The sequence below is a fragment of the Rosa chinensis genome, chromosome 2 (assembly GCF_002994745.2).
Source record: "Rosa chinensis cultivar Old Blush chromosome 2, RchiOBHm-V2, whole genome shotgun sequence".
Lineage (NCBI taxonomy): Eukaryota > Viridiplantae > Streptophyta > Magnoliopsida > Rosales > Rosaceae > Rosa > Rosa chinensis.
The window spans coordinates 52,196,331-52,336,831 of record NC_037089.1 but is presented as its reverse complement, the minus strand read 5'-3'; the positions used below and the strand labels follow the sequence as shown (position 1 = coordinate 52,336,831).

The 140,501-nt window shown below is 38.6% G+C and overlaps 13 protein-coding genes and 2 long non-coding RNA genes across 63 annotated transcripts; 8 read left to right on the top strand and 7 right to left on the bottom strand.

The window, feature by feature from the left end:
• Positions 1-1,454: 1,454 nt before the first annotated feature.
• Positions 1,455-5,177, bottom strand: LOC112189753 (peptidyl-prolyl cis-trans isomerase CYP20-3, chloroplastic). 3 transcript variants are annotated; one of them, XM_024329102.2, is made up of 10 exons: positions 4,868-5,024; positions 4,538-4,685; positions 4,348-4,436; positions 4,198-4,252; positions 4,006-4,091; positions 3,830-3,896; positions 3,713-3,744; positions 3,475-3,633; positions 2,369-2,461; positions 1,455-1,816 (listed from the first exon to the last, which is right to left on the bottom strand). In XM_024329102.2, the coding sequence occupies exons 1-7, from the start codon at positions 4,874-4,876 to the stop codon at positions 3,740-3,742; spliced, it is 459 nt and encodes a 152-aa protein (XP_024184870.1). In that variant the 5' UTR covers positions 4,877-5,024; the 3' UTR covers positions 1,455-1,816; positions 2,369-2,461; positions 3,475-3,633; positions 3,713-3,739. The 3 variants fall into 3 exon arrangements, with proteins under 3 accessions (XP_024184870.1, XP_040371255.1, XP_040371256.1); XM_040515321.1 differs by lacking the exon at positions 3,830-3,896 and having other exon boundaries at positions 3,713-3,790; positions 4,868-5,177; XM_040515322.1 differs by lacking the exon at positions 3,830-3,896 and having other exon boundaries at positions 4,868-5,163.
• Positions 5,178-12,595: 7,418 nt separating this feature from the next.
• On the top strand, positions 12,596-14,203 carry LOC121051848 (ATPase 11, plasma membrane-type-like). The gene is made up of 4 exons (XM_040515323.1): positions 12,596-12,726; positions 12,971-13,090; positions 13,286-13,423; positions 13,638-14,203. The coding sequence occupies exons 2-4, from the start codon at positions 13,004-13,006 to the stop codon at positions 13,662-13,664; spliced, it is 252 nt and encodes an 83-aa protein (XP_040371257.1). The 5' UTR covers positions 12,596-12,726; positions 12,971-13,003; the 3' UTR covers positions 13,665-14,203.
• A 1,655-nt stretch (positions 14,204-15,858) lies between these two features.
• Positions 15,859-17,686, bottom strand: LOC112189752 (phosphatidylcholine:diacylglycerol cholinephosphotransferase 1). The gene is made up of 3 exons (XM_024329100.2): positions 17,171-17,686; positions 16,597-16,734; positions 15,859-16,366 (listed from the first exon to the last, which is right to left on the bottom strand). Exons 1-3 carry the CDS (start codon positions 17,528-17,530, stop codon positions 16,028-16,030), a joined length of 837 nt encoding a protein of 278 aa, XP_024184868.1. The 5' UTR covers positions 17,531-17,686; the 3' UTR covers positions 15,859-16,027.
• Positions 17,687-19,718: 2,032 nt separating this feature from the next.
• LOC112190601 (SNF1-related protein kinase regulatory subunit gamma-like PV42a) lies at positions 19,719-22,586 on the bottom strand. 2 transcript variants are annotated; one of them, XM_024330049.2, is made up of 3 exons: positions 22,068-22,586; positions 21,167-21,551; positions 19,719-20,628 (listed from the first exon to the last, which is right to left on the bottom strand). In XM_024330049.2, exons 1-3 carry the CDS (start codon positions 22,523-22,525, stop codon positions 20,290-20,292), a joined length of 1,182 nt encoding a protein of 393 aa, XP_024185817.1. In that variant the 5' UTR covers positions 22,526-22,586; the 3' UTR covers positions 19,719-20,289. The 2 variants fall into 2 exon arrangements, with proteins under 2 accessions (XP_024185817.1, XP_024185819.1); XM_024330051.2 differs by having other exon boundaries at positions 21,167-21,527.
• Positions 22,587-44,154: 21,568 nt separating this feature from the next.
• Positions 44,155-44,872, top strand: LOC121051275. Its single transcript, XM_040513465.1, has 3 exons — positions 44,155-44,288; positions 44,410-44,679; positions 44,795-44,872. Exons 2-3 carry the CDS (start codon positions 44,413-44,415, stop codon positions 44,870-44,872), a joined length of 345 nt encoding a protein of 114 aa, XP_040369399.1. The 5' UTR covers positions 44,155-44,288; positions 44,410-44,412.
• Positions 44,873-45,513: 641 nt separating this feature from the next.
• On the top strand, positions 45,514-45,999 carry LOC112184499. The gene is made up of 3 exons (XR_005806219.1): positions 45,514-45,574; positions 45,741-45,810; positions 45,909-45,999. It is a non-coding gene; the product is annotated as an uncharacterized LOC112184499 (long non-coding RNA).
• A 7,381-nt stretch (positions 46,000-53,380) lies between these two features.
• On the top strand, positions 53,381-54,882 carry LOC112183425 (protein TOO MANY MOUTHS). The gene has a single exon (XM_024321803.2). It carries the CDS (start codon positions 53,381-53,383, stop codon positions 54,716-54,718), a length of 1,338 nt encoding a protein of 445 aa, XP_024177571.1. The 3' UTR covers positions 54,719-54,882.
• Positions 54,883-56,403: 1,521 nt separating this feature from the next.
• LOC112184498 (protein FAR1-RELATED SEQUENCE 5-like) lies at positions 56,404-59,525 on the top strand. Its single transcript, XM_024322761.1, has 5 exons — positions 56,404-57,237; positions 57,342-58,187; positions 58,318-58,395; positions 58,476-58,553; positions 59,517-59,525. Exons 1-5 carry the CDS (start codon positions 56,404-56,406, stop codon positions 59,523-59,525), a joined length of 1,845 nt encoding a protein of 614 aa, XP_024178529.1.
• A 7,673-nt stretch (positions 59,526-67,198) lies between these two features.
• LOC112185632 (PTI1-like tyrosine-protein kinase At3g15890) lies at positions 67,199-71,894 on the top strand. Its single transcript, XM_024323895.2, has 4 exons — positions 67,199-67,534; positions 68,449-68,596; positions 70,594-70,856; positions 70,937-71,894. The coding sequence occupies exons 1-4, from the start codon at positions 67,491-67,493 to the stop codon at positions 71,595-71,597; spliced, it is 1,116 nt and encodes a 371-aa protein (XP_024179663.1). The 5' UTR covers positions 67,199-67,490; the 3' UTR covers positions 71,598-71,894.
• A 4,124-nt stretch (positions 71,895-76,018) lies between these two features.
• LOC112185630 (pre-mRNA-processing-splicing factor 8A) lies at positions 76,019-85,909 on the top strand. The gene is made up of 15 exons (XM_024323893.2): positions 76,019-76,483; positions 77,062-77,185; positions 77,274-77,366; positions 77,468-77,858; positions 78,051-81,457; positions 81,560-81,813; positions 82,194-82,810; positions 82,894-83,000; positions 83,100-83,354; positions 83,448-83,921; positions 84,151-84,312; positions 84,402-84,599; positions 84,719-84,997; positions 85,105-85,347; positions 85,480-85,909. Exons 1-15 carry the CDS (start codon positions 76,242-76,244, stop codon positions 85,669-85,671), a joined length of 7,038 nt encoding a protein of 2,345 aa, XP_024179661.1. The 5' UTR covers positions 76,019-76,241; the 3' UTR covers positions 85,672-85,909.
• A 1,631-nt stretch (positions 85,910-87,540) lies between these two features.
• Positions 87,541-89,907, bottom strand: LOC112185631 (U-box domain-containing protein 34). Its single transcript, XM_024323894.2, has 4 exons — positions 89,811-89,907; positions 89,010-89,432; positions 87,858-88,631; positions 87,541-87,666 (listed from the first exon to the last, which is right to left on the bottom strand). Exons 1-4 carry the CDS (start codon positions 89,904-89,906, stop codon positions 87,583-87,585), a joined length of 1,377 nt encoding a protein of 458 aa, XP_024179662.2. The 5' UTR covers position 89,907; the 3' UTR covers positions 87,541-87,582.
• Positions 89,908-90,114: 207 nt separating this feature from the next.
• Positions 90,115-91,507, bottom strand: LOC121051130 (putative protein TPRXL). 2 transcript variants are annotated; one of them, XM_040513138.1, is made up of 4 exons: positions 91,365-91,466; positions 90,657-91,264; positions 90,502-90,550; positions 90,115-90,388 (listed from the first exon to the last, which is right to left on the bottom strand). In XM_040513138.1, the coding sequence occupies exons 2-4, from the start codon at positions 90,847-90,849 to the stop codon at positions 90,121-90,123; spliced, it is 510 nt and encodes a 169-aa protein (XP_040369072.1). In that variant the 5' UTR covers positions 90,850-91,264; positions 91,365-91,466; the 3' UTR covers positions 90,115-90,120. The 2 variants fall into 2 exon arrangements, with proteins under 2 accessions (XP_040369072.1, XP_040369071.1); XM_040513137.1 differs by having other exon boundaries at positions 90,657-91,507.
• A 1,342-nt stretch (positions 91,508-92,849) lies between these two features.
• On the bottom strand, positions 92,850-106,472 carry LOC112190658 (U-box domain-containing protein 35). Of its 17 annotated transcripts, none has more exons than XM_040515141.1 (18): positions 105,932-106,054; positions 105,678-105,798; positions 104,679-104,774; positions 104,248-104,597; positions 102,708-103,003; positions 99,154-99,346; positions 98,883-99,064; positions 98,331-98,547; positions 97,932-98,212; positions 97,617-97,774; positions 96,760-97,154; positions 96,536-96,693; positions 96,382-96,436; positions 95,976-96,270; positions 95,621-95,727; positions 94,825-95,250; positions 93,541-94,299; positions 92,850-93,334 (listed from the first exon to the last, which is right to left on the bottom strand). In XM_040515141.1, the coding sequence occupies exons 16-18, from the start codon at positions 95,245-95,247 to the stop codon at positions 93,287-93,289; spliced, it is 1,230 nt and encodes a 409-aa protein (XP_040371075.1). In that variant the 5' UTR covers positions 95,248-95,250; positions 95,621-95,727; positions 95,976-96,270; positions 96,382-96,436; positions 96,536-96,693; positions 96,760-97,154; positions 97,617-97,774; positions 97,932-98,212; positions 98,331-98,547; positions 98,883-99,064; positions 99,154-99,346; positions 102,708-103,003; positions 104,248-104,597; positions 104,679-104,774; positions 105,678-105,798; positions 105,932-106,054; the 3' UTR covers positions 92,850-93,286. The 17 variants fall into 17 exon arrangements, 5 of the variants coding, with proteins under 5 accessions (XP_040371075.1, XP_040371076.1, XP_040371077.1 ...); XM_040515142.1 differs by having other exon boundaries at positions 99,154-99,343; XM_040515143.1 differs by lacking the exon at positions 102,708-103,003.
• Positions 104,644-108,294, top strand: LOC112190659. 4 transcript variants are annotated; one of them, XR_005806992.1, is made up of 4 exons: positions 104,644-104,753; positions 106,292-106,537; positions 106,728-107,337; positions 107,422-108,294. It is a non-coding gene; the product is annotated as an uncharacterized LOC112190659 (long non-coding RNA). The 4 variants fall into 4 exon arrangements; XR_005806991.1 differs by having other exon boundaries at positions 106,292-106,571; positions 106,715-107,337; XR_002932495.2 differs by having other exon boundaries at positions 106,292-107,337.
• Positions 108,295-109,056: 762 nt separating this feature from the next.
• Positions 109,057-132,686, bottom strand: LOC112190656 (U-box domain-containing protein 35). Of its 26 annotated transcripts, none has more exons than XM_040515136.1 (20): positions 132,458-132,686; positions 132,054-132,209; positions 131,492-131,619; positions 131,261-131,382; positions 130,260-130,355; positions 129,820-130,178; positions 118,909-119,204; positions 115,356-115,548; positions 115,084-115,265; positions 114,536-114,752; positions 114,137-114,417; positions 113,822-114,018; positions 112,965-113,359; positions 112,741-112,898; positions 112,587-112,641; positions 112,181-112,475; positions 111,826-111,932; positions 111,030-111,455; positions 109,746-110,504; positions 109,057-109,539 (listed from the first exon to the last, which is right to left on the bottom strand). In XM_040515136.1, the coding sequence occupies exons 18-20, from the start codon at positions 111,450-111,452 to the stop codon at positions 109,492-109,494; spliced, it is 1,230 nt and encodes a 409-aa protein (XP_040371070.1). In that variant the 5' UTR covers positions 111,453-111,455; positions 111,826-111,932; positions 112,181-112,475; positions 112,587-112,641; positions 112,741-112,898; positions 112,965-113,359; positions 113,822-114,018; positions 114,137-114,417; positions 114,536-114,752; positions 115,084-115,265; positions 115,356-115,548; positions 118,909-119,204; positions 129,820-130,178; positions 130,260-130,355; positions 131,261-131,382; positions 131,492-131,619; positions 132,054-132,209; positions 132,458-132,686; the 3' UTR covers positions 109,057-109,491. The 26 variants fall into 26 exon arrangements, 5 of the variants coding, with proteins under 5 accessions (XP_040371070.1, XP_040371072.1, XP_040371071.1 ...); XM_040515138.1 differs by having other exon boundaries at positions 115,356-115,545; XM_040515137.1 differs by lacking the exon at positions 118,909-119,204.
• Between the last annotated feature and the right edge of the window lie 7,815 nt (positions 132,687-140,501).

Sequence of the window (140,501 nt, the reverse complement as noted above, 5' to 3'; positions counted from 1 at the left end):
CGGCCTCATCAATCCAAAAAAAAAAAAAGGATGGAACGGTGGATATTCACAACTCCAGATTACAACGACTTCCGAACAACATGTATCATCAAAGACAAGGTATGCTCGGTAATACTTGACTGTGGTCTACAAGAGAACTTTGTAGCAAACAAAGTTGTGGATTATTTTCAATTACCGACAGTGAAGCTGAGTGATCCATACTGGATTCCATTTGGGGAGGATAAATATGCACAAGTAACAGAGGTTTGTAAAGTTCCTGTCTCTATGGGAAAATTTTATAAAGAAGAGATTACTTGTCATATGATTGACATGGACGACACTAATGTGCTTTTTGGAAGAGGATGGCATGAAAGTGTCAATGGTTGTTATTGCAAGGACAACACATATTTATTTAGGTAGGATGCGCACAAAATTAAAATCAAGCCTAGAAGGAAGAACATCAAGAATGATCATCCTGAGATGTGTGAAAAGAAACATGAAGAAGCCACTTTGAAGATTGAAGAGAAACTTATTAAAGACAAGGAAGCTGATTCATTCATCACATCAATATCCATGTCATGCATGCTTAATAGCATTCAAGACCAACCCAAAGAGAAGTCAATTGCCATTCCTTTTCAAGTGGAGGAGCTTAAGTTTCAAGATGCTTATTCTAAACTTGTCTACTGTATTGGATTCATGGTGATATCTTTTAATATCGAGAATATTGAAGTTGATGGCTTATCATGTTTTATTCCTACTAATGATCGAGCTGCATTCAAGAGAAACTCGAGGTCGAGTTCTTTTCAAGTGGAGGAGACTGATGTAGAACGAGATTTCAGCCAATTTCAACAAAGAATCTCGAAAATAAAGAAGTGTCTCTACATTAAGAAGAATGATTTGAATATTGGAAATTAGTATTCAAATAGACTTCTTAATGATGAAATTAATCATAAATTACTTTTTGGATATATCGGGATTTTCGAGCAAAATCTTGTTTGGGATTCCAAATACTTATTTGAGTAATATTCTTTAGTATCTAGGATTTTATTTTTGATTTTTTATTTAATCAAGTTTAATTAGGTTTTCTAGTTTTATTCTACAATAAATTGTTCTTTACGTTTTATAGTTGTATTAGGTCTATGCTATGTGCCCTATATAAGGGACCTCTTATATTGTAATTTTCATTTAAGTTATCAATAAACACTACTAAAAAAAATTGCTTTTGCGACGCCTATTTTGCGACGGCAAATTGGGCTTTTGCGACGGAAAAAACTTTTCGCGACGGAAAATTGAGCCTTTTGCGACGGAAATGTTGGCGTTGCAATAGGTGGCGTCACAAAATCCATTTGCGACGGTAAAATGCCGTCGCAAAAAGTATTTGCGACGGAAAACTGTTGCCGTCGCAATGGCTAAACTATTTGCGACGGATACTTTGCCGTCGCAAAAGAATATTTCATTTATTAAAAAAAAAATGGTTTTGCGACGGAAAACTGTTGCCGTCGCAAAAGAATATTTCATTTATAAAAAAAAAAATGGTGTGAATTGCACACCAAAGCTAGTACCATCTGCAGCAAATATCATAAATTGAAAAATATTATGAAACCCATCATCTATAACCAACCAACAATCACAATTCTCAGACCAACCAAAGGTTGTTAAAAAACAAAGATCAGCCAAAGCTTTCTCAACTTTCTTTCAACTTCTAGCTCATCTTGCTTCATCAAGTCATCCATTCCTTGCCTATCCAATTGCTTTTCATACACCGACTCTTTAATTATAGCCTGAGAATGATCCATTTGTACTTGCTCAGCTCTTTAAATAGATACTCATAAGAGTCCTGCACACAAAAGCCACAACCAAAAATTTAACAATTTGGGTTAAAATCAAGGGGTTTCCATCTTGCACAAAGAATTATGCGAGCATATAGAAATATAGAGCATATTCGAAGTAGTCTAGAACTATAGAAAAAGACTAAACCTTTAGCAAAGAGCTTGCATCACAAAAAGTAACAGAAATATAGAGCATATTAAAATATAAGTTTTGCAGAAAACACTATCAATCAAAACCAATATCCTACTATCATGTAGAGGAAAAAACTTATAAAGCTGAAACCCTTATAATTAATTCCTTGTCTTATATTTTAAGGAAGCATGAAATAATTTAAGAAGATAAAATCTATTGTAAAATGTGGTGTTAATGTTGAAAATCGTAAAAGTGGAAGGAAACAAACACAATAAGTTGATAACAGCAAAGGAAATAAAGAGGACGCAGAAACATGGAAGTTAGTAAACTGCCATAAATAGGTGAAATTAAAAACAAGAGAAAGCCGCACAAATGAATCCTCTCTCAAAATGGAAGTTAGTAAACTGCCATGTAAGCTAGAAGCTACCTCAGCACAAATGAATCCTCTCTCAAAATCAGTATGGATGGTCCCTGCAGCTTGAGGAGCCTTTGAAAGCCGCCTAATTTGCCAGCATTTCACCTGCCAAAGGTAATAGTATTTTAGACTCACATGAAGGTCATGGAAAGGAGCTCATGTAAACAGAGCAAGCCTAGATATGTGAATTCAAACACAATTATTAAATAAAACTCTTAACATACTTGAAGACTTAATACTCTAAACTTATTAAAGAGAGAAGGCAAAAGAAAAAAAAAGGACGAATGAAAAAGAGATTCATAGTATAAGGGTCCTACATACTAGCAGTCAAGCCTTAGGGATTTTGGTGAATATAATTCTGTACACGTTTCATCACATTTTCTTTCTACAAGTATAGCAATGATTGTCTGTTCGAATTCCATGCAAGAGTTAAACTTACCAAGTAAACAACAGGCTTAACTGTTAGCAATTGAAAGGTATTCAGGATCTCGACATCAGCAGCTTTCCAGTCCCCTAGACGGATATCTTTTCCATCCTCAAGCCATGCCTTGAGCTGTAGATCCAAGATCATTGTTCAACATTATAAAGGAAAAGGAAAAGTAAGATGACATTTAAAACAACTTGTAAGAATTTGGATTTCTGTAAGAATTTGGCTTTCAATATCATGTTTTTGCAGTTTAGAGACACGTAAGTTTTGGATGCTGCTATGGAGGAGAAGTTATAGATCAGTTTTGTTCTGTTGAGGACTTTTTTCATTTATAAAGGAAAAGAATGAGAAAATGTAATGCTTTTGTATTTCAATGAATGTTACATTATGTTTTGATCACTTCTGAGATTGTTTAATAAAAATATGCATACTTTTATGGTGTAGTGATTGATTAGGCGGTCAACACAATTGAGAAAGCAATATCTTTTTCCCTTTAATCATTAATGTAATAAACAGTCCATAACAAAAAAACCAGAGGCAAGCACATGTTCAAGCATACATAAAGCAACAAATTATGGCATGTTCATGTGAATACAGATAACAACAACTCGTGGCATGTTTTATACCTTAATAGTATAATACAAATCCCCCAAAGAAAGAGCAAAGTACAGTTTTAGTGATTAGTGCTTACCAGTATCAATGAAACCGACAATGACATTTACTTAATTCTTGATGTTAAAGCCGGAAACCTCCAAGGTCTGTTCACCCAAAAGACCCATGAAATCCCAAGAATGAGTGGTGTGCAAACTCCTTTTCGAGTTGGGAAAAACCGAAACAACTCCAGGCATCTCTGTCAAAGTTCAATGGTTATTCACAAATCCATGGACCTGTTTAAATTATAATTCCCTGAAATGAATTGAGGAACTTACTTGAAATTTGGAAAGCTTGCTGATCAGTCAACCTGGCAGCAAAAACTTGTAAGCCATTGAAACCAATAGTGTAAAACTCTGTATAACAAAACTACTAATCAACTGAAAATTACATACTTCCTCCTTGTAGGATCCTATACAACTTGGATTCATACAGCAATTGAGGATTTGTCTTCACATTTTCCTAAAAAGATTTGCTCAGTTCATAAACATACAATACATCTGGGGTTGGAAGAAAATATTGTGCAAATTTAAGCATCTCAAGAATATGTGATGCAGCAACCATATCTTACCTTTACTGTGCCGATTAAAAACTGACTCCCATTAGTACCAGGGCCTGCATTAGCCATGCTCAATACACCAGGCCCAACATGCTTCACTGCAAACAACACATACAAGCAAAAACGACTTTCAGTTGAGATCAGATAATCACATATCTGATATAAACTTCAAATTTAAAACAAAACCAAGATACAAGGACATACAAGCAAAGCTCTCATCATCAAATTTGGAACCATAGATACTGATCCCTCCAGTTCCCTGCAGCCAATAAAACCATTCAATTTAGATTCTTTGAGCAAGAAAACCCGCTATTGATCAGAAGAAGAAGAAATCAAAACGAAAAGGAGACTCACATCTCCTTCAGTGAAATCCCCTCCTTGGATCATAAAATCCTTAATGATGCGGTGGAACGAGCATCTTTTATAACCATATCCTTTCTCTCCTGCAAATAATTGATAACACTAACACAATCAATTTCAACCTACAGCAAATGACCACAACAAGAGCAGCAATAGAAAAGCAGACAAGGATGGGTTTTCTTGCCTGTGCACAGAGCTCGGAAATTCTCTACTGTTTTAGGAACAACCTCACCAAAAAGACCAATCACAACTCGACCAACAGCTTCACCGCCAATGTCTATATCAAAAAAAAACTTTGTTGTGACTTTGGATTGCAGCTGCTCCTCTACCTCCTAAAACCAAACCACCACAGAAAAATGAACCATTAATCAATCCTGGTTTCTCAAACTAGGATTTGTCTCAACTGAGGATTTTTTTTTTTTTTTTGGGGTTAAAAGCAATTTGGGGTTAAATTTACAGAGAAGGAGAAAAGGCAAAGGGGCTTATTGATAACGTATAGTATCTTCCTCCTCACCCTCCTCATCTGAATCGACCACCGCTTCGAGATCAAGAAAATCCACCGAAGGGCCTCTTCTTGCTCCGCTTACGACTCCCGCCGCCGCCGCCACGATAGGGGCCGTATTCATCATCGTCGTCGTCCTCTTCTTCCTCCTCCTCGTCCTCCTCGGTCATGTCGTCAATGAAGCTCGATCTGCTCCGCTTCTCACCAAATCTCTTGCTTCAAAGGAGGCCAGGGATCGCTAGGTTAAGTTTTGAGATCGGTGAATAAAGCGTGAGAGAGAGAGAGGAGGAAGTGGCATGTGAAAGAAAATCAGTTTTGGTCTAGATCTGATCTAAAGGATTGAATAGTCTTGTTTTCTGATTTTTTTTTTTAATTATACAAGCGACGGCGTGACCATACCGTCGCAATAGATGTATAATTATGCGACGGTAAGGTTATTTCCGTTGCAAAAATTCTGAGAGATGCGACGGTAAAATAGTCGTAGCACATGCCGTCGCAAAAGTTGACTTTTCGCGACGGAAAACGTTTCCGTCGCAAATTTCCGAAGCAATTGCAATTGTTTTTAGTAGTGAAATAAAAAACCAAATATTAGAGAAATTTTCTATGTTTCTTATGGCTGTGCCCGTAATTGCTAGTGGATTCTAACTCATCTCATATGACTTTCAACGCTTGACGGAGCCTCTTGCTATTGTGTTCACGCTTCCCGTATCATGTTATTTTGGCTGGCTGACTAGAGAATGTACCACTTGTAGGAACTTGTGGGACTCTAGTCCCACATGGAAGAAAGTTTGAAATATCATGACCTTTTTAAGGACACACCCATGTATAGAATTAAATAGGCAACAAGTCAAAGTGTGGGCTTCGGTGGGCTTTCCTATTGGGCTTCCATAGGAATATGGAGATATATATATATATATATATATATATATATATGTATATATGTATTAAGTCAAAGATGGGCCTTGGGCCTTGGGGCTCTTGGGCTCGGTTTGACTAAATATGATATTCTTTTTTGCTTTACTGTTTTGAATTTCGGATATAATCGAACAGTTGCAACGGATTGAATTGAACAACGTCAAACAACTGCTGACGCAACAGACGTAACTCCTCGTCTTGGGTTCTATATGAGGACGACCTTCGGTCGTCATTGATCAATCAATCTTCTTCTTCCTCCTCCAAAAAGTTATTCTGAGAAACATAAAGTAGAATTCGTCAGGGTCAAGTTCTTGTGCTAGAACTTGTACCAGATAGTTGTATCCACTAGATAGACGTCCGAAACTACAGCACAAGTAGGGGCGAATTTCTGTCTTAGGTCACTGCACTGCAGGCCTCTATCTGATCAAGTTAGTAAATTCAATTTCGAATTAAAGTTATTTGATTTCTATTAATTACTTGCTATTATATATTCAATTTGTGTTCTATATTAGATTATATATACTGCTACTGTTCGTATATACTGATTGTTTCTAACAATCTAAGACAGAAATCAAAAATGGATCAATCGGTATCTACTATGAAGAATCATGTGGAGAAACCTGAGAAATTCAAGGGCTCTGATTTTAAACACTGGCAACAGAAGATGTTGTTCTACTTGACAACTCTTCATGTGGCAAATGTTCTCACAACCGAGGCTCCCAAGGCTTTACCGGAAGGAGAAGGAGATGATGTTCCAACTGATGCTCAAAAAGCCGAAAATCAAAGGGCTATAGAGTCCTGGGCAAGTAATGAGTTTCTATGCAGGAATTACATCCTCAATGCCTTAGACGATTCGTTGTACGATATTTATTCATCATTCAAAACAGCAAAGGAATTGTGGGAGTCATTGGACAACAAGTATAAGACTGAAGTTGCTTGTTCAAAGAAGTTTGTCATTGGCAAGTTTCTGAATTACAAGATGGTTGATGCCAAATCTGTTGTCAAGCAAGTGGAGGAACTCCAAGTCATTGTTCATGAGTTAGATGAAGAAGGTATGGGACTAAATTCGAATTTTCTTGTTGGTTCTGTTATTGAAAAGTTACCTCCTTCATGGAAAGATTTCAAGGTTTATCTGAAACATCTAACTGAGGACATGAATTTTGAGCAATTGGTTCTGAAACTTCGTGTTGAAGAGGATCACCGGAAGAATGAAAGGGGTGATGCTATGGAGCCAAACGCAAACATGATTGGAGGAAGCCCATTAAAAGCCAAGTTTCAGAAAAACAAAGGCAAGAATGCTGCTACCAAACCAACTCTTGCTGCTGCAAAGAAGCCACTCGCCCCACAAAAGACCAAAGCCTTCAAAAAGCCACAAATTGGTGGATGTTGGGTGTGTGGCAAACTAGGGCATAGAGCAAAAGAGTGTCACTTCAAGAAAGATCAAGGAGGTGGTGGTTCTGGAAATTCCAACAAACAAGCAAACCTTGCTGAAACTGAAAATCAATTCATTGGAGTGGTTTCTGCAGCAAATCTGGTAACTAATTCAACTGATTGGTGGATTGATACCGGTGCTTCAATGTACGTATGCTCTGCAAAGGACATATTCACTTCATACCAGCCAATCAAGGAAGGCGAACCTTTGTTCATGGGGAATGCCACAACTGCCAAAGTTGAAGGAAAAGGGAAGGTGATTCTGAAATTCACTTCTGGAAAAGAACTTGTACTTACTAATGTACTTCATGTGCCTGAAATATGTAAGAATCTAGTGTCTGGTCCTGTTCTAAGCAACAAGGGATTCAAACTAGTGTTCGAATCTGACAAATTTGTACTCACCAAGGGTGGGGTGTATGTAGGAAAGGGTTACCTTAGTGAAGGGCTATTTAAACTAAATGTTGTACCTACTATGGTTGCTGCTATTAATAATAATAATGCAAGCACTAGCGCTGCTTCTATGTACATGGTTGAGTCTTCTTCCTTATGGCATTCTAGATTAGGCCATGTTAATTTTCGTTCTTTACAAAGAATGGTAAATTTAGGCATGCTACCAAAGTGTTCGATGAATAATATGACTAAGTGTGAAATCTGTATTGAATCAAAATATGCAGGTCACTCTCACAAATCTGTAGAAAAATCCAATGAAGTACTTGGTTTAATCCATAGTGATTTGTGTGATTTTAAATCAACTCCAACTCGTGGAGGAAAGAACTATTATATCTCATTCATAGATGATTGCAGTAAATATTGTTATGTATATTTGATACATAGCAAGGATGAGGCTTTAAATATGTTCAAAACATATAAAGCTGAAGTTGAGAATCAACTTGAGAAAAGAATAAAAATTCTAAGGTCTGATAGAGGTGGAGAATATGAATCCAAAGACTTTGCATAATTTTGTTCCTCTCATGGCATTGTGCATCAAACTACAGCTCCATATACTCCACAACAAAATGGAGTTGCCGAAGGAAAAAAATAGAACTTTGAAGAATATAATAAATTCAATGTTAATTAGTTCGGGAGCACCACATAATCTGTGGGGAGAGGCCTTGCTTACTGCAAATATGATATTAAATAGGATTCCTCATAAACTAAGTGATCAATCTCCTTATGAACTATGGAAAGGAAGATTGCCTACTTATAAAACTATGAAAGTGTGGGGTTGTCTTGCTGAAGTTCAAGTTCCATTTCCAAAGAGAACTAAACTTGAACCAAAAACAATAGATTGTATATATATTGGCCCTGCCAATAATAGTGCTGCCTATAGATTTTTAGTTTACAAATCTGATATTTCTAATATAAGCACAAACACAATCATAGAATCTGCTGAAGCAGAATTCTTTGAGGATAATTTTCCTTACAAGGATAAGTCTAATCCAAGGAAAAGAACGTATGAAGATACGTTGCCTCAAAGTGAGTTAAACAAAAGTACTGAAATTGATGAAAATGATACTTCTACTGTTCAAGAAGAAATTCTAGAACGAAGGAGAAGCAAACATGGAAAGATTGCTAAAGAGTTTGGACCCGAATTTATGACATTTAATCTTGAAGGAGAACCTCAAACATATAAGACTGCCATGGAATCATCGGAAGCACCTTATTGGAAAGAGGCTATTCAAAATGAAGTGGAATCCATTATACAAAATAATACTTGGACATTGGTTGATTTGCCTCCTGGACATAAACCAATAGGCCATAAATGGATTTTTAAAAGAAAGATGAGACCGGATGGTACCATAGAAAAATACAAAGCTCGTATAGTAGCTAAAGGGTATCGTCAAAAAGAAGGTGTAGATTTTTTCGACACTTATTCGCCGGTGACAAGAATAACATCAATACAAACTTTACTTGCTATAGCGGCTGTACACAATTTGGAAATACACCAAATGGATGTGAAAACCACATTTCTAAATGGCGAACTAGATGAAGAAATCTACATGGAACAACCCGAAGGGTTTATCGTTAAAGGTCAAGAAAATAAAGTTTGTAAATTAGTTAAGTCACTTTACGGACTTAAACAAGCTCCCAAGAAATGGCATGAGAAATTTGATAATACACTATTATCAAATGGATTCAAAATTAATGAATGTGACAAATGTGTCTATGTCAAAGAATGTAGAAACGCATTTGTCATTGTATGCTTATATGTGGACGACATGCTCATTATGGGAACAAGAAAGGATATAATTAATCAAACAAAGAAAATGTTGCATTCCTCCTTTGATATGAAAGATATGGGAATAGCGGATGTGATTCTTGGTATTCGAATTAAAAGGCATTCGGATGGTTACATACTTACTCAATCTCATTATATAGAAAAGGTCCTTAGAAAATTTGGACACTATGATGATAAGCCGGTTGTTACTCCATTTGATCCCTCTAGTCATCTTAAGAAAAATCAAGGTGATAGTGTGTCTCAATTGGAGTATACACAAGTTCTTGGAAGTTTAATGTACATAATGAATTGTACAAGACCGGATTTGGCATATAGTGTAAGTCGACTTAGTAGGTACTCAAGCAATCCGGGAAAAGAACATTGGATTGCCTTAGTAAGAGTCTTACGATATCTAAAGCATACAATAGACTATGGGTTACATTATACAAAATATCTTCCCGTATTAGAAGGGTATTGTGATGCAAATTGGATTTCCAATAATTCGGAAAGTAAGTCCACAAGTGGATACGTATTTACACTTGGAGGCGCTGCCGTATCTTGGAAATCATCAAAACAAACTGTGAATACACGCTCAACTATGGAAGCATAATTTGTAGCCTTAGACAAAGCCGCCGAAGAAGCGGAATGGCTCAAAAATTTCCTAGAAGGTATTCCATTGTGGCCAAAGCCTGTTCCGTCCATTTTCATACATTGTGATAGTATGGCTGCTCTTACAAGAGCAAAGAACCAAATCTACAATGGCAAATCGAGGCATATCAGGCGACGTCACAAAACAATTAGAGACTTGCTCAAGAATGGAATTATTTCCATTCACTACGTAAAATCAAAGGAGAATATAGCAGATCCTTTGACTAAAGGCCTTAATAGAGAGCAAGTCCTCTTTACATCGAGGGGAATGGGCTTAAAGCCAATACAATGAGTCAATACTTGGCAGAAACCTAATCTAGCAACATTGGAGATCCCATGGTCTAGGTTCAATAGGCAAACTAGTTGGGGAAGACTCAAAATGTTTAACACACACATGTATGCTATTTCTAAGATGAGACAAAGTGTGTTTTCCGTTGACGATTGAGGGATGAATATTAATATATATTCTTAATAATGCTAATATCTTTTAAGTGGGATAGTACGGACTATTCTTAATTGGCATTACCTATATGAGACTGATGTGGGGTCGCATCTATGAGAACCGACATGGCTAAGTTCTCTAAAACTCTCATGAAGTAAGGAGTTGTTCAGGACCAAAATGAACACAACCGTAAGAATTTGAACTATGTTTAGATATGATATGTGTGATACTTGTTGTCTCGGTTTACTACAAAACGTGAAGAGTTCAAGACTTGAGTTCACTACTTCACAAAGTAAATCCGATAAGTGTTCACTACGAAAGGTTCAAGTCCAAAAGACACCTTTTCCGATGCATTTCCTATCTAAGTTCTCCGAAATAACGATGAGTTCCCAATTCAATCTCTTATTTTCTATTCAAATGTGGGGTATTGTTAGGGTTTGAATAGAAAATGTGGGGTATTGTTGGAACTTTTGGGACTCTAGTCCCACATGGAAGAAAGTTTGAAAGATCATGACCTTTTTAAGGACACACCAGAGTCCCACATGGAAGAAAGTTTGAAAGATCATGACCTTTTTAAGGACACACCCATGTATAGAATTAAATGGGCAACAAGTCAAAGTGTGAGCTTCGGTGGGCTTTCCTTTTGGGCTTCCATAGGAATATGGATATATATATATATATATATATATATATTAAGTCAAAGATGGGCCTTGGGCCTTGGGCCTCTTGGGCTCGGTTTGACTAAATATGATATTCTTTTTTGCTTTACTGTTTTGAACACTACACCAAAAATTGCATCACACAACCGAACAGAAATCATCTGTTGTGTGTTTAAGTAAAGTCTATTGTACAACGGTATTAGTGATGTTATGTTGTGTGAATGTCAACAAAATGATAATTTTTTTATCATAACTACATTGCACAACGGAATTAAGTATTTTCTGTTGTCTGAGTCTTAGAAAATTTAGCAGCAGATTTCCCTCCACTTTGGAGTCTTGGTTGCCTCTTGAAATCTGAAATTTGGGCTACTAGGCACAACGGTGCTTAAGATTTTCGTTGTGTGATTGAAAACTAAGCGCCAAATTTTGAGGAAGCTTACTTGAATGTCACAAGGTGTAGAAATTAGACAACAGATTTAAGCTATTCTGTTGTGTGAAGAAGGAACATAGGCGGTAACATTTTGAGCCAAAATGTTGTAGGCGGCATGTTTCCCTCCGTGTTTCCAAATTTTGATTTTATGTACAGCACTCAAACAACGGATGGTGAGCTTTCTGTTGTGGGAGTGACTTTGAGAATTAAAATTGTCATGCCACATCGTGTCCAAAAGAAAGAAGAAAACAAAACAAAATCTTAGAATAGCCTCAGAATACAAACTATCAACCCTCTCTCGACCCCCTCTCTATCAACCCTCAGAATAGCCTCTCCATCCCTTGCGTCTCCTCCCCCATGGACATAGTCACCGAGTCCCACATGGCAGTCTCCATGGCCGCCCTTGGCGGCATCGTCATCCTCCACTCCAACGCCGCCTCCTCCGACCAGGCCGCCGTGGTCAGATCCGTCAAGGCCTGCCGTGTCCCCCTCCTCTCCGCCCCGTCTTCATGTCCCGCGGAGACCGCATCCTCCACACCGACGACGTTTTCGACCACGGCGCCAATCCCTATGTCCTCGTCACCGAGTCCGGCTCCCCCAGCTCCAAGCTTTTGGGCTACATGGCGAGCCGTGATTGGGTGAAGCTGGCGAACAAGGAGGTCAAGATTTACGATTACATGGTTAGCTGTAAGGACATGGTTTTGCCTTGGAGCTCCGATTTGGGGAAGATTGAGGAGTTTATAGCGGATAAAGGTCGGGACGTGGCGGCGACGGTGAGGGACGACGAGGTTGTCGACGTTGTGGGGAAGGAGGACGTGGAGTCCATCAATGAGGTAGACCTCAGATTCTTTCGATTCACCGGCACTGAGTCCATCAATGAGGTAGACCTCAGATTCTTTCGTTTCTTCATGAATTTGGTGTGGGTCTTTTCTAAATTGGGTTTAATTACTTCTTTGAAGCATTGGAATTTAGGGATTTATTGATTCTTGAATTTTAGGGCTTCTTCAATTTTTGGATTTTGTGAATCAGTGTTTGTGGTTGTTCATCTTGGCACCGCGTTTTGGTAATGCTTGTTGCTTTTAGGCATTCGTCTTGGCTGCTCATCATCTCATTTGCTGTTCAACGAAGGTATGCTAGCTTCTTTATCATCGATCTTTGTCATCGCAGTACCATCAAGGTTGCTTACCTATTTGTATATACGATGTGAATATCTTTTGTTTCCTTACTTGAGCAATTCGAAGTCATGGAGTTCTTTTATTGCTTTTCAGATTTTGGTATATAGATATGAGCAAATTTCAAAGCTTTTTGCTTGGTTTTTGGTTTGCTGTGTGGTTTTGGTTTAAATGGGTGTTTATGAACTCTGTGGTTGTAGGAAAACATACCCATTGAGGAGGTGCTTGAGAATATGAGATGTAGCAAAGAGGGTCTTAGCAGTGAGGCTGCTGAGGAAAGATTAGCCATTTTTGGGCATAACAAGCTCAAGGAAAAGCAGGTTACTCTCCTCATATTCACAGTCCCTTTCTTTGTTCTTCACAAACTGTGTTTTCTTCTTCATGTTCTCACAATTGTGTGGTATGGGTGTTGTGTTTCTAGAGAGCAAGTTTTTCAAGTTTTCGGGTTACTGTTGCTATTTTTTTACACTGCTTTGATTTTTGGTGATTTGTGATGTTTGTTTATCTGTATGCAGGGGAAGCCTCCTGACTGGCAAGATTTTGCAGTTATTGTTACTCTGCTGGTCATCAACTCCACCATTAGTTTCATCAAGGAAAATAATGCGGGTAATGCTGCAGTAGCTCTCATGGATCGTCTTGCTCCTAAAGCCAAGGTATCAGATATACCAATATGTTTCGTTTTGTTTTTAGGGTGGTAGTTACTGCTTCTGTTATGGTGATACAATAGGCCATAAGCTCCATCTTGGTCTATTGATCAATTTTTGATGTATGAGTAGAAAGATTTTATGGTGATATATGCTTGAAGCAGAATCTGATCCCCAAAAGAGGGATGAATATTTACACAGATTGATGAGTCTCCCAAATCAGGTTAAATATGAATACCACTTTGCCTAGGGATATCGATTTGTTGCTTCAGGTATGGCTTTCATGAACCTCCCTATGTGTTTCTTGCTGAATCCAATGTACTTGAAGTTGAAGTTCTATTCTTTTTGCAATATACATAAATAAGGGTATAGAGATTAGTAATTGCCATCATTGTCATCATGTCATGTATCTCCACTAGTATTCCAATTATGTCTTACCCTCTAGTATTTTTCTTTATTTCAATTTTGTTTGTTGCTCATTTAGAATGCGGCGGTTCTCATAAGTAAAATTTTTGTAGTAATTCAATTAATTGATGTCATTCTGCAAATATGTTGTGAATAATGTATGTTTTCTTTGTTTGCTTTCTTGCCTTGACCATATATGTTGGATGCAAGGGGAAACAAGCTTGCTGGGAGAGAACATTTCTTTGTCTGCATGAGGGAAAAACTGGTGCATATAGCATGGTATAAATTCCAAGAGCAATTGATATTCTCCATCACTTCTATATTCTCTGGTTTAGCTAGTCTAAAGCAACATGTGTTATCCCCCTCCCCCCCAGCTGACTTGTGTAGTAGTGAGTCATATAGAGCTTGTTATGCAAGAATGAACATTACTATAGAGCTTGTTAAGTGTGCTATGCAAGAATGAACATTACTATAGAGCTTGTTATGTAGTAAGGCATAATCCCTTTTGTTTTCATTGCATTTGTAAATTGTGTCAGGAACTATATGGTGGACTATTGCATAAAGAGTCATTGGAAGATCAAGCATGGAGTACCCGGCAATGCAACAAGCTATATTTTCTTTCATCATGTAAAACTTAGCTAGAAAACTTAAAAGCTTCTTAGTCTATGAGATGTATGAATGCTTTAACAATGTTCGTTAAATTCAATATTTGATGAATTGATGTACCACAATGCTTTTGGTACAAATATTGATCATTTGATGGTTTGCATTCAATTTGTATTCCAATTGTTCACTGTTAATTTATATCCATTCAAAATTTAGGTATTCACACAACACAGTTCTAGATATCACACAATGGATTTTAATAAGTAACATCGTCTAGTTTTAATCTCATACAACAGAAAAGACTAGAACTCAATTGTCCTAGTCTAAATCACACAACAGCAATACTACAAAACCGTTGTATGAAAGTCTCAACCCACAACTGCAAAAAAGCAAATTCTGTTGTGTGAACTGCTGCGCATGGGTACGTCCGGCATCTGTCGAGTTCTTGGACAACAGTGTTAAGAAATATACGTCGACTGAATTTGTATCATACAACGGTGAATTCACCGTTGTCTGATTTTTCATCAGACAACATCGAGATAGACGACGGTAAGTCTTCAAATCAGACGACGTTTTTTCACCGTCGTGTGATGCAATTTTTGGTGTAGTGGAATTTCGGATATAATCGAACAGTTGCAACGGATTGAATTGAACAACGTCAAACAACTGCCGACGCAACCGACGTAACTCCTCGTCTTGGGTTCTATATGAGGACGACCTTTTGGTCGTCATTGATCAATCAATCTTCTTCTTCCTCCTCCAAAAAGTTATTCTGAGAAACATAAAGTAGAATTCGTCAGGGTCAAGTTCGTGTGCAAGAACTTGTACCAGATAGTTGTATCCTCTAGATAGACGTCTTAAACTACAGCACAAGTAGGGGCGAATTTCTTTCTTAGGTCACTGCACTGCAGGCCTCTATCTGATCAAGTTAGTAAATTCAATTTCGAATTAAAGTTATTTGATTTCTATTAATTACTTGCTATTATATATTCAATTTGTGTTCTATATTAGATTATATATACTGCTACCGTTCGTATATACTGATTGTTTCTAACCATCACTTTGGTTTCTTTCACTCCAAAGCATTACAACTCTGTATCTGCATTGGTCTAAACTTGAAGAAAATTTGCTACCTCACATTGAAGCACTGCCCAATCTGGGATATCTTGCTTTTCTTAATGCATATGGCACTGCCCAATCTGGGATATCTTGCTCTTCTTAATGCATATGTCGGGAAACAGCTGTATTTTCACAGAGGCTTTGTAAAGCTAAAAAGGCTGCTATTGCGTACTCATATACAAGTGAAGGAATTAGGCCAAGAAGAATAGCCGGATAGATGGTGAGGGACCTAACCAATTAGCCCCATTTAAGTCCATCACATTGTTTGTTCAAACTGATGGTTTTTAACTAGGCTGAAATTGACAACAAGAAAGTGAAGTAGATTGAAAATTGAGTAAAAAAGAAAAGACCTAGATCAGCCACAACTCATAGCCTCATTAAGAGCTCTCTGAGTCTCTGTACAGTTTTAAACACCCAACTACTCGATCTCCTTCATGGGATTGAGACTTTACTTCATTAAAAACACTCATATTCCTACCAAAACTAATCTGCTAATGGAAACAAAGCCTCTTTGGCACCATTACTAGTAGTTGAAGCTACTTTTGAATTTAGTCTCTTGCTTTCTTCATACTTCCCTGCCAGAGAATCAAAGAGAATACCGGCCCCAACCCCAACCGCCAAGTCTATTGTGTAGTGTCCTCTAGTCCCTAACAATCTCACAGCTTGCAACACATTTAATGCATCAAATGTCCATGCCAATTCCCACCTCTGCATTCTTCTCATGTCGAGGGATGCAATCACAGACCCTGCTACATGCCCGGAGTAGAACAAGAAAAATGATACATTCCCAACCGGGAAGTCTGCTCCCGACCCCAAAAATCCCTGTGCAACACAAAATTTCAATCACAATGCCCAAAATTCTGAGACAAGTAATTAACAACCAAATGTCACCAATTCTTTCTTGTCGCCAGTTTAGACAGTCTAACATGTTACGTTATCAGACTCTGAATGCACTGTGTCCAAATATGATTCTGCCTATCCTACACTTCTACCTAAGGAGTTTTCAAGATTCACAGCAAGACAAGAACATTTCCATGCATAAATAGGGGTACCTGAGGCAACGGAAGTTGGGTGGAGTAACCAAGGATTCCCCGGCAAGTGAACATAAATAGGGCGGCGATGGTGGCTCTTGGACGGCCCTCGATTAGCCACGTCCACAATATATACGTTGTCTGCATTCCCACAAACACCTACACCAGAGACTTGTCCTTCAGTTTTGTAATTGATGTCGCAAAATGTTACCAAAACTTGAACGTCACCCAACACCTAAATTCTGAAGAGAATCAAAGCCTATGGGACCTAACCACCAAATTAAAAGCCGAAGTAAAATCCCAACGCCCAGAAAGTAACCTCAAACTTACCAAATGTAAATGCACCTAAATCCCAACCACAACACCAAAATGTACATACAATATGAAAAAAAATTCACATCGACCAGAATGGACATAAATGTATGCGAATTGCTGTCTCTTTCAGATTCCTTCCTAATATGGCAAACAAACAAAAGTGCGCTGCGTTGTCTAAAACAAAATAACACAAACGCCTCCACACAAGTCTAATCAAAACAAGCCAAATCGAACCCAGAAAATCAACACTAATAACAATGTGAAAATCGAAATGAGTTACCGTGTTGAGGCCAGCGAGCAATGTGTTGAGCTGGGGGCTCGAGGCCAGGAGGAGGTGGAGGGAGCGCGTGGTGACGAAGCCGACATCGAAGGGCGGCGCGGAGGAGGGCACCATGCGGAGCGTGTACTCGACGCCCATGAAGAAGAGGAGGCCCATTGCGAAGAAGCAGGGTATCCAGTGGTGCTTGGCGACGTGGACGGCGTCATGCACCGTCCACGTCATGAAGGAGGCCTTGTTGCCGCAGCCGTGCACGGGGAGGAGCTTCTTGGACATGGCGGCGGTAGGGGTGGGGCCGTTTGTGGCGGCGGCGGCGGCTCGTTTGTGGCGCCGAGAAGTGAGGGCCGAAACGGTGCCGTTCATAATGCGGGGGCCAGGGTTGGGTATATAGATTTAGGGGCGAGGGGTATGGGTGATATTTTGGGAAAGGAGGGGCGGGAGGGGCGTGAATGATATTATTGGATAAATAAAGAGAGAGAGAGGGTTGGCGGAGTACACAAAGAAAAGGAGGAGTTGGAAGTTGGGGACTTGGGAGGGTTTGAGATGGGGGGAAATGAAATGTTAATGGTGTGAAAAGCACACGTGGTGGACAGAGCCCACGCGTTACTGACCTTTGTGAGTTGTGACCTTGTGAATTGTGTGGGGGGGTTTGATTTTCCTAAAGTTTGGGGTTTAAGGGGGTTGATTTATTAGTAGCTCAACCACATTTTCTTCTTACATTAAAATATGGAGGGTTTTTAGTAAAATTTAGGGTGCTAAGGTAGTGAATTCCTCATATGGAAATAGTGCAGTTTTTGGTAAGAAATCTTGAATTCTTCATGTGTTTAAATATGAATACAATAAAGATGTATTTTATATGTCGACAAGTCGAGATAAAACTTTGGACATACAAAATATTTTAAGATTAGATTGGCTAACCTTTTGTTACTCCAATTTGTAATGGTGCGGTCTCATATATGTTTTATTTTAATGAATGGGTCATTTTCATACGACCAGTGTGAATACTTTCACATAGTTAGAGACATCTTCTAGTAATTTGCGGAGTCGACATTTTGGCATGGACGGTGATTACGCAAACTAATCTGAGATCGCACGCGCCACCCACAGAGCGTGAGAAACTGACCTGAAAGCCAAAGCCTCTTCCCGATAAGTCCAAGAACACTGAGCAGGAAGAGGAGGGCCCCATATTCCATCACCGTCCATAGGACTGAGATTTTGAGAGATACCAAACCAAACGGGGCCAACTAGCATGTGCGTGGCTCCCGCTCTCAGTCTCAGTTTGGCCATAGACTTAGAGTTAACCCTAGTTAAGTTCTATTTTAGGGTCAAAACTTACTTTATATAGAGAAATTTAGAAAGAAAAAAAAAATAGACTACATCATTTATGTGTACCCTCATTCTGCTATCCACCTAGGCGCCACGGCTAAACCATCGGCAGATGCATTCTGCAATTTACGTTGCTAGCCCTTTTTGAAATCTTTCCCGTCAGTCCACTCAGGGGCAATTGCGTTAATAGAGATATGATCTGTATTTTTTAAATATTTTTTATGTATGTTTTAGCTCCAAATGGTGCCTCTTTAAATATTTTTTTTATGTGTATTTTAGCTCTAAATGAAGTAATGCACGAAGCACCATTTAGAGTCAAGAAAAAAATTTATAAGGACTAGAAGATATATTTTGCAATGGTTCAGTATCATGTGAAGCTTTTAATACTCAACATCCAAATACATGTCACATAGGCACCTACAGTTAATAGAAGTATTATATTTGGTAACTACGCAATACTTGAGATACCATTTGGAATAAGCAAAATTTGTATGTATCAAAAAATACTTATCCCAATAGTTCAGGTATCATTTGGAGTTTTTACCCTTTATAGGAATAAGGTAGAGATGACGCAGAGCAACAAACTTGCGGTGACTTTAGGTTTTCAGGTGATAAAGCCGGATAGAATAAAGTTGAAGGAAGATTGAGCAACGCTCTACTCAAAGGAAAATAAATAGGTATAAGATTGAGCAGGGAAAAAGAGAACCTTATAGACTTATATGAACGGGGCAAACAGAGTTGTGTTGTATGGTGAAAACGCTACTAGAAATTTGGCCAAAGGGGATAGATTACTGTCCATTTGGAGTTTTGGTGCTTATATTTGTCTCTATTGATCAATTACATATTCACAAAATTCGAAAATGTATCACCTAAAACGGCTTCAATAAGAGTCTAGAATTTATCTATGACTACAGAAAACCAAACAACATTTATATTATATAAATCTAGGTCAGCCACATAACACTGCAGCCTCGTCGATGCCTAAGAGGCTACAATTTTCTCTCCTCCCTAATGTATTAGGAGATGAGAGCATGACTCGAGCACCCGGTACTGGATTCAATGAGTAGACACAAAGAAAATGGAGGTTTCATGACCAAGGAAGTCATTAAATTTCTTTGATTGACTAATGAATGATATAGGAATGACTCCATCTGCAATTAATGACAAAGTTAATGACTAATATCTTCTTGTTCGTGACCTAGATTTATATTCCACCAAAAGAAAGTTTTCAAGTTGTTCGATACAATCCAAGTACTGTGAGTGTACACCTACAAGGATCAAGGTTGTTGTACCCTGAAGGGTAGGCGTCAACACTTGCTACACTGAGATATAACCTCCAAAGGACGAACATCTAGTCTTAAAGGTAATGTAACACACGCCTCAACCTACAAGTTCTTACTCAAAGCATCATCCATCTCCAGAATTTCCAACAAAATCAACCAGAGCTAGCCATGACCAAGTTCTTGATGCGCTCTTCATGAGCTTTGGCTTGCGAATTTCCTCCTGTGTCGGTACTTATAATCACAATCATTTAGGTCTAAAATTCTAGGGCTGTATATCTAGGGCATATAGAATTCGCAGACCAATCTTATTTTTACTTTCCACAAGGAAAATGGCCTTATTAGTGTTTACTTGGCCAACAAAAAGACAGTCGCCAGCATATTACTTGGCTAGTGAAAACAGAGTTGCAAAACTAAGTACATGTCGAACTGAAATAACATTTACATGCACACAAACGAGCTCGAAACAGCGCACAGGACCAAAACTTCCCAAACAGATATATAACATTAACAACTTCAAGAGGTTTCAGACATCACGGCGTGCCTCAACACTCGGATTATATCAGTGAGTGAAATAAGCCCCATGAGCAAACCTTGTTGATCCACCACCCAAATTCTGTGCACGTGTTTAGTGACGACCTTGTCGATTACTTCAGCCAGTGTCGAGTCAACTCGACACGCCACAAGTTCTCTTGCACTCTCGACCGCATTAGGATTGCTTGATAATAAGGGGCTGGCTGAAATTGTCTCTGTGTACTCCAGTGCGCTTATGGGTAACCATGTTTTCAGTGTTGACAAGTGGCATCCCCTTATATCTGTTGCAGAAAATGTGCCCAATACCTGCCTGCCCCTTCCCTGTAAAAGGAAATGAAAAGATTTACAGAACCGCTTTACTAGCGTTTCAATAAATTAACGAACAAAGAAAACACGTAATTACACCTCCTCCTAACACGCAATGTTTAAAATGACCTAGAATTAGTCCACTAGCACAATAAGGTATTTGTCGGACCTAGCAAAAACACAATCAAGTATGCTGTTTGTGCTACCAAAACTAAATTTCGGTCAGTTGATGATAGCAGAAGAGAACAATAAAGATAGAGTGAAGGTAAAAGGAAGTCGAATGGAACCTTTGCTGATCAGGGCTTTATTCAAATTATCATCTTAACATTAAGGAAGCTCAAGACCCCTGAGTTACTCACTACAACCCTATGTATGCACCTCTTTTGCACATTATAACATTTTGGCAAAAATAGAGGATTAATGTTCTCGAAGACACTAGTTCTCGGAAATGTAACAACACTTCCTACTTAAACAAGCTACCAAATTAAGTTTTTGGAATGCATATCAAAATCTCATAAAAGTACAACAGGAAATGAAAGACCGAGATACATACATTTACAAGCTGCTTGTGGTCATCTTCGTTGGCAGGGGAGGAACTAACTATCGGAACAGCGTTTAGCAAAGCAATTCGCATGCACTTGATGGCATCTATAACCTTGGTGCGATCAGTAATTGCATAAACCCTCTCTGTCACAGCCCCCAATTCAGAAACGGTGCGTGACAGAATGCCATTCAGTTCAGTGCTAGCTTCAGCATGTTCCTTCAGGAACCTTAGGACATCCATTTGTGTTAGCATTCGATAGCTGGAAGCAGACTCCACAAGTTCAACTCCAGAGACGTTGTTCATGTGGCTGTCTAGTGGTACCAAAGCACGGTGTATTCCTTTGCTAAAAACTTCCATACAGTCTATGATGCTGAGCACACGGGAGTTAAAAAGTCTAACCATTTAAATTCATAATCAGGGAAGTTGGTATTTCCAAAAACAAATAAAGCAGACATTGTAACATATCCAGGGGTTTTTGTCCACAAGAACTTTTACCATCTTAATAGTACATTACCTTCAAGTTTCATAATTATTGATGGACAAAACACCTTACCCCAACGGCCTAACCCTTAAAAAAGTTTGAACATTTCAGAAAGGGATGTACAAGAAGCAATTTCGAGTGAAGCTTCCCTCATTTTGAAGTGATAACTGTTTGTTTCTGATTTTAGACTAATTTTTGGCTAGTTTTGTGGAAACAAACCCCCCCCCCCCCCCCCCCCCCCCGAAAAAAAAAACAAAAAAACTAAAACAGAGAATAAGCATATGCTATATACCAAACGAGCTCTAAAGCGCAATACTGCAAGAATCATGCCATTTAAAGATGTAATAAGTTATAACCAGTACTACCGAGCATGGAACTATGGATGGATTATGTAACACACAAATTATAGGGAAAGAACGCATTACTCACCTTGTGTTGGGGTTTAGAGTCCACAAGCTTAAACCCTCGAGGCAATGCCCAATAATCGAAGAAACGGGGACAGACATCTTATGCTCTAGATCAAACCCCCCATCATGAATCCCTCCCTCATCAACCATCAATTGATCTCCATCATTTCCTGCAATATGAGCCAGGATATCAAGCATGGTTGCCATCCCTATATAGTGCTTCCGCACAGCCCCGGTTTGCCTGTCAGCTTCCACAATCATCGAGCCGCCTGCTCCAATCCAATGACCCGGAGGGGCCGCCACGGGCACCGCCAGCACCTGGTTGGCCACCAATGCGTTCATGGTGTGAGCCAGAGTCGCCGTGTACGGAACCTCCACCAGCCTCCTCTTGTTTGGCATCATGTCCACAACCTTCTTGTCTCTCAGCCTCTGAGTAGTCTCAGAGAACTGAGTATTGCTTTGCTCCATCATTTGCTGCATGTTTTGGTACTCTCTGAGTTTGACTTTGCCAATGAAAGTATCTAGGCTAGGAAAGTGAAACAGGGGAGGTGGGATTATATAAAAGTAGGACGGTGAGTTGAAGTTGCTGTAGCGGGTACGTGTCAAAGCTAGGCCTTGCAACAGTGCATGGCTATGTTTCTGATAGCCACGTTATGAGAATGGATAGGGTTTAGTTGGCATAACACGTGGAGATGAGATAAGAAAAATGAGAGTACAAACTGTTCAAGTAAATCTCTATTTTGTGTTTAGCTCAAACTCTAGGTTACTTAACCTAGTGGTAATAAGATTATATTAGAATGATCTAGATTCCTATTCAATGTACGATTACTTTCCTTGTATGATTGAGATTCTATGCATTGTAATCCTCTATATAAAGAGACGCCTATTATCAATGAGAAGACACAGCGATTTTCTCTTAATTTCTGATTCCCTAAAACACGTTATCAGCACGAAGCTCTAACCCTGAAAACCCTAATTTAGTAACCTTCAAAATCCTGCAACCACCGCCCCACATATCGAAGCCCTCGACCTAAGGAGCCCAGAACCGGCGGCAGAACCACCGGAACCCGCCGGAAAACCCCTAAACCATCCGTCGGAAAAATCGGACTGGCCCCTGCCCTATGCCTGCCTTGAGCCTGCCCTCTGTGCATTTTCTGAGTCGCTGCCGAGCCCTGTGCACCCCTGTGCCTGCATCTGCGGAGAGCCCTGCACGCTTCCTGCAGAGATCTGCTGAGTGTTGTCGACATCTGCCAAGAAGCCCCGCGCGCATCTTCCGAGCCCTGTGCACCCCTGTGCCTGCCCCTGCCGAGATCTGCTGAGACATGTGCCTGCTCCTGCCCACAGCCCCACACACACCTGCCGACATCTGTCGACAGGCCCTACACATCCTCCGCACAACCCCTGCAGTAGCCCTGCACACCCCGGCCTACCTCCGGCCACCATCAGTTTCCCACCTTTTTTCAGGCAACCCCGACACCTTTTTCCGGTCATCTTCAACATCCTTTTCCGGTCAAGATTTCTGACATCTTTTCAAGATAAACTTTTCTAAAAGTTCCCATTTTTTAAGTCTTTCAATTTATTCTTCATTTTCTCGGGGACTTCCAACATCCCTTCTTCTACCCCCTTTTCTTCTTCATAGGGGAGACAAAAAAGCCAAACTGTGGGGGTTCGTACTCACTCCAAGCTTGGAGCATGTAGAGTCCTCCAAACTTAGAGTTTGTTGAGAAGAAAACGATCGACCACATACATCGTTGTTTCGATCTAATCCAAAACCCCTCTTGGAATCGGATTTTCTTGTAAGCGACTACGCTAAGAAAATCTCTAATTTCTTAGAAGCGACTACGCTCAGAAATTTAATAGTTTTTCGTGGTAGCATTTTTCGCTCCAAAACTAACCCTAATCTTGTGTTGTTTTTCAGGATGAGTAACCTGAACAAGTTGAAGTTTGTTCCACTAGAGACAACTGGTGCAGGATACCATAGGTGGGTCCGAGATGTGCGCTGACTTGATGCCCATTTACGCAAGCGTACGTATCATTGTCAAGATAGGGAAGTATTGTACCCAAGATTATCATACCACGGGGATTAGTGGCTAACCCACAATCCTTGGGTGGTCGGAACTAAAGTCACTAAGCAAACAAAAGCAAAAGAAAAAGAAAATAAATAAAAATGCTATTCTAAGGCACCAAGCCCTAGCAATGCTCGACTTTGGTGAAACTTTGGTTTTCACCAAAGCCTAATCAAAACTAATAGCCTAGTGGTGGCTATTTACAATGAGATAGAAATTGTCATTTGAAATTGTAATTGTAATTTTCTAAAAGACTAAGCCAAAAACTAAATGAACAACAACAATTAAAAATGAAGAAAAACAAAATAGAGAGATTTTGGGTACTAGGGATCACTCTCTAGCAATTTCAATGCAACAAACATATTTCAAGCAAACAAACATATCTTTATGAGAACCAAATCCCGTACTTAATGCCGGTCAAGGCCACTAAGCCGAATTTCCTTAAGGGTATTCACATTTTCGGTTAGGACAAATATGAACTCTCTAACTCATGAATTAGTACCTTACCAGGGCTACCAAAACATGAGCTAAAGGCGTAGAGCTCTAGAAATTAGGGATTTAAGCATGCAATAGTTACAACCTAAAATATAATGATCACGTAGTTCTCTACCTAATACCGGTTAAGGCCACAAAGTCAATTTCTCTTATTTGGTATCCATTCTTCCTGTTAAGGCAAGAATGAACTCTCTAATCCTAATCATTATGCCTTGTTAGGGCCACAACGTCTAGGATTAAAGGCAAAGGGCACAAGAAAATAGAAACTTAGGCAATCAATAATTCTCGATTAAGTAAACTACTTGACACAACACACTAATTACATGAAGCTAGTGAACAAAGAACCACCAATTGTATCACACAACAGAAATCTCAAAACATAACAAAGAGAGTGGTCAATTCCCTAAAATTTATGCATCAAGAATCAATTGACATAGTAATTAGAGTGCACCCATATGAAAATACATTATTTATCACTTGAAAATATGTTCATTACATCAAAATTGAGCTAGAGTTAGAAACCCTAACTCCCAAAAGTAACTACTCACAGCCCATATTAATGAACATTAAAATTACAAAATTCAAATAGCAAAGAGTAGAGAAGTGTAGGAGAAAATAAAGATAGTCACAAATAGCTATGAAGCTAGCATGACTAGCCTTGAATTACAGCCCCACAAAATACCCAAATCTTGAATCTTGTAGAGATTGAGCTCCTTGATAGATCCTTGAAGTTTTGTGTGAGTAGTTCTTCAAATCTCAAAAGAAATTATAAATAAAAGAGGGAAAATGGAGGAGAGGATAGTTGAGTGAGAGCAGCCCAAGGCTACCCCCCTATTTTGGTATATGCGGCGTGGTCTCTAGGGTGAGGTCTGTTGAAGAATAGAGAATAGGGGGTGCTTAAATATGGTCTCGGTGGTGTGCAGTTGTCCAAGATAGAATGGAGAGGATGAGATTTGTTGAGGTGGCAGCTCCTCAATGGCTCCAAAAGAAAAAGAAAGATGCAACGATATGCTGGCGCGTGAGAGGGTGAAGGATGAGGATAGCTAGCTGCACGTGGTCATTAGTTGGGAGAGGAAGACTAAAAGCTGCACCCCCACCCATATCACAGGGAAGAAAGATCACAACAACAATATCCCAAATCAACACCCCCACCCAGATACGAGGTGTTCCATGTTCTAAATGCCTCATACAAGACCATTTGGAACGAGAACAAAGATGAGATACCCGGACGACCACCCCGCAAGTTCCCAAAGAGCAAACTTACTTAGCAGGATACCGGTAGGTTTTGTACCTATCACAAGAACACCGGACACAACACCAACGTTTGCATAGCTTTAAAAAATACTATTAAATCACTCATCCAGAATGGCAAACTTCAACGGTACTTACCCTCTAAGGAAATAGAGGCTATTGATGTATATGGTAGGATTCTAACAATCCATGGTAGGGGCCCAAACCAACTACAACCCTGGGGAATGAAGAGGGGTATAAGTTCTAGCCACGCCGAGGTTTTCAATTTCCATAAAACTAGCAATAAGGGCAATATGACTAGATAGAAGTCAATCACATTCCTAGAGGAAGAGGAAGGAAACCTTAAAATGCCTCATGGCGACCCTTTCCTCATCACGCTTCAAATGGATCACTACATCACTTCTCAAGTACTTGTGGATACAGGTGCATTGGTCAGCGTGCTATTTCGTGATGCATACAAGGCATTAAACAGAGGCCGGTCCAAGCTCTCGCAAGATAATGAACCCTTAAATCAATATCTCAGGAGTCATAGTCCATCCGCTAGGGTCAAATTACCTGTAGATCATGGTGGGAGAAAGCCCAAATTGTTCGACCATCAAAACCAGGTTCATCATGGTCGACTGCGTTTCATCATACAACGCGATCCTGGGACATTCGACACTCTAGTGTCTCAAGATATTTGTGGCTGGCCACATGTTTATGATGAAAGTTCCAACCCCGGTGGGAATAGCAACTATCCAGAGAGATCAAGCTGCAGTAAGACATTGCTATGCATTAACAGTGTCACGGGGCAAGGGAAGAATAGAGATGATATAGGTAACAACAGAGCCTTCGCCTTCTGACAGGTCTGAGGACCCAAGGGACAACACTGATTTAGATGAAGAATGGCCCGGTGCCATAGAAGATATTGAAGAGGTAGTATTATCAGAGGAGTTCCCAGACAGAACTGTCCAGATAAGTACACAGTTGACCCCATCCGTCAGGCATATTCAAATCCAATTCCTACAGGCCAACTCATCTGCTTTCACTTGGTTGTACGAAGACATGGCCAGCATCCCTATGGACGTAGCCATGCACAACCTTAGTATCATACCTTTCTCAAACCCAGTAAGACAAAAGCGTAGAGCTTTCAACCAAGATAAGTATAAGGCCATCCAAGCAGAAGTAAAGAAGTTTAGAGCCATCAAATTAATCAGGGAAGTGACATACCTGCGCTGGCTAGCGAATGTAGTCATGGTACCCAAGAAGACAGTGGGATCTTGGTGTATGTGTGTTGACTACACAAATCTCAACCAGACATGCCCCAAAGACAGTTTTCCACTCCCAAGAATTGATCAGCTCATAGATTCCACAGCTGGGTACCGGTTACTCAGCTTTATGGATGCATTCAGTGGGTATAACCAAATCGAAATGAATCCCGTAGATGAGGAACACACCGCTTTCACCACCGACAAGGGCCTCTACTCTTATCAGGTTATGCCTTTTGGACTTAAAAATGCCAGTGCCACTTATCAGAGGCTTGTCAATGCCATGTTTGCAGAAGTCATCGGTACCATTATGGAAGTTTACGTGGACGATATGTTAGTTAAGAGCCTAACCATTGATGATCATGTCGCGAACCTGGAAATTGTTTTCACCATCATCCTGCGCAACTGTATGCGGCTAAACCCATAGAAAAGCATCTTTGGGGTCAAAGTAGGAAAGTTCCTCAGCTACATCATCAGCCATAGGGGTATAGAGGCAAACCCAGAGAAAGTGCAAGTTATCCTGGACATGACATCACCCACTGTTCATAATGAGGTTTAGTCCCTCACTGACAGGATAGCCGCTATCAAGACTCACAGATAAGTGTACACCTTTCTTCAAATTACTCAAGACCCAACATATAGAGAAAATCACCTGGACCGCTAAGCACGAGGCAGCATTTCTTGGCATAAAAATGTACTTGGTAGTGGTACCCTTGTTGTCGAAACTAGTCTCCGGTGAAATGTTGTACATCAACTTTGTTGCATCCTCAACGGCCGTAAGCTCGGCACTTATCAGAAGGGTTGTGAGTACTATGCATGGAAAGGTTACACAAGGGTAGAGGCGCGGTACCCGGACATTGAAAAAATTGCATTGGACCTCCTGATATCCGCCAAAAAACTCAGGCACTACTTCCAAGCACATTCCATCACAGTTTTTACTAGCCGTCCATTGAGGCAGGTACTTCAGAAGCTGGAGACCTCGGGCAGACTTGTCAAATCGGCTATTGAACTGGGAGAATTCGACATTCACTATAAGCCCCGGACTACTATCAAGAGGCAGGCAGTAGTGGACTTCATTTCTGGCAGCTTTATGTTGATGGAGCTGCAAACAAAAGGATGAGTAGAGCGGATATTCTACTTATCAGTCGGGGCGACGAAGTTTTTGAATACACTTTGAAATTTGCATTTAAGGCATCAAATAACGCTGCCGAATATGAGGCACTCATTGCGGGACTCCAGGTAGCCCGAGAGATAGGTGTTCAGCACCTTCACATCTTCAGTGACTACCAATTGGTGGCAAATCAGGTCAAAGAGGACTTCGAAGCCAAAGAGCCTCAAATGTCATCCTACTAGGCTCTTGCGAAGGCATTAGTACAATGATTCACCATGTTCACAATTACTCAGATACCTAGAGCAAAGAATAACAAGGCAAATGCCCACGCAAAGCTTGCGGCAACTTCTCCAAGTGCTATATACAGGGCCACAAAGGTGGAATTACTGGAAAAGCCGATCACTTCTAAAACGGTGTCGGAGATATTTGCCATCGACAACACTGCCTCATGGATGGACCCCATACTCAAATACATGGTCGATTGCCTAACCCCGGAGGACAAGGTTGAGTCTAGAAAACTACAGCTATTGTTACACCCCACATCTAATAAACCCTTTTTACTAAGTTACATGAAATTCTTTATGGTTACCGTTCGCGGTTATAATTTTAACTTTTAGGGGGAGTGGTTAAAAATTGACTTTTTATGAGTTAAAAATTTGGGAAAATTTCCTTCATGAAAGTTGTAGAGGACGTTAAACCGAGCATGTGCATATGTGGTACGTAAAAATCGGAGTTCGTATGCAAAAGTTATGAGTGAAGTACGAACATTACTGTTCATGGTAAAAATTTTAATATATATGGAATGTTACCCGGGTAGGTTTCCAAACCGGGAAACCCACCCCTCTTTCTCTCTCCCCTCCCCCGACTCTTTCCCCTTTCCCCTTCGGGTCTTTCTTCCTCCCCCCGATTTCCTCACTTTCCGGCCACCATCCGGCGTGCAACCGGTCACCTTAGGGGCGCCTCAACCCGCTCTTGACACTAGGGACCTAGGATTGTGGAGTTTTGGCCGTGAAAGTCCAGATCGAAGCAATAACTTCTCCGGTTGCAATTTTGGGGTTTCGCCGATTTCCGGCCATTCCGGCCACCAGGTTAGCATCGAAGGTTCGGTTTTTGATGGTGATCATTTCCCCTAAGGTAGTTCAATCCAATTTGCAGTGTAGATATCGAATTGACAATTTTCCATTTTTAGGGTTCTTGAAGTTTCGGGCTTTCCTTCACCGGCTTGATTCGACCACTTCGAGGTAAAATTGGTTGATGTTGTAGTTGGGAAGTTGGTTGGGCTTGTTGTCTAGTGCCGGAGTTTGGTGGTCATCGGAGGAAGTGGCCGGACCACGCGCCGCCACTGTAGGTAGCACGTGGTGGCACGTAGAGCTGTGTTTTAATTGTAGTTTTAATCTCATATACCCTATAACGATTGTAGAATGTAATGTATGAAGTTTTGTGGAAATCAGAGGAATTACGAATTTAGTTTAAATTGATTAATTAACGATTTACGTGGTTTCGATCGCCGGAATTCTTTCGAATTCACTTTAGAATTTATTTATCGATGAAAGATTGATGTTGGAGTTTTAAGGATGGATGTTGTAGAGTGTTGAGGAGTCGGATTGTAGGAAGGGGAATGTTTTGAATTTCCAATTATAAGTATTGTAAAGTTAGAATTCCGTCCTGTGAATTATATATTTATGAATGCTATTCGTACAGGACGAGAGGAGTCTCCATACGAGGAAAATCACGAGCGACGTCAGGATTGACCGCATATTGTGAGTGAACTTTTATTTTTCAAAGAATGATGCATGCATTTATTTAATAAGTTCCGAGATTTATAAGTTATTTATCAATTTACTTTCTCGAGCTTATGGTCATTTCGGAAACGGTTTTGGTTAATTGATTTATATGAAGGTTTTATGGCGTGTGGGGTCACGTCATTGGATTATGCTTATTTTCCTTTATTTATTTATCTCCGATGGGATTCCCGGATTTATACTATTTATATTTTATTTATATTCAGTAAATTGAGATTTTTATGAGATTCAAGGAAATTAATCTTTATACTTATTTATATCCTATTTATTTTATTGATGAGATTATCTTGGCGTGTGGGACACGTCATTGGGAATTCATTTACGAGAATTGGGGAAGTTTTATGGATTTATACGGTTTTCGGATTTTCTGTTGCCATACTTTGGGTGACTTATCATTGCTAGCATTGATTTCCGCCTTTGTGGCGCGGTGATGGGATCACCGTAGCCCTCCGCCTTTGTGGCGCAGGTTACTGTCTATGTGATAGTAATTATGTAGCCCGGTATCCTATCGCTACACTTAGTGGCGTAAGGGTATATTACGGGAGTTATGGGAGTATTTTAGCCTGGGAGGCTATCACCCAAGCCTGGGAGGCTCACTTGTATGGCTATCGCCTTCCCCTACTCACTTTACTACTTAAGCTAGCGGGGCTAGCTCGATTTTCATTTAACCAGCGGGGCTGGTCTTGATTTCCGTGAGTATCGGAGTTCCAACTTTTCCTTTTTAACTGTTTGTGACTAGCGGGGCTAGTTGGTTTTCATGAGTGGAACTCCTCTTATTTTATTTTCGTTAATCACTGCATGCATCGGGATTTTTTTTAAAAGAAAGAAAGGTGGGAAAGTATAAAATCCATTTGGTTTGAATTATTTATTTTTGTCCACTCACGCTAACGTTTTATATACTTTTCCCTGGGCCCTTTCGGTTTCCAATGCCCAGTTTTCAGTGTTGCTGCTCGGCGTTCTGAAGTGAGCCATAGTGACCGCATCCGCTTCCGTCATCACATTTTGTAGGTTATTTATTTAGCCTACTGTACTCTTTGGCAAACCTTTATTCCTAGAATGCTCTGATTACTAAGGGATATGTGACCCAAACTTGTATGAATTATATTTGAGGTCTATGACCTAACTTTGGTGATTGTAGTAACTTGTACCATTTGGTTGTTAAGTTTGATGTTGTTAGCTTTGTGATGGGATTGGTTGAATTTGGGAGCAGGGTGGCTCCAGGAGTTGTGGTTGGACTATTAGAAGTGAATTTTGTTTTCCGCAGGATTTTGGGTTATCCATTTTTAAGGGAGGTTATGCCGAAATTTTTGGTAAATCTCCTTTAAAGGTGGGTCCCGCAGGGCCACTTCAGATTCCAGGGTGGAATTTCGGGGTGGGTCCTGTCAGCTATGGTCAGCATGATACACGATTATGAATGGCAAGTTGTACAGAATGGGTCACAGCTTCCCCAACCTCAAGTGTGTTACGCCAGAAGAAGGACACAGGATCCTCAAGGACATCCACGGGGGCATTTGCGGTAACCATGCAGGAGCCCACTCTCTTATCCACAAAGCCCTACGTGTCGGGTACTTCTGGCCAACTATGTCTGCGATGGCTGAGACAGTATCTAGTTCTTGCCACAAATGCCAGATGTACGTGAACATCCCTATGGGCCTGCCTATTGCGCTCTCTATTTTACTTGCCTCTTGGCCTTTCTACCAATGGGGGCTAGATCTCATCGGTAAGCTTCCTACAGCGATAGGACAATTTAAGTATGCCATCATAGCTGTGGACTACTAAACGAAGTGTGTCGAGGCAGAGCCCATGGTAACCATCACGACAAAGAAGGTCAAGAATTTTTTATGGAGGAATAGTTACTGTTGATTCGGAGTCCCGGACACTATTGTCGCGGACAATGGGCCCCAATTTGACAACGATGAGATAAGGCCATACAACGAGAACATGGGCACTAGGATCCTGTACGCCTCGCCAGCGTATCCACAGACAAATGGTCAAGTGGAAGCGTAAACAAAATAATCAAGAAAATTTAAAGAAAATGCTGGACGACGCCAAGGGACTTTGGGCCTCCAAGCTCCCTAATGTTTTTTGGGCCATCAGAACAATAGCAACAAGGCTACCGTAGAGACTCCTTTCTGCATGGCTTTCGGAATAGAAGCAGTACTCCCCATCGAAACCCAAGTATAGAGTGGAAAAATTGAATACTTCGATGCAGGTATCAATGCAGAAGGACTTCAGCTCGATGCAGACTTACTTGAGGATCGATGGGATGTAGCACACATGCATAACCTAGCAAACAAGAGGAGGATAGCCCGCTACCATGACGCTAAGGTTCAGTCCTGGACTCTTGAACTGGGGGATTGGGTCACGAAACAGGTGTACCCGGAGCCAAGAGGCTTCTTGGGTGGGTCCCTATAAAATCGTTGAGGAAGTTGATCCAGCTGCTTTGTACATCCGGGACATGGACAGAGTTCGATCTCGGCATCCATGAAACACCCAATGTCTTAGGTACTATTACAAGAAGCTCCCGGAGCATCTTACCTTAGCTTTTGATCATCCAGCTATGACAAGCTACCCATCGGGTATTTATTCTATATGGGCCACCATGTGGTACTTGAATGGAAAAATGAATTATTCATGGAAAAATAAATTATTCAGACCATTGCTTACATTTTACCTTAGCCACCGGGCATACCAAACATGGCCATTCTGATTAGATACTCTATTCTAGTAATAAGTATCTAAACAAAATTTTTGTTAAGGCACAGATGCAAGCAATTTTAATCCCTTTCAACATTCCCATTCAAGTAGCAAAAAAAAAAATTACAGTCACCCACAAAAAAAATTAACTTGGCCTCCCAAGCAAGGGAAATATTTAAAGGGATACCCATGTATCGGCTCAACAACTATTGTTCAAAACAAGGGTAAATTAAAAAAATAAAATCTAAACAACGAAACAAGATCAGGTGAACTACTCCTGGGCCTCCGAATGACTCCCACCGGCATCACCTTTGGCTCCAGTCATTTCAGATGCTTCTGTTCAGCCTTCTGTTGTTTTATTAAGCGAGCTTTGCTCCACCGATATCTCTCTACTCACTTGGTCATATTTATTTTGGAGTTACCGAAAGAAGTCAAACGACTACCTTTGTTTTGCATTAGCTAGCATTTGGGTTAGATTCTCTTAATGGTTAAGAGACAATGATCTACACCGTTGGCTTATGAATAAAATTTCGAGTTCTTTTTATTATGACTCCATTTTAATTCTGAGCATAATCCTTTGTGTCTACGATGGCTCGACTATCAAGATTAGTTCAAGGACACAGAATAGCCCAAATTCCATTTGCCAAATGGCACCTTGATTATTGTCACAGAAACTCTTTACGATCCTAGGGCGAATCAAACCCTATTGAGCCATTCAAGCCAACAGATTCCATGCGAGAAAACATGTAGAGAACGGAAATGAGTTCTTTTGCAATACCTCTACTGACTACAAATAAAAGAGCATCTTAGAGAAGTTTATGTGTCTCTCTAGTAGACTCTATGTCACTATTCGAACTACTAAATCCAATAAAGTTATGAGAGAAGATCTCTTGGATTTAGACACATATTGGTTTTATCACGACAAGATAGGTCATTCTACTCATGATATGACGGTTTGTCTACTAAAAATTTCATACGAACGTCCATTCTTTCGAGCAAAATGAAGCAGAGAATCAAAAGTTGATTCCTAGACTAAGTGTTACCACTGCCGCTGCCTCTGGCGCTGTCGCCATCCAACACCAGCTTAGGGCTGACACAATCCATATCCATGACGCCATGGATGGAGACCATCATGGTGATGGCACCCCAGGTGATGCTGCAATCACCAACTATGCTTCAAATAGAGTTTTAGACGCTCAGGCCCAACCAAAATCCTCATTGGTTGCTTCTAAGGCCCCTCGCTCGTTCTACAAAGCCTATTTCTTATGGAAATTAGGAACAAGACCATCCTATGCAAAGGATGTGAAAATACTCATTTTGTTCTTACATAGAGTTCTTGGGGATTTTGTGGACTGGTTCAACCAACTTGCGAATGTTTAAATATCTTATGATGTTAGTTAACACGCATACACACTGGTCACGTGTTGTGCCATTGTCCACTTGTAATGATGATTATGCTACACTCCCATCACATATCATATGACAACGGGCTCACTATCCGGATCATCCTATTCAGTTAATTGGATTTGACAATGATAGAGAGTTTATATTGAAAACTTTTGATGATTATTGCAATAGGACTGATGTTGGACATGATATTCCCATGTACACACCCAAATGGTCTCTGAAAATGACCAGGATGGTAGTCCAGATATTGGTAATGCGCACCAATCTCCTTATATCTACTTGGGATGATGCAATATCGTATGTAACTATTCTAATTTGTCTACGACCCACCACCACTCAATCTACTTCTGCATTACAGCTAGTGACTAGATACCAGTATAGTACTTACGCATATTTGTGTGTGCAATTTATGTGTCAATTGCGCCGCTACAGTGAACTATGATGGGTCCTTACAGACGAATAGGCAACTCAGTTTGATTTCAAACCCCAACAATCGTCCGCCACTTAATGCCCTTTCTAGGCTATATTCTTACCACTAAATATGCAGATTGTCACTTTGATGAGACAGTCTTCCCGTCGTTAGGGGAGATAAGAACACAGATGTTCAACAGGAACGATAAGAATTGTCTTGGTATATCCCCACACTACTACAAAATATGCATCACACAACACCTATCAGACAAGAGATTAAAAACTGACCGTTGTCTGATAACGTGAACTCCATCCTACAACGCTGTTAATGAAGTTCTGTTGTGGGAATACAACTAAATTAAGAACTTTTTTTTCAGAGTTCTATCACACAACACAATTATGCATGTTCCGTTATCTGAATGACACAAAATTTAGCGGCATATATCCCGCCATCACTGAGCTCAAAATTCCCACCTAAGACAAGTTCACCAATTTAATCACACAACACAATTATGCATGTTCTGTTGTGTGAATATTTCAAGATACAACGGTATAGCTATTTCTGTTGTATGATTAAAGCTGGGCGCCAAATTTTGCTCCAAATTTCGACTAGGCGCCAAATGTTGTAATAAGTTGGCACCTTCTACTAGGTATATCCAGTGAATGATATAACAAATGGTACAACAGAATGTCTACATTCTGTTGTCTGAAGGCTCAAATCTATTTGAATTGCTCCCTCCAAACCGAGCTAGCTAGGCAGCCAAATTTCCCTCTCTACTTTGACATTATATTGTACGACAGTTGTTTCATTATCCGTTGTGTGATGAACTTAATCAAATTTATTGAAGTATTCAAGTCTTATTACCAAACGAAGCAAATATTCTCACCAGCCAAACCTAGCTACCAAGCAAACTGTCGAGAGAAAGAAAAAAAGAACCCGGGCACTATCAGAACTCTCCCTCTCGAAACTTTCTTTCCCCTCTCGATCACTATCACTCTATCAGAACTCTCCATCACTATCAAATCTTTCTAGCCAAAACACTCTCAATCACTCTCAATCGTTCTCAAAACCTAGTTACCTGGTTTTCTAGCCCGAGTCAGAACACTCTCAATCACTCTCAATCGCTCTCCAAACCCAGATATCGGGTTTCTAGTCTGACTTCTGTTACCCAATCACTCTCAATCGCTCTCCAAACCCAATCACTCTCCAAACCCAGATATCGGGTTTCTAGCCGACGTCCTCCCGGTCATCCTCAACTGCCTTTACGATGCCTTCGGCGACCAAAAACCCACAGTCAAGAAACAGTCTTTGAGTCTACACCGATTTGACATCCACTCATCTCACCAAAGGCTCAAGGACGCCGACTCCGGCGTGGGGGAGGGTGTCGCTACGCCATTGGGTTAGTTTACTGGGTTTGTTTATTAAATTTGATCCCTCTATCAATTCTTTAATATGAAATTTTGTTTACTGGGTTTGTTGATTATAGGGAAATCTCAAAGCTTTACATACAGAAGAGAGATTGGATTATAGAAACTGACGATTGACAAGTCTAGGCGACTCAATTTCTATTTGTTTGAGTGTTTGATTTGTGGTATGCTTTCTTAATTTTCAGCCCATTCTTTTCTTCTTGAGTGTTTGATTAAGTGTCTCTGCGAGTTTTGGTCATTCTAGGCTACTTTCATTTTGGATTTTTTCCTAAAAGATTGACAATTGGATGGTGAATTGCTGATTTGGTTGAGTAGACGAGTTTATACTTGATTAGTGATTTGAATGTCAAGTATGGGCACATTGATTATATAATTGTTGTTTGTTTTTACACTTGTGTCAGAATACTACTGAGAATATTTAGCTCAGATAATTGCTATTGATTTGGAATTGCTATTGTCTGTATATATATACATGTTAGTGGTGACGACTGAATGTGTGAACTTGAGAAAATGATAACAGATTTGGTTATGATTTAGAAACTGGAGACTGGTTATAGACTCTGTCCCGTAGCCCTTTAGCCACCAGGCAAGAAAAGAACAGGTGATCAATGGTTTCAATAGAATCATTACACATCAAAGACTTAGCCTGAGAAAATAAGTTTATACTGGCCATTCTTAATAGCAAGCCAAACAATGAAAGCATACTACCCTTGAGAAATATGATATCTTTGCTTTAAGACCACCATGTGAAAACAAAAGTTCTGGTAGCCCATCATCACCATCTCCCTCCAACTGCTCATCCCCAATCCTAAACATTTCACAATTACGAGTAAGATGAGGTAAGCAAGCAAATGAAAAAACAGATGTATAAAAGTGAAACAGATATGGAAAAGCAAAACAAAAAACAAAAAAGTTTGTCAAAGCAGCTCTAATATTGGATAAGTAGATACCTATTACGGTCCCAAACTATCAACCTTCTGTAACCAGCATAAGATGCCAACACAGTGTCATGTTCAGGGTCCCATTCAACCTGGAATACCTCCTCCCAGCAAGGAACACATGCAAAATGAGGGATTTGATATTATCCTCTATGTTATGCTAATAGTTACTTCTGAAAAAATGTTTGAAGTGCAGCATGAAGAATAATTTTTCACATGAAAGAGGGGGGGAAAAAAAAACTACCGTCAACATAGTATGAGTAGGCCAGCCCACATGTTATTAATTTACCAAGTTCATGAAACTTATAGTTTGTCCACATAAGCTTTATATTTGTGCTGACCAACTACCTTCAATTTGTTCCCAACTGAAATATCTAAAAAGGGGCTGACAAGCTATAATTCTCAACTTCGACCACAAAATGGAGTAACCTTGCACATTTTAATGATTTTATCCCGAAGAGTTTCCTTAGTATACATTTGGGGATGCTTTGAATTTTGATATTAAATTCAGTGACTTAAACTCTTATAGCAGCAAGAGCAGAGAGGTAAATGATATTCAATTCTTCTTCGAAAGCAATATTAATTGCGTAAATCTAGATCATGGAAAATAAGAGAGAGGAAGCTTGGTCAGTAACATGATGCTTCTCTATGAGAGAGATGACAATGGAAAATGATGGGGAGATTTTGATTTACTTGTTTGGTGCAGATTTTGATAACAAATCTTGAACTCCCTCCATGTGATAATTCTTGCTGGGTGCAGATTTTGATAATTCTTGCTGGGTGCAGATTTTGATTTATTTGTTTGGTTTGATAACAAATGTTCTACGGTGAAGAAAAAGTGTGGAATTGAGGCCATCTAATAATGATTAATTGCACATATGTAGGAAATTTCATTATTCAATTACCATTACAAAAGATGGACTGAACAAGTATAACACATTTACTAAAGTTTGAAACAGTTTTTTTTTTGTTCCCTTTATTGAATTTCAGATTATATTGCATGATATGTTTCCAGTTACTAATGCTTGGTACTTGCTACAGATTTAAGGTTTTACAATTTTGTACTTTGCTTTTTTGTTTTCCTTTCTGTTTTCCTTTTTGTTTTAGAGATAGAAACTTTGAGTCACGGTGTTTAATTTGTTTGTCTTTCAGCTTGATAGCTTTAAGGGTTTGAAGGTACATGCACTCCTATATAATGAATGTCTTTCTGTCATAGGGATTTCTTAATTGGAGGGTGTGCTGGACTATTAGAGAAGGTGTTGATTATTAGAGAAGGTGTTGACTATTGCTGCAGGTGAACATCAATGTTTTTGATTGATTTGTTTGGTTTAAATTTATTGGACTATTGCTGTATATAGCTTGTCTTAATCATCTGTTGTTACAGTTGCAATGAGTGTTGTGGTTCTAGTTTCATTACTATGATATAGTATTTGGTTATAATTCTAGGTGTATTGTTTGATGTGAAATAATTTTGTCTGCATCTCTTTCTTACTTTTGTAATTGTGCAGTGTGTTGGCCTGTTAAAACATAGTTAAGCCATGTAATATTGTATAATTGTTGCGAATCACTTGTTAATTATAATAGGAACTGTTCCGGAAGGTATGAGTAAAACTGGTTCTAGTACAAGGCTTATAATAGGTACAATTTGCTTTTGTGTTTTCTTGTTTGCGTTCCTATTGATATAGCATTGATTAAGCTTGTCTTCATGTTTGCTTTTTTGTTTGTGCGTAGTAAAGATGGATAGAACATGGATAGTTGCAGATAGGAGATCTCGTGATTATAAGTTAGGGGTGATTCAATTCTGTAAGTTTGCCTTGGATAATGCTAGAGACCCAAATCACATTAGCTGTCCTTGCACGAAGTGTGGAAATGTAGAATATTTTTCGATTTCGGTAATTAGGGACCATTTATTTGTAAATGGAATTGATGAGAGTTATGATAAATGGATTGATCATGGGGAGGCTGTCGTGGATTCAGGAACAGATGAAGATACCAATAGCATGAAAACAGATTCAGATCAATCTGATTCTGTGCAGTGTAATGAGGGGCAGAATATGAAGTAGAATTAGGTAGTGACGTGGAGTTGGAAGATGATGAGGATGAAGGGCTTTCAAATGAGTGTAACGAGTTTAGACAGTTTGTTGATGATGCCAATAAACCGTTATACCCGGGTTGTGATAGGCACACAAAGCTGAATGTCCTTGTAAGACTTTACAACTTGAAAGCCAAGCATGGTATGAGTGATATCGCTTACTCTGATTGGTTGATTGCCTTTGCAGAGTTTCTTCCAGTAGGCAATGAGATACCTGCGTCTGTGTATGACGCAAAGAAGACCTTGAGTGCTCTAGGAATGGATTACACTAAAATTCATGCTTGCCCAAATGATTGTATTCTGTATAGAAAAGAGTATGTTGATGAAACTGAATGCCCTAGATGTGGTCTTTCAAGGTGGAAAATAGGTAAAAACTCGAAAGAGAGGGACGGTGTGCCTGCAAAGGTATTATGGTACTTTCCCCCTATTCCTAGGTTCAAAAAAATGTTTCAATCAAGTGAAACATGTAAGAGTTTGACTTGGCATGCTACTGATAGAAAACATGATGGCTTGATGCGTCATCCGGCAGATGCTGCTTCGTGGAAGTTAGTAGATGAAAAATGGCCAGACTTTGGTTCTGACCCTAGAAACCTTAGACTTGCATTGTCATCAGATGGGTTCAATCCCCATAGTTCATTAAGTAGCAAGTACAGTTGTTGGCCGGTAATTCTTGTGACCTACAATCTGCCTCCATGGTTAATAATGAAGAGGAAACATATGATGTTAACATTATTGATATCGGGGCCAAAACAACCAGGAAATGACATCGATGTCTACTTGGAACCTCTAATAGATGACTTAAAAATGTTGTGGGAAGGAGTTAGGGGTGTTTATGATGCAAGACAAAGTGAATACTTTACTCTTAGGGGTTTACTATTTTGGACAATAAATGATTTTCCAGCTTATGGTAACCTTTCTGGAAGTATTGTTAAGGGGTATAATGCATGCCCTATTTGCCTTGAAAAAACCGAACCTACAAGGCTAGTTAATGGAGGGAAAATGGCCTACATTGGGCATCGAAGATTTTTACAAAGAAACCATCCGTATCGAAAGCAAAAGGCTACCTTCAACAACTTCTCTGAGCATTCACCTCCTCCTGTGCCTTTGACTGGTGAAGAAGTATTGTGTAGGGTAGAGGAGGAAGTTTTGAAGTGGCCTTTTGGGAAGAAATATCCTCAACCTCCGTATAAGGGTGCCGAGGATGAAAATAGGCCTTGTTGGAAGAAAAAGTCTATATTTTTTGAACTTGAATATTGGAAATTTCTACCGGTTCGGCACTGCCTTGATGTGATGCATATTGAAAAAAATGTATGTGATAGCCTAATAGGGACCTTGCTAAATATTCCTGGAAAAACAAAGGATGGAGTGAAAACTCGGTTGGATTTAGTGGAACTGGGTATTAGATTAGGACTGCAGCCTAATTTTGAAGGTCCCAAAAAACAGCGCTTGCCATTGGCAAGCTGGAACTTAACTCTAGATGAAAAAAGATGTATGTGTGGGTCTTTTTTTAATATGAAGGTTCCTGAAGACTATTCTTCCAACATATCAAATCTGGTTTCCATGGATGATTTAAGGCTTAGTGGACTTAAATCCCATGATTGTCATGCTTTAATGCAGCAACTCCTCCCTATTGCCATCCGAGGTGTGCTTGAAAAACCGGTGAGAATTGCTGTGATCAGGTTATGCCTGTTTTTCAACGAAATCTGCAGCAAAACTATCGATGTGTCAAGGCTGCCAAAAATCCAAAGCGATCTTGTTGAAACATTGTGTGAGCTGGAAAAGTACTTTCCCCCATCCTTTTTTGACATAATGGTTCATCTAACGGTCCACCTAGTTAGAGAGGTGGAGTTATGTGGACCGGTTTTCTTTCGATGGATGTATCCATTCGAGAGGTATATGAAGGTGTGTAAAGGATATGTTCGCAATAGAAATCGGCCGGAAGGTTGTATTGCCGAGTGTTACATTGCGGAAGAGGCGGTTGAATTTATAGCAGAAACTTTTTTCAATGATAATACTGTTGGCATCCCAGCTGCCCCAAATAGAGAAGACAAGCCGACCTCAAGAGCTACGGTTGTCAGTGTCTATGGCAAGTTGTTTGACCAAGCTCATCTCTGTGTGCTTCAAAACACAGATGAAATCAGAAGCTACTTTAGGTAATTTACTGCCCCTCTATCTAATATTATGATTTATGTAAAAAATTTAAGTAAAGTGGACACTATATTCACTAATTATACCCTGTTTGTTCGTTGTTGCAGTGAACACATGGAATATTTGAAGAATGAGTTTCCAAGATTCGAAAATAATAAAAAGTGGCTAACGGACAAGCAAAACAAAACATTTGCTGATTGGTTGAAAGAGAGGGTAAATGTTTTCAGTAGTTCAATCAGCTTTACCTTAAATCACTTTTTTTTGTTTTTACATTATCTCATATAAATTGCTAATTATAAGACATTAACTGTTATGTTGCTAATTATGCAGGTTGCTGGTCAACTCAGTGAACCAGGTTGTGACATCCCCGAGGTTGTGAGGTGGCTTGCAGATAAACCAAGCAATGAAATTCCAAAGTTTAGTGGTTACAAAATAAGGGGAGTCCAGTATAACACAAAGGCTCGTGATGATCTTCGATCGACACAAAACAGTGGCGTATACTTGCTTGCTGAGACACCACAAGTTGCAAGTGCTAGGGATAAAAGGCTAGTTACTGATGACATGAGCTTCTATGGGGTGATCAATGAAATATGGGAGCTCGACTATGAAAAATTTAGGATCCCTATATTTAAGTGTGATTGGGCAGAGAATGGAAGGGGTGTTCAAGTAGATGATCTTGGATTTACACTGGTGAATTTGAATAGGAAGGGTCACCTAAATGACACTTTTGTTTTGGGAAGATTTGTTGAGCAGATCTTCTATGTTGAAGACCCTGTTGATCCATTGTGGTCAGTTGTTATTAGAATCCCAACAAGAGATTACTATGACTTTGAAACTGATGATGAGATTGGTAACATAACTCTTGATCACCATCCCGTCGCTGCTGCGATGCCATCTATTGACTTCTCTGGTCACTTAGCTGATGAGGAAGAAATGGGCTACCTGCGAGTTGGAAAAGAAGATATAGTTGTCGATGGATAATATGGCAGTTGCTTTTAGTATAGTGCTATTTTATTTATTTATTTCGTAATGAACTGTGATCTGTGTTTAAACTTCATTGAATGAAACTTAAGCTTCATATATTATAGTGCATGTTGCTTAGCAGATCTTGTACTTGGTTTACCTTTCTTGAATATGTTGTGTGCCTTAAATAACTCTGTCCAGGTATATTTGTGTTTTTTTTTATGATCATTGGTAATTGATGAATTGCTTTTGTTATAAGTCCCTAATGTGCTTCATGTTTGTGCAGAAAATGGCGCCATCTAAATCTGTCCCTTTACCAAGCAAGTCTAAGGATAAGACATTGAAACCAAAGAAGACAAAGACAAAGTCCAAGTTAGGGGACTTTTCATCATCAAGATCCTCTGAAGCATCTATTTCGAAGAAGAGGAAATCTAAGAAGAAGAAGGATGATCAAGAGACGGGGGGATTGAAACTTCTGAAGCGGCATTGTGTCACAATGTCTCGTATTTCAAAGCGCAAAAGCTTAAGACAAAAGAAAATAGTTCTCTTTAACAGAAAAGGGACTCCATGTGGGAAAGTGGCAAAGGAAATGCAATCGTACATCGGTGTGTTAGCTCGCAGAAAGATACCATTAATAAGAAAAACATGGAGAGAAGTGACACCCGAGGAGAAGGAGAAAATATGGCAACGTGTGCAGGTATATAGTGTTGGATATGCGTAAGACCAGTCGGTGATTCATTATATATTGAAGGAAGAGCTGAAACTTATAGGGACTTTTGTTGTATGCTTTGTGTAAACAGGTGCCATTTGTGCTTGGTCCTGAAAACAGAAAAATGGTAATTGAATCTGCTGCATCAAAATGGAGGGAGTTCAAGTCTCGACTCACTACAAATTACATTATCCCTTTCTTGGATGACCCAGAATCCTTAAAGTATCCTCCAGATGATTACAGATTTATTAATGCAGATCATTGGACTGCATTTGTGGCCGAACGGACAAACGAAAAGTTTCTGGTATGTTTTACATTATAGTTGTTACAGCCTAATTTTGTAATGGATGAATTTGAAAAGATATTTAGTTAAGTGCATTTGTTTTGCAGGAAATGCGTAAGACCCAACAATTGCGGCGCCGCAAGAACAAATATCCTCATCGAATGTCCCGTAAGGGATATGCTGGGTTAGAGGATGAGCTGGTTAGTTAACAATATTTCTCCCAAGTTAGGTACTTGATTATTTTGAGCTTCGATTGTTATTAACTATTCTTTTTGGTAGTCTGAATCATTGGAGGAGGAAGAAATTGATAGAGCAACACTATGGATTAAAGCACGTCAGACCAAGCAGGGGACCTTCAAGGATGAAGAGACAAAGCAGTGCGCTGAAAAAATTGTGAGTGCAATCAAGATTCAGATCAATGCCTATATGTAATGTTATGTTGCTGAGCCGCTTAAGTTGTATACTATAAATGTGTCAGGTTACCTTGAAGGAGAAGGTTGCTATTGGAGAACTAAACACTAGCGGAAGTGATGATGTATTGACGTTGGCTTTGGGGACTCCTGAGCATCCTGGAAGAGTGAGAGGCGTGGGAGGTTATGTGAACCCCTCCATTTACTTCCACTTCCCTAAACGTAGAAAGGAGAGCATCCAAGAGGCGGTGAAAGTGAGTGTGCAGAAAATTCTACAAGAGCAAAAAGAGAAGATCATTGAAGAGGCCAAGGAGCAGATTTTACAAGAGCACAAAGAGAAGATCATTGAAAATGCTAAGGAGCAGATAATTGCAGAAGAAAGGGCATTTTGGATTGCTAAATTTGCAGAGCTAGAAGCAAAGGTAGATGGAAGGCGTAGTGGGACAAGCGACAAAAGTAATCTGCATGGTTCTGTGGGTAGTTGTTCACAAACCGATATTCCTGGTGTTGGTGAAGTGAGATGTGATGTGATGGAAGAAGCAGCGACTCGTTTTGATGGGAAATCAGTTCAAAAAGTTCTAGCTGCATTGGAAGAAAAGCTGGTGCTTAAAAAGGTTTCCAAGAAGGAGAAGGATGCCAAATCTGTCCCCATTAACCACAAACATAATGACCAGGGCAAGTTGGCTGAGGTGGTAGATAATGCAAAACTGGAAGAAGATCAAGCTCAGGTGCATGATGACCCTATAGGGTATATAGATTTGACAACAAAGCAAGAAAAATCAAAGGTATATATGTTGGTATATGAAACTAGTGCAAAGTAGTATAGTTATATATGACTTGGAAATTATGAATGAATATATGGTGTGAGTTGTTTGTTATAACCGAGTGTATTGTTGTTTGTTTCAGGTTATGGGAGTTGAGATTGATGCCAAGTTGGCATTAGGGTCAATTGACCATATTGTAGCTCTAGCTACTGTTATGGAATGCGATGACTCCTCTCAAACTTGTCATGGTTATCCACTAGGGGATAATAATGTGCGAGTTTCAGTCTATTGTGCTGTAGATGAGAAAGCCTTAGTTCCATTTCCTGTGGCCGATGAAATACTAACTGTTAGGCAAGCCATGGGGAGCTGGGTAGCATGGCCAAAAGAGCTGGTCATAATGTCACATGACAAGGTAATTTCTCATTATAATTGATAACAAATAGGTTTCATTTTTGAACCCTATTTGCTCAATTGTGTAGCTACAAAGATTTGAAAATCTTACATCAGTTGAGTTCAATTTGTTGTAGAAATTTACCAAGGATAAAGCTGAGAAGAGGAAGAGAAAAAATTGGTACTGGAAGAAGACGAAAATGCTAAGGTACTAATTAGCTTAAAGTCTTTAGCACCTTCCTTGCCAGCTCCATTGAAGATACTTTGCAATTGGGGTGAAGAGGCATTTAAAGATGGGCGTGCTATCACGTTCGAAATGGAGTCTGAGGTATTTGGGTATCAACGAAAGACGTTTATACTAGGATCAGATGTTGAAAGAATTGCTAGCATGAGGGAAGTTACTGGAAACTGCATAGTGGTATACCAGAGGTAAATAGAAACTCTTTGTAATATACGCTATTTCCTTACATGTATAGATGTGAATTTCTTGTTGCTGAATTCAAACTTGGTATATTGGAATGTTAGGTACCTTCTTGATTTATTGACTCGATATAAAATGCTGGATATGGTTGCTTTTGTTGACCCTTCAATGATCGATGCAATCCGGTACGGGGATGGTCATGCCCAGTCCCAGCATATCAAGGATAGGCTTTTAACGGCAAAACCAAACCAGATTTTCTTGCTGCCTTATAACGCAGAGTAAGTGATTCATTAAGGTTTTTTGTTATATACGTAAAACTTTGCATTTGTGTGTAAGTATTGATAAACATGGGTGGAGAACACAAATCTGATTATTTCATTATATGTAGTAATCATTGGATGCTTACTGTTGTGAATCCGGAGGAAAACACTGTCTATTTCATGGATCCTTTGAAGAGGCGGTTACCCACTGGAGAATGGAGATCAATTGTTGATACGTAAGTCATAGCTAGTCTCCATATATATATAGTACCTGCTTATTTCAAATTCATGTTTATAGTCACCAAAATTTATTTATACTTGAACCAATATATACATCACTATTTGCATGGTGTTGGGAAAAATCATGTGTGCAAGTGATAATGTGCTTGTTTTTTTCTTTAGTGCCATTGCTATGTATAATGCACACAGAGGCAAGAAAGGCAGGAGTTCAGTTTTGTGGAAGAATTTAGCGGTAAGTATGTTTGAGCTAGGTTGGAATTGAATTACCTTTTAAACTATTGCAGATTTTGATTATGTTCTTTTGTTGTTAAATGTATTTGCCTTGCTTAGGGTATTCCTCCCCAACCTAGCTCTACGGAGTGTGACTACTTCGTGATGAGATACATGCGAGATATAATTGAAGATAAGGATCTATCGTTTGTTCGTAAGGTACGCGCTAGGAATGAGCTGTATATATATATATATATATATATGTACTTGTGTTACTAAAGTTGATATTCTCTATTTGTTTGAATGATCTGTGTGGTAATGTTGGGTTGTTAACTTAAAACTGTTTCAGTGGGAGAGGAGAAGCAACTACATGTATAGCCAAGAGGACATTGATGTAATTCAGAATGAGTGGGCAAAATTTGTCGTCAAGTCATATATGTAGGAGCCATCAAGTAATTGGTTGAAGGAGATCGAGGGCAGTTTGTTCAGTTATATATATATGCTGATACATATATTCACATGCAGCATATGTGCATGTTTTTGGAACTTACATGTTGTATCAGCTTTTGCTTTCTTTCAATGTAATTAGCTTTTGCTTTCTTTCAATGTAATTAGCTACAATGCCTTCTGTGGTTTTATGGAATGGATGGATATATATATATATATATATATGAATGCCACCTCTTTTGGTACATTTGATTGTTGAATTAGAGTATTTGAATGCCTAAATCTTATATATTGTGCATTATTTTTGTGGAAATATTTCAGGTAAAGAATTGAAAATAATCAGACAACAGTCAAGTCTTATTACGTTGTATGAATACGTATATTTCGTTAATCACACAACAAATCAATTTTAATCACACAACGGTACCAACCAAATTTTGTTGTCTCATTAAAACTCACACAACAGAACGAATGCATATCCGTTGTCCAATTAAAACTCACACAACAGAACGAATACATATCCGTTGTCCAATGTTAATTCACATAACGGTATAGAAATAAGATGTTGTATGACTTGTGAAGAATTCAACACTGAGCCTCACACATACAACAATTACTTATGATATCTGTTGTGTGAAGGAACAACCAACAACAGTCGCTATATTTTTCTGTTGTGTGATATGTTAACCAACAACAGTGTGTACTTACTACTGTTGTCTGAGTGTTATGTTTCTGTTGTGTGAGAAGTTAACCAACAACAGCGTGTACTTAATTCTGTTGTCTGATCACCATCGAAAATGCGCCGCATCCAATTTCTGGCATTGGCATGTGCAGAACTGGTGCAACGGTTATAAGCAATCCGTTGTGTCTATGATAGTCAGATAATGGTGTTTCACCGTTGTGTGACTGTACTCATCACACAACATCGAGATAGACGACAGACATGGTGCACATCACATAACAGATTTCCACCGTTGTGTGATGCAGTTTTTGTAGTAGTGCCACTACGTCTCATCTCGATCCCCACTAAAGTGATCAGATCACACATATCTGTTGCAGACATGCCTGCAAGGATGGTAGGTATGGAGCCAACTCTATAAAGAGTGACACTCTGGCATTACAGGTCATGGCCCCAGCTAGGATGTGTAGGAGGCCCTTGCGTTCGAAGGATACTTTGGCACAACCCAATCATTGGATTATCGACACTTAAAATCATTCTCATGAGAATATTACGGATTATGGTTATCATTGGGGGATGCCTCAACGTCAGAACCTATTCCTGAGAATATAGAGCTTTTTGAAAATTCCACTAGTGTATATAAGACGTGTGATAGAAACTCCATCATGATTGATGATGTATTTGCGCATGAGTTCGTTGAGTCCGATGATATCAAACCATGCTTCGTTGATGAATAAATGCTAACGTAGAGAAAATTGGCCTAAATGGAAAAATGCTATCCAGGTTAAGTTGGATTCTCTAACGAAGAGGAGGATTTTCGAGCCAATGATGCCAACACCTCCTAACATAAAGTCTATCGACTAATGGGTCTTCGTTAGAAAGTGTGATAAGAAAAAGATATGGAAGTCTTGCCTTAAGGCTCAAGGTTTCGCACAGAACGCCCTGAAATCGACTACGATGAGACATATTCTCTCGTAATGGATGTTATTGCACTCCACTACCTTGTCAATTTGGTAGTTTCTGAATAACTGAACATGCAACTTACAAATGTGGTCACTACGTATCTCTATGGGGATCTAGATACGGAATATACATGAAGGTTCATGGTGATCTTTATTTACCCAAGCCAAGTGGCTCTAGACCACAGAGCACGTTTACAATAAGATTGAAATGCTCACTAAAGTAACTACTTGATTGGGAAGGGATATGCCCGTGCATTTCCATAACAAATTTTGGATTCTATCTGTGACGACCCAGAAATTCTTATTTATTTTCCGATGATTTTCCGGAATATAATTTGTGGTTATTGGACGGTTTCGTGGCTTGTGGATGGAGCGGAAGTGTTTCGGGCGAATAATTATTCGAGAAGTGTGGATTTAGGGGGGGTTCAAGGTTGACTTTTGATACGTTGAGATTCTCCTAAAATTTCCTTCACAAAAATTGTAGAGTGCATCGATACGAGTTCGTGGATATGTGGAACGCCAAAATCGGAGTTCGTATGAAGAAGTTATGGGCATCGGAAAAAGTTTCCATTTTGGTATATATGGGATTTTTCCGGAAAAATATCAGAAAAAGTCAGATTTCCATTTTCGGAAATATTTTCTCTCTCTTCTCTCCTGAGCCCGTGCGCAGCTCTCCATTTCGCCGGCTTCGTTCTTCCTCCTCCGGCCACCATCGGACGAGATTCCAAGCGGGCTTTCTTCGCCTCAACCTCCTCTACACGTCTGTAGTAACCATCGAGCGTGGGACTAGCTGTGGTGGGCACTGCAAGGCCGAGAAGAAGCCACGTCGGGGACGAAATCGGCTTCATCGAAATTGGAGATTCCGGCCACCTTTGCCTGTGATTTTTGAGGGCTTTTGGAGCTCGAAGGACGTAGATGCTTTTCACAAGGTGGCTTGCATCGATTCAACTCGTGGAGGTTGAATTTTGGAATTGAAATTATAGGGTTTCATTCGGGCTGATTTGTTCTAAGGTAAAATTCGATCGATTGACTTATAATTGGACTTTGGTGTAGCTATGAAAGTTGTAATTGGAGTTGTGATGAACATCTTTGATGTTGGAAGTTTTGTGAAATATTGAGTTTTGGTCGGCGGCGTTCTGGCCATGTAAGGGACAGTTTCTGGTATTATATATCATTTACTCGTCGATACGAGCGTTTTAATATATAATATGCAATTTTTGGAGATCGTATGAATATATTGTGATTTTTACGGTTTCGGACCGTTTGATGATTCAATCCGTGAGGATTTGAGAGTCCGATTGACTTGTGATTTTGACATATCAATCGTATAAGTATTCCGGAGACATTGGGTGGTCTCGGATGTGGTTTCACCTTAATTGGTGTCACTTTGGAAATTTTGGTTCAATTTAGCGTTTCGAACGTTATTCCTTGTGTTTCATTGACTTAATCAAGGCTGTACTTTCCTTAGGTACTTGACGAAGTATTCTTGTACGATTAGTTGGTGGTTAGGCTGTTTTGTTCTGTATTGAAGACGCAGCAGGAATTTCAAGGTGAGTAATCCCACAAGGTTCATTTACGAACGGAATTACCTTTATCGTTTTGAGAGGTATTGATTTAACTGCAAACTATAGTTGGTATTAATAGGCATTCCTGAGCGGATGACTACGTATATATATATATATATATTTTTTTTTTTTTACGTGTATATATATATATATATATTTACGTGAAATATATATGTTTTGGTGGTTTGTGGATTTATGAAAACAATATGCATGAATGATGCTTTTTATTGTTTTGGGTTGTGGCTTTTCGGAAAACAAATGATTGTGGAGTTGTTGATTTGATTTGTTTTGAAGAGCATTGAGATTTGTGTATGAAAACAATATGCAAGGAATGATGCTTTTTATTATTTTGTGTTATGGCTTTTCGGAAAACAATGATTATAGAAATGTTGATTTCGATTGTTTTGAAAAGCGTTGCGATTTGTGTAACATTTTGAGTCTAAATGTTTTGCTCCAAGGGACTGTGCGGCCCGAGGAACGAAGGTCTATGACCTTGGGCAGAATATCAAGTAATCACATCTTTGGCCGGACGAGTGGTTACGTTTCAGTTTGAGCTCTAGTATGTCTGCCATATAGATAATTCATGGGGTAACGGGAAGTGGTTATTGATAACTAATGAAATTACATGTTTTTAGGGAACAAGTGTGAGTTGCTTCCTTATTAACGGTTTTTAGAGGGACAAGGTGCAAGTTGTTTTCCTTATTAACGATTTGATAGAATTCAAGTGTGAGTTGTTTTCTATGTTACGATTTTGGTACAATTGATAGAAATCAAAGAGTGAGTTGTTTTCTATGTTAAATTGATAGAATTCAAGTGTGAGTTGTTTTCTATGGTATGATTTTGGTACAATTGATAGAAATCAAGGATTGAGTTGCTTTCTATGTTCAATTGATAAAATTCAAGTGTGAGTTGTTTTCTATGGTACGATTTTGGTACAATTGATAGAAATTTAGGAGTGAGTTGTTTTCTATGTTTCGTTTTAAAAGAAACCAAGGTGTAAGTTGCTTTCTTTTATTTCGATTTGAAAGGAAATTAAGGGTGTGTTATTCTCCTTTATTTCATGTTTTAAGGAATCAAAGCGTGAGTTGTTTTCCTTATTTCTAGTGTGAGTTGTGTTGACTATTTTGAATTACTCATACGGGCTTGTAAAAGCTTACAGAGTTTTGTTATGTGACAACCATGTACACTATTCAAATAGTGTAGGGGTTAATCATGCAGGTTAGGATAATCGGGGCTGAAGCTAAGGTAGCGTCTTTGCAGCTTTACAATAGAAAGTCATTTTTGTGACTTTACGGTTATTTGGACTTCCGTTGTGTAGTTAACTCTGAGGAGCATTTACATTTTTTTTTTGTTGGCAATTTAATTTGTAAACTTATGTAATATATGACTCTACGGAGCGGGTCAATATTAACACAGTGGGTTCAGGGTATCAATATGTATTTAGTTGAAGGGAAAAAAAAAAGTTTTTTGGTATTTGGTATTGATAACTGAACGATCACACATGCATAATTATGTTATTATATATCGATTTTTATTTGTGTTAAAAAATCAGGGGCGTGACACTATTGCTGTTCATGTTGGACATGATTTTCATTGGAAGCCCTTAAAAAGTTAAGGAAAACCGTTGAATACTCGAAATTCAAGTTTGAGATGAAGGATCTTAGGAAAACACGATTATGTCTCAGTTTGGAACTTGAGCATTGTGTTGATAGATGCTTAGGCATTTTGACAAGGTCAAGCCTTCAAGCACCCCCCATGATCGTCCATAGTCTTGATCCTAAAAAGGATCCTCTTCGTCCAGAGGATGAGGACGAAGATGTGCTAGAGGCAGAAGTGTCTTACTTAAGTGCAATATGCGCATTATTGTACTTAGCTTAATGCACAAGGCCGGACATCTCATTTACCGTGAACTTGTTAGCTAGATATAGCTTTGCACCAACGCAACGCCATGGAATTGGTGTAAAAGATATCTTTCAGTACTTGAGATGTACGATTGATATGAGCTTATTCTATCCCTACAGAGAGACGATGGATTCGGACCCATCACACACCAAGAACGCCGCCAACACTGGCCTGCGTCCTCTATCCCCATCCCAAAATGACATGTATTTTGGAAGGTTTTGCTGATGTTGGGAATCTCTCTGACCCACACAAAAGTAATTCCCAAACTGGTTAAGTGTTTACCATGGGTAAGACCGCGATATCTTGGATGTCTACAGAACAGATTCTAGTCACTATATCTTCGAACCATGCAGAGATTATTACTCTTCACGAAATGGTTCGTGAATGTATATGAATTGCTCTTCGAACCATGCAAAACCTTTCAAAACGACATGTGTTTTGGAAGGTTTTGCTGACATTAGGTATCTCTCTGATCCACACAAAGGTCATTCCCAAACTGGTTAAGTGTTCACCATGGGTAAGACCGCAATATCTTGGAGTTCTACATAACAAATCTTGGTCGCTATATCTTTCGAACCATGCAGATATTATTGCTCTTCACAAAATGGTTCGTGAATATATATGGATTGGATCCATAATTACATGTTCGAACAATTGTGGTTTGAAGTTTACCACATATGAGCCTACGAGCATTTAAAATAATGCTGCTTGTTTTGAACGAATGAAGTAAGGCTACATCAAAACCGACAACACCAAGCATAATTAGCAAAAACAGACTCTCCTCATGATCAAAGCAAGCTAAGTTCGATCTGAGGACAATATGACAGCCTTGCTCACTAAGTCATTGCCTAAATTGCACTTTCGAGAAACATGTTGGTAGCATCATTTGCAAAAGTTATCCGAACTCCTATGACTGTAGTCATCAGGGGGAGATGCAGACATCAGGAGGAGATATTTACATGTAAGGTCTCAAAACGTGAATGGTGTGTTGTGCTCTTTTTTCCCCTTCGACCGAGGTTATTTTTGTTTCACAGGGTTTTTGTTATTCGGCAAGATTTTTAATGAGGCAACGAGAGCAGCACCATGTTTGGGCGACACAATGGGGAGTGTTCAAATAAATCCAGAATATGTGTCTAGTCCAAACTCTAGATTAGTTGACCTAGTGGTAATAGAGTTAGAATTAGAGATAATATTGGAGAATCTTGGAGATATCCAATCAATGTAATATTACATTTCATTGTACAACTCTAATTCTATGTCTTGTAATCCTCTATATAAATAGACCTCTATTATCAATGAAAGTACGACTTAATTCTCTCTCAATTTTAGTTTTCCGTAAACACTATCAATGTTAACTAGAACTTAAAAAAAAAAAATCAGCACATTTCACGAGATATAACATAGCTAAATAACTAATACAGTTTTTTTTTTTTTAATAAGATAAAAACTTTCAAGTACAATGTTGAATGTTCATACTACCACAAAGCTATAAATTCAAACAGATTAATGGATCTCTACTGTTAGAAATCTCTGCACATCATAAATTAAAATTGACAAAAACGTAACAATTGGGACCAGAAGCTAGATAGAAGAAAGAATAACATCAAAACTCGAGTCTAAAAAGTCAATCAACATTTTGTTACCTTGAAATGTTGACATCTCAATTTGGTATTCACCGTCAGTTACATCGGTTACTAAGCAAGAACCTACAAACTGAAGGATTTCAACACCATGAACTCATGAAGTTAACAAGATCTAGTCCTTGTTGATTGTCCCCAGTCGAAATTAAACTTCGTTTCAATTCCCGTGAAGAACATCAATGCTAAGAAGTACCATGTATTTATTTCATCCCATTTCCCGTGATACCATAATTCCACGCACCAACCCACTCAGAATAGCATTAATTCCGGCTCACCCTTTTATAGAATCAACACTGAAGAAGTCCCATCTCTCACAATCCCGGTACAAACTTGCAGGAGTCACAACTCCCTCCCTCACTCCCATAACTAGTAGATCGTCTAGTCTTTCTCCACCAAAATGTCACTCATTTCCTCACCACCACCATTACCCTTGCTGCTCTTTCTCATGTCTTTTTGGACGCTGGCCACGCCTTTCACGGTAATTATGTCTGATTCAGGCGAGCCCAACGCCCTTGTAGAGGGGCCGCAGACCGGGTTCTCCATCAACAAAGACGGGGCTCGAACCGATGCCCGTGAGCAAGAAGCGGTCTACGACATCATGCGTGCCACGGGCAACGATTGGGCCACTGACATCTCAGACGTGTGTCGTGGCCGTTGGCACGGGATTGAGTGCATGCCCGACAAGAACGATGTTTTCCACGTCGTCTCCCTCTCCTTTGGAGCCTTGTCAGACGACACCGCCTTCCCGACTTGCGACCCAACCCGGTCACATATTTCGCCGTCCATCACTAGGCTCCATTACCTCCGGACCCTCTTTTTCTACCGTTGTTTCAGTTACAACCCCCAGCCAATCCCGTCATTTCTCGGCCAATTGGGTCCCACTCTGCAAACACTAGTGCTTAGAGACAACGGGCACGTGGGTCCTATACCTATTGAGCTGGGCAATCTCACCCGTTTAAAGGTTCTCGACCTCCACAAAAATAATCTCAACGGTTCAATTCCGGTCTCACTAAACCGTGTCACCGGTCTAAGGTCGTTAGACTTGAGCTGTAATTCTCTAACCGGTTCAATACCCAATTTCAGCTTCCCCATCTTAAGCATCCTTGACATGAGCCAAAATCTTCTAGCCGGTTCAATCCCCTCCCAAATCGGAGCCTGCCTTTCTCTTCTCAAGATGGATTTGAGCCACAACTGGCTCACCGGATCGATACCCAACTCCATCGGCGGCCTAAAAGACCTCATGCTCATGGATTTGAGCTACAATCGCCTCAAGGGTCCTCTCCCAATGTGGTTTGGAACCTTGGTGTCTCTTCAAACTCTGAACCTCAAAGGCAACCCTATGGGCCCGACACAAATTCCAAGTGAAGGATTTGAAGGTATGAAGGGTTTAATGATTCTGATCTTATCAAACATGAATCTACATGGTCCTATACCTTCATCGATAGGTCACTTGCCAAGCCTTCGTGTGCTTCATCTTGATGGCAACCACTTGAATGGTTCAATCCCAAATAGCTTTCGAGAGCTTAAGAGCGTTGGTGAGTTGAGATTAAACGACAATGGACTAGTTGGGTCAATTCCATTTGGGAGAGAAATGGTTTGGAGGATGAGAAGGAAGCTTAGGCTTTACAATAATTCAGGGCTTTGTTATAATGCTAATAGCGGTTTTGAAGACAACCTGGATTCATCTTCCAGTTTTGGGATTGGTCCATGCGACCCACCGAGACCGAGGCCATGAAGAATCAAAGCCATTATCGATCTGGTACAGTTTACAAGTTTTCAGTCTGTGTTGAGCTATTGCGACATATAATAGAGCATATACATATTTGTTTCTTTTTTGGCCTGAAATGGGTATGTATCGCACAGTGTAATATATACTTGATCTCAGCAATGAAAATAATCTTCAATTACAAAGCTTTATACAAGGTCCAATTCCACGATGGATCCGGCCCCTCTAAAGTGAGGAGTCTGTAAATTTACTTGAATTTCATAAAATCTTGACTCTTTATCTAATCTAAGGGCTCTGAAAAGTGACACATTATTCTTGGATCAGTTTTTGGTTTTCTACTCTAACTCTAGTTAAGGTGACGTTAGTTGTCGTTAACTCCGGCAAAAAAAAAAAATTCTCCTCTGCGTTAAAGACTCTGGTTGACGTCAAAGTCTTTCTTCTATGCGTGACTTGCTACGTTGTTCTTTCTCTGCGCTTCTATGGAAAATCGTCCATGGTTACAAGAAGGCATGAATACAATCAGGTTCCTCTTTTGAAACGGCCTCTTGATACTTTATTTGATATATGAACTAATTGTTATGTCCACTGATTTTTGAAGTACATAATTTATTGGTTTCTGAAAGTCAAATAGTTCTACTTAGAATGAATTAGGTTAAACTCTCTAGTTCGTCAATCCATATACTTTTATTTGTACAGGAACTAGGTTAAAATCTAGTTAAAATTGAAACTTCATATTTAATAATCCTTGAGGTCGAGAATTACATCAGTTTGAAAACTTCATAGATCTTCCTGTGAGTGAGGCTGAATACTCTAATCTATTAATAGGCTCCTTCCTCTGTTCTTTGACATACACACTAAACCGAAAGTCTTGCTTTCAATGACTCCCCAAGCCATGACCTATTTGATCCTTCAAAACCAGCTTTAGCATTGAGTAAAGAAAAGAAGTATTCGCTATTGGATCCTTCAGTCATGTGGATATCATATATATATATATATATATATATATATATATATATATATATTATGTATCTAGAACTGGATCAGTTCGGTTTCTTTATCAGTTTATCTATGCTTAATGTAAAGTCTATGAACAAAGTGCATATTTGGACAAGAGAGAAAAATGTGGATTGCTATTAAACAACATATAATGGAAATTGCATAAACTCATTTATAGCTTGCTGTCAATCTAATAATCCTAATGAATAAAAGATTGCAGCTTCCATTAAATTACTAATATTTCTATACTTGTGAATTGTTGTATCTTGTAGTTAATATTTGTCTTGTATTATTACATATGAAGTGGTATGGATGACAGTACAACAAGTAATTTCGATGAGGGCATCAATAAGTCTCTTGATTGGATTCCTCGAATAGGTATGCAATTTGATACAGTAGATGCTGCATTTCAATTTTGGCGTAAGTAAGGAGGCCAAACTGGTTTTGGGGTTCGAAAAGTGTATGCAAATAAGAGTCGAATAGATGGACAAATTACTACAGTTAGATTTGTGTGCTCAAAAGAGGGTAATCGAGTAGCAGATAAACGAGATCATCTAACAAAGAACCCTAGAGCAGAAACACGAACAAACTGTCTTGTACGATTGGGACTGCAATTCAATAGAGAAAGTAGCAAGTTTGAGGTTCATGATTTTGTACATGAGCATAATCATCTTCTGCATACTCCAAAAACGTGTCACATGATTCCATCTCAACGGAATCTAACAGATAGTCAAGCTATTCATATTGATTTTGCCGATGACTCTGGACTTAAACCAAAGGCTGCACACCAATTTTTCAGTCAACAAGTTGGTGGGAAGGAAAATCTTGGATACATTGAAAGGGATCAAAAAAATTACTTAAGAAGTAAGCGGCAAAAGGCTATGGCATATGGAGAAGCAGGCAGCCTCCTAAGATATTTACACAATCAATCTTGTGAGAATCCCTCATTCCAATATACTGTACAATTGGATAGTGAAGAACAGATTACAAATATATTTTGGGCAGATACAAGAATGATTATTGCTTATGTTCATTTTGGTGATGTCATTACTTTCGACACCACATACAGTACTAATAAAGAATATAGGCCTTTTGGGGTATTTTCTGGGTTTAATCTTCACAGAGAGACTGTACTATTTAGGGCTGCACTCCTTTATGATGAGATAGCTGAATCTTTTAAGTGGTTGTTCCAGACATTCTTAGAAGCACATAAGCAAAAAAAGCCAAAGACTATATTTACAGACCAAGATCCTGCAATGGCAAAGGCATTGGTCGAGGTGCTTCCAGATACGTTTCATGGATTATGTAGTTGGCATATAATGCAAAATGGAATCAAGCATTTGGGATACCTGATGAAGGATGGCTCATTTTTTCTTACAGATTTTGCAACATGCATGTATGAGCACGAGGAAGAGAAAGAATTTGAAGATGCTTGGAATGCTATGCTATGCAAATATAATGTTTGCAGCAATCCATGGTTGGAAAAGATATATGAAATTAAGGAGAAATGGGCTAAATGTTATATAAAAAAGGTATTTACAATTGGTATGCGAAGTACACAGCTTAGTGAAAGCCTGAACAGTGATTTAAAAGCTTACTTAAAGTCAGACATGATATCATGTGTTTTTTTAAACAGTTTGAAAGGGTCGCTAATGAAAAGCACTATAAGGAGCTAGAAGCTGAGTATAATTCTAGGCAAAAGTTACCGAGCGTGAAGGTACAAAAATCACCTGTACTACAACAAGCAGCGAAAATCTACACTCCATCAATCTTTGAAAAGTATTTCCAAGAAGAATTTGATTGGTCTTCAGCAGCTATTATAAAACAGCGTGAGGAATCTACTCATACACATGAGTATACGATTGCCATTGTAGATGAAAAAAGAGAGCATAAGGAGCATAAGGTGAAATTTCAAACTTCAGACCAAAGTATCTTATGCAGTTGCATGAAATTTCAGAGTTATGGAATTTTGTGTTGTCATGCTCTGAAAGTTCTTGATGTATGGGATATTAAAAGAATTCCTGATCAATATATTCTTAAGAGGTGGACTAGGGAGGCAAGAAATGAGGCTGTTGCAAGCATGAATGAAGCCAATGTAATGGAAGATAAGAAATTGACTATAGCTGAGCGATATAGAACAGCTTGCCCTATATTAGTTGATATTGCATCTCGAGCATCTGGAGATGAAAAAGCCTTTGAATTGGTAATGAAAATCGCACATGAGTTAAGAAAACAGGTTGAAGACATCTTCTTGGACAACTCAACAACGAGTATTGATGAACTGCATAATTCTTCGCAAGGTGGGGGTGAGAGGATGGTTCAAGAAAGTCAAATTGAAAGCTTACTTCAGAAGGCAAAAGGTTTGAAGAAGAAAAACAATTGTAAAGGTCGCAAAAAACGCCCTAAGGCTTGGCATGAGAATATAGGCAAGGGAAAGAAAAAATCTTCTAGGAAAGATAATTCAATTCAAGAATCAGATAAGGTAATAATAACTTTATATTAATTGATTACATGTCATATGTTCAACAAATTGATTTATTTTTTCTTGTCATGCATGTATCAGTTTATCATGTGAGCGAATTTAGTATTTTTCTTTCTTTCTTATCAAACAGGGTCAAGAAGTTGAACCATCGAAAGAGAAAAATGAGAAATCATCTGATAAAGATCAATCAGTACCACAACAATCTCAGGTAAGAAAGGTTGTTATCATGCACATGTGAGTTTATCATATGCAGGTAAATTTAATTTTTTGTTCATTCTTGTCAAATAGGATCAAGAAGCTCAACCATCAAGAAAGAGGAATAAGAAATTGTCTAGTAAGGATCAATCAGTACCTCAACAATCCCAGGTGATAAATGGATTTTGTATAATATGCACTTATAAGTTATTATATATGTTTAGAGTTAAAAAAAAAAAAAATTGTTCTTGTCAAACAGGATCAAACTCAACCATCAAGAAAGAGAAATACAAGATCGTCTGATAAGGATCAATCATTACCTCAAGCATCTCAGGTAACAAAGACTTTTATCATGCATATATGAGTGTTCTTTTTTATATATATCAGAACAAAATTTAAATGTATTGCCAACTCTTTATTTATTGCAAACTGATTTCTAAGGTCAAACCTTTGCCTCTTGTCATATAGAATCAAGAAGCTGAACCTTCAAGAAAGAGAAATAAGAAATCCTCTACAGAGAATCAATCACTACGTCAAGACTCTCCGGCAATAAAGATATTAGTATCAATGTTTGTGACTTAACATGTCATATGTTTATGATATATGCAACAAAATGTAATATTTTTTATTTTTCTTGTCATATAGGATCAAGGAGCTCCACCATCAAGCAAAAGAAAGAAACAATTGTCTAATCGTTTAGTTGGTTATCATACATAGTAATCTTCTATAAATGTCAAAGACTAGATGCAGATAGTTGTACCCCTATTTTTATTTTTTATTGCTGTTAAAAGTTTCATGAATCTTGAAGGAAGTATTGTTGAGATGATTTGAATGATGGGGTTTTATCTCTATATCATTAATCAATGCTAGCTCTTGTGTTAAGCTCTATGATCAAACGTATTTGAAGTAGTAGCACTCTTATGCAAGTTGGCCTTGGTTAATTTCCCCCTTAACTTGCCAGTTCATGAACTGATGATCTTTACCAATCTTAACAACCTCAATAATAATGTTTAAACAATCAGACGATTTTATCTCAGTTGAATAAGAAGATTAATCTTTCATACTTGCCTGATAATTGATCAATGCTCGACTATTAGACTAGAACTATACTGATATGTTGGTGTGTCAATGCAGATCCAATAGTTAATCACAAAAAAGTACCACTTCTAATCGGTAAACTATATCTTTTTCTTTTTGGTCTGAATCAATCAATACCTCATATAATTTATGTTTTAATCTTTAATGTATGTGCTTGGTGCTGTAATAAACGGATTAATGGCTAGATATATAAGAATATCATGATGAGAGTGGTAGAGAATCAAAGGTTGAGGATATGGATTAATATTCAATTGAGGAAACCAAAACAAGCCACTGATATAGCATCCAAATCACTAGATATAAAGCTTGAGCACTCAAACTCAAAGTTTCTTACAACATCCAACCCAAAAAAATGAGTAAAGATGAAGAACAAAAGTCAACTTCTGGCCTTTAATAACTAATACCAAATCATACTCCGTATTCACCTGAACAAAATTTAATTTCAATACAAAAATTTTGAGCTTGGCAATTCATCGAACATGTTATGCGCATCTATCAGACTCCACTACCATTCACTCCAGCTAATCAAAAAAAAAAAAAATCCAAACAGCCGATGTCATACTTCAGCAAGCATCTTTGAGTCTGCGCTTCCTATAATATGAAAATTACGTGTTTGAATAAATCAAATTACCTCAAAGTAAACGATAAAAAGGAAGAACGGATCCTTGCACGCCAAAGGAACTTTAAGGAAAGTTCTTCTGTTTCTCGATCACCCAGATTGTATGTATGCCTTCTTGTATCCGTAGGTGAGTTTCCATGGAAGCACAGAGCATAGCATAGCAGGCTTTGACGCCAAGCAGAGTCTTTAAAGCAGAGGAGAGTTTTTTTTTTGCCGGAGTTAATGACAACTAACGTAACCTTAACTAGAGTTAGAGTAGAAAACCAAAAACTGATCCAAGAATGATGTCACTTTTCAGAGCTCTTAGATTAGATAAAGAGTCAAGATTTTGTGAAATTCAAGTAAATTTACAGACTCCTCACTTTAGATGAGCCGGATCCTTCGACGATAATTTGACAAATGACCTTAAGAAATTAGAAGCGCAAAATAATTGAATGGGCAACAAAATAGCATGCAAACATCTTATTCTCGCCTACAAAAGAGAATTTTGTTTTCAATCTGCCACTGGCGCTGCATTTAATGAGAGTTAAACCCAGTTTTAATCCATAGTTTGTACACCAGCTAGTAGTTGAAACCTTCAAAGCTACGCATATGTTGCAGGAAAACAAGTACAAAGAAAAGAGAAGGGAAAAGGAAAGAAGACAAGCCTATCTGTGAGAAGAAATGCATATATATATATATATCCAAGAATAGCAAGCTGCATCCTTCTAGAAATGCACTCTAAGTACTATCATAGTTCTCTTCTCAAAAAAAAAAAAAAAAAAAAGTACTATCATAGTTCAATGACATGCATTATTCCCATCTCTTTATAGAGCCAGCCAATGTTTCATATATAGAAGTCCAATATTTTGGAAGGTATTGTCTTGTAGGAGTAGGACTCACCAAAAGCACTGCCACTCTGGTCTGACATCAATGATTGGTGGGTATCCTTACTTACTAAGGTTTATCAGTTTATGTAATTGGAACATAATGTCATGCCATTATGCCACTATGCCCCATTGAGAGGTGAGACCGGGAGACTTCTGCAATCTTAAGTTCTCAACCTATTCTTGTATTTGCAATGATGAAGTGAACTATACTCATTCCGATATCAGTCTCGTCTCCCGGCCCTTTGGTAAGTAGTAACACTTTTTTCTACGCTATCCAAGTATGTAAGCCAAAACTAGAATATTACAAATGAACTCGAAATTTCCTAAACAATAACTTATTTTGTTAAAATAATTTACTACAATAACATGTGTTCTACTTTTGATAAATTAAAATCTAACAGAATAATTCAATTTCATTTAATCTACTAACAGTCTCGTTTTTTTAAGTAAATTTGAGAATTTAGTCTCACACATAACTATATATACAAACACTCTTAATTCTCAAGTTGTTGACTCAACTCCATACCAAGTGTCACTGGACGTGATCTACACCACCACCAACCATCACAACAGTGACATGAATTATACCACAAAAACAGAGCCGGCCCTGAGGGCTGCTGCTTGAGGCAGCTGCCTCAGGCCACCACTCTCCGACTGGCCTCTGCCAAGTTTGTTTGTTTGTTTGTTTTTTTTTTTTACATATATTTGTTTATGATTATATAATAGTTTTTCGCATATCAACTACAAAGCGACCACGCTAGTGCAGTGGTAATATAGATGTGATGGTGTTTGTAGCATCAAGGTTCGAAACACATTGTGGCCTTTTTTTTTTTTCTTAATTAGTTTAATTGCACTTTTTGTCTTTTTTTTTTTGGTCTTAATTAGTTTCTTTGCAATTAAACTTTTTTGTTCCTTCTTTTTCCAGCTTCTATGGAAAGAATATTTTGAAATTGAATATTAATATACTTGCCCTTTGTTATTCATTGGTTTCTTTTGTAGTTAAATATATTCTGTTCTTTTTTATTTTTTTCAACTTCTAAGTGAAAAATTATTTTGGAATTGAACACCTTTTTTTTTTTCCTTGCATTAACATTAATGTGGAGGTTTAATTTATATATATATATATATATATATAAATTTGTTCGATTATATGAATTTTATTATGTGAGGCCACATTTAAATTATTTGCCTCAGGCCATGGGCGTAGGGAGTATAGGGTGAGAAGGGTCAGCTGACCCTTCTCAAATTTTCATTCTAACTCTTGATTGGTCAACCATTCCATGTAGATAGATATTATATACTTTAACGACCCTCTTAAGAAATGAAAAGTATGCTTTTTCGGCTAATCAGTTTCATCTTTGACCTAATTAAATACATTAATTATTTTCCTTTTTTTCTATTTGATGCTTTCGTCTTTCAATTTCTATTAATGCAAATGGAATCACAATTAATATTCTCTAATAAATCAAGCTAATTGTCAAACAAATCAGTATCATTCGTCATGTAATTTATTAAGGTATAAGGTAATTATGTAAAGATTTCATTACATGAGCAATTGTGTTAGTAAACTATTTTTTTTTCTTCAATGTAATAGCTTGATTATATTTTGCCCCTCCTAAATGAAATTTTTAGCTACGCCACTGCCTCAGACCATCAAAATGTCAGGACCGGCCCTGCACATAAAACACCGCCTCCCCCTCCGACGCTGCCTCCTCCGGTTTCCATATATGTCTTGTCTTTGCCATAAGTCTTCTCGTCTCTGTTGTGTTTCCATCAACGTGTAGAGCTCAAAGACGCCAAAGCATGACTCCCGTCTTCCCCACTCAAAGTCCCTATCCCAAGATTTTATATACCATTATTACACTTTGATTCTACAAATTTTATATAATTTGAGCTGCCATCACTTGAGTTATGTTGCTTGTCTATCAATTATTGTTTATTTATAGAATCTTTTGGGTTTCTGTTACCATCTCTAGCCAATGCCCAACTTATTCCAACCATTTTGGCATATTCTATTACCTATTTGCTGTTTCTTCTTCCGGACTCTTTGTAACAACTGAACAACGGTCAAGGAGGGCCTTTAAATAAGGGGAGTGAAATTTGCACCCCCATATTACAACCTGCACCCCCTTTTTAATTTTTTAATATTTTCTGATGCCCTCGTATATTTGTTTCCCATATTACCCTTCTTCTCCAACCAACAAACTCAAAGCTGCATCTCATCCTCTCAAACCCGTTTCTCCTCGTTGGCTCATGTATATACCACACAGACACACACAGGCCAATAGTAACAAGAACAACAAAACAAAAAGCTGTGGGAAGCTTTGCAGAAAGAGAGCAGTTGCAGAGCCAAAGCTTCTGCAAAAATCGGAGAGGGGGCCAAAGCATTCGAAGCACAGTGAGACAGACCGATTGCCAAGCACAGTGAACGACGACGGAGGTTGAAACAATTAAAACACCCATCCATCAAAACTCAAAACCAATTATACCAGCATGTAGAGCACAACGAGTAGAAGAAAGTTCATACCTCGAACAGCCCAGAAGATCGCTGGAAAACTTGGGCCTATGGATGTGTATGTGACGTGTCTCTCTATGGGGCTCCAGCAGTTGTAGAAGGCCGTACGGCCTTTGATTAAAGTCCAACACTTGGACCAGTATGACTTGACGATTTTGATGCCGGGGTTTCCTTCAAAATCGGGATTAAACCCGAAGAGATCGGCGTCAAGAGAGAAGGTCGGGAAGAAGCCGTGAAGCCTCAACATTTGGAGATGTCTCACGGGAGACGACACTGGCTCCAAGTGAGGAATATCGACTCGCCGCCCCACTGAGTCGACTCGCCGCGGAATCGGTGGTACCCGAGGAACTAGGAGTCCGGAGAAACGAACGGGTTGAAATGGTGGAAATTCGGGTTCAGCGTCGAGGTGACCGGATGGAACGTCTTCGTGTCGACGTCGAAGACCTCCACGTGTCGGAAATTCGTGTTGCGGCGGAGAGTGGCGACGATTATTCTTTTTCCGTCTGTGCATGGCGGCCGGAGTGAAGCAGTGGAGACCCGATGGAGTGACCCGGAGGGAGTCAACGGGGATGCGGGGGACTCAAAATCTTGGGGGAAATCAATTCGGAAAGTAGATGATGGAGTCGCCGGACGAGGCGGACAACCCGCCGCTCTCACAGACCACCACACGCTTTCCGGGTTGTGAAGCTCGGAAGACGACGATGTCAGTATTGAGCTGGTGAAACTCGTCGTCCCAGGGACGAGAGCCGTAAGAAGCGACGGCGACGAACTCGCCGAGAGAGAAACGGCCGGACTGTAATCGACGGACCCGGGTGGAGTCAATCGGGTGGTTTTCTTTTCGTTCTGATCATCAAGCTCAGTGGAGTAGAGAGCAGAACAGCTCTTGAAAAGCCGATCGGGCTGTTCGTGAGCTGAGATGAGGTAGAGCTTGCCGTCCTTGATGATGGGTCGATCATGGAGGAGGCTTCCGGGCACTGAATGCAGCAGTTGGGGATTTGGGATTTTTTTTTTTTTTAGAATAGGGGATTTGGGATTCGATGACAGCGAGAGAGAGAGAGAAGAAAAATGGTTGGAGAAGAAGGGTAATATGGGAAACAAATATAAGAGGGTATCAGAAAATATTAAAAAATTAAGAAGGGGGTGCAGATTGTAATATTGGGGGTGCAAATTTCACTCCACTTAAATAAATGACAAATAAAAAGTTAAAAATCACTTCTTTCAAGTTTCAACCATCTGGGACAGAGGAAACTGGTTCATTTTGCATAAACCAATAATTATCGTCTTCAAATGTAACAAAAATCATCTCTATCCAGAAGAAGAGGAATCCAAAACAAGATTATATATATATATATATATATATATATATATATATATTCAGTAACCGAATGGTCTTTGGGAGAGAGAAAAGTGGAACATTAGATGGTAGTTGGTTTGAGTGAGGCAACAAAGTCATCATAGTAGTTGCTAAACCGTTCTTAAAAAATGATTGTGTTGTAAAGTGATCGTAATAATAAAAAAAGATACTTAGGGGGGTGTATTGTATTTGGATTTGTGCAGACTTTTTTTAAATGACAGACTTTTTGAAAAGTCCATAGACTCATTAAAAAGTTGATAGACTGTTATGGATTTCTTAAAACCATTGATTTTAGCAACAGACTTTTATTGATTCATGAAAATCTATATACTTTATTATGAATGACTTCTACAGATTTCCTAGGATGTACAAAAAAATAAAAAAAATAAAAAAAATAAAAAACAAATGCAGCCCAAACACAAAACAAAATAATAACTTGTTGTCTCTTCAATGCTATAGTATCTTCTAATAGAAATTGACTCAAATAAATGATTGTTAGTCTGTCTAGCGAGTTTGTTCTCATTCCTAATCTCCCAACAACATAAATATACGATATAGATCACTTGATGTTTATGGTTAATTATTGTCATCAATTTTGTTATCGCCGATTAACATATATTGTAGCAATATTCATCAATGTCTTGATCTATAATCAATCAATTTAAATTCAATTGTTCAACCTTTTTTTGAACCATAATATAAATTTAAATTAATTAGAATAATTAATTAATAAAATAAAATTTAGTAGGGTTCAAGGTCTTAGGGTTAGACCACAATATTTGAGTTTTAGGGTTTCATAAATCTTTTTTTATTGCTATTAGGGTTCAAAGTATCACAATTGAAAAAAAAAATCACATTCAATAACTACAATGAACATGTTGGGTATCAAAAAAGGTTGATATCATAAAAGATTAGAGAAAAGACAAAAAATTAAGAGAGGGATGATGAAGGACAAACTTCTTTGTGCGTAGAGAGAAGAACTTTGATAATTTTTTTTTTTTTTTTGAAGAGGAAACTTTGATAGACTTTTTGAAATCTTTGGTCTGGAGGCTGGAAAATTATTGGAGTTTGGTATGTATAGTTAACACTACAAAGTCCATGATTATCCATGATTTTCTAATTCCATAAGTACGAATGATATTTTGAATACCTCTGTACTTTTATTCATTTTTAAAAATCCTAATTGAATAGATTTTGGTGGAATTCATGAAGTCTTTAAAAATTCTAATTGAATACCTCAAGACTTTTATGGACTATTAAAAGTTTATATTGAATACACCCAGACTTTAAAATTCCATAGATTTAACACTAATTCCATATACAATACACCCCCCTTAATGTTATCAAATTGTCCATTTTTGTTGATATAATTGCATGTCGGTGCATTGAATACTCTCTAAAAAAAACGATATATATTAGTTTGTTGTATGGCTATCAAGTTATGTGGCCTATTTTTGTACTGCTTGCTGAACTTAATGAAATGGCTGACCTATTTCGATAATAAAAAAAAAGTTATGTGGCCTCAATAAATTTTGAATGGAAAAACATTTAATGAAATAAAACTTCAAACGAGTGAAAAATCATAACTTGTAGTCTAACTAATTAAAAAAGATAAGAACCTAACTAATTAAAAAAGATAAGAACATACAAAATTGAGATAATAGGAATTGAAAATAGATCCATCATATGAAGGATATGCAGTACCACCGGAGCCCCGCTCGTTAAAAAAATTATTTTGATTTCAGCTTACATAACACTCGAGAGAGTAAAATCAACTGCATAAAATAAGACATGAAGATAAATGATGACATTGAGTGGTTCATCTTCCTCTTAGATTTGATACGATGGTGCATTAGTGCGTTATTGATTTTTATGGCAGTGATGATGGGGCATGTGTCTTGTTGTTAGCTTTTTTGCGGTTGTAATTGACTAGAAATGAACTGGCCGAGTACAATTCGATTTGGTTCGGCTATACAATCCCAAATATATAGCCGGAGTTTCTTTCGGCGTCACAGTGTAATTAAAATCTAACTCATTTACAACATTGTATTCGATTCGGTTACTTTAAAAAAAAAATTACTCTGCATTAATACATTGAAAAATAAATGTTTGATCAAATTCATGTAGCAGTAAATCGATCTCTAATTGTCCACCCCTACTGGCATGTCATTTTCCTTGCCCTTGTGGATGAGGGTGATGATGAACTGTGAAGAAATTTAATACAAGTAATTGCAACCAAATCCCATTTAATACGTTTTAATTTTATTTGCAAAAAGAAAAAGATAAAGAAAGTGAAATCAGATTTAGGAATAAAGAAATGCAAATGGGGGTCCCCAACTATGTCTGCGGTTTGAAAATGGGACTTGCAAGAATGATAACAACTGGACCGAAAACCTGAAACTTGGAACAAAGAGAGCAAAGCTTAACGAACAAGCCCTGTGGACTTTTTTTTTTTTGCTTCTGCAAATCAAATGTTCCAACCACCAAGCTTCGAATCTCGTCGTCTTCATCTCCGTCGTTTTTGCTTTCTCTCTCTACTCCACTGACCAACAGAGCTTTTTGCTTTCTTAGAGTTCACCAGAAGCCAACAGAGCTGATTTGGATTGCTGGGTTGTATCGGTTTCTCGATTTGGTGGGGGCTTTGAGTTTGACTATGGCTTTTTGTAGAATGTTGTGCTGTGGAAAGGGCTTCGATCGGTACGTTAATCATTTTCTTTATTTATTTCCAAGGCTTGATTTGAATTTTTGAGTTTGATTATTGCTGTTGTTTGTTTTTTTTTTATTTATTTAAATTTTGCTTTATTGTTTAATTAAACTATTGATTCTATGTTCTGCTCTAGTTTTTTCTAGGTGAGAAAGTGGAATTTCTAAGTGGGTTTTGGTTCTGGGTTTAGGTCTGATTTTGGTTCTGGGTTAGCTCATGGGTGTTAGGAAGAGTAGAGTGGTATATGAACTTGAGGTTTATACTTTTCTGGGTTATTCAGATGAGTTTCTTTTATGGAAAAGAAAAGGATTTGCATTCTGGGTTGAGCTCAAATCAAATAGACAAAGAGAACAGGTGTGTTACTGAGAGTTCTGGTCGAGTTGTGGGGATGGTTTTCTGAACTACAAAATAGGGGGGAAGAAGGACGGCGCAGACTGGGTTTAGCTCAATTTACACAGACAAGGAAAATGGGTGGGAGTAAGAGGAATTTATTAGTCCAACTGTTGATTGCTATGTAAGAGGAAAAACAGACTAAACATTAATATTAGATTGGAATCTTGATGACCGAGTAAAACAGTTTACAAGCACACATCAATGAAGTGAGTAATAATTATTTCTTTCTTTGGATGTTCTATTTTATTTCCAGTAAACTTACCGCCTACAAAATTTTCAACAGGCAATGCATCTTTTTTATTGCATTTTGTCCATCTCTCCAACAAGCAAGAAAAGTGTAGTGAACTTTATGCATCTGGTGTTTCGATTCTTGGTCTTTGATTCCCTTCTGTGCTGCTGTTTGTCTGCTATTAGCAATAGTATTTTTTGCTTTAGAAATTTGCTTATTCAATAAATGACTTCTATTTTCATATTATGTACCTCATGCTATGATTGAACGGAATCTGATGTACAGGAAACAAAGAGGAAAGAAGCAGCCAACATGGAGGATCTTTTCCTTGAAGGAACTGCATGCAGCAACAAACAACTTTAATTATGACAACAAACTTGGAGAAGGAGGATTTGGAAGTGTTTACTGGGGTCAGCTCTGGGATGGATCACAAGTAATCATCAATGCTTTTAGTTTCTTTCTTTAATTTCAATATGAATTCTGCTGGTTGCTTAGTTAATTTCAAGCTTTAACAGTATATAACTGGTTGATCATGGAATATTGTTTGTTACAAACTGACAAAGAACAAAGAACATTATTTATCAAAATCTACTCATGAAGAAAAGGTAACTGTTGGTTGATCATTAAGTTGGGTATCTGAATTCGCATTTTTCAATTGGTTTTTGATATGATTATGAAGATTGCGTACACCTGATGAATCTGGTTGTTTTAGAAAGGAAAAAAAAAAGTTCAGATGAGGCATTAAAATAGGTTTAAAGTGACCAATTCAGGGTTTTAGAGCTGGTAGGTACAAGATCATCTGCCATGGTCTTCGATAGGAATAGTTTCAGTAACTGTCTTTTCCTCATAAAAACAGCAGTAGACACTGACAATTTGTAATAGCAAGTAACAGAACATCTGAATCTTGATAATTCTCTGTTTAAGATCCTGTTTATGTTATTGTTTGCAGGGAAAAACATTTCCTAGTTGGTTCCAACTTCATGCTATGCTATATTGGCTTTCCTGTTACTATCAGAAGTAGTATTATCTGGACCATTATTCTTCTAGTTTCACCATTTTTCAAGTGAACTTTTTAGTGTAAGATAAGCTAGAAGTAGTGTTTGCTTATTTCGTAGTTGGTTCCAACATGCATTATTAGCTTTCTCTTGACTATATTCCAACATGAAATGCAATTCTCACGGTAAAAATTTTGCTAGAGGTAATGTTTACTTCGAACATCTAAAGCTGTGAGAATTGCATTTCATGTTGAAATGTAGTCAAGAGGGTAGATTTTGGAAGACAAAACTATTAGGAAAGTACTGGAGTCTTAGAGTTAATTCGTCATGAAAAGAAGTGTAACCACGAACAGTGTAGTGTTCTGGCAAGTTGCTGTACAATTTCATCTTGGAGCATATTCAGGATATTATATAGTGGAAGACAAAAATAATAGGAAAGTACTGTCAAAGAAGTTTAACCAGAAGCACTGTATTATTCTGGTAAGTTTTGTGTCATACTTAGAACCAATCATTTGAGCGGAAGATGAACTATAAATATACTATTCCCTGAAGAATGTGAGGCAAAATCAGCAGCTACCTTGCTGAAACTTATAAGAGAAGGAAGATGATAAGTGCCATCGTTGCAATCTCAAGCTTGAGCTATAGCTGCTAGAGATGAGGCATGTTTTGTATATGGAGAAAGTTTATATGGACTTCACTATTTCCTACCTGTCATTCTCGCCCTCTTAGATCAACAGTATCCGATTGTTTGGGCATATTAGATATACTGATATACATATATACTTACTAAAAGGTTGACGTATTGCATAGGGTCTCTCCAATGTGGGCTCTGCAGAGGCTTTTTCTGCGACAGGAACCTAGGAACTCTAGATCTGCAAGCTATACAATTGTGCCAAGCTGCATGCACCCATGCGTATTGCTGGTTAAAACTATTGTTTCAGTTTGTTAAATTAATTTGATCACTGTGATCGGGATCTAGAAATGAGAGAGAGGACAAGCTTGTTCAAATTTTATTTTTCTATCCAATTAAATTTTATCTTCACTATGACTTAGCTGCGAGCAGATGTATGTCAGAGATTGTTTCTTTATAGTATTGTCTCAGCCTTCTGAAGAAGCACTTGGCTTTTAGGTTCCAGTAATAACTCTAATAGTGACGCAAAGCATGACTGGAGACTGTAAACTTAACAATATAAAACGCAGTTTCTTCAAAAGGAAACCATTAATTCTGAGACGTTGAGACTTCTCTAGACTATCAAAGATGACATGCTTGATTTGCTGTCAGGTTATGGGATTTCCTTAAATTACTTGGCTTGATAGTGATTCCTGTGGAATTGTATTATATATTGTGGTTGTGAAAATCTTTGTGCTTTTAATGCCTAGATTTACTTGTTTTTTTGGGTAATTTGTTTTGTAATTCTGAATCATTTGAATGCAGATTGCAGTTAAAAGGTTAAAAGTCTGGAGCAACAAAGCAGAGATGGAATTTGCAGTTGAGGTTGAGATACTGGCACGAGTTAGGCATAAGAATCTGCTCAGTTTGCGTGGGTATTGTGCAGAAGGACAAGAGCGTTTAATTGTATATGATTACATGCCAAATTTGAGCTTACTTTCTCATCTTCATGGCCAACATTCAGCTGAATGCCTTCTTGACTGGAGTCGGCGGATGAATATTGCAATTGGATCTGCTGAGGGAATTGCGTAAGTACTGAACCCAATTATTTCATCGTTCTGTAATTGTGATTCTCTCTTATGCTAACCTCTTTATTCAATCTGTCCAGCTATCTTCACCACCATGCAACCCCACATATAATACACAGAGACATCAAAGCTAGCAATGTGTTGGTAGACTCAGACTTCCAGGCTCAAGTTGCTGATTTTGGTTTTGCAAAGTTAATCCCTGATGGTGCTACACATGTGACCACAAGAGTTAAGGGTACCCTTGGCTACCTTGCACCTGAGTATGCAATGTTAGGGAAAGCATCAGAGAGTTGTGATGTCTACAGTTTTGGCATTCTCCTGCTAGAGCTTGCCAGTGGCAAAAAACCCATTGAGAAACTGAATGCAACAATGAAACGCACAATTACTGATTGGGCACTGCCATTGGCTTGCGAGAGAAAGTTTGATGCATTAGCAGATCCCAAGCTCAGCGGCAAGTATGTAGAGGATGAGCTGAAAAGAGTTATCTTTGTGGCCCTACTATGTGCTCACAATCAACCTGAGAGAAGACCTACTATACTGGAAGTGGTAGAGCTTCTGAAGGGAGAATCAAAAGAGAAGTTGGCTAAACTAGAGAATGATGAACTTTTTAAGAATCACCAGGCTGCAGACTCTAATGATGGGACATCGGGTGCTGAAGATAGCTCGGATTTCATCTCAGAGGAAAAGGATGACAAGCTGGACTCAAAGGAGGCTGTGCCTGGCATTGCACATATTGGCTGAGAAAATGTGGAAACATGTATATGTGGTTGTGGATTTAGACTTAAAGTAAAGGTGGCACTGGCTATCCTGTCAATTTATACGAATGGCCAGGGATGATAGTTGCCTTTTCATTTGAAACCGTTGTTTGGGTGAGTGCCTTGTTATGTGTGCATTCCTCGTTTGCCTATAGCCCCTTTTTATTTTTGGTTTGTAATGAGCATTTGATTGACATCAGAACTTTTTTTGGTGTTCATCGGCAGTCATCATGTTAGTTTGGTGACCTAGTGCAGCAATACAAAAACGGAACAATTGCTTTGATTCTGAGTTTTCATCTATGTTTACATTTTGCATAATTATTCGCATGATACCTCTGAACCCGCAACTTAAACATCACATATTGCAGCAGGTGCTTTGTAGAATTTGGTCGTGCATTGTGAAAGTTTTGCATATAACAGGTGTGTGCATCATCCTCATCAAAGTAACCATGAGAGGAGCATTCGGAATTATTCGCACCTTGCATGGTCCGTTCATTGCTTTGTGTTCATGATGACAACAAATTAAGGTGCTGCAACTTTGATAAATTTCTTTCAATTATGCTCTGAACATCAACGAGTCTACTCATTCTTAAAAGAAAACATAGCTTTGTCAATGAAGATCTCTCGTCTTTTGGCTGGTTGGCCTGTAAGGCGTTGATAAGTTATATTTTGGGGGCTGAAATTTGCACACCTCTAGTTACAAATCACACATCCTTTTATTTTTTTAATAATATTTCAACTCAACATCTTTTTGCACTTCCTAAAATACCCTCAAGTCAGTTTTTTTTTTTTTTTTTTGCGTCCTCTCTCTCTGTGACCTGGTTCGTCGACCATTCACTCTGATCGTCCTTCTCGGAATCTCCGTCGTCGTTTTGAATAAGACAAAGCCAAGCTAATGAATATGAGTGAGCATTATCAGGTAGCCGGCGACACAAAACCTCCTACTCACTCCCAAGACTACGCTCCTTACCCTAAGCTCGATCCAAACGACGTCGCTCCACCTCGCCTTCTCCGAAACCTGGACCTCCATCTCCATCGCCTCAGAAAAGACCGAATCGCAGTCAGTCCCGTCAAGCGTCAGCGCCGTCTCGAAGTACACCCCTAGGCTCGGGGGCGCAGCTGATCGCCGCAGACAACGTCGCCACCACCATGCCGCTGGAGTCCAACCCTTACGTCACCAATCCGGCTCCGCCTCCTTCTTTGTCCGTCAAGAGTTTGGTCGTGGTTTTGGAGGGGGGAGAGAGAGAGAGAGAGGGAGAGAGAGAGAGAGATTGGTCGTGGTTTTGGAGGAGAGTTTGGTCGTGGTTTTGGAGGAGAGAGAGAGAGAGAGAAGACCCATAACGAAAAAAAGAAAAATCTGAAAGGGTATTTTAGGAAGTGTAGGAAAATGTGAGTTGAAATATTATTAAAAATATGAAAGGGTGTGTGGTTTGTAAATAGAGGTGTGTAAATTTCACCCCCCTATATTTTTTGCAAGACATTGTCAAGTTCACCTTTACTCGATTATTCGACCAAAAAACAAAGAATGCTAACGCAATTTTTTGTGCCAGATCGGAGTTTCGGCATTGAAACTTCAGATGCAGAAGCCTAGTAATTGCTAACAAGAAAATGTCACCGGTTTATTGCACATGCCAATTCAGACCTTAGTGCAAGCATCAACAAATGAAACCCCTCGACTCTAGCTCTGAACGTCATGATTCAAACAACTTCATAAGTACTAAGAATACAGAAAGCTCTCAATTCAATAAAATGCTTAATGAAGTTATTTTTCCAAGTCCAACATCAATTTTCAACTCTGATTTCTGACGTTCTCCAAAGATTTGACCCTCTATCATGTCATGGGCGTGCTTTTAATGATTAGTAACCAAAGCTAATAAGGTATTGATAAATTGCATACATACTAATGATTTGTTGCTCTGAAATTCAAACCAGTGCACCAATTACAGCAGTTGAGTTATAAGTATTGTTAATTTATATCAACGCCAAATGCTTATCCTTAAAACTAGAGATAGGCTCTCGAAGTTTAGAGTGTTAGATGATAACACTTGCCCCTTTGTCAAGAAGATAATGAGACAGCAAATCACTTATTTGGCTACTGCGAATTTGCTTTAGAAGTTTGGAAGCTTGCTTATGTTGACACCCCAGGAAACTGGGAAGAGGGCTACCTTAAGGTTCTTAAGGAGCTCTTTCTGTTACAGCCCTATGATAGTGTCTTATTTTGTAAGGTTATAATTATATGTTGGCAAATTTGGAAAGCTAGGAATGATGTTATTTTTTGAAATACATCTCCTTAGCCCGAGAACTGTCTCTATAGCTGCTGCTGCTTCCACCATGCTTAGCAGTTCCACCCAGCTGACCACGGTTCGAAGGGCGTTGCCAAACACTCAACCAAACTTAATTCATTGGCGGGCTCCTTCCAGAGATTTCATTAAATAAATTTTGATGGATATGTTTGCTCGGATTCTGCTGCGGGGGGCTTTGTGTTAAGAATTCTAACCTTGCGGCGGCTAGAAATTTGGGAAGGACTACGGTGCCGGTTGCGGAAGCCATCTCATTGCGTAACAGCTTAGCCTTTGCCCGAGATAAAGGCTACAGGAGGATTGAGGTTGAAGGCGATTCTAAGCTTGTAATTGACGCTGTCACTGGAAGCATTAACCCTCCTTGGCGACTGATCACCCTTGTTAGAGATACAGGAGACTGCTTCTTGCTTTGATTCAATTTCATTTAAACATGTTCTTAGAGAGGCAAACTTTGTAGCTGATACTTGGTCTGATAGAATTTCGACGGTAGCTTCAAGAGCCTTGTTGTTTGATCGTGTAAACTCTGGGTACCTCAAAGGCTTTAGTATTTAATGTTATTTTATTTTTCAAAAAAAAAAAATGCTTATCCACTTTTGTCTCCATTGTAATAAACTCTAGTAATAACATTTGATCACTCATATGTCTATAAGTAATTTTTGTCAAGAAAATATCTAAATAATAAGAAATTCACTATTTTGGGGGAGTATCAACGTTGGCACCCTAGTAAACCTACCAAGAATGGCAGTAGGAGGATTGCAAAGAAGTGGGAGTTTCCTCCACGGGGTAGATTGAAGGTGAATGTGGACGGAGCTTTCATTCAGGCTTCTGGTAAAGGGGGAGTGGGGGTGGTTGCTAGGGATGACAAGGGTGCATTTCGAGCAGCTTGATCCAAGGTTTGTCCCCTTAGGGGGTCAGCGTTGCACTGCAAAGCCGAAGCTTGTAGGGCGGGACTTCTCTTGGCCATTAATCAAGGCTGGAAAGAGATCAAGGTCGAGAGTGACTCCTCAGTATTGGTGGCTGCTCAAAATCAAAATGGTGAGGATAACTCTCAAAATAGTCGTATTCTTGAGGATTGTAAATCTTATATGCAAGTTTTTTATTATGTCAGAATTCGACATGTATTTCGTGAAGCAAATAGTGTAGCTCATAGATTTGCTCACTTTGCTAGTAAAGATCATGATGTTGATATTTCTTTAGATGAGGTTCCTGGTTTCCTTTTAGGATGTCTTCTATGAGAATAATTGTAATGCATCAATAAGCCCCCCCTCCGGATGTGACCCCGATGCGACAAAACTTATTAAATAATAACATGGGTGTGGGATGATGAGCCTCCCAGCTTGACTGGATTCCAAAACCCATTATTTCAAAAAAAAAAAAAAAAATCGCTATTGACAATAATATATGTTGCATATATATAAATCCTAAATGTCAAAATAAACAAAATTCATCCATGAACATGAAAAGGAGAATAAGCTAAAAAGAAAATAGGATAACGGGCAAGAAAATCCTGAAACCCTAACACCCAAATGCAACTCATTACAAATTTATTTTGAGCTCGCTTTTGTAGCGAACTTACAAACAAAGAATAATTCATGTTTTCTACGAAAAAATTATCGACTAGTCCTCCTTTCACTTACACGTAATTGTGGTAGAAAACAAAATGTCACTTTCTAACAAACAAATAGGAGCCAAATCCTTCTCCATAAGACGCTTGAAATATACCAATCAAACAGAGATAATTTACCAACTTAAAAAAAGAACACGATCCGACTTTTGAAGACCGGCACTTGAAGACCTTACAGCGACCTAGACGCCTAAGAAGGTCCAGACTCGGGCAGGTTGTCCCAAAAATTCTGTTGCTCGACTGAAAACAAAAAATAATTACAAAACACATAAGAATTTCAGAATTTTTTTAACAACCAATATTTCAATGTGAGGCTTCACCGCCAATGCCATATCCTTTTTCGAAAATGATCATAACCCTTAAAATTGAAGAAAACCCCCATTTCAAAGGCGGTCCTCACTTTCATCCAACCTCCTTGGCACGTGCCACCGCCATTCCAATCCATAGCAAAATATATAACCCCACCCGTCTTTACCGTCACTTGTATTTACAACTCTCAGAGACTGAGACAGAGGGAGAGAGCCAAACCCCCCAAAACCCTAGAAATCTCGAACCGCCATTGAAGCTCCACAAAGCTTCACCGCGGCAGGAACGCCAACGGCGTTACCTCTCCACGCCTCTCTCGCCATCCTTTAGTCTCCCCACACCGTAACCAATCGGCTAGGGTTTTCTAGTTTAAGGCTCGATTTAGTGTCTGGTTCCCAGGATGTGGAACAACGGCCAGATTGTGCCGCCAGGCACTGGTGGCTCGTCGATTCCGCCACCACCCGCGGCTCAGCCCTCTTATACGGTGTTGCCGCCTCCGGCAGATGCCGAGGCCGTGCTCGAAGAGAAGGCTCGTAAATGGCAGCAACTCAATTCCAAGCGGTACAGCGACAAGCGCAAGTTTGGCTTCGTTGAGACGCAGAAGGAGGACATGCCTCCTGAGCATGTCAGGAAGATCATTAGGTCAGTTTCTTCTGTTTTTCTCCTTCATTTGGTTATGTATCTAAATGATATTTCCGGATTTCATTTTTGTTAACAGATGCTTGTATTGGTTGAGTGTATTGGTGAACAAAACTACTAAAAATCTACAAACTAGTGCGAATCTAAGTTGGCTCAAGACTTCTATATGAATTTGCACTAGAGATTAGGTTTGCTTCAGGTGCTTGTGATTTGTGAATTTTGTCGATTGGTTAAAACACGGTAACAGAAACTTAAATAGAGTATTGATTTTGTGTGGAACACTAAAAGGAGCAGTAAGGAAATGAAGCATATGATGAGATTTATTTCGTGATCTGGTTATTTATGTGTGGTAAATGTTTATCTATAAATATGCTTTGATTGGAATTTATTTCTTCTTCAAGGCATAGATTCCTCATCAATCTGATTATTTAGAAATTGTATTGTATTTGTTTCATATTCTTAGTGATAAGATTTTTTTAATTCTGTTTTGTGATATGTATCTTTGTATTGGCTTTTGTCATGAATTTAGTATAGTAGTGCTCCAAACTGCGTGGTATTTAACTTGGCATTTCTTTTTACAGAGACCATGGGGACATGTCCTCGAAGAAATTCCGTCACGATAAACGCGTGTATCTAGGAGCACTTAAATTTGTTCCGCATGCAGTTTACAAACTTCTCGAGAATATGCCAATGCCCTGGGAGCAGGTATCTGTTCTTTGTCTATCCCATTGTGTCTTCATATTTTTGATCTATGTAAGCGACAACTAATTTTATCAAATTAATTTTGCAACAGGTCCGTGATGTGAAGGTTCTGTACCATATAACTGGGGCAATTACATTTGTGAATGAAATACCTTGGGTTGTTGAACCTATATATCTGGCTCAGGTGCTTCTCCCTTTCTTATTGCTGCTTAAATTAGAGATTGCTAGCCTCTTCTATCTCCTTTGATGATTTTTACTGAATAGTTTTAATTTAAATTGTTACAGTGGGGTTCAATGTGGATTATGATGAGAAGGGAGAAGAGGGATCGTCGACATTTTAAAAGAATGCGGTTTCCACCTTTTGATGATGAGGAACCTCCATTAGATTATGCTGATAATCTGTTGGATGTTGATCCTCTAGAGCCAATTCAACTGGAGTTGGATGAAGACGAAGATTCTGCTGTTTATACTTGGTTTTATGACCATAAACCTCTAGTCAAGACAAAACTCATTAACGGTCCAAGTTACCGGAAATGGCATCTCTCCCTTCCAATCATGGCAACTCTCCACCGGCTTGCAGGACAGCTACTATCTGATTTGATAGACCGCAATTATTTCTACTTGTTTGACATGGAGTCTTTCTTTACAGCGAAAGCACTCAATATGTGCATTCCAGGTATACATCTTTCTGTCCATTGTTTTCTTCTTTGCTTGGATTCATAAGCAATGATGCTGCTTAATACTTTCTGCTAGTGGTGTATATTGCTTATGAAGGGTGCATATACTTAATTCCATAGTGGTGTATATTAGTTTTGAATGTGGATCCTCTTTTTGTTTCATAGGACTTATTTTACTACACTATCTGCAGGTGGGCCTAAGTTTGAACCATTGTATCGGGATATGGAGAAAGGGGATGAGGACTGGAATGAGTTTAATGACATTAACAAGCTGATTATTCGGTCACCTCTCAGAACAGAGTACAGAATTGCGTTCCCTCATCTCTACAACAATAGGCCCAGGAAGGTAAAGCTCTGTGTGTATCACACACCCATGGTTATGTACATAAAAACTGAGGATCCTGATCTACCTGCATTTTATTATGATCCCTTGATACACCCAATCCCCAGCACAAACAAGGAGCGACGTGAAAAGAAGATTGATGAGGATGATGACACTTTCATACTGCCAGAAGGGGTAGAACCATTTCTGAGTGATACTCAGCTTTATACTGACACAACAGCAGCTGGAGTTTCCCTCTTGTTTGCACCACGCCCCTTTAACATGAGATCTGGGCGGACTCGCCGTGCAGAAGATATACCCCTTGTGTCAGAGTGGTATAAAGAGCATTGTCCTCCGTCCTATCCAGTGAAAGTGCGGGTCAGCTATCAGAAATTGTTAAAATGTTTTGTGTTGAACGAGTTGCATCATAGACCACCCAAGGCTCAAAAGAAGAAGCACTTGTTTCGATCACTTCAAGCTACTAAGTTCTTCCAAACTACAGAACTTGATTGGGCTGAAGCGGGTCTTCAAGTCTGCAAGCAGGGTTATAACATGCTAAATCTCTTGATCCATAGGAAAAATTTGAATTACCTTCACCTTGATTATAATTTCAATCTGAAGCCTGTGAAAACCCTGACAACTAAAGAGCGTAAAAAGTCCCGGTTTGGTAATGCTTTTCATCTTTGCCGTGAGATCTTGCGGTTGACAAAGCTGGTAGTTGATGCCAACATCCAGTTCCGTTTGGGTAATGTCGATGCTTTTCAATTGGCTGATGGCCTGCAGTACACTTTCTCTCATGTTGGTCAGTTGACTGGTATGTATCGTTACAAATACAGGTTGATGCGTCAGATTAGAATGTGCAAAGATCTGAAGCACTTGATTTACTACCGTTTCAACACGGGACCAGTTGGGAAAGGACCTGGATGTGGATTCTGGGCGCCGATGTGGAGGGTTTGGTTGTTCTTCCTTCGTGGCATAGTTCCTCTTTTGGAACGGTGGTTGGGAAATTTACTTGCACGGCAATTTGAAGGGCGCCATTCAAAGGGAGTGGCAAAAACTGTAACTAAGCAGCGTGTGGAAAGCCATTTTGATTTGGAGCTTCGAGCTGCTGTCATGCATGATGTTCTTGATGCGATGCCTGAGGGAATCAAGCAAAATAAGGCCAGAACTATATTGCAACATCTCAGTGAGGCATGGCGTTGCTGGAAAGCAAATATTCCTTGGAAGGTACCTGGTTTGCCAGTTCCCATTGAGAATATGATTCTTCGTTATGTCAAGTCAAAGGCAGACTGGTGGACAAATGTGGCTCATTACAATCGTGAACGTATAAGAAGAGGTGCTACAGTAGATAAGACAGTTTGTCGGAAGAATCTTGGAAGATTAACACGCCTTTGGCTGAAGGCAGAGCAGGAACGACAACACAATTATCTCAAAGATGGCCCATATGTTACACCAGAGGAGGCAGTTGCAATTTACACGACAACTGTGCATTGGTTGGAGTCAAGAAAGTTCAGCCCCATCCCATTTCCTCCATTGTCGTACAAGCATGATACCAAGCTACTCATCCTTGCTCTGGAGAGGTTGAAGGAATCATATAGTGTTGCTGTGAGATTGAATCAGCTTCAAAGAGAAGAGCTTGGTCTTATTGAACAAGCCTATGATAACCCGCATGAAGCATTGTCACGAATTAAGCGCCACTTACTCACTCAGCGTGCCTTCAAAGAAGTTGGCATAGAGTTCATGGATTTGTACAGCTATCTCATTCCAGTCTATGAGATTGAACCTCTTGAGAAGATTACAGATGCATATCTTGATCAATATCTATGGTATGAGGGTGACAAACGTCATCTCTTCCCGAACTGGATCAAGCCTGCAGATTCGGAGCCGCCTCCACTCTTGGTTTATAAATGGTGTCAGGGAATAAACAATTTACAGAGTATCTGGGACACGAGTGACGGGCAGTGTGTTGTCATGCTTCAGACCAAGTTTGAGAAGTTCTTTGAAAAGATTGACTTGACAATGCTAAATAGGCTTCTACGTCTAGTTCTTGATCATAATATCGCTGATTATGTCACTGCGAAGAACAATGTGGTATTGTCCTACAAGGATATGAGTCATACAAATTCGTATGGTCTTATTCGCGGTCTTCAGTTTGCATCCTTTGTTGTACAGTATTATGGACTTGTGTTGGATCTATTGCTTCTTGGATTGACTCGAGCTAGTGAGATTGCAGGTCCACCCCAGATGCCAAATGAGTTCATCACTTATTGGGACACAAAGGTCGAGACCCGGCATCCTATCAGGCTGTACTCTCGATACATAGACAGGGTGCACATCTTGTTCCGCTTCACTCATGAGGAAGCTCGGGATCTTATCCAGCGATATCTCACTGAACATCCTGATCCTAATAATGAGAATATGGTGGGATATAACAACAAGAAGTGCTGGCCAAGAGATGCCAGAATGAGGCTCATGAAACACGATGTCAATCTTGGAAGGAGTGTTTTCTGGGATATGAAAAACCGTCTCCCTCGAAGCATCACAACTTTAGAGTGGGAGAACAGCTTTGTTTCTGTTTACAGCAAGGATAATCCAAATTTGCTCTTCAGCATGTGTGGATTTGAGGTTCGGATACTTCCCAAGATAAGAATGAGCCAAGAGGCATTCAGCAACACAAGAGATGGAGTTTGGAATTTGCAGAATGAACAGACAAAGGAAAGGACTGCAGTTGCTTTCTTACGTGTTGATGATGAACACATGAAAGTATTTGAGAATCGTGTGAGGCAGATCCTTATGTCGTCAGGGTCTACCACATTTACAAAGATTGTCAACAAATGGAATACAGCTCTGATTGGTCTTATGACTTACTTCCGGGAAGCAACTGTACATACGCAAGAACTGTTAGATTTACTAGTCAAGTGCGAAAACAAAATTCAGACCCGTATTAAGATTGGATTAAATTCAAAGATGCCTAGTAGGTTTCCACCTGTCATCTTTTACACACCAAAAGAAATTGGAGGACTTGGAATGTTATCTATGGGTCACATATTGATTCCCCAAAGTGATCTCAGATACAGTCAGCAGACAGATGTTGGTGTGACACACTTTAGGAGTGGGATGAGTCATGAAGAGGACCAGCTGATTCCAAATCTGTACCGTTACATACAACCTTGGGAGAGTGAATTCATTGATTCCCAGCGGGTTTGGGCAGAATATGCTCTGAAAAGGCAGGAGGCTCAAGCACAAAACAGGCGCCTAACCCTTGAAGATTTGGAAGTGAGTTTGATATTGCCAATGTTTTCTAGTTCAAGAATTGTCATGTTTTTTTTTTTTTTGGTGCTAAATCTATACTGATCATTTTTTTTATTTCACCGACAGGATTCATGGGATAGGGGAATTCCACGCATAAATACATTGTTCCAGAAAGACCGGCACACTTTAGCATATGACAAAGGGTGGAGAGTTCGTACTGATTTTAAGCAGTACCAGGTCTTGAAACAAAATCCTTTTTGGTGGACACACCAAAGGCATGACGGAAAACTTTGGAACTTGAACAACTACAGAACTGATGTTATTCAAGCTCTTGGAGGTGTGGAGGGAATCTTGGAGCACACCTTATTTAAAGGAACATAGTAAGTTTGGTTTTCAATTTAGTCTTCAATTTATTAATTTCATCATTTTAAATACTGTGCTTCTTTGTTATCAATTACATGAATCCAAATACATGGGTTGTGAAGAAGTGCAGCCAACAATTTTACTTAATTGAATATATATACTGCCATTATATAGTAAAACTAATGCTTCTTATGATATAATCAAGCTACTTGAGATGGTAGGTTTCTTGTTTGGATAGAGGTGATATGTATGAATGGTAAAGAACGTGAAATAGTGGATATTAGCTTTGATTCTTGCATGCATTGGCAATGTGTGTTACTGCATGCATTGGTAATCTTTTTCTTCAGTGATTCAGATATTTTAATTGCACCTCACTGGCTCTTCTTTTCATTTTCAGCTTCCCTACCTGGGAGGGTCTCTTCTGGGAAAAAGCATCTGGTTTTGAAGAATCGATGAAGTACAAGAAGCTGACTAATGCACAGAGATCTGGGCTCAACCAAATTCCCAATCGTAGGTTCACGCTTTGGTGGTCGCCGACCATTAATCGGGCTAATGTATATGTCGGTTTCCAAGTGCAGTTAGATCTTACTGGGATCTTTATGCATGGGAAAATTCCAACCTTGAAGATATCCTTGATTCAAATATTCCGCGCACATTTGTGGCAAAAGATCCATGAAAGTGTTGTCATGGATCTCTGTCAGGTTTTGGATCAGGAGTTAGATGCTTTGGAAATTGAGACTGTGCAGAAGGAAACGATTCATCCCAGGAAGAGTTACAAAATGAACAGTTCTTGTGCTGACATTCTACTCTTTGCTGCCCATAGATGGCCAATGTCAAAACCTAGTCTTGTGGCGGAGCCAAAGGATGTGTTTGATCAGAAAGCAAGCAACAAGTACTGGATAGATGTACAGCTCCGATGGGGAGATTATGATTCCCACGATATTGAACGTTACACCCGAGCCAAGTTTATGGATTATACAACAGACAACATGTCTATCTATCCCTCCCCCACAGGTATGTGGTATTTTCTGGTTTCTTTACTTCTCCAGATGCTTGCATCTTTGATTTGTCCAAGTAATCATAATTGTTTTATGCAGGGGTGATGATTGGTCTTGATCTGGCGTATAATTTACATTCTGCTTTTGGTAATTGGTTTCCTGGGTCCAAACCACTGCTTCAGCAGGCAATGAACAAAATAATGAAGGTACCACCTTTTCTTTTATTGTCTGATGATTATTTTGTAGTCTTCTGATTGGATTATGTTCAGAAAGCAGGCAAGTAATTGTCCATTGTGCCCTTGCAGTCAAATCCAGCTTTGTACGTCTTGCGGGAGCGGATACGGAAAGGATTGCAGCTTTACTCTTCAGAGCCTACAGAACCTTACTTGTCATCCCAGAACTATGGGGAGATTTTCAGCAATCAAATTATTTGGTTTGTTGATGATACTAATGTGTATCGTGTTACAATCCACAAGACATTTGAAGGCAATCTCACTACAAAACCAATTAATGGTGCGATTTTCATATTCAATCCAAGGACTGGGCAGCTGTTCCTGAAGGTATGTTTTGCTTCTTTGATTTCATGAGTTTGTTCCCCCTGTTTTTCTTAGGTGATCGTTTTGAGCTTTATATTGTATATTGCTATTTGGCAGGTCATCCACACAAGTGTATGGGCAGGACAGAAGCGTCTTGGTCAGTTGGCCAAGTGGAAAACCGCAGAAGAAGTTGCTGCACTTGTGCGTTCTTTACCAGTTGAAGAGCAGCCAAAACAAATTATTGTGACTCGAAAGGGAATGCTTGATCCGCTGGAGGTGCACTTGTTGGATTTCCCTAACATAGTCATAAAAGGAAGTGAGCTGCAGCTTCCTTTCCAGGCTTGTCTTAAGATTGAGAAATTTGGTGATCTGATATTGAAGGCTACTGAGCCACAGATGGTTCTTTTCAACATCTATGATGATTGGTTGAAGAGTATATCATCATATACTGCATTCTCTCGGCTCATTTTGATTCTTCGTGCACTTCATGTGAACAATGAGAAGGCAAAGATGTTACTGAAACCTGATACAACAGTCATTACTGAGCCACACCACATCTGGCCTTCTCTTTCTGATGATCAATGGATGAAGGTAATTTGCTGTTATAAATCTGATAGTTTGTAGTCATTCATCTGTTATTGATTTGCATATCTGCATCCAAAATGTATGTTGACTTTGAAAGCTTTTCATCTAAAGAATGCATGATGTGCGACAAGCTTAAGATCCATTTGAATCAGTTTTTGTAATAGATTTACTTCACTTTTCCAGTTTTTCTGCTCGTTTGCTTTTGCTTATGTATTGTTTGCGATGCATTGTGCAGGTTGAGGTTGCTCTAAGGGATCTGATTCTCTCAGATTATGCAAAAAAGAACAACGTGAACACATCGGCTCTGACACAATCTGAGATTCGTGATATCATTCTTGGAGCTGAGATTACTCCTCCTTCACAACAAAGGCAACAAATTGCAGAGATTGAAAAGCAGGTGATGTATCTTTCTCCATGTTTTGGTCTTTGGATTTTGTCAAATGAAAACTTTTCATAAATTAACTTATGTAAAATTTCTACTTTCAGCATAAAGAAGCAAGTCAGCTGACAGCAGTTACTACTAGGACCACGAATGTGCATGGTGATGAACTCATTGTCACCACTACTAGTCCTTATGAGCAAGCTGCATTTGGGTCCAAGACTGATTGGCGTGTGCGAGCAATATCGGCTACCAATCTCTACCTTCGTGTCAATCATATATATGTGAATTCAGAGGATGTGAAGGTAGATGTCTTCCTCAATTATTAAAGTGCTTTTGTTCTTGGAAAAGATGATAAAAGTGTTTATTTATTTATTTATTTTTGTTTCTTATTTATCAACTTGCATTTGGCCATTTGTTACAGGAAACGGGTTACACTTATATCATGCCAAAGAACATATTGAAGAAGTTCATCTGTGTTGCGGATCTGAGGACACAAATTGCTGGTTACTTGTACGGTGTAAGCCCACCTGACAACCCTCAGGTTAAGGAAATTCGCTGCATTGCCATGCCACCGCAGTGGGGAACCCACCAGCAAGTTAATCTTCCAACGGCTCTTCCCGAGCATGATTTCCTCAATGATCTGGAACCTTTGGGATGGATGCACACACAACCAAACGAACTTCCTCAGCTTTCTCCTCAGGTAATTTTCATTTTTCATGGATTTCCAGCTTGTTTAAAAGTTCTGACTTCTCTTCATATAAGTATACAAAAGAAGAAGAAAATAACCCGTGATGTGTTCTATTGTAGGATCTAACCTCTCATGCTAAGATCTTGGAAAGCACCAAGCAATGGGATGGGGAGAAGTGCATCATTTTAACCTGCAGTTTCACTCCTGGTTCGTGCTCGTTAACTGCATACAAACTCACTCCATCTGGTTATGAGTGGGGACGGGTCAACAAAGACACAGGAAGCAATCCACACGGTTACCTCCCAACTCATTACGAGAAGGTCCAAATGCTTCTCAGTGATCGGTTCCTTGGTTTCTATATGGTAAGATCATTATATCACATGTTCAGTTTTGCCAAATGATAGTCTTTAGTTCTGCCAAATGATAATATCTATTTATGTTGGTTTCCTTTTTTTCTGTGCGGCTTATCAATTTATTTTATGTTTGGTTTGTAGATTCCTGATAATGGTCCGTGGAACTACAACTTCATGGGGGTGAAGCATACACAAGGCATGAAATATGGTATCAAGCTTGGGACACCGAGGGAGTACTATCATGAGGACCACCGGCCAACCCATTACCTCGAGTTTAGCAACATGGAGGAGGGTGACACAGTGGTGGGAGATCGTGACGATATATTCACCTAAGTCTCTGTGTATCTGGAGTGGTGATGGAATTCGAGAATCCTTTTGTTGTAGGCTGTGGATTTATAGTGCTGATGTAATGTTTTTGGTGAAGGCCTGTAAATATTTGATACAGAGGCAGCGTAAATGTTTTTGATATGTTAACTATTTGTATCGAGGGATTGCCAAGGGTGTCAACTCTTGTCTAGATATGGATCAATTGCTATATTCTTAATTATCCTTTGCTTGTTACTCTTTTGAAGTGATACTTGCAAAAAGCAGAATCCTCTTGCCTTGTTTTCTCTTAGTCTCTCCTCTAATCCATTTGCTAGCAAACTCGGATGAGTGTGCATATGATGCTCGTGTTGAACATTATCTGCATAACGCTGTGTTCTTCATTCTCACATGCCGCTATCCTCGTGCTTTGTGGAACCACTGTATGTGGCGTTACTATAAATCATGCAGCACTTATGGGACCTAGTTTTCCTTTTATGTAAACGCTATTCGTATGGCCACCAATGCTACTATATAAATCACTTGTGACACTCGGGTTTCCTAGCGCTCTTCGTTTCTTAATAAAACCTGATTATACCGTCTCCTGGAAATTCTGAGTCGTTCAAGAAACCCTAGGGGACACAATAGCAATAGAACACCCAGCACCACGACAACACCCAACATCATGTCGCCGGTAATATTTTCCATCTCAACTTCTACCATCAGTTTCTACATTAGATCGTTCTGCATGCATCTGTGATTGTGTAACTATTAGTTGGGTTGATTTTGTTCATGAATAATGAGCTTTCATCTCTCTATGTAATGCATTGGCTAATGTTATTGGACTTTACAGTTAGACACTATATATGCTTGTGTTTCTTCCTCGAATCCATCCACTTAAAAAACTTGAAACCAAATATTCTTCCTGCAAACCCTTAATACACACCACCAGAAAAGCTTTCAACTTTTCTAGGATCCACTCTGAAGTCTGAACTCACATAAAGAGCTTACGGATGATCTTTAATCTCGTCGATGAACAATCATATTTCCCATTATTGCCTATTATGGATGATCTTTACTCGTTCTCCTGGGAATCCTGATTTAGCTCACTCAATTATGAGAATGAAGTATACAGTGTAGTGGCAAGCTCCTAGAGTGAGTTGCATTCACGAAAATGAATGTATCAGCCTGGTGAGCTCCTACATTGTGGGATGCTATATAGTTTCTACATGTTCATTTAATTCCAGTTGTAGAAATAGATTCTCTATCATCAACTCTGAGTTTGCTCCAATTCTTTTCGGATAGGACAGTATGATGAGGAGGTGCTTTAAAAGAATTGAAAAGATTATGCGACTCTATTAGCTTCATGTATCATTTATATAATATGAGACAGCAGAAATGCAGAATCTTTATTCAGGTGACAGTAATTTTTGCAACTATCTTGAGCTCTCTTACACTACTGTACGTTCCATTACGAATTTCATTCCCAGTCAGCTTAAACTTTGGAGTCTGGACTAGTTGTGAATCCACTGGTCAGCCAATAGGTTACAGTAGGTTCTAAGTAAAGTTTTTCAAAATGTGTCTACTTAATCAGTGGCATTTCATGTTGCAATCAATGTAATCATAGAGAAGTTTGCCTCCATTTCAAAACATCATACTATTAATATAAGAATGAAATTCAGCCTATATACACTTTCTGTCTTTTGACAAATAAGAAGTGTAAGACTGATTTCTTTTCTATACAATTTTCTTCTTTCTCCTACTGTAACTACTTACAGGTCGGTGATAACTAACTAATTCTTGAACCACCACTCTCTAAGTAGTTAGCTTCCTTGCCGCGCTGATTCAGATTAAGACTCCAATTTCTAGTTCTTTCGAGATACAATTAAGAAGAGGTGCTTCAAATTGAAAGCAGATCTGACTTTTAACAAAAAGAAGTTCCTAAAATTGTGAATGACTTCCATCTGTATATGATGATCTGCTTGAATGGCTTGATTGCGATGGATGTAGGTCATTCAAGACATCCTAAAACCAAAAACACAAGCATTAAGAAAATATCCAAGAAAAAGAAAACAATATTCTCAAGCTTTTACATTTAGAGTTCACATGTGCAAAATTTTACGAAGTGACATGTATTTATATCTGATCTTCCTAGAAAGAATCATCTATTCAGTTACTTCATCAAGTCAGTGCAAGGTTTAGGTTGCGATACTCACTTGTAGTTTCAAACTGGGGTGTTGTCCTTGTCTTGGTAAGATTACTCCACCAGCACCTCTACTACTACGCATGATACCATTCATGCTATCTTGGGCAAGTTCACTCAATCTATTGAGCTCCGGTAGCACAACCTTCCCAAGATCCGGTCTGTCTTTCCGCCTCATTTCTGCACACAGTAAACCTAGTTTGGCAAACTTTAAGGCTTCTTCAACAGGCCAGTCAGGAACAGCAGGGTCAAGAATTTGAGCAAAGTTCCCCATCTCAATAGCTTTCTCAACTTGAAGAGTCAGACCCATTGGTGGGTTGGCTGTTATTAGTTGTAAAAGAATGACACCAAGTGAGTAGACATCAGACTTTGTTACAAGCATGCCTGTTTGCTGATACTCAGGATCGATATAACAGAATGTTCCTGCTGTTGCAGTCATGCAATACTGAGTGACCGAATCAGATCCTGATTGAGGGACAAGCCTGGCCAAACCTACATCACTTATCTTGCCAACATAGTTATGGTCTAGCAAAATGTTTCCGGGTTTTAGATCACGGTGTACTAGGGGTTCTGGCTTAGTTTGATGAAGAAACAAAAGCCCAGTGCAGATATCAGCAGCAATTCTGAACCTTAGCTGCCAAGGAATAACTTGTTTGTTACATCGCCGGAAGAGACAATCCTCTAAGCTACCATTAGCCATGTACTCGTAGACCAGGCAACCATACTCAGGGCAGGCTCCAAGAAGGAGAACCATGTTTGGATGCCGTATGCAGCTCAATATTTCAACCTGCATAATTAAGACCCCTCAGATTTATATACCTTAAATAATATATCTGACTACTACCATCGTCTCATAAGTTAGTAGTGCATCAGTGTTAAGAGGTTCTCTCGAGGGGTAATAATAAACCACTAGAAGCAGAATTAACTAAAATCTTGGTGTGATACATTACCAACTTAAACCAAAAAAGGTCTTTTATTTTCTCTCCCTCTCAAAAATAATTTTCTAATACTTTAGTCCTCTTTACCATAGCAAGAAAAAATAAAAGTTCAATCTTCCGATCATTAATGGGTCAAGATCAGAATTGCACTAATAATTTTACTTACTTCTGTTGTCTCTGTGTTAAATATTCAATAAAAGTGTTGCATGTTAAAGAAAGTCACAAACCTCTTTCTGGAACTGCAACCGTCCTTGAGCTGCATCAGGACGCAGAACTTTTATTGCCACTCGTGTATGGTCTATTTCACCCAGGTATACTGGCCCATAGCCTCCTTCACCAATTTTGCAAGCTTGTGAAAAACCATTTGTTGCTGCTTCAAGCTCCTCAATTGTGTATTTCCTGTACCTTAGATCATATGTCATTGCTTCTGATACCTTCTTCGCCTCTGATTGTTTCAGAGCTTCCATTTCTGCAATCCTTGCTCTTTGTGCTTCCAATTTGGCAACCCTTTGAGCTGCTTCTGCTTCCTTGGTAGCTGCCTTACATTTTGCTTTCTCTTTCTCCACTAGTTTCAATGCCATTTCCTCAGCTAATCGTGCCTCTTCTAATTTATATTCTTTTTCCAATTTCCATAGGTTAAGTTCCTTTGCCTGGGATCGATACATCAATAGAATGTATGCTTCAGTTTGTGTTTGAAATCCAAGATTCATATTTCATTAAAATGAACCATCCGTCTCTATATGGTTTGACATATAGTTTTTCATTTAAACTGTTTCTAGGCAAAAGTAAAACTATAAAGCTAACTTGTCTGTGCATGCACTATAAGATTTACATGCTCCTATCAAGAGGCTTAAGATGCAGCTTGTCACAATATACGAAGTACCAAGTACCAATTTAACTGAGTGGTGTCATGTGAAAAACATATATGTATCGAAGTTTCTGATTCAGTATACCAAAACAGGAAACTTTGAAGATGATTCCAAATCTAAAACAAAGTTCATGCTTAAATAAGGTACTGCATCAAATACCTTATTTTTTTCTGTGATTGCCTCTTTGCAGGCTATATTATACATGTCCATTGTTTGCTTGAGCTCTAACTGAAGCCTCCTCAGCTCAGCTTCCATTCCATCCTATTTTTCAAGGAAACTCGTGGTTAGTACTCTCAACTATGTCTATATGTATGTGCCACTGTAATGAAAATGCCTATTTCTATTTTACTCTGCAAGTAAAGAAGCTAGATGGGAACCATCTAAACTGGTTCTTGACTCCGCGAACTCATAAACATTATGACATGTTAATAGTTGGATGGATGCCCTGAAACTTGTAGGTTTGTGGCTGTTACAATTTTCCTATGCACAGAAAGTGTCCTACCATGTTCTGTGGCGTTGATAACCTTCCACTTTCTGTTGAGGAAGATGAAAATTCATTCTGTGGATAGGTCATGTCAATAAACTCAGTTCCGGAGTAAGATGTCGATGTAGAGCTTCTGTCTGACTCTGAGCTAGTTGGATGCCTAGGGGGCATTCCTGCTGTCATACTATCAGAGAAAGCAAAGGTGCGACCCAAGCTTTGCTTGTTACTGCTCGCCGGTAATATAGTTGCTGACCTGTATGGTTCGTAGTTATTAATTGTATTCCAACATCCTATTTTCTCATCATTATTAGTAGTGTTATATAACTAGAATATTAGAACCTTTTAAAGAAATTAGTTGAGACTTACTTGAGTTTAGTGTCATTTGGCAGGCTACACTGCGGAGACTGTGTCCTTTCTGATGGTGCATTCATCAAAGAAACTTGAGTTAGTAATGACAAAAATTTACTATGTGTACACATGATGTGAGAAATAACGAGGATGCTCAAAGTCAAGAAACAAACCGCTTTGGTGATGCTGCACATTTTGTTCACATGGAGATGGAAGCCCTTTTGGTTTTTGGGGAAGAGCACCAGTTGCAGATCGCACAGACGAGATCTTTTCTCTGCCAATAATATATACAGTGCAAAAGTCCGGTGCCCCCTTTAACACGGTGCTCGGTATGTCTCTAGTTTTGAATCTGTTGAGAAACAACATTGATGTAATGATCAGAACCAATGCATGTATGTGTAATTGTTCCACCTGCTAATTAAGGTTTATGCCTAGGCACATGGAATCAATTAATCACCTGAAAAGGCTGCTTTTAGATGGTACACCAAGTACCAAAACCTCGATTGAATTTGCAGCGACATAGTTGAAAAGTGCTTTCGGTATATCAGAATCTTCCAGTATGACTTCATTGCAGGTTATCTGGTACAAATATCAGCTCATAAGGAGAAGAAATTTTTAGGAGACACAAGATGATGTACAAATTCTGAAGAGGTATGACTCACTTTCTTTTTGATGCAAACACAATGCATTGGACGAAGCCAGTCTTTGGCTTGAGCATCAGGTTGGTTTTTGTAGATTTCTGCAACCTCCTCGGTGACTTCAGAGCTTGGAACCATGCGTCCTGCTGCACCATAATATGAGAAAAACATTGGAAATTAAGTATAAGATTATGATCGTGGATGGATACAAAAGAATTAGATGCAGAGAGAAGGCAGATGTACTTTGGTTGGGAACTGCAGGTTGCTTAACATGAAGCAATGTGAGAGTTTGGCCTGGCTTGACGAGATGATTAACAACCCATTGGAAAGCATATTGACTTCCTTTGTCCTTGTCTATTGCCACTGCTACTGCATCTCCTCTGTTTCTGGATGCTTGCCTTCTTAGTCCCATTAATTTCTGGGTATTCTAAACACTAAAACCCAGCTACAGCTAATTAAGAATTCGATCACGCAGAAATTTACAATGAACACACTTTCAAAACCAATCACAACTTGAATCACCCTTTTGCTTTTGTTTTCTCTCTATCTCTCTCACGATATTGTGGAGGCCTGGCCAGGTGATCAATCCAGCTTTTGACTAGGGAGAGTTTGTTAACACAAGAAAATAGTTGGTTACTTCTGTTAAGAGGAGAAGAGAGCATGGAGAGTTTGTTAAATTACTTCTGTTATGAGGAGAAGAGAGTTGGTTGCTTCAGTTAAGACTCAGGTATCTTAATAGCCATCTGTTTACATTTGCATGATCTTGCGCTCTCAACAGAGCCTTTGATTTTACATTGTTAGAGAAAATATATCGACTGCCAGCATGTTCACATTGTTGAGCAGTTGTAACAGATTGGAATAATCATAAATGTAACATTTTCTTATATTATGAACCTAGCAATAATTTCTTAAAATTATTGCTAAACATCTTGGCATCTTGCAGTTATTGATGAAACACTTACTATTTTGGGATTTACTACATTCAGGATATTCCCAAATTGGCTATGGGTTAAACTGTTAAAGTGACTTAGTGTATCACCCTTATCATAGTGGATTGATATATTTTGATTCGATCGACATGGTCCGCCCTATGACAGGATTTGAACCTATAGCTAGCACGATCTCATGAAGTTTGAATATTTGACATAATCTTATTTGGAGAGCTAACTTTGTGGCTGATTCTTTAGCTAACTTGGGGCAAAAGCTTCCCTACATCGCTCACATTGTCAAATAAGTGGATAACAGTCTCCCCGTCGTTGGTAGTCTGTTACAAGTTTTGAGCATTGGAGTTGAAGAGACTAAAGTCCATGGTTAGTGCCTTACTGGTTCTTTGTGCAAATGGTGGTGTAGTCTGACGTTTTATTTTGTAGTTTGAGTTCTTTACCAATGTGGTGCATGTAGTGAGACCACATTATTATCAAAATGTCATAGTGTTGCTCTAGTTGGATCAGCTGGGTGAGAGAGTAGTTAGGGACTTTGTGTTGTAGTTTGTTTTCTTGTTTTTATAGTCATCAAAAAAAAAAATGTCATAGTGTTCTTACAAATTTTAGCCATCCATTTTAATTTCTCTATGCTTTCTTTTATGACAAATCCTAGCCTTGTCCGTTCAAACTTCAAAGGAGAAACGTTTTTTGGCACCAAAATTATAAACTTGTATTTAGGAGAATATTTGTTCACACATATATCTGTATGAAAAAGTGTTAGATACCGAAGGCTGTCCTTGTATAATTTATTTAAAATCCAAAAAAATAATGATTTCTGAATAAACTAATATCTGGTTTGCACACATATTTGTGTGAATTGTGATAAACACTTATGATTAATGAATTACAATTTACAACTCTAGTTTGATTTCTCTTCTAAACAAGTTTCCCTATTTTCCAAGCTTTTGTAACTAGTTGGGCAAAAAAAAAAAAAAAAAAAAAAAAACTTTTGTAACTACTTGCAATGAAAAGTTTACCATCTTAAGTACTATTAGCAACTGCACTAAGTAAAATTCCTGGATCATCCACACTGATTATTCAGCTGACTAATCATGTTGATTAGGATTGAGACTGTAACTTCTCCATTCTTTCAGGCTGAGGTGCTTCAAGTAATTAAAGGTTTACGAGTCTGAGAATAATCTTCCTTCAGTACAAGATGACGTGCTTGAACGGCTCCTTGAGCTAGCTATCAAATCCAGAATGCGGTAGATTGGGATCACTGATCACATCCTAAAGATAGGGACCAAGACAACAGATTTAAGAAAGTGAAGTAAAACCAAGAGTAGTGTGAAGATAGCATTCAAGAGTTATATGAAGGTGCTTATGAAATAACAGAAGCCTACACGAGTCTTATGGCATGTAATCCATGTATTCATGTTTGATGTTCCTAGGATAATTTATCTATTGCAGTGCTAGGTTTATGTTATGCAACTTACTTGTCTTGTGGAAATCGGGTCTTGTCTTGATAAGAGTTCTTTAGCACCACCCGGCATGACAGAATTCATGCTATCTTGGGCAAATGCTCTCAATCTGTTAAACTCAGGTAGCACAACCTTCCCAAGATCCGGTCTGTCTTTTCGTTTCATTTGAGCACACTGTAAAGCTAGCTTGGCAAACTCTAAGGTTTCCTCAACTGGCCAGTCAGGAACAGCAGGGTCAAGCGTCTCAGTGAAAGTCCCTTCCTTAATAGCTTTCTCAACATGATAAGTCAAACCCATTGGTGACTTGGCTGTGATTAGTTGTAAAAGCATAACCCCTAGTGAGTAAACATCAGATTTTCTTCCCAGCATACCAGTTTGCTGATACTCTGGATCAATATAACAGAATGTTCCGGCTGCTGATGTAATGTGATACTGAGTGATAGAATCAGCTACTGATGAAGGGACAAGTCTGGCCAAACCTACATCACTAATCTTGCTAACATAGTTATGGTCTAGCAAAATGTTAGCGGGTTTGAGGTCACGGTGTACTAGGGGCTCTGGCTTGGTTTGATGAAGAAACAAAAGCCCAGTGCAGATTTCAGCAGCGATTCTGAACCTTAGTTTCCAAGGAATAACTGGGGTGTTACCTCGCTTGAAGATGCGATCTTCTAAGCTCCCATTAGCCATGTACTCATAAACCAGGCAACCATAATCTGGACAGGCTCCAAGAAGGAGAACCATGTTAGGATGTCGCATGCCACTCAATAGTTTAACCTGCATAAAGGTAGTATCAGATATATAGATCATGTAGATCTATAATAGTACATAATCAATGCAAAGTGATAGAAAGATTGAAGTACATCAATGCTCAAATTAAGAGATATCAATCATCATAGCATTTGTATTTGGAGTACTAAGACATGAGTGGAACTTGATTGGTATGATTTTTAGGTACGGTGCACTCTGAATCACTATTAGCAAATGGATTCATGTCTTTGTCTGATGTAGGAATAACTTATACAAGTGAACATCTTCTCTTTTTATCTTTAATTCTGTAAATACTGCCATATTTTTCTCTTTACTATCGCAAGAAATAAATCACTTGAATCAGTTGCCTTTTATTCAAACAATATAATATTACTCCCACTTTATAACTAAGTAGTATCTTCATTCAAAATCAGATTCCAGATAGGAAATTAGTGGTAGTACTTTCCACTGATTCTTTTAGTTATATGCAAAATATCTGAAGAGAGTTCTGGATATACGAGGATTGAAGTTTATGATTTTCAAAGAACAAACCTCTTGCTGGAATTGCGACTGTCCTTGAGCTGCATCTGGACGCAGAGCTTTTATCGCCACTGGTGTGTGGTCCGGTTCCCCTTTGTAAACTGGACCATAGCCTCCTTCTCCAATCTTGCAAGATATCGAAAAATTATTTGTTGCTGATTCAATTTCCTCAATTGTGTATTTTCTATAACTGATATCACAGGCCCTTGCTTCTGATGCCTTCTTTCTCTCTTTAGCTTCTTTAAGGGCTTTCTGTTCTGTATTCCTCCTTTTTTGTGATTCCCATTCAGCAATCCTTTGAGCTGCTTCTGCTGCCTCAATGGCTGCCTTACGATTCGCTTTTTCTCTCTGTACAAGTGCCAATGCAACTTCCTCAGCTAGTTGTGCCTCTTCTAATCTTTTTTTTTCTTCCAATTTCCATTGGTTAAGTTCCATGTCCTGGCATTGATACATAATGAGAAGGTATACTCGAGTAGTTTTGCCATATGAACTGTTGCTAGTTCGCATTTGCTTGGCAGAACTTGGAGGCATAAGATGTCCGTTTTGTGTGTGTGTGTGTCAAGTATACATTTAGTTATATTACACCTTACTAGATGATTGTCAAGCCTGTTTTAAACGTTTTGGTTGTATATATGGTGAAAATTTGTGGTGAGGAAAAACCATATGAATAGTGTTTGATCGAATGATGTAAAAAAATTCATCTTTACATGCCTTGTAGTTCAATTTGTCCAAAACTGAAGGTTGGAGAGATATCAAAACAGACAAAACTTGAAGAAATTCTATGATTAAATAAGTTCTATATCAATACCTTGTGCTCTGGAGAGAGAGCGCCTCCTTGCAGACGGTATTGTACATGTCCATTGTTTGCTTGAGCTCTAGCCTCAGCTTCCTCATCTCAGCCTCCATTTCTTCATCCTATTATTTCAAAGCAAATTAAGTACAAATATACTGCATGTGGCCTGTTGCTCTAATAAATGTGCGTCTATGCATCATATATAGCATAGAAAACCACACTATATTGGTACTCATTTGAGATATCATGACAGGAAATCACTGAATGTGGGAACATCTAAACTGGCTCCTGACTCAAAAAATTTCTGATATTTTAAGTACTTTAATATGCAATACTTACAACAACAAAAAATGCTGGGTAATTGTCTTACCACATTCTGTGAGTGACAGGACTTTCGACTTTCAATTGAAGCTGAGGAAAATTCATTTTGTGCTGAGCTTATGTCGATAAACTTTGTTCCTGAGTAAGATGTCGACGTGGAGCTTCTGTTCTCCCACTCTGAGTTGGTTGAATATTGAGCGCTAATTCCTGATTCTAAACCATCATACAAAGAGGGAAACATGTTATCCATGTTTGGCTTGCCACTACCGACGTATGATATATCAGTTTCTGGTGAGAGCTGATATGATTTGTTCATTGCCAAGTTTCCTCTTGTGAATGGTGACCTGCATTTTTATTAGGTTACTAGTCCAAAAAGTTTACAGGCACATTGACTCATAAATAACTAGGTACATCACAGCCTACATATCTATACGTCCCAATGCATTAGAACTTACTTGATTTCAAAGTCATCTGGCTTGCTAGGGGGGTGGTAACGTGTGCTCTCTGATTCTGTATCAATCAGAGAAACTTAAGTGAGCACATAATGACAAAAATCATTTCCTGAGGTAGCAAATCAATATGGTAATACTTTCAATTATAGAGACAGACCTCTAGCTTGCCGGTAGCTCATCGTTCGTGTATCATTTGATTCAGAAACTTTGCAGGGTTGGTGCTGCATTTTATTACATGAGGGAGCCGCTTTTAGTCGTGGTGTACTGGTAGCTGTTCGGACATTTGAGAGCTTTCCTTTGCCAACTACATACACACTGCAAACATAACTTTTTCAGGATAATTGCAGGATAATTGCATCTTGAAGCTCAAATGCTATGTACCTTTTTCAGTTGTCATGTCAAAACATAACTGTGGTTATTCAAGGGACACCAAGTTCCCCAAAAGAGGCACAAATTCACATAAACTGCATTCGTCGAACCTAAGCCTTCTGAAATTATTTAAAGACATCAGTCATTTGGAGCACAATGTGGTGCACTGTAGTTACTGATGTTTGGATTTGAGTGCAAGGGGTCGGTATTTGTTGATCTTCTCTTGTCGAGTACCACAAACTTGGTCCCAAATCAAGTTTCTTCTCATTTACCACTCTTGCTTTCTCAGGATTACCCTTATTTCTCACAACTCTTTTGAATTTCCAGCTTATATCATTATTTGTGATACTGTAAGTTAAGCAGCTTTCCCATGGCCTTGGGTAATTTGTCAACCATTTGCAACATACCTGGATACATTCCATAAACTTTTTAGGTCAGCTACATCAGTGAAAAGAAGATATATAAAAGAATATAGATTTAATTTGAAGAACAGAATACTCTATACGTGAAAACAGAACACTATGCATCTACGAGTTGGTTTGAATTGTAAGCTTCCAGACTTGTATAAGACAGAATCTGAATAGCTCCAGGAGATTGGTTGTACAAATGTTTTCTTAATTAGAGTTGACCCTAGGGGATATTCATGTACCAGAAAAATTAAACACAAGTACAGTAGTTTGTATAATGTACAAATATTTTCCAAAAATGATTTGAACACATAAGTTGCATCAGACAAGGTTTTGTCTGGCTAACAAGAAACACAAAAGATCAATGTGTTTTCAAATGTTCCCATTTATGTAATATACAGTTAATTATCAGACTTGGCCATTCTACAGAATTAAGTGAATCAAACTCATATAAGCACATACCTGTTCAGCTAGTTAGAGAACACTGGATGTTCAGAATGTGAGAAATCTTGGGCCATTCTGTGATTCCAGGCCTCTGCTCTTGCACCTTCTGCAGATCTGGTCCACCCAAGATGAACAAATTCTTCACCAGTGTCTTCTACTGCCGTCCATCTCCTCCACTATTTTTTGGACATAAAAAACCTAACATGAACAGAATCTAAAGATGGATAAAATACAGGTTCGAGTATTCAGACATGTATGTAGCAAGTACTACTGAATAAAAATAAAAATAAATCGATAAATTTTGAAGATAATATATATAACTTGATTAATTACCACGAAGAAGATCGAGATGCATGCGTTGATGATGAAGTAATTAATTAAGGGCAGGGTTTCACCAGCTTCTTGTCGGATCCAAACTCCGTCTGTTTGTACAAACTCATTATTAATTTGGATGTTTAGGATATGAGAAATGTTGAGCCACTCCTCGTTTCCTCTTTTTCAGAAACTTTGGCTAAGAATTAGGCAAGCTATAATCCTCAAATTTGCAGAAGTGTTTTAATTTGAAAATCAACCTCTCCACTCCACCAGGACCCAGTTGCAATTCCTTCCCACTCCTGCAAGATGATGAAGCTAAATTGTTTCAAATTGAACCAAAAAAAAAAAAAAAAGATGAAGATTGGATGAAGATGATGATGATGATGATTCTTCAATTATCAGTAACTCAAATCCCACCTGTTCACAACAGACATCTTCAAATATTGCACCAGAGACAAAGGACACCGCCATGTTCCCCAAAGCCAACATGAGAACTCAAGCCTTTTCAAATTAGTCAAAGACAATGGGGCATCAATTTGGTGGCATTGTAGTTTCCAATATATAAGGATTCCAGGTTTGGATATGATAGTAGGCATTCAGTATTTCTTCGAGGATCTCATCTTCTGAGTAGTCTCTAATATGTATGCCAAAATAGAAATTCAGTATGCTTTCACAATTCCCCTAAATGTAATAGTGAGTAGGAACTATAGCTTAGTGGACGTAGCCGTTATATAAAATTAACTGAAGCAAACTCATTCAAGCACATAGCAACTACTAAGACCACTCACTGAAAACAGAATACCACAAGTGCTAAGCGCGCATATATATATATATATATGTATGTATGTATATATATATATATATATATGTATGTATGTATATATATATATATATATGTATGTATGTATATATATATATATATATATATATATAACGCCAAGAGGAGGACAGAATAAATGCCAAATATACCTCTTCAGAAGCTGGAGTATTATGAACAATAAAAGTGATCAATGAAATGAGTTGAAGTTATGTCAAATCCTCACATCCTCAACATTATGAACTCAGTAACTTCAATTTGGCCTACTGCAAAGAGGTCACATCCGATGAGATTCCAGGCTTCCAGCTTTCCAATATTCCATGGAGATCTTGAGCTGCTGAGATAAAAAAACCAGATATCAAATCCAACATATAAAAGATTCAGTTCCACTACAAATTGACATGTTCAAACAAACAAATTTACCTTTTCAGGAGCTGGGGCTTAAGAAAGAAGAGGAATGATGATAACCTGGGGGGTGATAATATGAAATTCCCCCAGACATTAAACAAAGTCTTCAATGTGCAGAGGTGAGCATGACATGGAAATCTTGAACATGAAATCAAATGAGACTTTTGGATCATTTCTGCTGTTTCAATGCAGTGAAAATCTTCAGCTGCTGATATAAGAAGATTAGCAAGCAAATGTATTAGTCATTCATAATAGACTCCAATAAGAAGATTAGCCTTTTTGCAAATTCAATCCATGTAACTAAATGTCATATGGTGACTTGATACACTAAAGTGATGATAACTTACTCAGCTATCAAGTTTAGTCCTGGCCTTGATATACAGTTTATTGGTTACATCTTGAATTTATGCAATTTGTTTGATCGTTGGCCTTACCCGATGCACAATGAGTTCTAAGGCTAAATTTAAAGGCGCCTTCCTAAGTTAGTAAAGAGTAGAAACTGAGACCAAGAGATATAGATTGAGTGAGAACATCAATTAAAGATGCTATCAATCTATTGAGTGGTAATGAGATGATGGAAAAGAAAGAAATAAATAAATAGTTGCATTTGAAAGTAGAGAGGCAGAGACTACGAGTCAAGTGCAGCAAAGATGAGACATGTCAGACGAGTCAGTAAGCGTCTTCAGATCCACATATATGATTGAGTTGTAAACTTCATCTTTGGACAGTCAAAAGAGACTCAATCAAGATGCAGAGGATATCAAATTGAAAACAGAAAATAAAAAAAAAGATTGGTGAACTAATTACGTACCAAGGAATTGGATGGATGACGTTGTTGATCAATCCTATTGTTCGATCCAAACTCCATCTTTTTGTACAGTTTTGCGTTGAATTTTGATGTTTGGGATGTGAGAAATCTTGGACCACTCCGGGCCTTGCCTGTCTTTGCAACTTCGGGAGAGAATGCCACACCAGTCGATGATCAAATTCTGAAGCAGCGGCGTCTTCCTTGGAAGGAAGTCTGGCAGTGTCTTCAGCTTATCGCAGCCGAAGATGGATAAAGTAGAAAGGCGTGGCATGAAACAAGTTGGTGACGATGAAGTAGCATCATTCTCATCATGATGATCCCATTCTTCCCACTCCATCATGGAAGAGAAGTCGAGTTGTTTCAGATTGGGGAACAATATAACTTGATGATCAAGTGAGTACTCAAATCCAACCTTTTTCACTCCTTCCATTCCATCAAATCTGAGTGTCTCAAGGGACCCCAAGTAGCCCAAAACCGAAAGAGGCACATACTTACAAACATCGTACCCAGAGAAGGTCAGGCGTTTCAAGTTAATTAAAGAGGAGGTCCAATTGGGGTAGTACAGGGTGCTGCCACCGTAACCTCCGATCTGTAAGGATTCAAGATTTGAATTTGGCTGTAAGGCATTCAATACTGCTTCCTGGATGCTACTCTGGTTTGAGTCGTCGTCTCCCTCGCTCTCGCTCTCCCTCTCCCAGTCGAACCACAGTTCCAAATGAAGAAGGTGTTTCTTGTTCACCAATTTGGCTTTCTCCGCATCACTCGCAGCACTATCTTTCAATTTGCCCTCCAATCTGATCCAAAGCTTCCCCTGAAGCTCGTCCAAGTCTCTCAAATCACTTAACCTCAATCCTTCGCCTTCACCTTCAATTACAACATACTCCAGATCTAGCGTCCGTAGACTTTTCAACCTCGCAATTGATTTGGGCAACTTCGGCCCCCAAACACCCTGAGCATGAAGATGCTGCAAGCTGGTCAACTTTCCCATGGCCTCGGGTAACTTTTCTAACTTACTGCACCAATCAACTCGCAAGGTGTGCAAATTGACTAAATTACACAAACTATCAGGTAATTTCTTCAGCCTCCGACAAAGCCGAGCGTGAAGATGCTGCAAGCTGGTCAACTTTCCCATGGCCTCGGGTAACTTTTCTAACCTACCGCACCCATCAACTCGCAAGGTTTGCAAATTGACTAAATTACACAAACTATCAGGTAATTTCTTCAGCCTCCGATTTTCGGATAAATCCAAATACCTCAAGTGCACCAACACGCCAACCTCGTCCGGAACTTCTTCGATATCGCTGTCACTCAAATTCAACGTCCTCACGCATTTTAATTGTAAAATCAACTCTCGGCTGAGACTTGTAATTTCACAATTAAATGTTGTAATGCTCCGCAGACGTTGGCAGTGGTCAAAAGAAAGGGGAAAACGTCCTTTGGGTGCAAACATTATGGTCAAATGACCAAGCTTATTGGGCAATTCTATTCTCTCCTCCCCACCTTTGAACTCAACTATTAAACATTCATTCTTGGTTAAATATTGGAGAAAGTCGTGCACAATATCATGCATTTGACACTTTTCAATATCTCCAAATTCATCTTTCTTGAAATTCTGGAAGAAAAATCGCCTTACCAAGTCATCAAAATATAACTCTCCAATGTCTATTATTGTCTTTTCTTTGTTCCCAATTGAAACAAGAAAACCTTGTGACATCCACAACTCAATCAAAACTTTTCTATTAATTACATGGTCTTTTGGGAAAGTAACACAATATAATAGACACTGCTTGATCATTGGAGTTAAATCATAATAACTTAATAATAGCGGTTGGAAAACGTGTTGCTCCATCGTGTGTAACTCCCATATCTCACTACTCAAAACATCTTGCCATTCTTTCTTTTCTTTCTTACAGCACATGAGACCACCTAAAATCTTGGCAACAAGAGGCAACCCTTTGCACTTCTTTACAATTTCCCTACCAATAGGTTCTAAATTTCGACACTCATCTTGGTTACTATTGGCAAAGGCAATTCCAGCGAACAATGACCAACAATTTTCATCACTCAACACCTTCAAATTGATAGTGTTATCGGGTGCTCCCATCATCCTAGCTACTTCTTCTTTTCGTGTAGTGACAATTATTTTACTACCTACAGCACCTTTCTGTAAATGTAGCTTCAAGTTTGCCCACTTCATATGGTCTTGGTTCCACACATCATCTAAGACGAGGAGAAACTTTTTCCCCTCAATATACTTCTGCAGACATTCGAAGAAAGCGTCTAGGGGACTCGAAATGGAATTGACATTTCTACCGAGGAGTCCAAGGATGGTTTTGGTTATGTTGAGCTCATTAAATGGGTCTGAGACACAAACCCATATTCTTTCTTTGAAATTTTCCTGGACTCTTTTATCATTATATGCCAGTTGAGAAAGGGTTGTTTTACCGATTCCACCCATCCCTACAATAGGGATGACAATGGGGCTCTGCCCTTCAGGATTACTCTTACTCAACAACTTACCCACCAATAATTCTTTTTCATCTACCCGACCAAATGTTTGATCGACAAAAGAAGTAGTCTTTTGTCGCTCAATAAGTTCAGTACCACTTTTTGTGTACTGAAAGTTAAAATTTTGCCTAATATCAGCAATTTCTGCTAACCTTTTATTGAGATCTTTAATCTTTTGAGCAATGTTGCGACGAAAAAGAACTCGACTAATTTGGCCAGATTTAAAGAGAGCAATAGGAATGCATAGACATACCTTCTTCTTAGTCGTATCAAGAGCATTTCCATCTTCTTTCTTTTGTTTCTCAATTTGTAGCTTCAGAATTTCAGTGTTCCAATCATCCAACACGTCCTCCATCTCTTTGGACACGTCCTTTAAATTATCCAGCCATAGTTTGACTGAATCCTCCTTCACTTGCCTCTCCTCTGCATCTTTGAGCACGGCTTTTATAGCTCGGAAATTGTCTTTGAGATTTGCAACTTCTTTCTTAACATCAACTACCAATTTCACTTGTTGCTGTACCTGTTGACAGGTGATTGAAGCCAATTGTTCTAGGACAACGGAAATGAGTGCTTCAGCCATCAGAAATTGATCAACTTGTAGTGGAAAGAAGGGAAGAAATATGAAACAAGAACGGTACAATCTGGAAGGAAAACAAACTAGGGGTTGGGCTTGTGGTGTTATAGTTATTCTTCCCCAAACATCTTTATAGTGATGAGGCACAAGAATGCTTCCAAGGCAATGCTAGAACCACCACATACTCACGGCAATGGAGAGTTGAAGTTATTCCTTGCTCCTCTATTTTTTGAACATGATTCCTTGCTCCTCTCTTTTTTCAGTTTTTGAACATGATTCCTTGCGCCTCTCTTTCATTTCACTTCTTGTTCAATTGTTCCGATTTTATTTCTGAAGGAATAGATTATTCTTATTCCCTATTCATTTTGTGCCTCACATTTCATTTCTCCCTGTATGTTTCATTTCTCCCTGTATGTTTCATTTCTGTTTGCGAATCTCAGATAACCGCCCCTTTTTGCTTTAATCAATTTTCATATCACTGTCATGTTCGTTGAAACCCAAACGTAAATCGAAAGTATTGTTATTAATGCAGCAGCAATGACTTGGTTAGAAAAGAAATATCCGCTTTGGAAACCTAAGATTAAGCCCACCCCATTTTGGTCCAAAGGAAAGTCTCCATGGTAGTCTAAGGGTCTTGTGAGGTTAATTTTCAGTTTTATGTAGCATAATTATGAGCCTAGTGCTTTTAAGAGTATTAAAATCTTAGGGTGAGTATTCAAGGGTCTTGAGTGTGTCTTTATGTCTATTTAATAAGTATTGAAGAGTCTTATTATTAATAAGTCTTTAGTAGTCTTTTGGTGTGCTAGGAGTTTAAGGGTTGTGTTTGGAGCCTATAAATATGGTTATCTATTGTAAGCCAAATCAGATTGGAATGAATTAAAGTTAAATCCTTTTTGAAGGCTTGTGCCTTGGTTTCTCTCTCCCCTTACCTTCCTCGCTCTATTTCTCCCTTCTACAGCTAAGAACCCTCTGTTTCTTCTAAAATCATTCTGCTTTCTTATTCTCTCAACTCTCCCAAACCACCCAAATCATACTCTCACCTACTGTTGCTCTCTGCTGCATCAGTTATTCAAATCTTGACACAAAAACACATAAAATTCAGAAACAAAAGAGCCAATCAAAACCACAATTTTACACAACTAACAGAAGCCCAAATCATATCAAAGAAAAATACCCAATCTTGATTTTATAGAACTGAAAAAACCAATCAAAGACATACCTCTTCTGTTGCCGAAACCTGTCTCCCAAACTCGATCAAAATCTTGGCACACAACTCTTCTGAAATAAACGCAAACCCAGCTCCCAAAGCCGATCAAAATTTTAGATCTCTCCTCCCAAACTCTATCAAAATCTTAATTCCCTCCTCCTCTCCTCTCTACTCCAACAGCCCGATCTATATCAATCCTTCGCTATCACAATCAGTTTCTATCCCTTTCTATCACAACCACTTCCTTCTGATTTGCACGGCAACAGCTGTTTCTCTCTCCTCTCATCACTCATCAACAACAAAACCGTAACTAAACCGAAAACGAAGGGCAAAAGAGTCTTTTCAAATCCTGAGTGACAGCCCTACAGTGAAACTCACGTTTAGTATATAGCAAAGAGCACACGAAAACAATTCACCAGCACACTGGAGAAAGTAAGGCATACCAAATCGTCATCACCAATAGGCTGGCGGAGAAGTCTCATCTCTGAGAACATGGGTGGGTTCGTTCCGAAATAAAGGTGCTGAACTACGCCTTTACTCTGGAAACGTAGAATAAGTATCATTAAAAGATAAAAAAAAATGAGATAGTTTATCAAAACATAACCACCATGTTAAAGTAATTTACAGGTATCACCAGATAAAGATATGTGGGTAGGTTTAAACACATATAAGCAACTTAAGTGAATCATTACAAAATTCAGCTCAGAATTCAAGATTAGTTTACAATCCTATTTAATCAATACAGTAATTACTAATGCAAACCAAATATAAGTGGTACCAAAATTCTGAATGCTTATGTGAGAAGCTGATGCAACATAGAACAAAAGGTTTTTGCCACTAACTTAACATGGATGCTTACTGTAGCAATTAAATTCATCCTGAGTAGACACTATTTATATGACTACATGCTAATAATGGTTTATCATACTACAGTACTCATATATCAGCATACATGCTGAAATTTCCAACATGGAACAAAGAACAAAGATGCTGATAGATGAATACTGTAGCAACTTTGGCCTGAAATTTCTACAGTTAGCATACATGGTGAAATTTCCAACATAGAACAAAGATGCTGATATATGAGTACTGTAGCAACTTTGGCCTGAGATGCTGATATATGAGTACATGCTGATAATTTAGCACAGTTTCTGACTTCTATTTATACTAACAAAAATGAATGTTATACTTCATTCCTCTCTAAATCCATTGCTAAATTCATGATTGTGATTTTTCTAAATATCAAGAGAAAGACAGCAAAGTAAACAGATCAAATCCAAAATCAGAGTAATATGCGTATAAACCCCCAAATCAAAACCTGCAAATTCAAATCCAATACATATCCCCCAAATTCAAACAACAAAATCAAGATTCCAAAGAGAGATAGTCGGAGCTGTTTTTGATCTGTTTACTTTAAATTTGCAAGATCAGAAAGCACTTACATGATGGTTAATTCTCTCAGAGGTCACTATGAAGTATGAACAGTCAGATCACAATAAAGACAGACCTGCCTCGTTCCGATTCAGCCCAAATCCCAACCAGTCCACAATTGAAGCAAGCAAGCTATAGTATAGTGCACAAATATAATTAGAAGAAACTACTTTAAATTTTATATAAAACCCTTAATCGAATAATCCCAAAAAGCCAAACCCAACAAAATTGACCGAAAAAATTATCTAATGAAGTTAGCTCATACCTTTAAAGATTGAAACTTTGAATGTGAAACGGAAATTCCCAAATTGGGAACAGACTGAAATCGACCAAGACATCCCTTCCTCCTCTCTAGACTTTCCCTCAGCAAATCTTTCTTCTTCTTCTAACTGAAGCCTCCTCAGCTCAGCTTCCATTCCATCCCTTTTTTTTTTTTCAAGGAAACTATCGGTTAGTACTGTCAACTATGTCTATATGTATGTGCCACTGTAATGAAAATGCCTATTTCTATGTTACTCTGCAAGTAAAGAAGCTAGATGGGAACCATCTAAACTGGTTCTTGACTCCGCGAACTCATAAACATTATGACATGTTAACAGTTGGATGGATGCCTTGAAACTTGTAGGTTGGTGGCTGTTACAATTTTCCTATGCACAGAAAGTGTCCTACCATGTTCTGTGACGTTGATAACCTTCCACTTTCTGTTGAGGAAGATGAAAATTCATTCTGTGGATCGGTCATGTCAATAAACTCGGTTCCGGAGCAAGATGTCCTTCCGGAGTAAGATGTCGATGTAGAGCTTCTGTCTGACTCTGAGCTAGTTGGATGCCTAGGGGGCATTCCTGCTGTCATACTATCAGAGAAAGCAAAGGTGCGACCCAAGCTTTGCTTGTTGCTGCTCACCGGTAATATAGTTGCTGACCTGTATGGTTCGTAGTTATTAATTGTATTTCAACATCCTCTTTTCTCATCATTATTATTAGTAGTGTTATATAACTAGAATATTAGAACCTTTTAAAGAAATTAGTTGAGAGTTACTCGAGTTTAGTGTCATTTGGCAGGCTACACTGCGGAGACTGTGTCCTTTCTGATGGTGCATTCATCAAAGAACCATGAGTTAGTAATGACAAAAATTAACTATGTATATACATGATGTGAGAAATAACGAGGATGCTCAAAGTCAAGAAACAAACCACTTTGGTGATGCTGCACATTTTGTTCACATGGAGATGGAAGCCCTTTTGGTTTTTGGGGTAGAGCACCAGTTGCAGATCGCACAGACGAGATCTTTTCTCTGCCAATAACATATACAGTGCAAAAGTCCGGTGACCCCTTTAACACGGTGATCGGTACGTCTCTAGTTTTGAATCTGTTGAGAAACAACATTGATGTAATGATCAGAACCAATGCATGTTTGTGTAATTGTTCCACCTGCTAATTAAGGTTTATGCCTTGGCACATGGAATCAATTAATCACCTGAAAAGGCTGCTTTTAGATGGTACACCAAGTACCAAAACCTCGATTGAATTTGCAGCGACATAGTTGAAAAGTGCTTTTGGTATATCAGAATCTTCCAGTATGACTGCATTGCAGGTTATCTGGTACAAATATCAGCTCATAAGGAGAAGAAATTTTTAGGAGACACAAGATGATGTACAAATTCTGAAGAGGTATGACTCACTTTCTTTTTGATGCAAACACAATGCATTGGACGATGCCAGTCTTTGGCTTGAGCATCAGGTTGGTTTTTGTAGATTTCTGCAACCTCCTCGGTGACTTCAGAGCTTGGAACCATGCGTCCTGCTGCACCATAATATGAGAAAAACATTGGAAATTAAGTATAAGATTATGATCGTGGATGGATACAAAAGAATTAGATCGATGCAGAGAGAAGGCAGATGTACTTTGGTTGGGAACTGCAGGTTGCTTAACATGAAGCAATGTGAGAGTTTGGCCTGGCTTGACGAGATGATTAACAACCCATTGGAAAGCATATTGACTTCCTTTGTCCTTGTCTATTGCCACTGCTACTGCATCTCCTCTGTTTCTGGATGCTTGCCTTCTTAGTCCCATTAATTTCTGGGTATTCTAAACACTAAAACCCAGCTACAGCTAATTAAGAATTCGATCACGCAGAAATTTACAATGAACACACTTTCAAAACCAATCACAACTTGAATCACCCTTTTGCTTTTGTTTTCTCTCTATCTCTCTCACGATATTGTGGAGGCCTGGCCAGGTGATCAATCCAGCTTTTGACTAGGGAGAGTTTGTTAACACAAGAAAATAGTTGGTTACTTCTGTTAAGAGGAGAAGAGAGCATGGAGAGTTTGTTAAATTACTTCTGTTATGAGGAGAAGAGAGTTGGTTGCTTCAGTTAAGACTCAGGTATCTTAATAGCCATCTGTTTACATTTGCATGATCTTGCGCTCTCAACAGAGCCTTTGATTTTACATTGTTAGAGAAAATATATCGACTGCCAGCATGTTCACATTGTTGAGCAGTTGTAACAGATTGGAATAATCATAAATGTAACATTTTCTTATATTATGAACCTAGCAATAATTTCTTAAAATTATTGCTAAACATCTTGGCATCTTGCAGTTATTGATGAAACACTTACTATTTTGGGATTTACTACATTCAGGATATTCCCAAATTGGCTATGGGTTAAACTGTTAAAGTGACTTAGTGTATCACCCTTATCATAGTGGATTGATATATTTTGATTCGATCGACATGGTCCGCCCTATGACAGGATTTGAACCTATAGCTAGCACGATCTCATGAAGTTTGAATATTTGACATAATCTTATTTGGAGAGCTAACTTTGTGGCTGATTCTTTAGCTAACTTGGGGCAAAAGCTTCCCTACATCGCTCACATTGTCAAATAAGTGGATAACAGTCTCCCCGTCGTTGGTAGTCTGTTACAAGTTTTGAGCATTGGAGTTGAAGAGACTAAAGTCCATGGTTAGTGCCTTACTGGTTCTTTGTGCAAATGGTGGTGTAGTCTGACGTTTTATTTTGTAGTTTGAGTTCTTTACCAATGTGGTGCATGTAGTGAGACCACATTATTATCAAAATGTCATAGTGTTGCTCTAGTTGGATCAGCTGGGTGAGAGAGTAGTTAGGGACTTTGTGTTGTAGTTTGTTTTCTTGTTTTTATAGTCATCAAAAAAAAAAATGTCATAGTGTTCTTACAAATTTTAGCCATCCATTTTAATTTCTCTATGCTTTCTTTTATGACAAATCCTAGCCTTGTCCGTTCAAACTTCAAAGGAGAAACGTTTTTTGGCACCAAAATTATAAACTTGTATTTAGGAGAATATTTGTTCACACATATATCTGTATGAAAAAGTGTTAGATACCGAAGGCTGTCCTTGTATAATTTATTTAAAATCCAAAAAAATAATGATTTCTGAATAAACTAATATCTGGTTTGCACACATATTTGTGTGAATTGTGATAAACACTTATGATTAATGAATTACAATTTACAACTCTAGTTTGATTTCTCTTCTAAACAAGTTTCCCTATTTTCCAAGCTTTTGTAACTAGTTGGGCAAAAAAAAAAAAAAAAAAAAAAACTTTTGTAACTACTTGCAATGAAAAGTTTACCATCTTAAGTACTATTAGCAACTGCACTAAGTAAAATTCCTGGATCATCCACACTGATTATTCAGCTGACTAATCATGTTGATTAGGATTGAGACTGTAACTTCTCCATTCTTTCAGGCTGAGGTGCTTCAAGTAATTAAAGGTTTACGAGTCTGAGAATAATCTTCCTTCAGTACAAGATGACGTGCTTGAACGGCTCCTTGAGCTAGCTATCAAATCCAGAATGCGGTAGATTGGGATCACTGATCACATCCTAAAGATAGGGACCAAGACAACAGATTTAAGAAAGTGAAGTAAAACCAAGAGTAGTGTGAAGATAGCATTCAAGAGTTATATGAAGGTGCTTATGAAATAACAGAAGCCTACACGAGTCTTATGGCATGTAATCCATGTATTCATGTTTGATGTTCCTAGGATAATTTATCTATTGCAGTGCTAGGTTTATGTTATGCAACTTACTTGTCTTGTGGAAATCGGGTCTTGTCTTGATAAGAGTTCTTTAGCACCACCCGGCATGACAGAATTCATGCTATCTTGGGCAAATGCTCTCAATCTGTTAAACTCAGGTAGCACAACCTTCCCAAGATCCGGTCTGTCTTTTCGTTTCATTTGAGCACACTGTAAAGCTAGCTTGGCAAACTCTAAGGTTTCCTCAACTGGCCAGTCAGGAACAGCAGGGTCAAGCGTCTCAGTGAAAGTCCCTTCCTTAATAGCTTTCTCAACATGATAAGTCAAACCCATTGGTGACTTGGCTGTGATTAGTTGTAAAAGCATAACCCCTAGTGAGTAAACATCAGATTTTCTTCCCAGCATACCAGTTTGCTGATACTCTGGATCAATATAACAGAATGTTCCGGCTGCTGATGTAATGTGATACTGAGTGATAGAATCAGCTACTGATGAAGGGACAAGTCTGGCCAAACCTACATCACTAATCTTGCTAACATAGTTATGGTCTAGCAAAATGTTAGCGGGTTTGAGGTCACGGTGTACTAGGGGCTCTGGCTTGGTTTGATGAAGAAACAAAAGCCCAGTGCAGATTTCAGCAGCGATTCTGAACCTTAGTTTCCAAGGAATAACTGGGGTGTTACCTCGCTTGAAGATGCGATCTTCTAAGCTCCCATTAGCCATGTACTCATAAACCAGGCAACCATAATCTGGACAGGCTCCAAGAAGGAGAACCATGTTAGGATGTCGCATGCCACTCAATAGTTTAACCTGCATAAAGGTAGTATCAGATATATAGATCATGTAGATCTATAATAGTACATAATCAATGCAAAGTGATAGAAAGATTGAAGTACATCAATGCTCAAATTAAGAGATATCAATCATCATAGCATTTGTATTTGGAGTACTAAGACATGAGTGGAACTTGATTGGTATGATTTTTAGGTACGGTGCACTCTGAATCACTATTAGCAAATGGATTCATGTCTTTGTCTGATGTAGGAATAACTTATACAAGTGAACATCTTCTCTTTTTATCTTTAATTCTGTAAATACTGCCATATTTTTCTCTTTACTATCGCAAGAAATAAATCACTTGAATCAGTTGCCTTTTATTCAAACAATATAATATTACTCCCACTTTATAACTAAGTAGTATCTTCATTCAAAATCAGATTCCAGATAGGAAATTAGTGGTAGTACTTTCCACTGATTCTTTTAGTTATATGCAAAATATCTGAAGAGAGTTCTGGATATACGAGGATTGAAGTTTATGATTTTCAAAGAACAAACCTCTTGCTGGAATTGCGACTGTCCTTGAGCTGCATCTGGACGCAGAGCTTTTATCGCCACTGGTGTGTGGTCCGGTTCCCCTTTGTAAACTGGACCATAGCCTCCTTCTCCAATCTTGCAAGATATCGAAAAATTATTTGTTGCTGATTCAATTTCCTCAATTGTGTATTTTCTATAACTGATATCACAGGCCCTTGCTTCTGATGCCTTCTTTCTCTCTTTAGCTTCTTTAAGGGCTTTCTGTTCTGTATTCCTCCTTTTTTGTGATTCCCATTCAGCAATCCTTTGAGCTGCTTCTGCTGCCTCAATGGCTGCCTTACGATTCGCTTTTTCTCTCTGTACAAGTGCCAATGCAACTTCCTCAGCTAGTTGTGCCTCTTCTAATCTTTTTTTTTCTTCCAATTTCCATTGGTTAAGTTCCATGTCCTGGCATTGATACATAATGAGAAGGTATACTCGAGTAGTTTTGCCATATGAACTGTTGCTAGTTCGCATTTGCTTGGCAGAACTTGGAGGCATAAGATGTCCGTTTTGTGTGTGTGTGTGTCAAGTATACATTTAGTTATATTACACCTTACTAGATGATTGTCAAGCCTGTTTTAAACGTTTTGGTTGTATATATGGTGAAAATTTGTGGTGAGGAAAAACCATATGAATAGTGTTTGATCGAATGATGTAAAAAAATTCATCTTTACATGCCTTGTAGTTCAATTTGTCCAAAACTGAAGGTTGGAGAGATATCAAAACAGACAAAACTTGAAGAAATTCTATGATTAAATAAGTTCTATATCAATACCTTGTGCTCTGGAGAGAGAGCGCCTCCTTGCAGACGGTATTGTACATGTCCATTGTTTGCTTGAGCTCTAGCCTCAGCTTCCTCATCTCAGCCTCCATTTCTTCATCCTATTATTTCAAAGCAAATTAAGTACAAATATACTGCATGTGGCCTGTTGCTCTAATAAATGTGCGTCTATGCATCATATATAGCATAGAAAACCACACTATATTGGTACTCATTTGAGATATCATGACAGGAAATCACTGAATGTGGGAACATCTAAACTGGCTCCTGACTCAAAAAATTTCTGATATTTTAAGTACTTTAATATGCAATACTTACAACAACAAAAAATGCTGGGTAATTGTCTTACCACATTCTGTGAGTGACAGGACTTTCGACTTTCAATTGAAGCTGAGGAAAATTCATTTTGTGCTGAGCTTATGTCGATAAACTTTGTTCCTGAGTAAGATGTCGACGTGGAGCTTCTGTTCTCCCACTCTGAGTTGGTTGAATATTGAGCGCTAATTCCTGATTCTAAACCATCATACAAAGAGGGAAACATGTTATCCATGTTTGGCTTGCCACTACCGACGTATGATATATCAGTTTCTGGTGAGAGCTGATATGATTTGTTCATTGCCAAGTTTCCTCTTGTGAATGGTGACCTGCATTTTTATTAGGTTACTAGTCCAAAAAGTTTACAGGCACATTGACTCATAAATAACTAGGTACATCACAGCCTACATATCTATACGTCCCAATGCATTAGAACTTACTTGATTTCAAAGTCATCTGGCTTGCTAGGGGGGTGGTAACGTGTGCTCTCTGATTCTGTATCAATCAGAGAAACTTAAGTGAGCACATAATGACAAAAATCATTTCCTGAGGTAGCAAATCAATATGGTAATACTTTCAATTATAGAGACAGACCTCTAGCTTGCCGGTAGCTCATCGTTCGTGTATCATTTGATTCAGAAACTTTGCAGGGTTGGTGCTGCATTTTATTACATGAGGGAGCCGCTTTTAGTCGTGGTGTACTGGTAGCTGTTCGGACATTTGAGAGCTTTCCTTTGCCAACTACATACACACTGCAAACATAACTTTTTCAGGATAATTGCAGGATAATTGCATCTTGAAGCTCAAATGCTATGTACCTTTTTCAGTTGTCATGTCAAAACATAACTGTGGTTATTCAAGGGACACCAAGTTCCCCAAAAGAGGCACAAATTCACATAAACTGCATTCGTCGAACCTAAGCCTTCTGAAATTATTTAAAGACATCAGTCATTTGGAGCACAATGTGGTGCACTGTAGTTACTGATGTTTGGATTTGAGTGCAAGGGGTCGGTATTTGTTGATCTTCTCTTGTCGAGTACCACAAACTTGGTCCCAAATCAAGTTTCTTCTCATTTACCACTCTTGCTTTCTCAGGATTACCCTTATTTCTCACAACTCTTTTGAATTTCCAGCTTATATCATTATTTGTGATACTGTAAGTTAAGCAGCTTTCCCATGGCCTTGGGTAATTTGTCAACCATTTGCAACATACCTGGATACATTCCATAAACTTTTTAGGTCAGCTACATCAGTGAAAAGAAGATATATAAAAGAATATAGATTTAATTTGAAGAACAGAATACTCTATACGTGAAAACAGAACACTATGCATCTACGAGTTGGTTTGAATTGTAAGCTTCCAGACTTGTATAAGACAGAATCTGAATAGCTCCAGGAGATTGGTTGTACAAATGTTTTCTTAATTAGAGTTGACCCTAGGGGATATTCATGTACCAGAAAAATTAAACACAAGTACAGTAGTTTGTATAATGTACAAATATTTTCCAAAAATGATTTGAACACATAAGTTGCATCAGACAAGGTTTTGTCTGGCTAACAAGAAACACAAAAGATCAATGTGTTTTCAAATGTTCCCATTTATGTAATATACAGTTAATTATCAGACTTGGCCATTCTACAGAATTAAGTGAATCAAACTCATATAAGCACATACCTGTTCAGCTAGTTAGAGAACACTGGATGTTCAGAATGTGAGAAATCTTGGGCCATTCTGTGATTCCAGGCCTCTGCTCTTGCACCTTCTGCAGATCTGGTCCACCCAAGATGAACAAATTCTTCACCAGTGTCTTCTACTGCCGTCCATCTCCTCCACTATTTTTTGGACATAAAAAAACCTAACATGAACAGAATCTAAAGATGGATAAAATACAGGTTCGAGTATTCAGACATGTATGTAGCAAGTACTACTGAATAAAAATAAAATAAATCGATAAATTTTGAAGATAATATATATAACTTGATTAATTACCACGAAGAAGATCGAGATGCATGCGTTGATGATGAAGTAATTAATTAAGGGCAGGGTTTCACCAGCTTCTTGTCGGATCCAAACTCCGTCTGTTTGTACAAACTCATTATTAATTTGGATGTTTAGGATATGAGAAATGTTGAGCCACTCCTCGTTTCCTCTTTTTCAGAAACTTTGGCTAAGAATTAGGCAAGCTATAATCCTCAAATTTGCAGAAGTGTTTTAATTTGAAAATCAACCTCTCCACTCCACCAGGACCCAGTTGCAATTCCTTCCCACTCCTGCAAGATGATGAAGCTAAATTGTTTCAAATTGAACCAAAAAAAAAAAAAAAAGATGAAGATTGGATGAAGATGATGATGATGATGATTCTTCAATTATCAGTAACTCAAATCCCACCTGTTCACAACAGACATCTTCAAATATTGCACCAGAGACAAAGGACACCGCCATGTTCCCCAAAGCCAACATGAGAACTCAAGCCTTTTCAAATTAGTCAAAGACAATGGGGCATCAATTTGGTGGCATTGTAGTTTCCAATATATAAGGATTCCAGGTTTGGATATGATAGTAGGCATTCAGTATTTCTTCGAGGATCTCATCTTCTGAGTAGTCTCTAATATGTATGCCAAAATAGAAATTCAGTATGCTTTCACAATTCCCCTAAATGTAATAGTGAGTAGGAACTATAGCTTAGTGGACGTAGCCGTTATATAAAATTAACTGAAGCAAACTCATTCAAGCACATAGCAACTACTAAGACCACTCACTGAAAACAGAATACCACAAGTGCTAAGCGCGCATATATATATATATATATGTATGTATGTATATATATATATATATATGTATGTATGTATATATATATATATATGTATGTATGTATATATATATATATATATATATATATAACGCCAAGAGGAGGACAGAATAAATGCCAAATATACCTCTTCAGAAGCTGGAGTATTATGAACAATAAAAGTGATCAATGAAATGAGTTGAAGTTATGTCAAATCCTCACATCCTCAACATTATGAACTCAGTAACTTCAATTTGGCCTACTGCAAAGAGGTCACATCCGATGAGATTCCAGGCTTCCAGCTTTCCAATATTCCATGGAGATCTTGAGCTGCTGAGATAAAAAAAACCAGATATCAAATCCAACATATAAAAGATTCAGTTCCACTACAAATTGACATGTTCAAACAAACAAATTTACCTTTTCAGGAGCTGGGGCTTAAGAAAGAAGAGGAATGATGATAACCTGGGGGGTGATAATATGAAATTCCCCCAGACATTAAACAAAGTCTTCAATGTGCAGAGGTGAGCATGACATGGAAATCTTGAACATGAAATCAAATGAGACTTTTGGATCATTTCTGCTGTTTCAATGCAGTGAAAATCTTCAGCTGCTGATATAAGAAGATTAGCAAGCAAATGTATTAGTCATTCATAATAGACTCCAATAAGAAGATTAGCCTTTTTGCAAATTCAATCCATGTAACTAAATGTCATATGGTGACTTGATACACTAAAGTGATGATAACTTACTCAGCTATCAAGTTTAGTCCTGGCCTTGATATACAGTTTATTGGTTACATCTTGAATTTATGCAATTTGTTTGATCGTTGGCCTTACCCGATGCACAATGAGTTCTAAGGCTAAATTTAAAGGCGCCTTCCTAAGTTAGTAAAGAGTAGAAACTGAGACCAAGAGATATAGATTGAGTGAGAACATCAATTAAAGATGCTATCAATCTATTGAGTGGTAATGAGATGATGGAAAAGAAAGAAATAAATAAATAGTTGCATTTGAAAGTAGAGAGGCAGAGACTACGAGTCAAGTGCAGCAAAGATGAGACATGTCAGACGAGTCAGTAAGCGTCTTCAGATCCACATATATGATTGAGTTGTAAACTTCATCTTTGGACAGTCAAAAGAGACTCAATCAAGATGCAGAGGATATCAAATTGAAAACAGAAAATAAAAAAAAGATTGGTGAACTAATTACGTACCAAGGAATTGGATGGATGACGTTGTTGATCAATCCTATTGTTCGATCCAAACTCCATCTTTTTGTACAGTTTTGCGTTGAATTTTGATGTTTGGGATGTGAGAAATCTTGGACCACTCCGGGCCTTGCCTGTCTTTGCAACTTCGGGAGAGAATGCCACACCAGTCGATGATCAAATTCTGAAGCAGCGGCGTCTTCCTTGGAAGGAAGTCTGGCAGTGTCTTCAGCTTATCGCAGCCGAAGATGGATAAAGTAGAAAGGCGTGGCATGAAACAAGTTGGTGACGATGAAGTAGCATCATTCTCATCATGATGATCCCATTCTTCCCACTCCATCATGGAAGAGAAGTCGAGTTGTTTCAGATTGGGGAACAATATAACTTGATGATCAAGTGAGTACTCAAATCCAACCTTTTTCACTCCTTCCATTCCATCAAATCTGAGTGTCTCAAGGGACCCCAAGTAGCCCAAAACCGAAAGAGGCACATACTTACAAACATCGTACCCAGAGAAGGTCAGGCGTTTCAAGTTAATTAAAGAGGAGGTCCAATTGGGGTAGTACAGGGTGCTGCCACCGTAACCTCCGATCTGTAAGGATTCAAGATTTGAATTTGGCTGTAAGGCATTCAATACTGCTTCCTGGATGCTACTCTGGTTTGAGTCGTCGTCTCCCTCGCTCTCGCTCTCCCTCTCCCAGTCGAACCACAGTTCCAAATGAAGAAGGTGTTTCTTGTTCACCAATTTGGCTTTCTCCGCATCACTCGCAGCACTATCTTTCAATTTGCCCTCCAATCTGATCCAAAGCTTCCCCTGAAGCTCGTCCAAGTCTCTCAAATCACTTAACCTCAATCCTTCGCCTTCACCTTCAATTACAACATACTCCAGATCTAGCGTCCGTAGACTTTTCAACCTCGCAATTGATTTGGGCAACTTCGGCCCCCAAACACCCTGAGCATGAAGATGCTGCAAGCTGGTCAACTTTCCCATGGCCTCGGGTAACTTTTCTAACTTACTGCACCAATCAACTCGCAAGGTGTGCAAATTGACTAAATTACACAAACTATCAGGTAATTTCTTCAGCCTCCGACAAAGCCGAGCGTGAAGATGCTGCAAGCTGGTCAACTTTCCCATGGCCTCGGGTAACTTTTCTAACCTACCGCACCCATCAACTCGCAAGGTTTGCAAATTGACTAAATTACACAAACTATCAGGTAATTTCTTCAGCCTCCGATTTTCGGATAAATCCAAATACCTCAAGTGCACCAACACGCCAACCTCGTCCGGAACTTCTTCGATATCGCTGTCACTCAAATTCAACGTCCTCACGCATTTTAATTGTAAAATCAACTCTCGGCTGAGACTTGTAATTTCACAATTAAATGTTGTAATGCTCCGCAGACGTTGGCAGTGGTCAAAAGAAAGGGGAAAACGTCCTTTGGGTGCAAACATTATGGTCAAATGACCAAGCTTATTGGGCAATTCTATTCTCTCCTCCCCACCTTTGAACTCAACTATTAAACATTCATTCTTGGTTAAATATTGGAGAAAGTCGTGCACAATATCATGCATTTGACACTTTTCAATATCTCCAAATTCATCTTTCTTGAAATTCTGGAAGAAAAATCGCCTTACCAAGTCATCAAAATATAACTCTCCAATGTCTATTATTGTCTTTTCTTTGTTCCCAATTGAAACAAGAAAACCTTGTGACATCCACAACTCAATCAAAACTTTTCTATTAATTACATGGTCTTTTGGGAAAGTAACACAATATAATAGACACTGCTTGATCATTGGAGTTAAATCATAATAACTTAATAATAGCGGTTGGAAAACGTGTTGCTCCATCGTGTGTAACTCCCATATCTCACTACTCAAAACATCTTGCCATTCTTTCTTTTCTTTCTTACAGCACATGAGACCACCTAAAATCTTGGCAACAAGAGGCAACCCTTTGCACTTCTTTACAATTTCCCTACCAATAGGTTCTAAATTTCGACACTCATCTTGGTTACTATTGGCAAAGGCAATTCCAGCGAACAATGACCAACAATTTTCATCACTCAACACCTTCAAATTGATAGTGTTATCGGGTGCTCCCATCATCCTAGCTACTTCTTCTTTTCGTGTAGTGACAATTATTTTACTACCTACAGCACCTTTCTGTAAATGTAGCTTCAAGTTTGCCCACTTCATATGGTCTTGGTTCCACACATCATCTAAGACGAGGAGAAACTTTTTCCCCTCAATATACTTCTGCAGACATTCGAAGAAAGCGTCTAGGGGACTCGAAATGGAATTGACATTTCTACCGAGGAGTCCAAGGATGGTTTTGGTTATGTTGAGCTCATTAAATGGGTCTGAGACACAAACCCATATTCTTTCTTTGAAATTTTCCTGGACTCTTTTATCATTATATGCCAGTTGAGAAAGGGTTGTTTTACCGATTCCACCCATCCCTACAATAGGGATGACAATGGGGCTCTGCCCTTCAGGATTACTCTTACTCAACAACTTACCCACCAATAATTCTTTTTCATCTACCCGACCAAATGTTTGATCGACAAAAGAAGTAGTCTTTTGTCGCTCAATAAGTTCAGTACCACTTTTTGTGTACTGAAAGTTAAAATTTTGCCTAATATCAGCAATTTCTGCTAACCTTTTATTGAGATCTTTAATCTTTTGAGCAATGTTGCGACGAAAAAGAACTCGACTAATTTGGCCAGATTTAAAGAGAGCAATAGGAATGCATAGACATACCTTCTTCTTAGTCGTATCAAGAGCATTTCCATCTTCTTTCTTTTGTTTCTCAATTTGTAGCTTCAGAATTTCAGTGTTCCAATCATCCAACACGTCCTCCATCTCTTTGGACACGTCCTTTAAATTATCCAGCCATAGTTTGACTGAATCCTCCTTCACTTGCCTCTCCTCTGCATCTTTGAGCACGGCTTTTATAGCTCGGAAATTGTCTTTGAGATTTGCAACTTCTTTCTTAACATCAACTACCAATTTCACTTGTTGCTGTACCTGTTGACAGGTGATTGAAGCCAATTGTTCTAGGACAACGGAAATGAGTGCTTCAGCCATCAGAAATTGATCAACTTGTAGTGGAAAGAAGGGAAGAAATATGAAACAAGAACGGTACAATCTGGAAGGAAAACAAACTAGGGGTTGGGCTTGTGGTGTTATAGTTATTCTTCCCCAAACATCTTTATAGTGATGAGGCACAAGAATGCTTCCAAGGCAATGCTAGAACCACCACATACTCACGGCAATGGAGAGTTGAAGTTATTCCTTGCTCCTCTATTTTTTGAACATGATTCCTTGCTCCTCTCTTTTTTCAGTTTTTGAACATGATTCCTTGCGCCTCTCTTTCATTTCACTTCTTGTTCAATTGTTCCGATTTTATTTCTGAAGGAATAGATTATTCTTATTCCCTATTCATTTTGTGCCTCACATTTCATTTCTCCCTGTATGTTTCATTTCTGTTTGGTATCAAACCAATCCCCCGAATCTCAATGGTATAATGAGTATAAGAAGTTTCTACAAACTCAGAGGTAGTAAAAAAATTTCGAATTAAACCCAATCATATCACAAGGATTTCCATAACTGTGTCCGAGAACATGAAATTTACATTAACAAGTTTACCCTTGAACTCCACTAGTTTTGTAGGTGATACAAATCGCTAAATGCATGCGGCATGTGATTGTTCACCATTAATTTGGTAAAAATGTTATCAAGAAATAAAATAATACCTAACTACTTCTTGTCCAGTTTGGTAAGACATCAGAGTAAATGACTGCAAGGCTCATCCAACTGAAGGGAGCCTGGGAGGAAGAAAAATATCTAGTGCCAATATATTAGTTTGACTGATACCGGACTAGAGGTTGTCTCTCAGCCATTTTAAAGCTCCATTTGCAACAGACCTGAAAATTCCAAAATCTTTACCGGTCAACTACAGTGCACATAGTGAATACATTGAATAGCGAAGATAAAAGGCTAAAATGGTACAGATATATGCATCCGATGAACATAAGACCGTACATGAAAACAAAATAGCATCACAACTCACGAGCTCGTGATTCAATCAAAGGCTGTAGCCCATGCATGTGTGTGTGTATCCTAGATTTTTAACATAACAGCTCCTGGAAATTGGTAAGCAACGGATTTTCTCACTTGGAATAGATTTACAACTAGAAATTTTGCCCGTGCTTTGCTGCGGAGTTTGTTTTTGTAAATGAATTAGAACAACAAAATAGAAAAGGAACATTGTTACATATTATTGTAGTCAAACAATGTTTATACAATTATACATATTACATTCTAGTTGAAGCTTGTTAAACTGGAGCTGGTACAAAAATGCTAGCTTTATAAAGGTTGTTGCTGGAGCTTGTTCAAAAAGGTCATTGCTCCCAAAATCCTCTAGCTGATTGCTTCGGTTGCAGCTGTGTTAGATGCTGGAGTTGGTTAGGAAAAGTTGCTGCTGGAGTTCATTCAAAAAACAGTGGTTGCTTCTGTTGTAGTGATACAAAATACTTCAGTCAACTGCTTCATTCTATCTATACAAAAAGAGCAGTTGTTGCTGTTGTTGTTGCAGCTACACAAAATAGGTTAGTGTAGCAAAAGTTATAGTTACATAAACTGGCTATTGACGTTTAGTCGTTTTTCTGTTTGCGAGCTTGTACTTTGCTTGCTAAAGATGGTGCTGATGATGATGATGTTGTTGTTCCATGTCTGGTTCGCCTCTCACTTTAAAACAAAGACAATGGAGTTAGTATTGTAGGAAAAGATTTCAAAAAAATGCAGATGCAGAGAGGTGATAAGAGGAAGAAGTCCTACAATAAAACAAAACTGAACAGAACAATGATACTCAGGATGACATAGAGGTACAGGGGTGAAATAGAGTGACAATGATTGAAGATTATAATAGGTTGAAGACTTGATCTTTTTCAAGTATTAACAGATTTGATCTTGATGCATATTTTTGAAAGAAAAAGTGAATGAACTGTTGCAATTCATTAGAGAAGAAGAAGTTGATATATAGAACAGGGATATCAGACAGGCAGACATAATAAGAGGTACATAACAAGAGAATTACAGGTAGAAAAGAGGGAATTACAATTGCAAAACAGGGAAAAAACAATGTGTTCTGATATAGTATTGTGGTGAGCATATATTACTCAACCATGACAGTACTAATAGAAGAAAGAGTCTCAATTTTTTTATTTATGATCATGCATTCTTATCAAACTGTCTAAATTTATATGTTCATGACGCAAATTAAATAAATTAGCATATGCAGTACTACCATGATTACAAAGTAAAAAAGTGAATTAAACAATTTGTGCCTCTTGTAACCAGCAAACTATAAAGGCCACTTGCTATAAAGAACTTCAAATTTTTTTGCTCTTTTAGAAAAAGTAGAAACTAATTGCTCTGCTAAAGAAGGTAGCAATGTTTAGACTGTTTTGTATAAAATGTGTAAAAGCCAAACAAAACAACAATGAAATCTTGAAATTGATTGTATAATTACCAAAGTTGACTTAAATGCAAAGTTGCAGTCATCTTAAATGAAGATTAAGTTTAAGTATAGAAGATGACAATAGTCAAGAGATTAACTGTTAAGAGTCCAAAGAATGCAGAATTTCATACCAATGAGAAAGTACATGGTTGAACATGTAGCAGTAAGCAACTTATATTGAGAAAGTACTTAACTTATAGTGCAGAAAAGTATAAAACATAAATTAAAAATATAGCTTGGGATATATTGGTATAAGTCAATTATACTATTTTTTTTTCCATAGGAGCAATAAATGGCAGAAAATGTAGTTAGAAATGTCAGAAAAATAAAATGGGATAGTATTTAGTGATAATTATAGAAATTAAATTTGTGTGATATTTACCTCTTGGCTTTTTTGTCTGGTTCAGAGATGAATAATTCACTTCCACTTGTTTCGATGGCTCTTTTTCTCCCAGGAGGTTGGTCTGGAGTTGCAGTTATTGGGTCTTCTTGTGTTGGTGGGCCAGAAGGTTGTCCATTTGGGAAGATAGCTTTCACTATGAGTTCACCATCGAGATTCACTTTGATTTGAAAAAGGTTGGTTCTGGCCTATTGTCTTTGCTACCTCTTCTGGCAGTGTTTTTTCTGTTGGATATGATCTCTTGTTCACTAAGTCTTGACAGCTGCTGCCAAAGAATTTTTCTGCTTGTCTTCCCATCAGCAAAACTGTTGCTTGATTATCAGCATCCTCAATGGTCATATAGACTCTGTAACTGTATATAAAGAGATGACAGAGAAAATGGATCAGAATTTTTACCATCTACTTATCATGTTGGAAGTTATAAAGGATATTTCTAGCTCAGGTTGTTCATCAAGTGTAGATGACTGAAATTGAAAATCACTATTCACTATTCACTATTCACAACAGATGAGCAAATCTGCATAAACATAAATTTAGTTCCTCAGCCATTAAAGTTACACTTGTAAGTAGATACTTATGCAGGACAAAAAAATGAATGCTATAATTAAGCGACTGGATATATTTTCTACTGTAATAAGGAAAGGATATAGGTCTATATGTTCAATAGTTACATACATGTATCCACGTGAAAGTAGAAAGGAAAGAACATAGAAAAGATTGAGAAATAACTCAAATAACTGAATAAGGAAACGATTCTGGAAATATGTGAAAGGAAATCAAATAGATCATATTGACAATTTTGAATGGATCAAAGTTTACAAAAACTAAGTAAAAAGCCAGAAAGTGGCAGTTCACAGGAAGATATATCTCATAGGATTTTTATGTTCTTTGTTTTGGCATGGGATCTTTGTCTTCTTTGCTGAGAAAGAGTTAAGAGTGCAAAAGAAAAACCAATTATAATGTATGTTATAACAGTAAGTGGTAATATAAGAGTAAGTAGTAATAGATATAATAATTTTTTAATACATTATGTATCTATATTTGTGTATGTATGTACAATTTCTAACTCAAGCTGTGGTTTACAAATTTTATGGTTCATTCTAACTGATTTTTGCTAATAGATATCAAACTTCATGCTAAAGTTAATATATTGACATGCATAAACAAAGCCAAAACCATACTGTGTATATGCACCATTAAAGAAAAAGATGTTGAGGCATTTCTGAATTGTAGCTGAGTTATTCAAATTATACCAAGTAATATTCAACTCAGCAAGCAATTAATGGTGTTTTTGAGGCATTTTGTTTTTCATTGTCGGCATTGTGAAATTGGACCAAAAAGCTGTAATTCTAATGTTTCCAGAATTCAAAAATATATCATATTTAAAAACAAAAAACCCAACGATATCAATTTTTGAATATATTATAAGAAGTTTTATTATAAAATGGCTCAAAGGATGCTGAAGCAAGAATAGCATAAGCAGTTTTCAGTCACCAAAACTTTACAAAGAGTAAGTTACAAAGAGAATTATCAGATATTTGTAAAGTCTACCTAATCAATATTTTATTAGAAGAGGTATGTGTTGTGAATTTGGCTCGTTGATATGCCTAAATTGATTAGGATTCAAGGCAAAACCAGAAGGGTAAGTGAAGATTAGTGCGCACAGGAATTCTTCTAGTATCCTAATGAGTTTTGGAATAGGAAGAGTTATTCCTATAGATTTAGACCTGGAAAGTAAGTTCTATTCTAGTTAGGAATAGGAAAGCTAGCTCTCTTTCCTTGTTCTAATAGTTTTAGGAATCCTAATGTGACATGTTTGTAACCAGCACCTATAATCTATAAATAGGGCTGCAGGGAGCTCATATAATGTGTCCTAAGATCAAAGAAGAGATCTCAGAGAGTTCTTAGCTACACATAAACACAGGGGCAGGGAGAGCCAAGGGTGATAGAGAGATCTAGCAAAGGGGTTGGGGATTAGCATAGGGATTTCAATAAGTACTTGTAATCAAGTTGTTATTCTCCATAGTGCTAGTGATTCTCAAGAGAGATCACACAGAGGACGTAGGCAAAGTTTTGTCGAACCTCTATAAAATTCTGTGTTCGTGTGCTGTGGTTTTCTGCTGTGATATTTTGCATCATCATCCTATTATTGTTTGCACAGTCATAAGCCTATAAAGAGAAACAAGGTTCTGGGTAAAAGGTGCATATTTACTACAAAGTGGTATCAGAGCTTAGGCTCAAGGTGTTTCTAAAATGGCAGATGACAAGGCAGATGCAGGCAGCAATGTGATGCCCATTATATTGAATGGGAAGGATAACTTCACATTATGGCAGAGGAAGATGAAAAGTGTCCTAATTCTTCAAGGTTTGTACGAGGCTATTCTCGGGATAGAGAATAAGGCAGCTGATATGGCAGACAAGGTTTGGCAGAAGATGGACAAGAAGGCAAAGAGCTTTATAGAGCTACATCTTGCTGATCATGTATTGGTTCATGTATTGGCTAGTGCCGGTGAGAATATGAACAGCAAAGAGACCTGGGATTATCTCAAGAAGGTTTACGCAGGTAAGGTTCATATTGGTGAGAATATGGACAGCAGTAAGACATTGGACAATGACAAAGAGGTTGACGCAGATAAACTCTTCTTGAAAGATGAACTCTATAGTCTTCGGATGGAAGAAGGCGGGGATCTGCAGGATCATCTGAATAAAATTCAGATTTGTGTTGCCAATTTATCAAAGGTGGATGTGAGGTATAAAGATGAGGAGAAAGCACTTATGCTGCTAAGATCTTTACCAGCTTCATTCAAGCACTTCATCACCAGACTCGTTTCCGGTAAGGATTCTCTCAATTACGATGAGATTACCGAAGCTATTCAATCTTATTTTAAGATGAGTAGGGAGACCAAAAGCTCTCAAGGAGGCCTTCATGTCAAAGGCAATGAGACAGGTCAGTTGATGAGTAAGAAGGATAAATCTGGTAACAAGGGTACATCAAAATCCAAGGAAAAATACAAGAAAGGTTGCTTCAAATGTGGTGCTACCAACCACTTGAAAAGAAACTGCAGAGAAGGGAAGATGAAAGCAGCGGCGATGGCAGAGAGTTCAAACACAGCCAATGTAGTCATCAAACAAGATAAAGATGACGGTGAGCTCCTAGTGGTAGCGGCCAGCTCCAATGCTTTCAGAAATTGGATTTTGGATACCGGTTGTACATTCCACATGTGTGCAATCCGAGAATGGTTTGACACATTTGAGGACAGTAGCAGTGGAGAGGTTTTTAGGGGAGATGACTCATCGTGTAGGATCCTAGGTATTGGATCAGTGAAAATCAGAATGCATGACGGAGTTGTTAGAACGCTGGAGAATGTCAGATATATTCCTAAGTTAAGGAAGAACTTGATATCTTTGGGTACTTTGGACAAGGCCGGATATAGGTATCGCTCTGAAGAGGGAAGACTCAAAGTTCTCAAGGGATCACTTGCTGTGATGAAGGGTGACATTCTACCTAACAACTTATACAAGCTTCAAGGGACTACAATAATAGGTGGAGTTGCAATGTCTACTGAGGTAAAAGACAAGACTGAGCTATGGCATCATCGCCTTGGGCACATGAGTCAAAGAGGAATGCAAGAACTCCACAAGAAAGGTAAGCTAGAAGGTGTCAGTGTTTGCAAACTGAACTTCTGCAAGGATTGTACTCTTGGGAAGCAGAAGGTGGCATTCAAGTTAGCAAATTGTGAGAACAAAAGCAAAGGATTGCTGGATTATATTCACTCAGATGTATGGGGCCCAGCACCAGTAAGGTCTATGGGAGGCTTCAAGTACTTTGTTACTTTTCTAGATGATTTTTCGAGGATGATTTGGGTCTACTTTATGAGGGAGAAATCCGAGGTTTTCACCAAGTTTAAGGAGTGGAAAACAAAAGTAGAAAATCTAACCGGCAGAAAAATCAAGTATTTGAGAAGTAACAGTGGCAGTGAATATAGAATGAAAAGGTTCTTACAATTTTGCAAGGATGAAGGAATCACAAGACACTTCACAGTGAAAGAGAATCTCCAACAAAACGGGGCTGCTAGAAGGATGAATAAAACTCTCTTGAAGAGAGAAAGAAGCATGCGGCTGCATGCAGGATTACCGGACACGTTTTGGGCAGATGCAGTTAACCATGCGTGTTACTTGGTTAATCGGTCACCATCAGAAGTCTTGGACTTCAAGTGTGCAGAGGAGGTATGGTCTGGAGAACCAGTTGACTATTCTAACTTAAGGGTGTTTGGTTGCAGCGCATATGCTCATATTTCCAACAATGAGCAAACCAAACTCAGGCCAAAGTCACGCAAGTGCATATTTCTCGGTATTGAGAAAGAGGGCTACCAGTTATGGGATATTGTCAGCAAGAAGAGGGTTCTAAGTAGACACGTCATTTTTGATGAGGAGACAATGCCGTTCAATGAAGTCAAGACAAGTGAGGTGAAGAAGAAGACTGATGTTGTAGAGAAAGCAACCGAAGTTCCTCTAACCAAAGGGATCATGGAAGAAACTCCAGCTCAAGTGGAGCAAATTGAGCAAGTGGAGCATGATAAAGGGGTTATCGAGGAAGAAGTCTTAGAGCAACAACAACAGTCATTAATACAAACTCAGGTGGAGCAATTAGCACTGCGAACCTACGACTCGGTTCGTCAGTCACTTGGGCAGGAGTTCCAGAGAAGCATAGCATTGGACAAGTATGCTCTAAGTTTGAGTCCAGGAGATCCAACCACGTATCAGGAAGCTATAGCAAATGATGTACGGGAAAGTTGGATGGGAGCTATGTTAGAACAGATGAAGAAGTCCATGCAGATGGACTTGGTTCAGGAGTCGGTTCCTAAGCCCAAAGAAAGAAATCAGGTTGGCTGTAAGTGGGTTTATAGGAAAACGGAAGGAATGCATGATAAGGAAGCCATGAGATTCAAAGCTCGGGTATTGGCCAAGGAGTATTCGCAGAAAGTAAAGGTCGATTTTGACCAAATCTCACCAGTGGATAGCTGCGTTTATCATTATGTGTTCAAGAATAGTATGGTTTTACCATTGCTACTTTATTTGGGTGACGTGTTGACTACATGTCAGGATATGTCTAGAATTCCGAAGTTAAAGACACAACTAGGGAAGGAATTTGACATAAAGGATCTAGAAGTTGCACAGCAGATCCTAGGAGTGAAGATAAGGAGGGACAGAGAAGCGGGAAAAATAGGGCTATTATTTGAACCCGTGTCTACTCCACCAGTAGCACACTTCCAGTTGAGTGTGCAGAGATCATCTACGAAGGAGTTAGATGAGATGATGAATGTGTCTTATGCAAGAGTAGTGGATTGTCTTATGTACACTAGAATCTGCTCAAGACCGGGTTTAGCTCAAGCATTGAGCATAGTGTTAAAGTATATGGTGAATCCGGGTAGACGGCATCGGCAAGCAGTGAAGTGGATTCTGTATTACTTGAGAGACACGAAGGAGCATGAATCTGTGTTTGAAAGACAACAAGAACAAGCATGCATTGCTGGTCTTAAGGGTTCAGATTTGGCAGGAGACATAGACAAGATAAGACCTGCAACAAGTTATGTTTTTACTTGTGGTGAAGGTTTAGTGAGCTATAGAACAACTAAAGAATCAGCTACGACGTTGTCTACTATTAAAGTAGATTGCATGGCACTAACAGAAGCTTCCGCAGAGGCATTATGGCTTAATGGATTAATGAGTGAGTTTGGAATTCAACAAGAAGCTGTGATGAAGAATGGGGTCACCAATTTGACAAGGAATCAAGTGTTTCAAGCAGAGACGAAACACGATCATGTTCGTGGTCATCGCAACGAAGGTTGGGTCAACTCAAGGAAGATAACAAATGAGAAAGTTCATTCAAGGGAGAATGTCTCAGATTGTTTGACTAGGACCATTGCCATGGAGGAGTTCAAGTGTTACTTGAACTTGCTCGATCTTACAGCATGTTGAGATTGAGGTGGAGCACCTCATCAATTGAGGTGTGTTGAGGCAAGAAGAGTCTTGCCAAGGTGAAGGTTCTTGAAGGTTTCAGGATTACTTCAAGAAGTACAAGATATCCTGGAGGTTGCAGCAATCAGTTTGGTATCAACTCACCAAGGTGGAGATTGTTGTGAATTTGGCTCGTTGATATGCCTAAATTGATTAGGATTCAAGGCAAAACCAGATGGGTAAGTGAAGATTAGTGCGCACAGGAATTCTTCTAGTATCCTAATGAGTTTTGGAATAGGAAGAGTTATTCCTATAGATTTAGACCTGGAAAGTAAGTTCTATTCTAGTTAGGAATAGGAAAGCTAGCTCTCTTTCCTTGTTCTAATAGTTTTAGGAATCCTAATGTGACATGTTTGTAACCAGCACCTATAATCTATAAATAGGGCTGCAGGGAGCTCATATAATGTGTCCTAAGATCAAAGAAGAGATCTCAGAGAGTTCTTAGCTACACATAAACACAGGGGCAGGGAGAGCCAAGGGTGATAGAGAGATCTAGCAAAGGGGTTGGGGATTAGCATAGGGATTTCAATAAGTACTTGTAATCAAGTTGTTATTCTCCATAGTGCTAGTGATTCTCAAGAGAGATCACACAGAGGACGTAGGCAAAGTTTTGTCGAACCTCTATAAAATTCTGTGTTCGTGTGCTGTGGTTTTCTGCTGTGATATTTTGCATCATCATCCTATTATTGTTTGCACAGTCATAAGCCTATAAAGAGAAACAAGGTTCTGGGTAAAAGGTGCATATTTACTACAGTATGTTCCAAGAATATATTTACAGGTAGTATCATCAGATATCTCACTTTAGCATTTTCAGAAACAGGTTATAAATCAAATCAAGGGTAATCATTGAAATTAACACTGGGTATCAGGTAGCTATTTGCCAGTAGGCCAGTTTGAACAGATATAGTGAATAGATATCAACTATCATTTCTTGGAAAGTTTAACTCATCATCTAAGAAGGAATCACAAAATGTAGCAAGAAATTCTAGTAAACTAATATAGCCTAACTATACTTTGAATTTCTATATACAAAACATAAGAAAGAATTCATATTTAACAGTTTTTACCATGGAAGAGCTGTTTGTATGCCATGCTGCACACAAACGAATTCATTGCTGTTTTCCTTTTCTTTTAGCTGTTTGTAACAGCTTGGGCATGCTCTATACCACCAACCATTGTGTGTTGCGAATCTACAGATTGAAGCACTGCAGTAGACCATTTCTTCCTATGATATATATATATATATATATATATATATGTTTTGCTAGAACATAATCAAACACGGAATCTGTGTTAAATTGAATACATAATTAATGTTGAAGAAAAAAAATGGAGGAGGAATGAACTGCTTACTGAAGCATGATTATAATGTTCGAATAGGCAACATAGTCCATGGAGAGATTTAACAATTTCCCTGATGCTAAGGTCTTCTTTGGCTCGATCAAGGCATGTGGAGAACACCCAAAGTGGCCACTATAATTACAATTTGGAAACTCAGATAACCGCCCCTTTTTGCTTTAATCAATTTTCATATCACTGTCATGTTCATTGAAACCCAAACGTAAATCGAAAGTATTGTTATTCAAATCTTGACACAAAAATACATAAAATTCAGAAACAAAAGAGCCAATCAAAACCACAATTTTACACAACTAACAGAAGCCCAAATCATATCAAAGAAAAATACCCAATCTTGATTTTATAGAACTGAAAAAACCAATCAAAGACAAACCTCTTCTGTTGCCGAAACCTGTCTCCCAAACTCGATCAAAATCTTGGCACACAACTCTTCTGAAATAAACGCAAACCCAGCTCCCAAAGCTGATCAAAATTTTAGATCTCTCCTCCCAAACTCTATCAAAATCTTAATTCCCTCCTCCTCTCCTCTCTACTCCAACAGCCCGATCTATATCAATCCTTCGCTATCACAATCAGTTTCTATCCCTTTCTATCACAACCACTTCCTTCTGATTTGCACGGCAACAACTGTTTCTCTCTCGTCTCATCACTTATTCACACATCAACAACTAAACCGTAACTAAACCGAAAACGAAGGGCAAAAGAGTCTTTTCCAATCCTTAGTGAACAACCCTACAGTGAAACTCACGTTTAGTATATAGCAAAGAGCACATGAAAACAATTCACCAGCACACTGGAGAAAGTAAGGCATACCAAATGGTCATCACCAATAGGCTGGCGGAGAAGTCTCATCTCTGTGAACATGGGTGGGTTCCTTCCGAAATAAAGGTGCTGAACTACGCCTTTACTCTGGAAACGTAGAATAAGTATCATTAAAAGATAAAAACAAAATGAGATAGTTTATCAAAACAATAACCACCATGTTAAAGTAATTTACAGGTATCACCAGATAAAGATATATGGGTAGGTTTAAACACATATAAGCTACTTAAGTGAATCATTACAAAATTCAGCTCAGAATTCAAGATTAGTTTACAATCCTATTTAATCAATACAGTAATTACTAATGCAAACCTAATATAAGTGGTACCAAAATTCTGAATGCTTATGTGAGAAGCTGATGCAACATAGAACAAAAGGTTTTTGCCACTAACTTAACATGGATGCTTACTGTAGCAATTAAATTCATCCTGAGTAGACACTATTTATATGACTACATGCTAATAATGGTTTATCATACTACAGCACTCATATATCAGCATACATGCTGAAATTTCCAACATGGAACAAAGAACAAAGATGCTGATAGATGAATACTGTAGCAACTTTGGCCTGAAATTTCTACAGTTAGCATACATGGTGAAATTTCCAACATAGAACAAAGATGCTGATATATGAGTACTGTAGCAACTTTGGCCTGAGATGCTGATATATGAGTACATGCTGATAATTTAGCACAGTTTCTGACTTCTATTTATACTAACAAAAATGAATTTTATACTTCATTCCTCTCTAAATCCATTCCTAAATTCATAATTGTGATTTTTCTAAATATCAAAAGAAAGACAGCAAAGTAAACAGATCAAATCCAAAATCAGAGTAATATGCATATAAACCCCCAAATCAAAACCTGCAAATTCAAATCCAATACATATCCCCCAAATTCAAACAACAAAATCAAGATTCCAAAGAGAGATAGTCGGAGCTGTTTTTGATCTGTTTACTTTAAATTTGCAAGATCAGAAAGCACTAACATGATAGTTAATTCTTCTCAGAGGTCACTATGAAGTATGAACCGTCAGATCATAATAAAGACAGACCTGCCTCGTTCCGATTCCGCCTAAATCCCAACCAGTCCAAAATTGAAGCAAGCAAGCTATAGTATAGTGCACAAATATAATTAGCGGATCTAGTTTTAGTTCATGATCATACATAGAGATAAAAACTGAAACAGAATGAAAAGACCTGTAAACCCATTTCAAGACCTGTAAACTCTGTGCCAATGACATCAACATCTGGATCGTAAGAAGGATCTGAGGTGTTGTGTTGGCTACTCATTTTCTCTTCTTCCTCTTACACAACCTCGATTCCCATAACGTTCTGCAGTTCACCTCTGTTAAGGGGATTAGAATTGGCAGTCAAGAAATTCAGAGAAGAAAACCCATTCGTGCAGCAGATCGTACCCTCAATAAAGAAATTACCAATTAACCAAAAAAAAAGGACATAAAACAACCATTTGAGCTTATAAACGATCAGAAGAACAAGAACCTCAAAAAAAAAAAAAAAAACCCCACAAAATCTGTCTTATAATGCAGGCTCTGTTTGATGTATACTATATGAACACAAAATCTATAACAAATGAGGCAAAGCAAAAGAAACAGATGAACCCAAGGTACAGACCACTTTAAATGGCAATCGATTAGAAGAAACTATCAAAGCCAAACTCAGGATGATGAAATTTTATATAAAACCCTTAATCAAATAATCCCAAAAAGCCGAACCCAACAAAATTGACCGAAAAAATTATATAATGAAGTTAGCTCATACCTTTAAAGATTGAAACTTTGAATGTGAAACGGAAATTCCCAAATTGGGAACAGGCTGAAATCGACCAAGACATCCCTTCCTCCTCTCTAGACTTACCCTCAGCAAATCTTCTTTTTCTGATTGGCAGCGAAAAGTCCCCTCCCTCTCTGTCTATCACTGTGTGCAAGTCCAGCAAAAGCTCTTAGAGATTGAATCCAATTACAGAATTCGAATCCAGACCCTATCCCTAACCCAATCAATCTCGGTCTCTCTCAAACTCTCACCTAATTTTAAACTATCTATCCAACCAAAGCTATTTCCTCTCCATTTCAATTTTCTACCACCCAATGTTGCATGCACCGAAATTGAAAACCCAATCAATCGCACCTAAAATGTCAAACAATTCGACCAAATAAGAAGCTTACCTGGAGCTTAACCTCTCACAAAATCGAAAGTTTGAAAGTTTCCCAAAATGAATAATGAAGAAGGCTTTCGAACGATACTTGAAACCCGTCCGATCAATCATCGAGGTCTCAGATTGCGGTGTCTTCTACTGGGTTAAGACGGAGATACCAGCAATCGAACTTCTCCTTAAGGGCTGCGTAATTGAGGAAATTTTTTTTTTGAAACGGAGTTTGGAACTCAACTTAGCTTGGAGGCTTATCTCCACGTCTGTTAATATTATTAATAGTCAAACTATAATACAATAGGCACAAGGTTTCAAATTTCGGTTTCGGTTTCGATTTCGGTACTTCAAATTTAAAGAAATTTCGGAGAAAGTTTCGATTTCGGTGGAAATTTCGGTTAAAAATAAAGAAATCACATTAATTGCATGTATAAAATGATATTTTTGAATGAAACTTTTACATAGACTAAACTAACCTATAATAAACCTATTTACAATGTAAACTCTCTAAAATTATACATAAATAATAGAATTGTGATATTTAATATGGACGAGACGACGAGTAATTAACTAAAAATGTAGTAAGTTGCTAAACACTATCTATAATTCTATACGTAATTATAAATGTTATGTATATTGATAATGTGAATGTGATTTACTTTTTTTTTTTTTATGGCTGGAACCCAGTGGGAGGCTTGGCCATCACGCCTTTTTCACTAATAATTAGAAAAATTCAAAGTTTGTTGTGAGAAAACTGAACTCCAAGCCTACGAAAAAGTTAAAAGACATCATTATGGTCATGGTGGTCAAAAAGCCACGCACTAAGAAAATACTAGTAAAAACTAAAAAGAACAGTAAAGCCTTCAACATACCTTCTTAATTAATAATTATATGGTGGATGATACACATGATAGAAAGAGAGTTTCTGTGTTATGAAGGAGGATTGAAAAAAAAAATCAAAATTTCATATTTTGTCAGCGAAAAGTCGAAAACTGTGAAATACGAATTTAACAGAAATTTCAAAGAAATTTCGGACAAAATTTCGGTTTGAATATTTAAATATATTTTGTGTGTAGATATTTCGGAAATTTAGAATTTTGAGGAAATGTACGGAAAATTTCGGTAAATTTCGGAAAACTCCTGACTGAAATGATATAGCATATGAATTTCGTTTCGGTACTTCAAATTTACGGAAATTTCGACGGAAATTTCGGCAGTTTCGGAGAAACTTAAAACCTTGAATAGGCAGGACGTTAAGCCGAAGCCTTGTGAAATACAACAATAATTCTCATAGAGAATGTCCTGAATGATAACAGGACTCTCATCTAGCCAAAGTTCATCTAAATAAGCAGTACTAGCAAGGTATGCTAATCTATTGGCCACACCATTTGCTTTCCTATACACATGACGGAATTGGAAGAAAGAAAAGCTAGAAGAAACGTATAGAAATTAGAAAATTATAGAAGGATGGCAGCCTGTAATTAAAAGATAACAGAAGGGCAAAAGCGTCATTCAATTTGGGGCTCGAATGAACAATCCACGCCTTTTAGATGTATGTATAATTTGCACTCGGTAATTGATGACTAAAAATGTAGGAATTTTCATTCCTTTCATTAAGGGACAAACCCCGAAAGCCCAGTAAAACACTGAGGCCCGAAACATACAAGAAAAAAGTTTCAGTTCCACCTAAGTCCGGATTGGACAGAGAAACAGGAAAGAAAACCAGAAGAACACACTCAAAAGAGAAAGCACCACCGCTTGCAGTTTATAGCTCCGTTGGAGGAGGGCAAGGTAAGCCATCGTTCCTCAAAACTTGTGTCATGGATGGTGGTAGCTGGTTAGCCCATCGCAAAGGACCCACCGTCCGGATGGCAAGCGAAGCTGCTGCATGAGCAGCTTTGTTCGCTTCATGGAGAACCCAGTCCTAGGTGCAGTGATCAAAATAGGAGCATCGTCTCCTTATTTGATCGATGATCCGCTAAGATTTCCGGCTCTGACTAATTGGATACTTCAAGTTAGAGACAACCTCTCTTGCATCTGATTCAAACTTTACCAATTTCAAATTCATTAATACTGCAAGATCGACACTAGATAGTAATGCTTCAGATTCTTCAATTTCCACTGAAGAACAGTTTGCTTGGATAGCAGAGCCACCAAGAACAGAACCAGTATGATCCCTGATGACTACTCAAAGTCAGGTTGAATTTGGGGCGACCAAAACGCATTGCAATTAACTTTGACATGACCTGGTGAGGGAGCAATCCAAATTGGATGTGGAGCTGTTCTGTAGGTGTCATGGATCTGAGTAGCCTGGGAGCGATTCGTTGCATCATGAAACTCAGCAACCAGTTTGATGGTAGTACTGATGATATAGCTCAGAGAAAGGGGCTTATACTGATACACAAAGGCACACCTCGCCTTCAAGATGTTCCAACTCAAAAAGCTGATAAAGGTAAGAATCATTTCTTTCTCACTCTTATTGGATTGATGTCTTGTTAGCCTAAGTATCCATTGATCCAAAGTGGTAACCTGCTGTTTATTAAATCTAATTCCCAAAGGGGAACCAAACCACACTAATTCCAATCAGGGACATAATAGAAGAATGTGCTCCAATGTTTCATTTGCACTCCAACATATAGGGCAAGTAGGTGTAGTAGCAATTTTTCTTCGAAACAGGTTATAAAGGGTAGGAATGGCACCATTTAATGCTCTCCAAAGAAAGAGCCTGATCTTTGGTAGAGTGTTGATGTTCCATAGTACTTTCCACACTTGATTGTCAATCAGGGGTGTGGGCCAGTAGTAGAAAAGAATAGTTTAGCTAGTTGCTCGTGGATCCAATGATACCCAGAGCTAACCGTAAATGCATCGCTCTTGTTTCAGGGCTAAACTATTCTGTCACACCCCTCCTCATCGCCGATAGGAATAGCAAGGATTTTCCTCACTTCACTAGGTTGTATGAGATGCAAAATGCAGTCTAGGTTTCAACTACAAGTATCCCAATCGATTAAAGAGTTAACCCATGTAGGATTACCCACATTTGGAGTCCCAGAAGTAACTAGAGAGCCACCATTTGGAGGAGGGAGCCACTTATCCTTCCAAATATTGATGGTAAAGTCATTGATGACTTGCCAGTTGCACCCACCAATAAACTGGTCCCTAGCCTCCAGTAAGCTAGACTAGCTCCAGGATGCCCTATAGCCTTTGACAGCTTTCAAGAAACTGCAGTTAGGGATCTATCTAGCCTTGATAACTTGTGCCCATAGAGAATTAGGCTCTTGTATAAGGCGCCAGCATTGCTTTGCAAGCAGGGCAAGATTGAAATGATTTAAATCTTGAAAACCCATTCGACCCTCAGTTTTAGGAGTACCAAGGTAGGACCAGCTCTTCCAGTGAATTTTTTTACCCTCTTGGTCTGCTCCCCACCAAAACTTCCCCAAAGTAGAGTTTATCTCATCAAAAATGTTTTTTGGGGAAATTGAAGCAGGCCAGAGGATAGGCAGGAATAGCCATAGCAACTAATTTGATAAGAACTTCTCTTCTAGCCAAAGACAAGGAGCGCTGCTTCCATCTCTCAATCTTTCTATTGACCCGATCTTTGATATAAACCAATGCCTCCTTCTTTGATCTACCCCATACATTGTAAGTAGGAGTATATGTTGAATTGTGAGTCATAATTAGAATTATTAGGAGAATATATGTATTTAGTAGTTACCTTATAAGAGTAGGTTTTCTATATTCGGTTGTACTAACTTATAGTACAATTGGTTGTGTAGTACTTTAGGGTTATATATATATCCTTAACACAAGTGTGAATAATACATCATAAAATTCTCTCATAAATATTTCTCGTCTCCAACTCAATTTTTGACTTGGCATCAGAGCAAAGATCTGCGAGGACTTTGTCTCTTTGTTTTTCATTGTTCTTTCTTCTTATTCAGAGGATTGATTTTTCTTCCCATCACTTTTCAGTGATTTGGATTATTCTCTATTCTTTCATCATAAGACTCTCATAGGTTTCGTTCCCAAATTTTTCGAAACCCTAGTCTTCTGTGTTAATTCTGCTGCGTACTGTTCTTCTTTCACAATGGTTGGACAGAATGAAGTTTCACTTCTAAAAGGAGGAGCAGAAGGGAATACTAGTAATTCAGGTATTTAGAAAGTAGAAGTCTCTGTCCGAAACCCGGATTCTTCTTTAGGTCATTCAGAAGAGCAAAATTGAATGGACCTAGGAACTATCGCACATGGAAGAAGATGATCTTAGCCTATCTTCGTGGAATCCACAGGATGGGCGGCCATGTCACATGTTCTATCAAGGGACATGCGAATAAGGAGAGTGAAGACTATATGAAGTGGGAAGATGTTGATGGAATTGTACTATCAATTTTGTACAAGGCCATGACTGGTGAAGTGATCCAATATATTGATCATTGGATGTGATACTGCTGCAAAATTTTGAAGATGCTCAATGATCTTTATCTGAATGAATTTGACTTCTCTCAAATCTATGAGTTGTTGTGCAAGGAAACAAGGATGAAGCAGGATGGGCAGGCAGTTTCAGTGTTCTACACTCAGCTAAAGAATGCTTAGGCCGAGACTGATCAGCGGCGACCGAACAAATTGAAGAATGATGAGGATATTGCTTGGTACTAGAAAAAGAAGTAGTTGGAGCGAGTGCACCAGTTTCTGAGTAGATTGGATGTTAGGCATGTGCACCAGCTTCTGAGTGGATTAGATGCTAGGCATGACAGTGCCAAGGGAAAACTACTTCGTAGGCAAGAGCCTCTTTCTCTTATTGAGGCTTTTACCTACATCCGTAAGGATGAATCTCAGTAGGATAGTGCAAAGACAGTCCATATAGAGATCTCTAGCTTGGCCATCCAAGCCAAGCCCCCACAAGCTCAAGATCCACCGCCTGGCTTCTTTACACCACTATCTGGACTTCGTCCCATCACTTAGGGTCCTTCATTAGAAGCCAATTCTAGTGGGTCTGTATACCGACACTGCAATCTAGTTGGACACACCAAGGAGAACTAATATAAGTTGGTTGGGTATCATGTTGGATATTTCAGCAGACCCAAGCCAACTGGGCCTTGAGGGAGAAGGAAGGCAGTTGACAATCTTATTCAAAACTCAGAGAACTTTGGTGTTGCAGGGTAAGATTATACCTCAGGCAAAAATGGCAATCCTTCAGTCTCAATGGTTGGTAGAGATACTGGTAAGATTAGTATGGTTTGAAAATTTCTAACTTTGTAGGTTCAGATACATGGATCATCGATTCAGGTGCTTTAGACCATATGACCTATAATAGTACTTTATTAGCTTATCCATCCCTGATGTGTCTTATGTTACCAATGCTAGTGATGAATTGTTTCCTGTTCTAGGTATTGGGTCTATAAGAGTCACACCCACTTTAGTATGTGTCTGACCTTTCCCATCACCTAATTTCTGTCCCTCAACTAAATGCTCAATCCCTGTGCTCTGTGACATTTTTTTCCATGTATGTTGTTTTTCAGGATCTTTTGACCAGTGAGGTAATCGATAGAGGGTATCTGAGGGGGAGATTGTTTCATCTGGATCAAGCATATGCAGGAGAAAAATTTAGGAAGAATGTACCAGTCGCTTTGACTTTGAATTCTAGAGAGCTTAATGAAGTTTGGTTATGGCATAGACACTTAGGGCATCCTTCTTTCAGTGTAATGCACAAAACTATGCCCTTTTTATTAGTTGGGATTGATGAGTATTCTCTACATTATGAAACATGTGTTTTGGCGAAAAGCCATAGAGTCAGTTATCCATTTAGTTTTTCTAACAAAAGTTTCATTCCTTTTGAAATTTTTCACTTTGACGTGTAGGGGCCTTCTAAAGAACCCACTGTGTCTGGAATATGATATTTTGTTATCTTTATTGATGATTGTACTAGATTGTCTTGGGTTGCATTGCTTAAATCTAAGGATGCTATGTTTCCTGCGTTTCAAGCTTTTCAAAAAATGATTCAAACACAATTCAATGGTCTTATCAAGGTTTTTTGTTCTGATAATTTTCGGGATGGGGGAGTTTGCCAATCATGATTTTCAAAAGATTTTTCAAGAATAAGGCATAATTCATCAAACCACTTGTCCCTAAATACCAGAGCAAAATGGTGTGTCTGAGCGTAAAAATCGTCATCTCTTAGATATAGCTTGAGCATTATTATTTGGTGCTCATATGCCCAAGTATCTGTGGGGTGAGGCAGTCCAAACAGCGTCCCCATCTTATCAATCGTCTTCCTTATAGTGTCCTTCAGGGTCATATTCCCTTTGAAGTCTTATCAACCCATGTCTCCATTCCTTCCTTCCATAATCTTCATGCTCATGTCTTTGGTTGTGTTGCTTTTGTTCACATACCAAAAAATCAGAGGTCAAAGTTAGATGCTCGGGCCCTCAAGCGCTACTTTTTAGGTTATGGCTCTCATCAAAAGGGTCACAAGTGTTATCATCCTCCTATACAGAAGTTCTAAATCACCATGGATGTATCATTCTATGAAGATATGTGTTATTTCTCCCTCACCAACACTTCTCTTCAGGGGGAGAATGAGTTTTTCAAAGAGATGTTTGTTGGTGGAGGATTGAAAAAGACTCAAGACAAAGAGGAAAGTACTGTGATGTAACAAGATGAGTCATTCACGATCAAGGAAGGGATTCTACAACCTTTAGAGGAAGAAAAATGACATGAAAATGAAGCTGAAAATATTGGAATAGAAGGAAATTCGACTAGTTGAGAACAATTTTCGACTAGTCGAACCGAGGAAAATAAGCAAGATCAGGATTCGTCGAAGGATAATTTCGACCAGTCGAATTCTAGAGCTGAAGAAGATTCTATTCAGGTTGTTCCCTCATCTGATACTTCACCCCCTGTTGCTAAACTCTCTGGTCAAGAAGCTTCACCTCAGGTATGTCCAATAACTACTCTTAGTGATCCTATAGAGTCAGTCTCTTCTACATATGTGTTAACTAGTAGAACTACTCATGATAAACTAGCTAAAAGATAAGAGCCTTCCATAATTGTTAAAGCTAAGTATCCAGTTGTTGTTTGTGTCACACCAAAGGCTGTCCAAACCTTATGCCTCATTTTTGAATCAAATGTCCTCTATATATGTGCCTAACAAAGTGCAGGAAGCCATGGAAGACCGAAAGTGGGCCAAGGCAATGGAAGAGGAAATGGAGGCATTGGAGAAGAATCACACTTGGGAACTGGTCCCACTCCCACGTGGGAAGAAGCCTGTTGGATGTAGATGGGTTTACACTGTGAAACATAATGCATATGGCACTATAAGAAAATATAAGACAAGGATGGTAGCTAAGGGGTCATATAGGATAGATTATGATGAGACCTTTGCTCCAATAGCCAAGATAAACAATGTTCAAGTATTACTGTCACTTGCAGTAAATTTGAATTAGCCTCTCCATCAATTTGATGTCAAGAATACATTTCTTCATGGAGAGCTTACTGAAGAAGTGTACATGAACTTGTAATGTTGTGTGTAGATTGAAAAAGTTTCTTTATGGATTCAAATAGTCTCCCTGAGCGTGGTTTGACAAATTCACTCAGTCCATGAGACGCTTTGGTTATAGGCAAAGCAATTCAGATCACACATTGTTTCTAAAACACCAAAAGGGGAAGGTAACTATTCTTATCATATATGTGGACGATATGGTTATTACAAGGGATCATTTGGCAGAAATTGGAAGCCTTAAGAAGAAGTTGGCATCAAACTTTGAGATGAAGAATCTGGGCGACTTGAAATATTTTATGGGGATTAAGGTAGGCAAGGGGAGAGATGGTATCTTCCTATGTCAAAGAAAGTATGTACTTGGTCTCTTGGCAGAAATATGCATGTTAGATTGTTCTCCAATTGATACTCCGATTGAGCAAAATCACAAACTAGCATAATATCTTGATCATGTTCCAACTGAGAAGCCTCGTTACCGAAGGTTAGTGGGACGTCTGATTTACCTATCACACACTAGACCTGATGTTGCTTATGTAGTTAGTGTTGTGAGTCAGTTTATGCATAATCCAAGTGA

Coding starts and splice junctions, on each gene's coding strand:
- LOC112189753 (XM_024329102.2), bottom strand. Junction 4,092..4,197: donor TGATGATGAGAGCTTTGCTT/GTATGTCCTTGT, acceptor TGTTGTTTGCAG/TGAAGCATGTTGGGCCTGGT. Junction 3,897..4,005: donor TTTTAATCGGCACAGTAAAG/GTAAGATATGGT, acceptor AAATCTTTTTAG/GAAAATGTGAAGACAAATCC.
- LOC121051848 (XM_040515323.1), top strand. CDS start 13,004: ATGAGATGTAGCAAAGAGGGTCTTAGCAGTGAGGCTGCTGAGGAAAGA. Junction 13,091..13,285: donor ACAAGCTCAAGGAAAAGCAG/GTTACTCTCCTC, acceptor ATCTGTATGCAG/GGGAAGCCTCCTGACTGGCA. Junction 13,424..13,637: donor GTCTTGCTCCTAAAGCCAAG/GTATCAGATATA, acceptor CTCCCAAATCAG/GTTAAATATGAATACCACTT.
- LOC112189752 (XM_024329100.2), bottom strand. CDS start 17,530: ATGAACGGCACCGTTTCGGCCCTCACTTCTCGGCGCCACAAACGAGCC. Junction 16,735..17,170: donor TGCTCGCTGGCCTCAACACG/GTAACTCATTTC, acceptor TCTCTGGTGTAG/GTGTTTGTGGGAATGCAGAC. Junction 16,367..16,596: donor CCCAACTTCCGTTGCCTCAG/GTACCCCTATTT, acceptor TGTGTTGCACAG/GGATTTTTGGGGTCGGGAGC.
- LOC112190601 (XM_024330049.2), bottom strand. CDS start 22,525: ATGCAGCAAATGATGGAGCAAAGCAATACTCAGTTCTCTGAGACTACT. Junction 21,552..22,067: donor ACTCTAAACCCCAACACAAG/GTGAGTAATGCG, acceptor TTAAATGGTTAG/ACTTTTTAACTCCCGTGTGC. Junction 20,629..21,166: donor ACCACAAGCAGCTTGTAAAT/GTATGTATCTCG, acceptor TTCCTTTTACAG/GGAAGGGGCAGGCAGGTATT.
- LOC121051275 (XM_040513465.1), top strand. CDS start 44,413: ATGGGAGTTGAGATTGATGCCAAGTTGGCATTAGGGTCAATTGACCAT. Junction 44,680..44,794: donor TCATAATGTCACATGACAAG/GTAATTTCTCAT, acceptor AATTTGTTGTAG/AAATTTACCAAGGATAAAGC.
- LOC112183425 (XM_024321803.2), top strand. CDS start 53,381: ATGTCACTCATTTCCTCACCACCACCATTACCCTTGCTGCTCTTTCTC.
- LOC112184498 (XM_024322761.1), top strand. CDS start 56,404: ATGATTCCATCTCAACGGAATCTAACAGATAGTCAAGCTATTCATATT. Junction 57,238..57,341: donor CTAAATGTTATATAAAAAAG/GTATTTACAATT, acceptor TTTTTTAAACAG/TTTGAAAGGGTCGCTAATGA. Junction 58,396..58,475: donor CAGTACCACAACAATCTCAG/GTAAGAAAGGTT, acceptor CTTGTCAAATAG/GATCAAGAAGCTCAACCATC.
- LOC112185632 (XM_024323895.2), top strand. CDS start 67,491: ATGGCTTTTTGTAGAATGTTGTGCTGTGGAAAGGGCTTCGATCG. Junction 67,535..68,448: donor TGTGGAAAGGGCTTCGATCG/GTACGTTAATCA, acceptor TCTGATGTACAG/GAAACAAAGAGGAAAGAAGC. Junction 70,857..70,936: donor GGATCTGCTGAGGGAATTGC/GTAAGTACTGAA, acceptor CAATCTGTCCAG/CTATCTTCACCACCATGCAA.
- LOC112185630 (XM_024323893.2), top strand. CDS start 76,242: ATGTGGAACAACGGCCAGATTGTGCCGCCAGGCACTGGTGGCTCGTCG. Junction 76,484..77,061: donor CATGTCAGGAAGATCATTAG/GTCAGTTTCTTC, acceptor TTCTTTTTACAG/AGACCATGGGGACATGTCCT. Junction 83,922..84,150: donor CTGATGATCAATGGATGAAG/GTAATTTGCTGT, acceptor TGCATTGTGCAG/GTTGAGGTTGCTCTAAGGGA.
- LOC112185631 (XM_024323894.2), bottom strand. CDS start 89,906: ATGGAAGCTGAGCTGAGGAGGCTTCAGTTAGAGCTCAAGCAAACAATG. Junction 88,632..89,009: donor GGTTGCAGTTCCAGAAAGAG/GTTTGTGACTTT, acceptor TTAATTATGCAG/GTTGAAATATTGAGCTGCAT. Junction 87,667..87,857: donor ACCCCAGTTTGAAACTACAA/GTGAGTATCGCA, acceptor TTTTGGTTTTAG/GATGTCTTGAATGACCTACA.
- LOC121051130 (XM_040513137.1), bottom strand. CDS start 90,849: ATGTTGTTTCTCAACAGATTCAAAACTAGAGACATACCGAGCACCGTG. Junction 90,551..90,656: donor TGTGCAGCATCACCAAAGCG/GTTTGTTTCTTG, acceptor ATGCACCATCAG/AAAGGACACAGTCTCCGCAG. Junction 90,389..90,501: donor CCAAATGACACTAAACTCAA/GTAAGTCTCAAC, acceptor CGAACCATACAG/GTCAGCAACTATATTACCGG.
- LOC112190658 (XM_040515141.1), bottom strand. CDS start 95,247: ATGGAACTTAACCAATGGAAATTGGAAGAAAAAAAAAGATTAGAAGAG. Junction 94,300..94,824: donor AGTCGCAATTCCAGCAAGAG/GTTTGTTCTTTG, acceptor ACCTTTATGCAG/GTTAAACTATTGAGTGGCAT. Junction 93,335..93,540: donor ACCCGATTTCCACAAGACAA/GTAAGTTGCATA, acceptor CCCTATCTTTAG/GATGTGATCAGTGATCCCAA.
- LOC112190656 (XM_040515136.1), bottom strand. CDS start 111,452: ATGGAACTTAACCAATGGAAATTGGAAGAAAAAAAAAGATTAGAAGAG. Junction 110,505..111,029: donor AGTCGCAATTCCAGCAAGAG/GTTTGTTCTTTG, acceptor ACCTTTATGCAG/GTTAAACTATTGAGTGGCAT. Junction 109,540..109,745: donor ACCCGATTTCCACAAGACAA/GTAAGTTGCATA, acceptor CCCTATCTTTAG/GATGTGATCAGTGATCCCAA.